The 144179-nt window shown below is 40.3% G+C and overlaps 2 protein-coding genes across 9 annotated transcripts; one reads left to right on the forward strand and one right to left on the reverse strand.

Annotated features, from left to right (window-relative positions):
* The first annotated feature begins 10332 nt into the window (after positions 1 to 10332).
* GSDME (gasdermin E) lies at positions 10333 to 38279 on the forward strand. 3 transcript variants are annotated; one of them, XM_076331323.1, is made up of 11 exons: positions 10333 to 10385; positions 12242 to 12355; positions 14852 to 15049; positions 16207 to 16399; positions 25772 to 25943; positions 26929 to 27049; positions 31493 to 31681; positions 33665 to 33792; positions 33905 to 34088; positions 35640 to 35713; positions 36543 to 38279. In XM_076331323.1, exons 2-11 carry the CDS (start codon positions 12262 to 12264, stop codon positions 36771 to 36773), a joined length of 1584 nt encoding a protein of 527 aa, XP_076187438.1. In that variant the 5' UTR covers positions 10333 to 10385; positions 12242 to 12261; the 3' UTR covers positions 36774 to 38279. The 3 variants fall into 3 exon arrangements, with proteins under 3 accessions (XP_076187438.1, XP_076187436.1, XP_076187437.1); XM_076331321.1 differs by lacking the exon at positions 10333 to 10385 and having other exon boundaries at positions 12287 to 12355; positions 14819 to 15049; XM_076331322.1 differs by lacking the exons at positions 10333 to 10385; positions 31493 to 31681 and having other exon boundaries at positions 12287 to 12355; positions 14819 to 15049.
* Positions 38280 to 40502: 2223 nt separating this feature from the next.
* PALS2 (protein associated with LIN7 2, MAGUK p55 family member) lies at positions 40503 to 102171 on the reverse strand. Of its 6 annotated transcripts, none has more exons than XM_076331325.1 (15): positions 102026 to 102171; positions 91505 to 91558; positions 82680 to 82715; positions 69910 to 70028; positions 65379 to 65531; positions 58202 to 58354; positions 57443 to 57670; positions 56110 to 56241; positions 54014 to 54113; positions 53384 to 53452; positions 52190 to 52351; positions 50398 to 50600; positions 49862 to 49990; positions 47350 to 47517; positions 40503 to 42965 (listed from the first exon to the last, which is right to left on the reverse strand). In XM_076331325.1, exons 4-15 carry the CDS (start codon positions 70024 to 70026, stop codon positions 42951 to 42953), a joined length of 1629 nt encoding a protein of 542 aa, XP_076187440.1. In that variant the 5' UTR covers positions 70027 to 70028; positions 82680 to 82715; positions 91505 to 91558; positions 102026 to 102171; the 3' UTR covers positions 40503 to 42950. The 6 variants fall into 6 exon arrangements, with proteins under 6 accessions (XP_076187440.1, XP_076187439.1, XP_076187442.1 ...); XM_076331324.1 differs by having other exon boundaries at positions 69910 to 70031; XM_076331327.1 differs by lacking the exon at positions 82680 to 82715.
* Positions 102172 to 144179: the final 42008 nt, after the last annotated feature.

Genomic DNA, 144179 nt, shown 5'->3' on the forward strand with positions numbered 1-144179 from the left:
GGAGTAGCGTGAGTGTAATTCCTGACCAACCTGTAATTCCTGACTGCAGTTCTGCAGCACTTCCCAGACTCAGTGTGTACAAAGATTTGGTGGGAGGGAGCATGGAGGTTCCAGGAAGAGCTGGGAAAATTGGATCAGTAAATCTGTTACCGTGCAAAATATCCTCAGCTGTTGTACATGGCAGAATAAGGATAGAGGCCAAAAGAAAAACAGCTCTTACAGTGGGAGCCAGCTCCTGTTTTTTGAAATCCAGCCATTTTGGTTCTGTAGTGGGTTAAGAACTTTGGAACTTGCTCATCGGGTCAGTGGGAATCACTTCACTGCTGATTAATTGCATAGAGATCTAATATGCTTTAATTGATACCTGAAATAACTAGCATTTAGTTCAAGCTGATGGGAAAACAGCAGTTTACAGAAGCAGTAATATTTTTCTCATAATTATAAAAGGGAGAGGAAGATGGCAAGGGATTCTCATTGTTGGTGCCCTGATCATGAACCGCCTAGGGCAGTAGGAACTTCTCTTTCAGAGAAATAGATATGGAGTGAATTTCTCATGATTGCCCCTGGAGCTAATGATGTGCCAGGTACCCACAGTGTGGTCAATGCTACCCAAACAAAACAGGCTGTTCTCCCCTACAGAAGTGTAAGGTAAACTTGGCTCTTACAGACCTTGATCCAATTTGTGTTTAAGTTCAGTTGTCTGTTCATTTACAGTAATCTCTATTTTAAAGTAATTTTGCTTACTGCAAAATGATTCAAACCATAGCGTGAGGAAAAACACTGACAGCTGAGCAAAGCTTGCTCTGCATAGTAACTGACACATCTTGGCTGCTTTTTTTTTTTTTTTTTAAATGCCTCTGTTAATGCTTTCTTTCGTCTTGCAAAGATTGCTCTCCATGCTCAATTTGTTGATTTTTAACTTAGACCCCCTCTAGAGCAGTGGATGCATAAGAATTTGTAGGGTCACTCTTGAGTTTTTAAATGGAGTTAAAAGCTGGCCAGATACCAAATTGTGCTGTATACTTATGAATTTGTATCTTGGCTTACTCTATACCAAGGGAAATACTTGAAATTGCTACATGTAAACCCTCATTTGAGGTAAATCCACATTGCTTTACTGAGCTGAGTATAACTGAGGCTTAAGTTAACTGAGAATTTGACTCTGGGGGTTCATTGATGTAAGTTTTTACAGGCTCTTGGAACAATAATGAATTCCTGGAAGACAAGATGTTGTGTACGAACATCAGCTGATGTTTCTGTCTATAATTTCACAGACTTCAGGAATTATTTGCTTTCTTTAATGTGCTAGGGCACTATTTCTCTTTGAGGATTTTTTGAGCTGATGTTTCACTTGCTATTTTACTAAGAGCAGCTGTTAAAATTGGAAAATATGGTGTTTTGCATAGTTAACATTGTTTTTCTTTATTAAAATTCCTTTAATAAAAATTGCTTTCCTAAATTACAAATTTCTTACTTTTTAACTTGTGTTTAAAAAAAAAAAGCTATGATAAAGGCTGCAGTAAATCTAGTTTGAATTACTGTAGTACATGCCTTGAAAAATGCTTTCCTTCTTAGGTTTTATGAGGATATGTCCGCAATGCCTAGATTGCTGCCTAGAGCAAGGAAGATTATGTAGACTTATAAATATATAAGAACCTGTCTAATAGCTGAGAGAGATTTACTGTTTTGTTTACTCTTAGGTTTGTTATCATTTGAGCCATTGACAGACTGAAGATGGAGTGAAGAGATCATCCTACTTGTATTCATTGTTACTTGCACTTCAAGCCAGTGAAACAAATCTTGTGAAAGCAAGTAGAGCTATATAATAGCTATATAGGTTTTTTTGGAAAATAATTTTTCTTATGAAGTTCAAAAATAGTGCACCAAATTCTTAAGGCCTTTCGTGGGAAAAACTTCTACTGAGGACTTTGCCTGAGAAAGAGCACTGCACGTAGGTCGGCTACAGCAAGCTTGACTTTATCTCAGTTCTCCAGATACCAAAGGATGGTGAGCCTAGCCCGTCCTTAACATGTCCCCTTTCCTCATTTTGGAGAGAGAATAAAACTTCAGCCAAAGTTGATGGAGGATAGAGAACTCAAGGATATTATACTCTCACCTTTTGTGGATATCAGAAACTGAAAAAGAGAACAGGATGTGCCACGTCGCAAGAAAGGCCATAGTAGGAGCTCTACTATGGAGTATTTTATCTGGCTGCAAAGCTTCCTAAAGCTGATGCTCATGTGAACGCTTTGGTCTTGATACCAACAAGAATTCTTTTGTTTGAAATGATGGGGGAAAGGAATGAGAGGAAAGCGTATATATTGTTGAAATAAGATTCTCAGTATTGAAGTGCACAGTCACAAAGTCCTAGTCAAAAGACTGCAGTTCGTGCTTTCCCAGTACCAGTTGCTCATTGTTTCCTTTCACACTAACACTTCCTCTCAGGACACAGCTGGTCTTCCTTCTCTCTTACAAATTGCATTGCTCACACTGTGGTGTATTGGCATTGGTGAGGTTGGACAGTAACTGCAGAAGAACCAAGTAAGCCCCAGCTCAAGCTGACTACGACCAGTTCTGTAGGAGTAAGTGCATTCCCATCTCCCAGTTGCAAAGAGGGTGGTACTGGCAATAAGCAAGCCATCCACCCAAGGTTACTCACATCACCTGTAACAGATGCTACGCACCCAAATCAATGTGTCATTCAGATAAACAGGGGCAGTACAAGCAGCAAGGACACCAGTTTCAGTCCTATGATAGAGCAAATAAAATACATTTTTAATTGTCAGAGAACAGGCCAGCACTTTGTTTCATAGATGAGTTTTCTTCTAGCATAGTGAAGACTTGGTCTATATGTGTAACTGCAATATAACAAACTGTCAATAACCTGGAGTTGTGTGACTTCAGCCCTAGCCACCACCTGTATAAATTTGCAGGACACCACTGCTGTGTAGTGGTTTCTCCTCTGTTCAGAAGGACAGCTGCAGTCTTTCACACCTACCAATTTGTTGTAGAATCATAGAATCATTTAGGTTGGAAAAGACCTTTAAGATCAAGTCCAACCATAAACCTAACACTGCCAAGGCCACCACTAAACCGTGTCCCTAAGCACCACATCTACATGTCTTTTTAATACCTCCAGGGATGGTGACTCAACCACTTCCCTGGGCAACCTGTTCCAATGCTTGACAACCCTTTCGGTGAAGAAATTTTTCCTAATATCCAATCTAAACCTCCCCTGGTGCAACTTGAGGCTGTTTCCTCTCGTCCTATCACTTGCTACCTGGGAGAAGAGACCAACACCCACCTCGCTACAACCTCCTTTCAGGTAGCTGTAGAGAGCGATAAGGTCTCCCCTCAGCCTCCTCCAGACTAAACACCACCAGTTCTCTCAGCTGCTCCTCATAAGACTTGCCCTCTAGACCTTTCACCAGCTTTGTTGCTGTTCTCTGGACATGCTCCAGCACCTCAATGTCCTTCTTGTAGTGAGGGGCCCAAAACTGAACACAGGATTCGAGGTGCGGCCTCACCAGGGCCAAGTACAGGGGCACGATCACTTCCCTACTCCTGCTGGCCACACTATTTCTGATACAGGCCAGGATGCTGTTGGCCACCTTGGCCACCTGGGCACACTGCCGGCTCATGTTCAGCCGGCTCTCGACCAACACCCTTTTCCAGGTCCTTTTCCGACAGGCAGCTTTCCAGCCACTCTTCCCCAAGCCTGTAGCATCGTATGGGGTTGTTGTGGCCGAAGTGCAGGACCCGGCACTTGGCCTTGTTGAACTTCATACAGTTGGCCTCGGCCCGTCGATCCAGCCTGTCTGGATCCCTCTGCAGAGCCTTCCTACCCTCAAGCAGATCAACGCTCCCACAGCACCCCATTTATGGTACCTTGCTGTCTTTTTGGGCAACACTGTTGCATAATATAAAAGGAACTGCCATGCAATTAGCAGCCCACACGGTTTGAGCTGCTTGCCAGCCCTTGCCCCTTGTTTCAAAAAGAACTGCGTTCTTTTCACCCTGCTTCCCTTCAGTGGGGAAACCCCAGGTATGTTCTTACCTCACTGTTTGTAAGACATTGAAAAGCAGCCCCTTCGCATGCTGAAACTAGGAGGCAGCAATAGCAAGCTGAAAAATGAAATGGCTTTAAAAAGAAACCTTAGTCTTGGTACCCAATGGGGATGAATTATCAACCCTGTGCGAAACGAGGTGGGTTTTTTTCCTTTCGTCCTCCCTTGCGGTGTGCATTTCCACAGCAGAAGGTGCAGATGGCTATCGGCAGCTCCTGCTGCAGAGACCCTGAGGAGCCCCAGGAGCCCTGACTCACCCTGTAGTGGCAATGCAGCCTCACAGCTCCTCAGGACCCTCTGGAGCCACTGGCTTCTTTGCCGTTTGTGGTCTTCTCTTCAGTGTATCTGCTACTTGTGTGGGCCATGGCCTGCTTCAAAGATTTCTAAACAAATTTCTCAATTTCTATCTTTGTGGGTACTTAAAAAATGCATTTACTTTGTTCTCCGGGAGAAACCCCTTTCAGATTGCCCTGGAACAGGAATTCCAGTTGCTGTTCAATTCCGAAAGACAGATTGAGTTGAGAGTTAACAGGTAATGAGAATGGAGGTTAAGGAGTTACAAAATAATTGGGAAATATAACAAAGAAGGCACAAAAAAAAAAAGGGAGAGACAAAATTTGTTTTAAATCATAATAAAACTACGAATGTTGTAGTAGATGAAAACATGCATCTGGTGTTATTCAATGAAATATTAACATTAGCTTCTGAAAATTTTGCAAGGTTTGACTACAGACATGCTCCAGTTCTGTGTCAGTGTAATACAAACACCATCCGGCTGGCTGCCTGGTGAGGAACTGCAATCGCATACTGTGGATTCTTTGAAAAATTCTGCCCAAATCATTTGCTCCCACAGTTGTATAGTGAGTGTTTTTGAGGGCGCCTGTGCATACACATCCATTCAGAGGATGCAAGAGGAATTGTGTGAACCAGAATAAACCTGGGGAGCTGATCAAAGAAAACTGTTCTTACGGTCAGCTTTCCTCTCTGCAGGCAGCTTCAGTCACAGGCTCTTCCCCACAGATCATGTAACTTCTCTTGTTTTGCCAATTTTGTCCTAAGCTTTCTATGTATTCTTTAGATGTGCTTTCCTTAGTTCTTCCATTCACTGTAACTTTAAGGTTGTCTATAAATAACAAAATCAATATGAACTGCACTAATTTTAGGATCACATTTTTTATTGATCTGAAAATGTAACAGTAGAACAATTATGAGTGGAAGTACAATTTATTAAATCAATGCGTATTATGTAATCATTTACAATCAGTTGTACCTAGCTGCCCATAATACTAGGCATGGTACAACTGTACTTTAAATAGTGCCATGTGCTGTACAGTTATATTTTAAAGAACCCTGCCAGAGTGCTTATAGTCTGAAAGGTGTACGTGTGCAGAGATACAAAGATGAAGGGCCTCATTTTTTGGAGGCTCAGTGACAGGTATCCTCTGTTTGCAATGTTTTATTGAAAAAAAAAATCTTTTGTTATTTTAATACAGTTCACCATTTGACTTTGTAGGTCTTGTTCCAACTGGCCAAGAACCAAATATGTAAAAAGAGCAGAAAAATTAAGAAGCACAGAGAATAAGCTTCATTTCAGACTTTATTACTGATACATTTTTTAGACTTTGTAGTTTAATGTGGAATAATATGCTTTTAAAATAACTTTGTATAGGACCTACATAAATGTTTGGGGCTCCTACGCAATAGTTTGATAGCCATTCCTTTTGGCTAATTTATGAGGAAGCCCTATTACTGAATAGCTTGAACAATACAGCAGCCAGATGGTTTTTGATAAAACATTAATGAGACCAGATGGTTTGTAATAAACTATTATGGAAAAAGACTTTTGAGACATGCAAGAAACGTTATCTATGCCTACGTCTTCATTTATCATTATTGTAAAAGAAATAAAGTTCTGTGGCTGCCATCTAATCTGCAATTTAAAGGTAGAAGCACTTAGTTCATGCAGCTTCATGCAAACTGTCCTCCGTATTACTGTCAGAGACATCACTAGATGACTCCTTAGGTAACCACAATCTATTAGACACGATCCTAGCCTACCCTTTCTGTCAATTTTCTTAAAATCATGGGAAAATCATCAAATAATCACAAGGTTTTCATAGGTAGATCTTTAGAAAGTTACAGCCACCCTAAAACACAGTCACCGCAGGGATAAGAGAGCTTTTACAGTGACAGAGGGGAGCCCTGTGCTACAACACATGTACTACAGAAAGGTAGATAGAGTACTATTTCCCCCCATGCCAACATCAATACTCGAGGCACCAAGATCTGGCTGAGTTACAGCAAACAGGCTATACTGAGTTATACTGAACACATCTGCCTCCTCCTGCATCTCAGTGTGGCGCTCTCCAGTTGTCCTTCCGAGGGCCTAAAAGATCCAGAAGTGAACTCTTTTTTCCTCATATTGGTCCCTAAAGGTAGCGGAGATGAACCTGACAATAACAGATAGCCTCTCAATAGTGGCCAAACTCATCTCACAGGCAAAATCTTCAGATGGTTAAAGATGTCACCTTCCTATCGCCACCGTCAAGAGCAGAATGGACAGAAGCTCACATAAACGGGTAGGGAAATGCAGCAGAATGGCTTTCTGGCTGCTTTGAACTCACACGGTCCCTCCTGCCTTACTGCACCCTCCCACTGGTCTCCCCTAAGCAGGACACGGTAACTTGCTGTTTGCTAAGCCTGTCACTAGGTGCTGGCAGTGTGGCAGGGCTGATGACAGCCGTACCAGCAGGAGAGCGAGAAAGCTGTTGTTTGCAACAGGAAATGTTTCAGAGGACTGAATGGTATAGGCGAAAACTACAGAGCATCCCACCAAAACAGGAGATGAATTTTAATGTGAAATACAAATGAGGCTGGTTAGTTGATTTGAAAGAAAGAAAGAAGCAAACAAAAAATGCTGCTCAGTTCTTTTATTCTTGCAAAAGGGAATGGGGGCGGGAGGGGGGCGGAGAAGTTCATTCTTTTGCTGGTGATTTGGCTTATGTTGCTGGACACCTTTAAAAAGATTTGCTACCCCAAGTATCCTTCTTTTTCTAACTAGAAGCCCAAAATAGTTTCACACTTTCTTCCCATTTCCTCCACAGAACTGAAGCCAGCAGAGCCTTCTCCAGCCAGTGCGAGGGTTTAAAAAAAGCCTACAATGCAGCAACAGAGAGCTTTGGACAACCTCCTGACACATCAATATACAGGCTGAATTTCAGTAAACGCTTTCTAGCCAGGCTGGATGCAGCCTGAAACAACTCATTGATGGCTACAAGGCATTATATACCATTAGTACTGCTGTTAATACTGACCTCGTGAAAGCATTTCGAGAAGTTTTAAGATAGAGAAAGAGACCAAGAAAAATAGCCATTTAAGAAATGCCCCTTTGCAGCCAATTTTGGACTTATATCCTAATGTCAACAGTTGAAAAAAATAAGGCCAGATCATGCCATCAGACCAAAAAAAAATCTAATGCCAAACACTTATAGGATGCAAAGACCTTTTCTGTACCTGGTAGGAATAACCATTCTGCAATGCTGACATCTTGTGGTGGCCTGCTCAGTGCTTTCTTATCTTAATATCATGCCTGAGGAATTTCACACAGAGGTGTTCAAAGAGCACACAATTGTTGTGTTGGGTTTTTTTTCCTTTCAGACTACTATCTTTTGTGTTATTACTCACTTATTATGTGCATTACTCATTTTTTAAGTTGTGGCTGTGAAGTTCTCGTGTCGATTGTCTCACTTCACCTATTTATTTAAATGAGGTAGCCAAGTCTTGTCCCGTCCCAAAAGCAGTTTGTCCCAGAGGCAAAAGTTTCTGCTTTTCTCCTTCTGCTCTTTCTGCAAGAGGATCTTCTCATGCGGGAGTAATGCAGAAGGATCTTCTAATGCAGAAGTGATGCACTTCATGCTTCAGCTCTGGAGATGGGAGTGCGTGCCAGACAGATCCCAAAGCAGACCACACTCACAATGTGTATTTCTCTGATACGATGTTCTCCCTGCTAGTATCCCAGTCGGTCATGAAGTAACTGCGTGCTGTGAGTTTTGACTGTGCAGTACACCTGAAGAACATTTCCATGAAGACTGAAGGCTCAAGGTGGGTGTTCAATCCTAAATGTCTCCTGTTTGCAGCCAGTTTTGGTAACAGTCTTTGAAGCTTCTAAGTTAATTGCTGCATAGCCCCAAAACTTTGCTGACACCCAGACCTATGTTTCTGTCTGTTCTAATAAATGAGAAGCATCTGAAAACTGTCCTACATTGGCTTGTGTCTTTCAAGTGGATAGAAGATTTCTGTTCAAAGTTTTTTCTTGAAAAGATGGAAATATTCCTGGTGTGCGCACCCTTTATTTGGTGTGCACGCAACCACTGGTAATGTCCCAGTGAATATTTCCATGGTAATGTGGTTCAGTGCAACTTCCTGGCTTGATTTCTCAAAATATGCTTTAGCAGGCACTTGCATTTGAAATGAATCACACATTGCCACTCCCTAGAAAAACACATGATAGCTGATGAAACGTGTGCTATTACTGGCCACTGTGGGAGATTGTTACTGGAGCTAGCAATTCTGCAGCTCAGTGCTGATCCTAAAAAGAGATCCCCTGAGGATGTGTGGGTACTTTTTCTCACAATGAGGCTCTAAGAACGGAGCTTTATATTTTATTTTTTTAATTAGTCCATAAAAAGTAAATTATCACAAATGCATATACTTACTTAGTTCCATTCAGGCTATTTGTTCAAATTTCTGTAAGCAGGTGCAACCCCAGAAGGGAAATCTATTTATCGTTGATTCACTAAGGATGTCACCTGGGGGAATCAGAAAGGGGTGATGGATTAAAATCTGCTGGAATTAATTGGAAGTTTTGGATAATGTAGGTAGTTAAACAGAATGGAAGAAATGGATGATACTTCAGCTATATGCATTAACAGTTACCTGTCACCTGGGACTGTTCATTTCATGCAACTTTCAACTTCCCTTTGTTCCAAAGCCCAGGTGTTACTCCAATAAGATCTGGTGAGGTAACACTTGTGACCATACCCCACAGCTTCAAATGCTCTCTCTTCAAACCACAAGGGAAGTACCTGGCCTGTGGCACGGTTCACTCGAAAAAGATTTCTTTGATGTTTATTATCTTGAAAAACTACTCCTTGGGTTTCTGCAGAGTCATCTATTTCCCACTGGATCCGTCCTTTGGTATCATAAACAACCAAGTTGCTTTGTTCTGGTGTTGCATTATTGCTGAGATACGGTGACGGAGCTCAGTATTTCATACTGCGGTTCATGAACCTGACCCCTGTGCTCCATTGACCACATTTCTCATTTTCTGCAGCACTGCTGTGCAAGGTCCCTGGAATGGGGACTTTGGTTTGGAAGCTCCTATTCGGACCACTGCGACTTCGCAAGGCCAACAGTGCCAACCCTAAAGCTCCAAACGCGCAGCCAAAAACGTGGCAGGGCTCTTGCTTCCAGCAGATTTTGCACGCAGGCCACTGACCCTCTGCATTTCCGACCATGGGTGATCCAAGCCAGATTTGAGAGGATGTCACAAAAATTTCCTTTTTAATTGTGTCATAAAATATCACTGTCAGGCAATTACCAGTAGGGAAAAGCAGCTGCCTGTGTTATTTGATGGGAAGTAACCATGCAAAACCAGCTGTCCCATCCCCTGCATGAGCTGATGGGAACAACCAAGCCCTCCATCTCAGCCCCCCCCAGGGGGGGCATGCAGGGCAGCCCCACACGGAGACCTCCAGCTGGGTGTCTGTGCCAGACAGCTGCCCCCAGCACCGTGGCATGCCCTCCATGGCCAGCAGTCCAGGCCACCCATCCCCTGTGCGCAGCCACCTCACGGCAGGATTTCCAACACCCGGGGAAGATGAGGCAGGCCTGGTGCAGGCAGGTGGGAGAGATGGCGAGGGAGCTAGAAACTGCCCCGGGGTTTCGCAGGCGGACAACGAGAGCTCCCCGGCCTCCGCCAGGCGCAGCCCGGCCCAGCTGGCATGTGCTGGGGCGGCGGCCCTGCGCAGCAACATGGCGGCGGCGCCTCCTCCCGCCTCAGCCCGCGCCTCGAGGCGCCGCCACCGCGCCCTCTTCGGACGGCCTGAGCACCCGGGCGGGGCTTGCGCTCCCCCTGCCTCGCCCCTCGCCGCGCCACAGCGCCGGCAAGAAACCCCCTGTCCTTTCAGGGCTTCCCCCGGCTCCTCGCTGAGCTTCGCCCTCCGTACCTCGCGTCGGGGCGCGGCGCGGCTCGGCACGCCCCGCGGGCGGAGCTCGCCGCATCCTCGGGGCCCGGCGGCGGGGATCGCCGGGAAAACCGTGAGTACGGGAGAGGGCCCAGGGAGGCGGTGGGGCTGGCCGTGCCCGCCTCCCCAGCGCCCGCTGAGGGGCCCCGGCCGCCGCCGCTCCTCCCTTCCCGGCGGGCTGAGTCCCCCGCGTCCCGCCGGCTGGCCGGGGCAGGCGGAGCGGGGCCCCGGCGCGCCGTGTGCCCCCCGCCGCCCCGCCCGACCCTGTCACACGCCCAGGAGGAGCCGCTGCGGCCGCCTCGCTGACTACCCGAGTCCTGCTTTCCTTCCCTGTCTGCCTGTATGCGCCCTCCGGCTTCACGAGGGGGAGAACAAGGCTGAATGGCTGCAATTCACGTGTGGTGGTTCTGAGAGGGGGTTAAGCGTGGCGCGGCGGGGCCGCAGGAGCATTTGAGGGGGATCCCCGTGCTCGGACGCCCGCCTGAGCCGCCTCAGCGCGGATCTTGGTGAGGTGGCCTGTTTTGTCCACCCAGGACAAGGGCAGCTTGTCTCTGCTCACGCCTCGGGCCCGTTCCCGAAGTGTGCGGCTCCCGTCTTGGGCCTTCGTGCCTCCGCCTCGCCAGATGGCACCCGCCAGCCCTGGGTAAGGCCACCACGTCCCTGTTGGGTGCATCGAGCTGCTGTGGTTTTGTGCGGCGTCAGGTCCTTGGAGGCATGTGCTGTAAGGTCCTCGAGGCACGAAAAAGGGCTACATCCAGGGCTAAAATTTATTGGATGTGTTTTCGGGGACCACGTGCATTCAAGGACTGAAACTCGTTGTGTGAACATCCCTGCTAGGCTTTGCGTATTAGCTTTTATGGCTGTTTTTTTAATTTAAATTATCTAGAAAGGAGGTGAAAATAACTATAAGGTTTTGTAATAAAACACACGTCCTGCTTGTCATCACTTCCACGCTTTAGTTGCCTTTCGGCGTAAACTCCGGCTTCATTAGGATTCAAAGGCCATTACTGCTGCTGCACAGCAGAGTTAACGCCTAACAGCTCTTCTGACACTGCAGCTCTTGCATGGTCATCTTTGGCCTTCGGGGGGCTCTATTTCCTTACAACTTGGATTGGCAAGGGATGTGCTGACACTTGGCCATCCAGTTGTCACCCTCTTCCCAAGTTCCCTGTGTACTGTGCCTGGTGTGCTGGGTAATCTTATGTTAAATGGAAAAAAAAAAAACCCTTTTTTGTACTTTTTGTAAAGGTCAGTGTATGTGTATACAGAACGTAAGAAATACCGGGCAACTGTTGAGAACTTGCTTTTGAGCTGACAAAGGTAAACACTGATTATTCATAAAATGTTTCTTTGGATCTAATGTCCCACTATATTGAGTTAGGGAGCTGTGATAAAGGAAAGAAGCAGGATAAAATTTGTTTAAGTAAACAATGAGGTTGCTGTAAATATCTTCACTTGATCTCATCCCCTTCGTTGAATGATCCTCCTGTAGCCCTGGTTCAGGCTAATTTTAAATTTCTCAGTGGCAAGGAAGGTACTCCTCCTTTCTTTTCTGCTTTCACGCCTAGCTATCAATCTGCAAGAGTGAATTCACTCCGACAGGCTTTTCCTACCGCCTTTGATACCTTTCCTTTTAATTCTACCAAACGAAGCACAGTTCTAACAAAATTTCCAGAGGAAGAAACTCCAAAGGCAGAGTTTTCTTAGTGCTGTGTCCGTAACCTCTCCATGTCCATTCAGTCAGGATGCCGTCGATCCTGGTAGATGTCTTAACTCCCTGATGTTGGCTAAGGGCATATTCAGTTGCTCTACGTCTTTGTTTTGTGAACTAGTGAAACAAGATATTTGGGTGCATTTTAGAACGTATTAAAGGCACTATATCCAAAGAAACATAAACAGGAATTTGGATAGAATATTCTTGCTTTGCAGGTACAGCTGCACAAGCAAATATGCTCCCTGCAAAGACGTTCCCAGCACAGCGAAGCGTGGGAGATGCTGACGTCTTCACTCTGAGACTGAAGACAGTCCCATCTTTCCTGCCTGGTGAGTCTCAGCAGTCCTCATAAGCGCTCTGTGGTCTTTCCCGGATGTCCTTTATTGCTAGTCAAAAGCATGGTGGCTGGGAGTGAAGACAAACCACCACAAATTGGAAGTTTTATAGAATGGTGTTAATGGGTTTTCTCATGAGATTTAGTGAGTGTGTAACGATGCCAAATCATAGGAACTGGTTTTTGCAATTTGTCTTAGTATAAACTCCTCAGAAATTGGCGGGCCTTTTTCTTTTCAGACACACTGCCCATGTGAGTTGGTTATGTAGGAATGGGATCAGAATGAGTGAACAGTCATGTAAAGCACAGAAATGTTTGAAGAAAGGTTATGCTGGGGAAGAGCAGCTAATGCAGGCAATGAGAAATTTCTTGACGGTCCCCTCCATTACAAATCAGTTGTCTGGTTGGTTGTGAAATACAACCTTTTTGTGTCATGCAAAAGAAGTCCTAGGGAAAAAGAAAACTAGTTTTTTTGGCTGTTGGGGGGTTGGTTTGTTTGTTTTGTGGTTTTTTTTCTGCTGCAGTGGAGCTGCATTGCTTATTCTGTTACAGTGTTCTCACTGAGATTAAAACCAGGGAAATTAAGGAGGAGAAATTTAAGAATGCGAAAAATCAATCTCAGTTCAGACTTTAGGAAAAAGACAGAGAACAAGAAAGTCAGTGGAAGTATTCCCAGTGCATATAGCTGGGACTGTGCTGCTGGTTTTTTGCAGCCACAATTACAATGAAAGTCCCAGAAGACTCTTCAGTAAAATGTTATGGGACTTTGACATTGTTCAAATCCTTTCGATGCAGGTGGTGTTGGGAAACACCCTTTACTTGCTCACGTAGAGAACTAAGAGGAGGCTGTAGGGGTTTCATGAGGAGGTAGATAACCTCAACATGAATTGGTAAATACTGTGTGAAATATTGTCTGAAATGGGATTTGGGAAAAGCTAATGGAAAGGTAAGTTCCCATCTGCAAAAAGGCTTTTTTTTCCTCTGTCCTCCAGCTGATGCTAAAACGTGGAGCCTGCAATCCAACCACTAATATCTTTATTCAGTTTTCCATTTTATCTCAATAATCCTGAGTACCCACTGCAATACCAATTTTTGTTTGAGGTCTGTTCTAACTTAGTCTGGCCTGTATGTGTAAATGACAAATCTAACATCTCTGCGGAGCAAGACAGGTAATTAATCGTGAATGTGTGGGTACCCAGCTAAAACATCTTATGATCTTAGTTGAACTTTCCAGTCAGTGTCAGCTGGAGGATTCAAAGGAATACTGCCAACTTTAAAAAAATGATTTAATTCTGGAAGTATCATTAGATCAAGTAGCACAGAGTTGAAAAACTAAAAAAGATTAGATTTTTTTTAAAAAGATCAAAAATCAGTTTATTAGAATTGTGTGTTTAGCACTTGTGAATGGTCATTTTTATCATTTCTCCTGTGAGTTTAGCCAGTTTCCCGTATAGAAAAAGTTCCTTGTAAATACAGCGAAGTGCATTGCTTGGGATAAAGGAAACCTTACACAATAAGAGATGCCAATATTTTTTAATTTAAGACATTTAAAAGCTTGAATAAGAAGATGTATGTAGCTGTTTAGCAGATAGGAATAACAGTTGCAAATAACACATGTTCAGTTTAGCTGTAGTTATGCTAATGGGAAATAGGAAATTGGAAAACATTGAAGATAAAAAGGTTCAGAAAGAAAAAAATGAATTGGGACTTTCCAGGGGCGTAGTTCAGAAACAAAACTTAGTCACAAAGATGCCAGCACAGATATTTGTTGCTTTTTGTAGAATAATTTTTATTATCCCTATATGTGTTTACTCACTATTAAAAAGATCAAGATAATTTGTATGAATAATACCCAATTACCTTATATGGAGTAAGATAATTTTATGTTAGGTAATAAAAGAAGGATTCTGCGGGGAGGCAAAAATCCTCTGCCATTGCACCGGTGCTCTTGTCATCCCAGCCGGTCTCTGCAGGGTGCTCATTAGTAGGTGCTTTTTCTTAGAACTTCAGGTAAGCTGTGTAAGTTTTTTTTCCTCCCTAACAGATTAATTACCTGTGAGCATTCCTTGAAGGAACTTTTCAGCTGTAGGTTGGAATATTTATTTTCTCACACATTTATTTTCTTTCTTCGTTATCTGCATGATCATAAATTTCATGCATTATTATTGTAATGTTTAAGCCTTTCATATCGTGTTTGCAGTGCATTGTTCTTTGCTTATTCACTGTTGCTTATTTAAAATTTTAATTAAAATTCTTTCGTCTGTTACTGTGAGAACCTTTTTACTTTGGGCTAAGTGGTTTAAACTGTCATGATTCCCAGCTCAGAGTGGAGAAGGTAGGGTGAAAACACTAACTGTTCCTGCATTAATACCAATGCTATGAAGAACTTCTTCAAGTAACAATGTAAATATTTATACTTTCCAACTGTAGCTGTTGAAAAATGAATGTATTCTTTCAGACTTTAATTGATTCCTCAAGATGTTTGCAAAAGCAACAAAGAATTTTGTGAGAGAAACTGACAGTGGAGGTGACTTGATCCCTGTCTCCCACTTGAATGCCTCAGACAAGCTGCAGCTTCTGAGCATAGTTACAAAGAGGAAGAAATTCTGGTGCTGGCAGAAGCCCAAGTATCATTTCTTGACAGTCACCCTGAGTGATGTGCTTACTGAAGACAAACCGATAAAACCAGGTAAAGCCATACTCGGGCAGCACTATTATTGCAGATAAAAAGAATGCAAAGCCTAATCTTTTTTGTTATTATTTCAATCGTGTTACTAGAGGGCTTCTTTCAGAGGAATGCTCTGAAGTATTCTCCATCCATGGAAATGAGATGACTGGATCTTTTCTCACTTGACTATTCGTTTAACTAAAACGAGTAATAATAAATGTTTAAACAAAAAATGTTTCGCCTAGATAGACTACTGAAATTGAGTGCTGAAGCTTGTCAAGCTGTACAGTCCTAATGTTTAATAACAGTGCTGTCTGCAGCCACAGGAGCTCCCCTAGAATATTTTTGGGGGATTCCAGAATGTGATAGTAGCGTGAAACTATACTGTGCTCTAGGTCAAAAAACACTGGATAAACAGTGTCTTATTGGTGACAGTAGCCCAGGGAATGCTTGCACAGGCAAGGCCAAGCAAGTTTTACCACTGCTTTCTTTCTTCTTGCACAGACTGTTAAAAATGCTTGACCCTTGTACTTCTTTCTTCATCCAGCTCCAGCAGTCCTAACCAGGTTTTAGGATAAATGATCTGGAATCCCATATTTCTGGGCATGTCACAGTTCCATACAGGAAAACAGATGTTTAGTTTAGATGTTAATTGTAGCTGGCTTGGAAGATTAGCTGATTCTGAGTCAGTTCTTCGGTTTATAGGTGTATAAGATTCAGTGTTGTTTTAAGCCAGTTAGATGCTTCCATTGGTTTTCAGTGAGCTTTGGGATAGCCCTGTAATGAGGTATGTCAAGATAATGGCAAAATATTAACCCTATTGTACAAGCAGGTCTGCTTTATAGTTTTTCTTTGTAGCTGAAGTAAGTTTCAATCATTCTTTATAAATCTTCCATAGCATCTGAGCTCAGCTTTTCAATCACCTTATGTTTTCCTAAAATGGCAAAATATAAAAGATAGCGAAAATATAAAAGGAGCGAAGATGATGAAAATATGGAGGAAGCAGGAAGCAGAAGTAAGAGTTACAGAGCTGTAAATTTCATTATTTACCTGCTCAATACTGTTCCTTGCCTTCACTAACTTGTGATATTTTCTGTAAGATTATGTTTTTCCAATCACTTCAGGACCGTTTTAGCACTTTTCTTCACAGGTAGAAATTACTTTTATTGCTTTCCTAGTAATTGTGGAGTCTGACTTTGCAAAATATATGGGGAAGTTTGAAGATTTTGTTCAAGGAAGTATTGAAACTTCATTTGGAAAGATCAGCCTGGGAGCTGGAGGGAAGGGCTATGTGGAAAACCAGTCCTCATTTGGAAACCTGAGAAAGCAGGAGATTGACTTGCAGCAGCTTATGAAAGACGTCAAGGACAGGTATGGTTTTTAATGCGGGCATTCTAATGGCCAGGAAAGATTACTGAGCTGAAAAGGCTTGGGCCAGCTGTGATCACTGAACAAGTGATTCGATAGTGTTGCCATAGTTTGAGAATTATTTTTATTGTAAGTTCTCAGGTGATAAATCATATATACCAAAATGAAAATTTCCAGATTTTGAGAGCTTGATGGTCAAACCTTTTGCTTTAATTTTAAAAACATCTTTCTGCAATTTTGTCTTATGTATTTGCATGAATTACCATGTGGAACAACGGTCAAATCCTTCTTTGGGGGGCTGTACTGAGATAACAGTCTGGAAAAAAAATGGATTCGTTTCTCTATGTTATTGGGGCAAATGCTATGGAAGCTGAATTCAGAACTACCAATATTCTTGTAAGCATGCTTTATAGTTTTTTTGTGTGTGTGTGAGCAACTGTGCTAGAAAATTGGATTATTTGAAGCTGAAGGAGTAGTAAAGGTGAGCAAGCATGGTCAATGCATGTTCTAGTAGTTGAACAAAATATAGTTTATAGATCTATTGCTCTCTGTTATATGCCGTACTAACTGAGGGGAAAACCCCAGGTTTTCCGTACTATAATCTTAATTTTACAAGATATGCAACTCTTCCTGTCCTACTCTGAAGTGAGATTGATTTAATCTTGCAGTAAGACAGTCATGGACCAAAGCCTACTTGGCAACCAGCTGACAAGTCAGGGGTCTACTCTATATTGGCCTTGACTCGTGGGAGATGAGGGTGGTTCATTTGCGACAGCATTGTACTCTAGATCTGTAGGAGGTGGTGTAATACATTTTAATAGCCTTTGCTGATGCTCTGAAGATAAAGATGATAGGTTTTTGTTATCAGTGCAAAAGTTGTCAGAAGCAGTGTAAATTTTCTTTAGATACACTGATGTTCTAGAAATAATCAATTCTCCATTTTCACAGGAACAAATGGCTGCTGTTCTTTTTATCGTGAGCATTCATAAGTCAACAAACTTATTCTAATAAGGCACCTTGCTATCTTTGTAGTAAATGCCTTATTAAAAGCAGAAAATACTGGACTAAATTTGTGTACCAGGCCTGTAAAATTAGTATGCATCTAGTATCAGGAAAATAGCATCAGTCAAGATTTAGAATCTTGTTTCTAACACTAGATAGAAGCCTATAGAAAACCAAACTAGAGTAACTTCTATTTAGATCAGTAAGCTTTTACTTAGTTTTCTGCAGTAAGTTACTTACTTGATTGAAACAAATAATCCTTCCATAGCAAATCAAATTTACTTCAGCACAGGTTATAATCCTGAATGTAACTCAATATTTACAAATATATTATCTTCTTTTGAGTATGGAAAATCAGTAGCTCTACACTGATCTGAATATAACTGTAAATGAGATTAATGTGTGTGCCCCTTTATACAAGGAGCTAGTTCATAGATGCTCATAGCTTATTAAGGCTTATGATGCAAAGTGTGTAATTGATAGCCAGTCAGTCTGGCTTCTGCCAGGTCACTGAAAACGATGAGGATAGCATAATTTTTATTTTCTTCTTCAGCATAATGCCAAGGCTCACTGGAAATTGTGGCAATGCCTTACAAATGAAATTCCAGGTACTCATTCATAAATATTCTATTATTTATGATGGATTGTGTCCAAGCTTCTAGCTTTCGTGTCTTTCATGGAGCATTGTGTGGAATTCGGGAGTGCTGGTGCCTAGAAGTTAGTGATTTTTGGATGCAAAGCATTATGGTACTAAGAGGATGTTTACCCATCAGTCCTTGTGAGACGAGAGTCAGCTAAGTGTTCTTGATTTCATCTAATGACATACATTGCTTGTTCTTGTTAGATCCATTCTTGTTTCTTTTACTGTTTCTACATATATAGCCTAATCAAGTTGCATTTTAAAATGTTGTTCTTGTATTAGGCTGTTTAAATCAAAGTTGCAGATAAATAGCAGAAAACTAAAAACAATAGACAAAGCTGATATGGCTTCTAAACTAAGTCTTCAAGGTTCAGCAAGCTGGAAGTGCTGAGTGGCAGCAAATCGGTTTGCTGTCGCTTCTTATGTGGACCATCTGAAGGAGAATCCTACTGATCTTTTAATTAGATTCCTGATGCCACACTGGCTCTCCTTTTCTGAAAAGGGATGACAGCTGAAGGATGTGGGATGAGATCCTTCCTGTTTTGCAGAAGCAATGACATTTTAAATGCAGAACACACTTCTTAACATAATATGCAATATAAAAATAAAGTTAAATGGTACTTTTAGGTATATAAACTCGGCATATTTTATTTTACGTTATTCTTGCTTTTTGTATTACATTGTGCTTGCTAATTCACAGAGTACTGTAACATACTGATTTTAGGTCAGAGTCCTATGCCTTTAACTAAGTGAGATTGCTATGGATTTAAGAGTATTTTCCATCTTCTGTTTTAAGGCTTTCAATACTGTCTGCCATAAGATCCTCATAGAGAAGCTGATGAAGTATGGGCTGGATGAGCAGACAGTGAGGTGGATTGAAAACTGGCTGAACGGCCGGGCCCAGAGGGTATTGATCAGTGGTACAAAGTCTGGTTGGAGGCCAGTGACTAATGGTGTACCCCAGGGGACAATACTGCGTCCAGTCCTGTTTAACGTCTTCATTAGTCATCTGTGTTGATGAGTGTATCCTTAGCAAGTTTGCTGATGACACAAAACTGGGAGGAGTGGCTGATACACCCAGAGGGTCATGCTGCTATCCAAAGGGGCCTCAACAGGCTGGGCTGGTGGGAACGTCATGCAGTTCAGCAAAGGGAAGTGCAAAGTTCTGCACATGGAATAACCCCAGGCACCAGTACATGCTGTGGGCTGACTGGCTGGAAAGCAGCTTTGCAGAAAAGGACCTGGGGGTCCTGGTGGACACTATGTTGAACACGAGCCAACAACATGCCCTCACCACAAAGAAGGCCAATGGTATCCTGGACTGCATGAGGAGGAGTATTGCCAGCAGGTTGGGGGAGGTGATCCTTCCCCTCTACTCAGCACTGGTGAGGCCACACCTGGAGTACTGTGTCTAGTTCTGGGCTCCCCAGTACAAGGGAGAGATGGACATACTGGTGAGAGTCCAGTGAAGGGCCACGAAGATGGTGAAGGAACTGGAGCACCTCACATTTGAGGAAAGGCTGAGAGAGATGGGGCCGTTCAGCCTGGAGAAGAGAAGGCTCAGGGGGGATCTTATTAATGTATATAAATACCTGAAGGACAGATGCAAAGAGGACAGAAGCAGGCTCTTTCAATAATAGAGGGTGACCAAGGACTGGTACAGATTGCCCAGAGAGGTTGTGGAGTCTCCCTCCTTGGAGACATGATCCTAGGCAGCCTGCTCTAGGTGGCCCTGCTTGAGCAGGGGGGTTGGACCAGATGACCTTCCAACCTCAGCCATTCTGTATTCTCCCCTGCAGTGAAAAGGATTATGAGGAGGTTGTAATCTTTGTAGTTCTCATGGATTAACAAATTTGCTTGTTTTCACTAAGTTCTGTTGGGTGATTGAAATAGAAGTTCTGAGAGGACAGTGACAGCAGAGAGAAAGAAACAGGACCATGTCGCAGCAGTCAGTCCACATCAGCTGCAGAAAGGTTTACCTGTCACACTTCCATCATTTCATGTGAATGATTCCTAACTCTATGGTTAGCATATTAGAAAAACAGGGTAAGTGTTAGTAGTAGTATACTCTGGCATGATTGAAAGCTATTTTTACAGTATTGCATATTGCACTTTAATATGCACTTTCATTGATTCAATGATTGTCCACACTGAGACACAAAAAGATGCCTATTCCTAATCTGAGTACAGTGGAAATTCAGCCCATTTTGTTATTTATTCTTTAAAACTCCTAGAGCATTTGTGCATATAATGAGAAAACCATTCAGTTTTCTACCAAAGGTGCTACATGGGAATATGAAGTCACGGGATGTTGAGACAGGATTGAATAAAATCAATTGTGTGTGTCTGTGATTTAAAAACTGAGGAGGGTGCCGAATAGAAAATAGAAGAACTATCTGTCACTTGCACTCTCAAAAGTCTGGCATTCTGGGGGAAGATGTTCTATGAAGTAATTGTCAGGTTATGGTGTACAGAAAATTGTGAAATGCTATCAATAAGCTGACTGTAGCAGATACCGTGTTCCAGTATGACTGTAAGAAGTAGGTCAGAGAGGTTATATTTGAAACGGATTAACAAAAGAAATATTATGCGTCTGTGTTTGATGGACAGTGGCAGAGTGAGGTCTGGTGGATTTTACTCCGTGGCACTCATCTAGAGGTCTCTGTTAGAGAAGGAGCAAAGCTGGGTGAAGGCTCTCACTGTGCAACAAGCAGCATTTGTATGGAAGACATCAGACTATTGTGCGTTATACATGAAGTGGAGAAGACTGAACAAGCTGAGGAATTCTGGCCGAGCAGTAAGAGAGGTTTTGAAGTTAGTCATGTGGATGTTATGGAAGAAGTTGCATTTGGGCGAGGCTGTGAGAGTGGGCCACCCGTGTCTCTGTAGCTGGGAGAGGAGGTGTGTTGAGCTGACATTGCCCAGTGCAGGACTGAAAAGGTTTTTCACTCGTGTGTAGTTTGGACTAGTGAAAATTTGTACAGGCAGGCAACAGTGCTGTTGCCTTCATCCTCACAGACTTCAATGTGAGGATGGAGAGTACTCACAGCAGTAACCATTCTTTTTGGTATTCATAGTAAATTGGCAAGCACCTTGCTTTGAGAATTTGTGGGGTGTGTTACTGAGAAGACTAGACAGGATTTGACGGAAAAATGGTCCTAGCCCCCCTCCTTTGTGGACGGTCTGGTCAGAGATTCTGTGCCTGAAGGAAAGACCTTCAGTCTCAGCTGTTGGGTTTAGAGCAGGCTCCTGCTCTCTCCTTTAACTGTGAGAGCCTGCTCTATTGCCAGGTGTTGTCTGTTTTCTCTTGCCTTCCATTAGTTTCTTCCTTTCTCCCTTCTTTTCTGCTTCCAGTCTGCAGCAAATTGCCTTTGTGCCTCTCTATTCTCCACTGCTTTCCTCATGCAAGAAGAAAAAGGTTGAATAAAAGTGAAGGAAGCCATTGCATTATAGGAGAGTGGAAGTGTTTAATCCAATTAAATGTGGAGAGAGTGAGACCAAAACTCAAAGAAATTATTTTCTTGTTCATGTTTGACCTATAGAGCTTCCAGCCTAGTAAATCATTGACCTCAGGAAGGTTATTTAAGCAGAACAAACAATCAAACACAAAACCCATAATCCTTATCTTTTAAATTATCTTTATTTATACAAGCTCATACCCTGTGTGTTGATAATGGGACTTAGCAAACTAACATCTTATTGTATTTTATATAGTGTTACTTTTGAGTACTTCAGCTCAGATTCTTAAGGTGGGAAGGAGTACAGTGATGTAGTACAGGTCACACGAGACCGGTGTGACCAATGGTGGAAGAGATGATAAGAGTGATGGTTGTAGAACAGAAATAAAAGCTTTGAAACGTGACCTGTGAAACAAAAAAAATGCAATGCAATTCCTGTGCCTGCATGCATGTATTCTCAGGGGTTTAACTCAACCATCTCTTGTTATTCAGATACCTTCTTGATATTCAGTGTTATGCTAGCATATGAGTTCAGCTCTTGCAAAAATACACTCATAGATTCAGAAGCCATTGCCCTGCAATACTTTAAGCCCTGCTCTGATTGTCAAACTTCAACGCTGTTGCATTTTGCTCTTGATAGCTATTTTCAATGATAATTTAGATAAGCTGGGTATTTGCTTACCTCGTGTTGGGTCCTGTTTGAGTCGCTGAGAAGAGCAGAATGTTTTGCCTTCCACAGGCTGTGCCCCAGTGATAACCTGTGATGTGCCCACACACAACCCTAGAGTCTAAGGGGTTTTATGATAGAAAGTTCAGTGCCAGAAGTTTAGAGGAGAACATTTGACTGCGCTGTCCTAAAAGAAAAGGTATTTGCAGCTGTTGGTAAGGGTTACGTGTTTTAAAGCCCTGAATCCGGTACTCGTTAAACTTAGTGGGAAGAGGAAAGCATTTCTGCTGGCTTTACAGTTGAACACATCCCACTGAAGTCACTTGAATCTTGGGGCTGAGGCAGTGGCCGTCTCTGCCACACAATGCAGCTCTGTGCAGAGGACCCCAAGTTACCTCCGAGACACAGTGCCTGCGGCAGTGCTGCATCAGGGGACCAAAGCAGGTAGCTCTGTGCCCCCATGGTGTTAGTGTCGCTGCACAGCCTCCAGTGCTGTGGCAGCTCATCCAGCGCTGCCTCAGAAATTTCTTCGCTGCGCCTCATTGCAAGTTTACCTATGTCTTCTGACTCTTTCGCTCTGCCACTCTGCTATTAGTTCTGCATCTGAACCTCAAAGCCAGGAGCATGAGGGGGGTCTGAGCCAGTCCCACCTAAGACAGAATACTGTAGAAGTAGATGGAAGAAAGTCTTGAATTACTTTGGTCATTCATTTGTATAGAGTTAAATCATATTCTATATGCTTCTTATGTTAACACTCATTAAGAAACAGCAAATCTCTATTTAATCTGTATTTTCTATATTTGATTGTTTTGTTTCTTTTGCTCTAACTTTTGGGGATATCCGGTGAGTTTGTCATCCTCTAAAGAAGGAAAAAAATACATCATATAAAAGCAAATGACAAATTGCTTTTGTGCTTCTTCATTGTATTTCTTCCCCTGTGGCTTCTTAGGTCAAATGTTAAAATTGCAAGTTCTTAGTGCCTTAATTTGTGTTTTCAAGATGCTTAGGACACCTCTTCAAAATCATAAATAATTATTGTGAAGTATGATAGGCTTGGTGGTCTGTTATTGTGATAACTAATAGTTCTGGTTTGGCAGACACTTCTAAGAGCAGCGGTGTTTGTGATTGCTTGACATTTCTTCAATTTTTGCTTAATCCAAAGATTCATTGCATTCCAAGCATAAAGCATGGCTTTGCACTAAAAGAAAAGAAGTTATATTAATAATCTCAGGAATGTTTGGGGGTGCTTTTCTAGTGGCTGCTGCATTGCTTCAGAGGTATTTTCTTTCCCTTGTTTAAACAATCAACTTCAAGGTTTTCAGACAGTTCATTCCAACTGATTGAACCTTCATATAAGCATGTAACTCTCCAAAGATCAAAAATTGCCTCAGGATATTTTTAATTTAATAAAGAACTAAGCTGACTTTAGACTTATACAGACTGCATAAATCCAAAACTCCAGACTCTAATAGATCAAAAACTTTTTAATTAAAAGTGGAGATATCTCGATTTAAACAAAGTGGAGTCAGACATGTCTTTCTGTCATATTTTTTGGGAATTGCCATTTAGCCCTATGAATAGCCATTTACATTAAAAGGGAGGAGAAAAGACTGAGTAAGTTGAGCCAGGGATAGCAATCTTTTAATCTTCCAACTGTCGTGCTAGAGTTATCTGTTCATAGAAAATATGACATCTCATCTGAGGACCTCCAGTGGGTATTTTGCAAAAGTATAATATAATGGACACACTTTAATCAATCAAGTACAGTTAAGAAGCTGCTTTAACTGTTACCAGAAAGACTGTTAACACCCCAGAAGACAGGGTACTGAATTTTGTCATCTTTTCTTAGAAAATAATCCTCTCTTGTTGTTTCTGGGCATTCACTTTCTTAACTCATTCTAAGACATACCTAACTATAGGTATAACTCCAGCAGCATTTAAACACACACTGAATTATGTTGTGGAGTAGGGATGACTCATTAAGTTGGAGGCATGGGCTAGAGGTTTGAGGTCCCTCCCACAGTTAATTATTCTTTTGACTGTAACAGTCCCGGTCATTAATTGTAAATTGTGAGGTTATACGGATGAGTAACACAGGAGTTTATAGCGAGTGATTTTTTTAAGTAATCTTTTCCAATCCCAAAATCCATTATATCCTTTCTATCTTTTCTCATCCAGCCCTTTGAAGTACTTGGTTGGTGCTGATCCCGCTCAGCCAGTTCAGGGTTTAAGTGAACACTGAAACAGATCCATAGGAAGCTGTGAGGGTTGACATTGAGGTGTTGCTCTCTTTGCATGCTGTTCATCCCTCAAGGAGAAATTCTGGTGACTCAGAATTTGGAGTAAGAACTTAAAAATTTGGCAGCAGCATGCCAGGGCGCTCCTTTGCCTGTACATGGGCCTTCAGAGGCTAAACCAGCATCCCTAGTGGTGGTTGCCTCAAGCTGTCCTAGTCCAGGGTGGGTCTGGACATCAGCACTTGAGTGCAAAGGAGCCCACATCACCTCCCCTGTCAAGAAGCAACTGATGGCGCATCTGCAGCAGGTAGAAGGACGTACAAAGACAGGGGTTGACAGGAATGAATGATGACAAGGAGATAAATGAGACTGAGTTTGGCCAGACAGGGCTGGAAAGCGGTAACAGTGAACTGTGAGAAGGAGGGGAGACTAAGGCTGGGAGCCATGGGCAGCTGGTGTCATCTGAGGGTAGGAGATAGAGAATTGAAGTGGGATGGGTGAGCTGGCTGGCTGTGGGACAAAGCTGAGATGAATGAGAAGGAGAAGGAAGAAATGGGACTTGATTTGGTCAGGTAAGAGAGAGAAAACCTAGAACTATTGTAAGGAAAGGTGGGGTTTGATTACAAAGGGAGAAACTAACCAGACTGGAAGATTGCTTGCTATGTATTTCCTAACTTCCACTAGCTTTACTGCAACTTCACTTTGCTCTTTCTAAGCAGAGCTTTGTGATTGTGTGGATAATACTATTATATTACATGCTTATTATGTATTATGCTATTATACATATTTTTATTGTGTGTGTGCATGCATAATGTATGTAGTAGGGTGCAAGGAGTTCATAATATGGACCACGAGCACAGGTCTTTTGTTTGTTTGGTTAAAATAATTCTTTTGAGTAAAGACTGCAGGATGTGACCCATTGACTTACTGAGGCTGTTTGTGCTAACATGAGACTCTGAAGAGAATGGTTAGTCGGCATCCCCTGCCATGGGCAAGTTAATGTCAGTGTGAATTCACAGTAGCAGAGGATTCAATCCAGTGTCCACGAGCCTGGCTGGTTATTTTCATATTACACTGGAAGCTTAAAGTTGTCTTTAGTTCTCCCTTGCTTTTTTTGCTTAGAAAGTAGCCAGACAACTGCCATTTTTGCTCAGAGTAAGGAATCAAGAATTCAGTTTGTGTGTTGGGACTTACTGTGTAATACAGATATTTACTGCTACCAAATAACAAAAGAGAACATAATAATTTTGAGGAGACTGCTCATACAGAAACCATTGTTGTTTATACAATAAAAGCTTCTACAAGCAATTAAGAAAACATTTTTTCTCAGTTCTAGTATTTCTGTTGTTAATGGTGTCTTTTCTTTTTCAGAACAATAAATCTGAACAGTAGTTTACTGCAACAAGTAATAGAAAGAAAACGTGAAGTGCTGTGCATCTTGAGAGAAAAGATAATAACAACTCAGAAGTGTACAATATCTGAACATATCCAGACAGAAGAAAAAATCAGCGGTGTGATGGGATGCAGTACAAAAATACTAAAGGTAAAAGTTATTAAAAATCTGCAAGGAATGGAACATTTGCAGATTATTGGAGAAGAAATTATGATTTCTCCAAATAGACTTCAGATTATTTTTCATGCTTCCTCAACGTATTGAACTCACTGCACTGCTTAGTTGTGAAGCTTCAGAAAGGTAAAATGCTTTTTCCGTTGCAAAAGATGCCATCTTGTGTGAGCCTGGAATCTGGTTTCCATCAATACTGTCAAATTGTGATTCAGTTTCTATGTAGATTCCTGCCTACAGCAGAACATAAACCAAACATATAACAATTCAGTGAAAGCTGAAGAGCAAAAAGCATTGCTGAAGCAAATTTATTTGGAAAGCCAAGTAATCATTCATCAAAAATGTTTGCAGTGTCTACTGAGTTTTAATATTTATTGAGAAGCTATTTGTTTTCGATCGTGGGAGTAGAGATTAACTGCATTATGAGGATATCTGAAAAATTGCCTATGAATTGAGAAGGAATTACCAAAGTCAAAACATATGCTCGTTCATTGTAAGTTTTTTTTAAAGCTGCAGATGAATCACTTCTGTGTACAGGGTGTCTCCAGTAGCAGAAATCTGGGAGTTGCAGTTCAACAACCCTCTGTGCAAGTGCCATCTTCCTGGTACCAGTCTCCAGCTGGGCAAAAAGGGTGTCAGGATAGAAGAGGGCAGGGCAGGATACTGAAGTGGGTGCCCATTTCCTAGTGACACAGTGTTTCATGTGTGGCAAGAGCTGCACCTGGAGCTCAGCTTTGTACTAGGACAGGGTAGCTAAGAGTTCGAGAGCCGCTCTTGGCATTGTGCTTCTACCTCGCTGCTCATCTTGTTCCTTTCATAGATGTCAAATGTAACATGTGCTTTAGTTAGACATCATGGAGAATAAAGCACATTCTTTCTCTGTATTTTTTTCCCCTTAATTAATTCTGTGTTTAAGCTACACAATAGCTGAATCAGATAAATGGTGAATAAATCTGTCCTCTAGGTTTCAGTGAGTGAAAATGGAAGTATGATGAAGGATTCTAGTGTGATCCTTGAAATTCCTCCTGCAACCACTATTGCCTACGGTGTAATTGAACTGTTTATAAAGCAGAGTGGCCAGTTCGGTAAGTATAAAGCCGGTTTTCTGTGGCATGCAGTTCAACTGTGGACAGAGCTGTCTGTTGGGCAATGATTTTTGCATTTCCCTGTGTATGAAGGTGATGATGCTGTATGGTCTCCATTGCCTTGATAGTTATTTGTGCTGTGAAATGCTGCTCTTCTGATTTAGTAATGCTTTTTCACTTGTTTGCATAAATCATAAACTCGGAATAATTTAGGTTTCAGGGGACCACAGGGGGTCAGCTAGCTCAAGCCCCAGCTCAAGGCAGGGCCAACTTTTGGAGTTTGATCTAAGTTCAGAGTTAGATCAGATTGCTTGTATCCTTGTCTATTCAAATTTTGAATATCTCCAGAGACAGAGATTCAATCACCCCTCTGGGCAGCCTGTTCTCATGTTTAACCACCATCATGGTGAACTTTTCTTTCTTTCTTCACATCTAATGAGAATTTCCCGTTCTGTAACTTCTGTCTCTTGCCTTTTGTCCTGTTGTCATACAGAAGAGTCTGGCTCTGTCTTCTCTCCATGCTTCCATTGGGTGGCTATAGATAGCAATAACGTTCCCCCTTAGTGATATTTTTTCCAGGCTGGACAAACCCAGTCTCTCGGCCTCTTCTCATACACGATGTTCTCCAGCCCTCAGCGATCTTGGTTGCTGTTTGCTAAATTGCTCCAGTATGTGAATGTCTGTCTTGTACTGGGGAGTCCAAAACTGGACTCAGCACTCTGAATGCAGTCTCGCAAATTGAAAAATCACCTTCATCAGTCTGCTAGCTACACTCTTGCCAGTACAGCCCAGTATGCAGCAAATTTCAATAGCTGCAAGGGCACGCTGCTGATCCTCTTGAATTTGTTGGCCAGGTCTTTTTCTGCAATTTTGCTTCTAGCTAGCTGGCCGTCAGCCCGTGATGTTGCCTTCACCTATTGGCAGGGAGAGTGAACTGAATATAAATCAACAATCAACCAGGAATGTTTAGACAACAGTCATGCTAAGAAAAGAATTACTCAAAGTATAGGACTGGAATTTAAACTTTGCTGTCTATTTTACACTTTCATATATAGATTGTTCTCAGAATGGTTGCAGAAATGTCCTTGTATGTTTTCTGGTCATGCTTTACTTATTTCAGGTCGAATACTTTCAGGTGTCAAGTTTAAAAAAAAAAAAAAAGTTGAAATTGGGGGGAGTAGTAACTCTGCTCTGCAGAATCACCTGTTTTTTTCTTTCTTGTCTATCCTCAGTTAAACTCCCCGACCTAAAGGAGGTTTCAGGGGATGTTATGCAAGAAGGAAGGAAATCAGATGGACTGTGTAGGGCTGGAAGTTGGAAAGGACTGATGTGGAGAGAAACAGGAGATACGTTGAAGAAATAATTGAAGTGCAGTTGAGAATTGAATCCAGGATGCACTTTATTTGGATAAGAAATGGAGGAGATACTCTCCATCATTCTCCTTCAACTGACTTCTAATATTAAGGAAGTCTGTAGGTTCAGGAATATAAGTAAATACCATGTAACCTGTAAAAATTCTGAAATGTGGAATTGCTCTGACATAGGCTGAACACAGAGAAATACCAGAGGGCATTGACTTCATGGGCATAATAGAACTGTAATTCAGAGTAATCAGGTACAATTAAGGCTATCTGACTACGTAGGTGTATAGCTGATAGCCTACTTAAGTGATTTCTAGATGGAAATTCCTCTGTCCTGTTAGCTGGTAATACGTGGGTCTTGTTAACGATCTGTATTTCTCTGCTCTTTTTCCACCTCTGCTTCTTTTTCTACTTTTTTTTCATATTTAATGTTATGTCTTTTAAGCTTCAAAACCAGCAGAGCTTCTTTCATGTTTTATCTCAAACAACTTATGTCTTGCCTCTTTTTTTTCATTTGTGCTATCTTCCCTTGCCTGACTGTCACTGAGAAGGTAAAGTGGAGGAACTAACAACAAAATTAGGGATTTGCCAACAAGAATAAGTATGGTGAAGCCTAACCTTCAACTTCTTAATGTCTGAGTAGTGATAATTTCTGTTTATGGAAATAAAATTAGCCTTTGAAGTTAAATCCAGAGACTAATGTAGTCCTCTCACATGAGACTGAAAGTGACCAGTAGCTGGTGTAATATAATGGGATTCTCTTCACAGATGGTTACAGAATAAGGTGCATGTAAGGGTTTTTTTTTGTTTGTTTGTTTTTCTTTGCCACTGATAGTGCTTGAGTTATCCTATAAGGAAGATTGGTATATAAACTTCCTTTAAAACGTTCTGGCTAATGTGACTGGACATGCTTGGACATTTTTGCAAATAAATAAAAAATGAAAGGAAAAAAGGCCTAATCCTTTTCTGATCCCTTTGCCATAACGTTTTCCTGTAATCATTATGTTTGATTTCTACAGGCTAATCTTCCACTACATGTAAAAGCTGTACCTGTAAAGGCTTTGCAGTTTTGCGTCTCTAAAGTTTCACTGCAAGTCCTCTTGTTCTTGCTTTACAAAACAGGAGGTATAGTAGCACCCGGCTGATTTGCTTTGTTCTGTTCATTGCTATGTATGTGTGACTTGCTTCCTCTTAAATGTCTGTAAATTAAACAGCCCTAATCTTTTCAGCTTCTCCCTGCAAAGGGGTCTCTTTGCCTTTGATTGTTTTCATTGATCATCTCTGGTTTTCTTCCATTTTTGTTAATGTTTCTGAATAACTAACAAGATCTAACTGCACTAGTGGAGGTTTGTCATTGATGGATGTAACAGAATTCAATAGGCAAAATATCACAGTATTATGTATGTTCTTTCATTCACTTATTTTTCCTTCTGGGTTTTTTTTTTTATGAGTATGACAAAATTAATGAGATACAAAATTAATTAACAGTCCTATTAATACAAAACTTTCAGAGTCCTGTATTTTCCTCTGAATCGAGTCCTTTTACAAGATTTAACAGCAGGATCTGTATCTGTTAAAACTTTTCACATGATGCTCTGTATTGATGTCCCTTATTAGCATCGCTCTGCCTTAGAAGGGCAGGTAGTTTATTAGCACTATCTTCCTTCTTCAGGGTTCGCATGAAAGCCTTGTTATTATCAGTCAAACTAACATGAGCATGTTGGCCTTATGGTGCCTTAGCTGCTGTCCGGAGTCTTGTTGCTTTGGGAAGTTCTTTAATTTGAGTTAATTGCTTTCTGCTCCTCTGTAGCTCACTCTTCTCTGTGAAGGGTTATGCAGGCATAAAGGTCTCTGTCATCTTTCTTTCTCTGTGGCAGAGATTTCTTTGTCTGCTCTCCCTTTGAAAAAGCTTTTTGCTGATGGACTGCTCTCCATGCTTTCTCATCTGCTTTGAATGTCCTTAATTTGGTGAGACAGACTCTTACAACTGGAGGAAGGTTATATTTAGGTTTTGTGCCTGGTACATGTGAGCACTGTGCTTGATTAGTTCCTTTCTTTTTTCCCTTTGCTGTCAGGTATTGCTTTAAAATTGAGTTCCTCTTGCTAGCCTGCCTGCATTGTCCTCAGGCCTGCTGCAGAGTGCCAGGGGTACAGTTTCAAATCTTGCATTTGAGCAAATAAAAGATGATCAAAATAATACATAGGGCTTTGATTATATTCTGCATCTTTGGGGCACAATATTGGACACATGAGCACAGAACTTGATATTCCAGATTTCTCAGCATAAGTCTTACAAAGGCTCCCTGGGTACCTTCCAGGAGTCCCTTAGCTTCATCAAGTTGGGGGCATTGGGGTGGCAAGAAATCTGTGGTCCTGTTTGGGTGGGGTAGGCCAGTGCTCGTCATGAAGACAAGGCAGAAAGGGTAATCCAGCCAGGGTGTGTTATTTTTCTTCGTGAAGTTATTTCAAAGACAGAGTATATTGCAGAGTGATTCTGTTCGTGAACATGCCTGGGTGAAGTCCTTTAGAGGCTCTGAAAAGCCCCCTATTTTCCACTCATCTGGAGAACTTGAAGATGGACCTGTGGCTTGGCTCAGAAAGAGGAGTCTATCAGTGCCATGACCAGAAGTTCTGTGAGTGACTCTCAGAGTTCTTAGGAATCTCAGAAAATGCTTTCATGTGTTTCCATCATGAGTGGATCCTGTAGCCCGCATTACAGCACATCTCTTAATTGGTAGAAAATCTGAAGAATTCATACCTGCATCTCTTGTATGCAGCATTCAGGTTTACGGTGTCAGAAGTTTTCACGTTATTTGCTGTCTGCATTACTTTAATTTGCAGGAGTTGGAGTCACATTTTGTAGTTGGTAGCTGCACCACAGCACCTTTGTCTGTGCAAACATCAGGGCTGCAGTAATGCTCAATAATTCACATACATAGCAACCACTGGCATTCTTCCCATCTAGAAGAGATGAGACATGGAGAAATCGCATGCAAGAACACTACATAATATAAGCTAGCATCTCATTTGGTAACTGCTTGTGTATTTTATTAATTTTTTAAAATTGAATTTCTAATTACAGAATTCTGTCTGCTAGATGAACAGCAAGGAGGCTTTGAAAAAGAAAGCACAGAAGGCTCAACTTATCCCCATTCAGCACTATTCAGAGATGCTTTATTTCTCTACCAGCCAGATGCTGTTGATAATGAGATGTACTCTGGGGCTAAAAACAGCATTCCCAGTGATGCTTCTTTAAGTGTATTGAAACAAGGTATTACCAGAGATGCTTTACATGATTACATTACAGTGAGTTAAGCAACATGATAGGAGGAAATAATCTCGTACAATAGTACATAAGAAATTATGTTAATTCATTTTAATAGGCCTTATCAGGAACTCTTGGGGGAATGCACTGAAAGAATAGAAAAATTTACTTCTGCAATAGGTATATGCAGTGGACTGTTCCCTAGGAACATCCTGAATCCCTTTGTCATAAATACGATCTTACAGAACCAGGTTTTTATGCCAATTCTGTTACATTCCAGATAAGCTCTATAAGATTAGTGATGATTTATGTTTTCATTCAGAAAGGGTCACTGAAAATATTTTTTCATGATTTGGAAAATACTCTCAGTAAAACTTCTCAGTTAAAGGTTATTTTAAGTCTCAAAAATTACGAAGACATCTCCCCCGGCTTCACTTAGACGCATTATTTTCTGAGCGGCTTTATAGAAGTCTTTGGTATCAACTAAGGCTGACGAAATTAAAATGTGATTTAAATGGAAGTTTGCAAATTGGTATAATGAGCCAGGCACAACCTGTTTATTGTAGGGATGTGGAAGGAAGGGGCAGGATTGTCACCAGAGGAATGAAAAAGGGAAAGACAAATCAAGGCCTCAGAACACACTTTACTTTTCATCAGTTCTTGGTAGAGTTCTTACAGCTGGTTCTAATGATGAACATCACTTTTGTTATCTCTAAATTTCACCCTTTGTTCATGGCTGTTCAATAGACTGTGACCAAAATAGATATTTGTTGTCCTGAAATGAATTCTGTCATTCTCGAGTGTAGACTTGTTTGAAAGGAATAACTCTGTCTCCATGTGTATATAAAAAACCACCTATTTGTGAAAGAATGGCATGTCACTGTTTTTGTTTTTTGTTTTAGCTTGACATGCCTTTCTTGCTTAAAAGGCTTGGAGGTTTCTTTTAATTAATTAACCTGAACTGTCTCTTGGAAAAAAACGAAAAAAATTGTTTCCACTAAAGCAATTTAAAGTAGGTTTCCTCTTCTGTTATTTGTATAGATAGTCATACGATTGCGTCAGGTACAAAAAATATCTGCCTGTGGCTGGGCTTTCCCCCCCCCCCCCCCAGTTAAGTAATTTTTAGATATAAAAGGCATCTTTAAAGAGAGCACGTTTCTTGACCGGAGTGACATGAAGGGAAATTTCTTTTAAACAAAGTTAAGAATGCTTGCATGCCTGAATTTTTGGAATGCGGAAAAACACATTCCAACCTTCTGGTTGGCATTATTGACTTGAAAACTTCTTTTCTTTTAGCAAAGTGGTAATTTAATGTCATAAAACATTTTGATTTTGTGTCATAGTTGAATTGTGGGGAAAGGAATGCAGTGAACTCTCTTGTGCTTCTGTTGTATGTATTGTAATGGATTCAATATTTGAACCCAGAAGAGACTTTTGTCCTGATTTTTGTAATAATAATTAGGTCAGGGGTGAAAGGTTGTAATTCTTTGATGCACCTGATGAAATATGAGGACAATAACAATTTAGAATCTCAATAGGAACTTGTAATTCTGTGTATGGACTCATACCATTGACTTTGTAATTCACATTAACCCACAGATTAGGAAGTAAAGTTATGAGCAGAACTCTTCGTTCTGCCTTATAAACGAACATTCTCTGGAGATGAACTTTCAAGTGAGAAACTTAATATATGGTTAGTTCAGTTAACATTAAAATACTGACTTCTAAAATATTAAAAATGCCGAACACCAAATGTTGATCCTTGGTAGCTGTTCTTTCTTAGAATTTTCATTGATGCTTCATTGGCTCATCAGGGAAATATAATCAGATGTGTTCCAGCCTTGCATTATAACTTGTGCTGATGGAAATCAGGATGTCAAGATGTGGTGATAAATGAGCTTATGAAACACATAGCAAAAACATTAACTGTTTTTACTGGCATTTGTGTAGAAATACTTAGTTTTACTTTTTACTGCTTTCTTGGGAAAGATCTGTCACGGTTGAAGACTCAGTTCCAGCCCTTTGTGAAGCTGCCGGAAGACAAGCAAAGAGCTTTATATAAAACCCTTTGTGAACTCTTGCTCCACGAAGAAATGGTAGCTGCCCTGGAGGACCTGGTAAGATGAAGAAAATTCTGCTTGCTTCATAAAAGTAATTTCAGAATAGAGCTAGCATTCTCTTTTGCTTGAACTTTTCTCCTTTCTCTTTTACTTATTCTTTTACTGCCAGTTAGATGATATCTGCACAGGAGACAAGCCAGATCTGAAGGAGTTAAAACCTGCACAACAAGACCTCCTTGGCTTCTTGCAGCTCTTAGGGTGCAACTTACAGAGTGAGCTGTTGTTGCAGAAATACCAGCCTCAGGATGAAGAACTCTTCTCGGCTACTCACCTCCTCATCAGTGCCATCTCTGGTATGCTGTGAATGAAGAGCCCTTTTTTTTTTTTTTTTTTTTTTTTTTTTTTTAATTTTACTTTTGGAAGCTCCCTCTGTTAAAGCATTTATGGCTCTTTCTGAGCAGTTGGTGAGCTAAGCGAACGTAATTTGTTCTGTTCCTTTTTATGAGTTTGGTATACCATGCTTAGCTTTCCTGGCTGTGAATTAAATTCAGCCCTCAATCACTGGCAGATTTTGCTTGTAAAATACACATTCCCCCAAGATTGCTCAACTCTACTTTTCTGCTGAGTGTGGGCACTTCCAGTTTGGCAAGCTAATTTCTGTTCTTACTGCATACCAGAGTTCTTCCCGCCTAAATGCTGAGAATTACAAATTAGGTGTTGTCTTCTGTGTAACAGCATATATTGTTGAGGTGCAAACTATATTTAAAAAAAAATGAATTTAATGTAGAGACACTGCAATTAGAGGGTTGTTTTGCAGCTGCTGAAGAAGGAGATTAAACATAAATGTCAAACAAATGCCATCCTCTCAATCTAGTTGGCACCACAGTGTTAATTAAAAGCTACCTGCAAAGTCCAAGACAGACTTTCCTGGCTTTTTCTCCTCTCTCTCATATGTAAAGAATTTCCTGACATTAAGATAACGAAGGGAAGTCCAGTGTGGTATTAGTTAGACGTGGCACCGTGCAGCAAAATGTCAGTGTGCATCCATATACGCACAGTACCCAGGTAGGAAAGCTTAACTCATTTGTGGAGACAGAAAAGAAATAGAGAACAGAAACCTGCTGATGTGGTAACACTTGTCACATGCTATTAACAGCAGGGCGCAAGTTAATTGAGTGTGTTGCATTATCACCTGGCTTTGGACATAATGTCTGCTGCTAAAGTCCAGGCGTAAATGTAGCTGGATCAAGAATCAAAACCTGTTTTATGCCTGTTGCTTCTATTAGGAATTACAGCCTTTGAGTTGCAGAGTTTGAAGGGCACCACAGGGATCACTTAGTCCGTCTGCCTGCCCCAAGGCAGTCTCAGCTATGTCATTCCTCTCAAATTGTGTTTTTGCTGAAGTCAGCATCTTGTATAGATTTTGAGAGCGGAGGTTCTTGTTTTATTCGAGGCCTAAATCATTCGTCCAGCCTGCAGACTCGGAGTGGAACACTGGGGAGATACTTAGGGAGTAGACAAGAATGATGGGGAGGAAATCCCCTTTCCTACGAGCTGCCTTTTCTCAAGGGCAGGGGTAGTCAGTGTGGGGCTTGTACCCATCGCCCGTCCCATTTTATTCTGCACACTGGGAAGCAGGCAGGAAAGGGCTGGATCAGCCTCTTCCAAACGTCCAACAGAGCACTTGTGACAACTGTCCTCAGCATTGAATCGCTTTGGTCTCCAGCATCCATTTCATGAGGTGCTGTACCCGCAGGTGGGCCTCAAAAATGCAGCTCATCTGTCTTTGCTCAGCAGGAGAACCCCATAACACAGCTCACCGCTAAGAAAGTCCCCTTTCCAGCAGCCAGCCTCGTGCAGTGTTCACTGGAAACAATCTTTCCCTTTTAATGTTTCCTTCACAGAGCTGCCTGATTACACTCTTGTCCTGCTGCGTGCCTGCTGTGATCTTCAGGTTGTTCCGGCGTTGTGTTGTTTGGTGAGTAATCAAAATGTGACTGCGTAGCACGCGGGCCCCAGCAGCAGTAATGACTCTGTTCTCTGCCTTACTGTGTTTCTCACCCAATAAAGAAGATGTCAAGCTCCAGTGCGAATTTCAGCTGTAGGCATTGCTGAGGCAAGGTCAGAGTCTGACACTGGCAAACAGTGCAGGTAATTTACTGCAGGTGGATACCTAACTTCTAAAACGTTTCTGTATTTGGGAGAGTCCATGGGCTGTGAGCAAAAGAAAATTGTCACTTAAGCTTGAATTTTAATTTACTAATAGTCTCACCAGCCCATTTTAAAGTCTCAGTAACAGTAATCACCTGCCCTTGGGAAAAAGAAATTTCACTTTGATAGCAGCAGTGCTTGGGCCTTGGCAAATTCTGAAGTTCCAAAACTCGGAACTCGTTCATTAAAACTGCTGAAGGAATGGGGCAGGGCTGCCGTTCCCTATGAACTTTTTTTAAGCTTGCTGACAAAAATAATAGTAAAAACCTTTAAATATGTGGGGCAAGGGGAATGCTACTGTTTGCTCAGAGTAAGAGTGAGAGGTAAGTGTGATCTGCAGTGAGAGAAGTTGGACTGGGGAAAAGGACGCGGTAGGAGAGATGTTTCTCCTTAAAGGGTGCCATAGAGCTTTGGTTCTGGATGAGCGCGTCGTACTCGTCAAGGCTAATAGCAAAGGGAATTTTGCCCTTTTGCCGCTGCCTGGTAGGCTCTCCGGTGGTTTTGTAAGAAGGAACTGAGCTATGCGATGGCAGGAACAGCGCTGCTTGGAAAACCTTTGTAATGTCTCTGTCTTTTGCTGTCTCTCATAAATACAGCCTAACATCGCTTCAGCTGATGGCACCGTGGCGCTGAGCAGTCCTTTGGTGGCTACTCTTACTGACAGAAGAAGATTTGATGTCGTGCAAAGGCTGTTTGCTTCATCAAACATTACTTTGGAAATGACAGTGTCTTCTGTAAAAGCTGTAACTATGAAAGAACCTAGATTCTTCCCACTTGTTCTTTACGTTGCATTGTATGGATTTTATGCTTTAGGTGGGAATGTGTAGGAGCTTTGCTGAGTATCCAGTTACTGCTCTAGCCTGTTCGTTCTTCTGTAGCTCTGCAGTGTAGTGTTGGTGTGTTTGAGCTACCAGTAGAGCCACTCAGTTGAGTACTTACGGCAGTCCAGCCAGGGGTTACGGAGGTCAGGGTGGACTCGGCATGCCTGGGGTGAGCGCTCTGCGCTGCCATCAGGTGTGCTACTGCTCTGCAGTTTCACTAAGGTATGTCTGCCGTGGAAAATACATAAATAAGGGATGAAGGGGAGGAAGCAAAAAAGACAAGCCTGGAACAGAAATTGAACGTAGCAGTAGAAGCCGAATTGCTTGCGTTAATAGTGTGGGAGAAAACTGCGAAGTACAAACTGCTTTTTGTAAGCAAGCAAACAAGCAGGCTGCGGAAATCCAGGGTTCTGCAACGCAGTGGATGTTCTGCTCGTTTAAGACTTGATGTGCGGAATGCCTTCGCTCTGGAGCAAGTGGAATGGAGGGCTCTCAGAGAGGTACTTGATTAGGTTTTCATTTATTAAGTGTAGTCTGGCTTTATGGATGTGAACTGCACACTGCAGGAAATAAAAAACCCCTCTTTTTCAAAAACTAAGACCACCTTAGGGATTTATGCCTCTGTACAGCATTTCTGTTTTCTAATAAGTTTTTACTCACCTTAGCAAGTTTCAGCTGTTTAAATTGCATTCTGGACTTTCTCTTTGAGATACAGTGATGCCTTTTGGTGTGTGCACATGAAACATCCCTGCTGCACTCCACAAAAATGATCATTTTACCCGTATGACATTTTAAGTGCAGATGTTTTGCTTGTTTCTTTGGCTAACAGCAAAGTGTTAGTAAAGCATTTTGTGCTTTGAACTATTTTGCCTTTTTTTCATTGTAATTTTTTGTAATCATGTGAATGGGACAGAAATGCAGTAGAGATCACTGTAAATACGGGCTTGGGAAGATGATGTTCCAGGTAGGTGGACTATCCGTGCTTTCACATAAGATTGTGAGATGGCTGACAGACAAACAAGCAGGCATCTGTGTGTTTGTGGGGGGCAGTGATCAGTAACCCGGCCCTGCAGCTTAGCTAGTGGGTAGGAGTCTTGGGTCCAGTTTTCTGCTCTGTTCCTGCATCGTCTTGAGCAGATTGTCTAAGAGGTCTTTAAAAACTCATGTCAGTTAAGCTTTCCCTGAGGAAGTGGACTTTGCAGAAAAGCACCGTGGTACCTTTCCATACCCTGAGGGCGCAGGATAGCCTTGCACGCTGAGCTGTTGGCATTGCTGTGTCTCATCTGTTAAATGAAGCTGATGGTGGTGCCTGAACCTTGGCACTGGTGTACATGGAAATGTCCTTTAGGAGGATGGAAGCATGTTGCTCTGCTTCTGGGAGTGATGTGTGTTTGTAAATGGGAAAGTCTTCTTTTGCCAATCACTGCTCAAAAGTTGCCTCTGTAACTAACTAATTTATCAAAACTTTCTATTAAATGTTATGTCAAAACAATAGAACAACTTATGACCTCATGCATGTGATTTCCATTGTTCTTTTCTGGGGGGGGTTCCAGTCATTCCCTTGACCTTGAAAGGTGGTGCACACAGATGGCAAGTGGATATGTGGGCATCCACGTAGTGCCGCTGTCCATGCGCTCTGATCTTCCTTACAGAGTTTTGGCGTAAGCCTTATGTGCACTATATTGCATAACTGCTTTCAGGGTGTGCATGCTATGTCATATATGTAGGAGAGGGGATTTTGAGGGGGGAAAAACCCAACGAACCCTAGGTGTTCTATAGAAACATCATTAAAAAAAGAAAAGGTTTTGTTTGTTTCCTGCTATTTTGCTTTCAGACGTAGATCAGTCTTTTGCTTCAGCTAAATCCACTGAACAGGTTCAGGCTGAGGAGTATAAAGGTTGCCGACAAAGCCAAGGTGAGGGCACCTGCGGGGCTGGCAGTGTTTATGGCACTGGGGAGCCTTAGCAGCTTCACAACTTGACTGCCAGTAACTACAGCCAAGGAGGGTGAAGGCACTGTGCTCTGTTAGTCCTGCTGCTTGCAACCCTTAGACAGATGGGAGCTCGGGGAAATGTTGCGTGAGGCACCACCATTGCGGGCTGAGTTCATGTGCGATACCCCACCTCCTGTGCAGGCCGAGCAGCTGTGCCCTGCGCCTGAGGTGGGAGCAGGGGAGGGGGCAGATGCCCAAAAAGGAGGGGTCGCAGGGGCAGCAGCACCGGGGCCGCTGCTCAGGGGGACAGAGGCAGAAGTCAGGGCAGCCTCGGACTCGCACAACATGAGGGACACCTGGGCAAACAGTGGTGTGCCCCCGAGACCCCAGACTTCCTGCCCGTCGTGAGGATTGCTTGGGGCTCTTGGCTCCTCGCCTCATCTGCTGCCATACTTTTAGGATTGATCAGCGTGTCTGCAGCAGCCATTGGTTGTGCTTCAGTCTTGGCTTTGTCCTTTTACGTGCTCTTTGTGGAGGGGTTTCCCAGCTTTCCTCCACTTGGCAGCACTTCTGTGACCACAGAAGCACCTCTAGACCAGCAGGTAGCCTAGGATGGCCTTTTTAGAACTGAGCGAGCAGCACAGCCGGGGAAAAAAAGAAACGCTAAGGCAGTTTATATGTTCATCATTTTCCCTCCAGTTCCTTCTTCCATGCTTTTGACAGGATCCTTACGCATGTTAAAATTAAAAATAGCTCGGACTGGGGATATGAAGAGCCAAAGGAACAGCAGAAGCAATACGTCTCTCTCCAAGTAACTCTTGTCCTGCCCTTCCCTAAGCTAAAGCCTCTTCAGGGACCCAGCCTAAGCTGCACTGATCAAACTTAATTCAGAATCCATTTTAGAAGAGCTGGACGTGCATCCACTACATCTTAGCTAAAACGGCGATTTCTTGTGACAGGCTGGCCGCATACAGAAAATGCTTTTTCAAGGTCAGATGGGGTCTTCCCCTAGAAGACGGGAGGTGGTAAAAGGGCTGTAGGGTCCTTCAGAGGAGGTTGGAGCTTGTCTCACAAAAGCTTTGATTTCACACCCTGACTTCCTTCCCCAAAACGTTGCTTCCCTTTGCTATACTTCCCGGTTCCCCAGGAGGAAAGAGGGGAGAAGCCACACCTTGGCAATTCAGAATCGGATCGGGACCAGGGAAGATGAGGTCAGCAGCCTCTTTCCAAAGGGCATGCGCTGTCCCTAGAGGCCAGCAGGCTCAGCCGTGCTGTCGATAACCAGCACTGGCTAATTACAGCGTGGGCCCAGGAGAATGACTCCCTTACTGCTGTCGTGCTCAGAAAATACAGAGCCCAAATTCAGCGATGGCATTTATAGGATGGTTGAAGAGGCCCCAGGAGCTCTAGACATCGAACGGGGATTCAGCGCGTTCGAGAACATGAAGCTAAACAAGACCAACTGAAACGTTGCTTTTCTGAACTTCGAGCACTAACTGAGGGCCAAACACGCCACACCAGCAGTGCGCGCGTGCCTGTGAAGCCTGCTGCGCTTAAACCAAAGCAGCAGACGGCGTGCAAAGCCCAGTCTGTGCAGACGAGTTGGTCAGCGTAACGTTTGGTACTAGCACGCTAACACATTCGTGTATAGCAGGAAATACGTCCTGTGTTCATGTGGAGCCAATTTTCAGCAGTAAAGGATCAGGCAAAGATAAAAGGCAGATGAGCGCAGATTGCTTCTTGATAGCATCCTTATTTGGCTAAAATTCAGAGTATGACCAAAAAAATCAGAAAAAAGCTAATAACTTTTTCAATATTAAATCTTTATTATATACAAAAATATTTTGTTGGGAATTAACAGAATTTCACAATTTGTACATTAACATTTTTATATTTGGCTGTGTTTATTGTGAAAATATTAGCTGTGAAAAAGACCATGGGGGCTTTAGAAAACAAGTCACAATTTAAAAATGTCCTGTGTATCAGCTGACTTGAATCAATATGAAGTCAGAATGCTAACAAGTCCCAGCTCCTAGGCCTGCTCTACAGTAGTGTATTCAAATGACAATTAGGTACTGAATCATCTTCAGGTTTACATTAGAAAGTTTAGCTAACAGTTAAGGGGGTTTTTTGTAGGATGTTTTCAGCTAAAGAAAGAGGGTTTTTTTTTTTACAGGAGAGCAGTTTTTAGTGTTTTACAAATGTCAAATCCAGTTTAATTTAATATGCTGTAGAAGAAAAAAAAAAAAACACGAGAGCTTCCAACAGGCAAAAACAGTTGTGGGAACAAGCAAGGTAAGGAAATGCACGGTGACAGACTTCTAATTCACGTTTAAATCCAAACACTTCACCAGGATTTTACAGTTCTTAGTCCAGTTTGGGGTGGGAGAGCGGCAAACTTTCTTGTATTTCAAAACCTAAGGAAGCGGTCCCCCCTTCTTACACCACCGTACACAAGTGTTACACACAGGCAAGGTATGCTGGGGCGGGGGGGGAAGGAATGCTCAACATGCATTTTTAAAAGGGGAAAAAGTACATTTCAACAGTTATCTCCATGTATAATTGTGTACAAGACCTAAACCAACAAAAATCCGTCAAAAAAATTAGTTTTTGCAGCCCACAATTTTGCTGCCACCCCCAGAACTGTACAAAGCAGCGCCATTCATTTTGCTCTACGCTATGTATCACTTAAGAGGTCAATACAGAGAAGTCGCGGGGGTTTTTGGAAGAGGTTTTATTGTATTCTCGGTAAATGTTGGCTACTTATGGAGTAACACTTGGATCAGCCGTGAGGACAGCCAGACTTGCATGGACAAGCATTAGCATGGAGCTAATGACATTAAAAGGAAAAGGATAAATGAGAGAAAGTGTTTCCAGGACTACTTTAACTATGTTAGCCTGCCAGGTTGGTCAGGAAGTGTTCCACATCTGACCACTGCCTTGGCAGCAAAAGGAACTCCATACCCAACTAGCATGAGAAAGGGTTAAAAATACTGAGAGCAAAATTCACATTTACTTTGTGTAGTTTATTCTGTAAAATACAACTATTGCTGAGACCCTGCTTAAAAAAAGAAAAAATGCTATTTGGAGGTGAAACTGCTTAACAGCCTTCACCAAGCTGGAGTTTCTTTTTAAGCCTGTACAGGTCAATTCCAGCTGCAGTGCCAGCAACGGAACTGAGAATTCAGCAGTTTAACATGTGGCAGTTTGTGGAACGGTATCCCACCCCGCCGAGTTCAGGTAAATTAGCAGATACTGTCTGAATTACTTACGGTACTTACCCCTGTTTTATTTATATATTGGGGGGGTGCGCGCGCGCGCACATGAGCGCACTTTTAATATGTTTGGAAGCCAAAGCCACTTGGTTATTTTACAAGTGTTTCCACTTTTTTTTTTTTTTGTATCTGTCTTGGGACTGAAAACAGTAAGTTATACCAGTCTTAAATACCGATGCTTATACTGACCGCTAGTTCCTCTACAAGACACAGGTTGAGAATCCCAGACAATTCCCATCAGTAAGCTTGTTAAAAATACATGAAAACCAAGAAGGGTAGGCCAAAAAAAAAAAAAAAATTGGGCCAGGACTTCACTTCACCACCTTCAGTAGTGACAGTCCACCAGAGAAAGCAAATGAAAGTACCTTTAGCTACAGAAATCCTTTTAAAGGCCCAGGAGAGGTTTCGTGTAGAGACCGACAGCTGGAGGGGTATTTAAGGCAAGGGGCCTAGCAGACCACAAGTCTTTGTATCCAATAAGCACTACCTAGACATCGATAAACTGATTTCTCACCGCTTTTGCAAAAGTAGGATCGTGAAGTTTGGCAATGACAATACGGTACTTTAACTCTTCAGAATTTGGGCGAGGCAGGAAACCCCACGTGAAGCAAACAGTCCATATACCTTTGCATGATAGATGCAACAGCCCTCTGCCTGTAGTGTGTCTTAAAGCTGTACCTACAGGCACAATGGGTGACGGGGAATCAATCTACTGCAGTAGGCGCCACAGACGTATTGAGAAACAGCTTCTGCCTCAAAGCTCAGTCTGAATGAAGAAGCAAGATGGATGAAGAGTGGATGGGAAACCAAGGAATAGGTAAAGGAAGTTTGAGTTTGTTCGTGTTCACAGTAATAGCTCGTGTGTAAAGACGGGCAATAACCCACGTCGCCCGATTCCTGGAGCGGTGCTCTACCCCATCATTCTCCACTGGTCCTTACGCATAGCAGAGAGGCAAGCGTGGCTCCAAAGGGTATCTAGCCAGGAATTTTCTGTGTTTAAAAGAGAAAAAAGTTTCCTATTTCTTATCTGAATCACCCCCTTCAAAACAAACAAAAACCAGATGACTTCCTGAACACTGCACTGCAGGCAATTTGTACTGCAAGTCATTTAGGTACGATTTTAGAAGATGCAATGAGTTAGAATTGTACAGAGGACTGGGAAAAAAAGTGTCAAAAAAATTTGAGCCTATCCGAGATGTGACAGTTTATATAAACGCAAACTCAAAAGTGATGAGCTGATCCGCCATCCTGCTGCACAAAGGTTTGTACGGCTAAATACAGAGAGCCGCACTGATCTGAGAACACAGCACAAGTTAAGGATACTGCATTGGTTATAAATTGGATTTCCCTTGCCTATGTCGGTCTGTGATTCTGCTCCAATTTTACCTTCATTTTATATTTGCAGAACATTTTGAAAGACCTTTATAAATCTATGCAAGATGAGACATCCCATTACAGTTATCCCACTAAACTTCAATTGACTGCATCTTGTCACATGATGTAGAACCTAAAGTAGACCGGGTAGTGTAACATTTGGAGACGGCAAGGTAATCACTTGGGTACACATGCACCGAAGTATTTACATTGAAGTTGAGATTGGTGCACGCTTCAGGGCATTTTTGGTGCATTTAAGGAAATAACTTATGGATCTTGGCATACTGACTGTACTTTTATGTATAACTTCTCATTCACAGGGCAACTACAGTGTTTCTTCTATTAGTCTCTATATGTACAGAATTTTACAGCACCTCATGCACTGTCCAAAACAGATAGAAATTACAGATAAATATAGAATTTTTAGATTGAAATATCTGTATATTTAGAAAAATATACATTATTAAACACAATAAACCAGGTAGAGCAGTGTACCAGTTCTAAAGTCTCACATGCAGGTACATTTCTGGATTAAGTCATGGTAGCTTAGTAATGTGATAGCAGACGTGAGCATTTTTTGTTTTACCATCCACATACATACATATACACAGAGAACTATTTGATAACTTACTTTTCTAAACTACTTAAATATTTATCTTGTGAGACATACCACATATCTTAAACATTTAGCAGCATCTTCACCTCGCTCAGACACACCTATTGCTATCATTAACAGTCAATGTAAGAAGTTTTCCTGTTAGTATCTGGAAAATGAATGTTTGGTACAGAATGAGATACATGAAATCCTAGTTATTTTAACTCCTCCAAAACACTTCAAACAGCTGTTATAGGAAATATTTTCACTTGCTCAAAACTAGCCTTTCACAGTGTCCTTCTCCCCTAATTGCACAACGTACAGGTCGCCATCTAACACCTGATCTATCACCGCTGTGTAGATGACTGAAGTGGCACCATCATTCTAAGAACCTCCAAGAATGCTCTTTTTAAAAAAAAAGTAACTGTCATTCTCATTCTAGTCACCCTACCAGGTAGTGACAAACTAGGCAGAATATCTGATGAAAATCTGATTTTGCTAAAAACCAAACCAAACCAAACCAAAACCCACCACCACAAAAACAAACCAACCCCTCTCCCCCCCCCCCCCCCCAACATTATATACCTGCCAATCTGAACTCTCAGTTTTCAAGATCTAACGAATAGATGCAAGGAGTGTGGTGTTTGGGTTTAGGTGGGGTTTTTTTCCCCTTGCAACCTGCATGTGGACGTCCAATTAAAACCTGCAGACACTTTGATATGATCTTTGCATGCGACCTAAGCAAGCCATCTTCTCTCCTTGCTTCAGAATTGTACTTCTCGCTAGCATCTACATTAACACCACCAAACGGTCAGCCGCTAGGCTCCACTCTGCTAACTGCTTGATTTAAAACCACTACGTGAACCTGTAGCGAAAGCTAAAGCTTTAGGCTTTAGCAAATACATGGCTATTTGGAGGTTGCTAACTAGGGAGGCTCTTTTGACAGTATCCTCTCTGGGATGGAAACAGATGGAGCAGAGAGGTTTTCCTGACTAAACCTTGGCGCCCGTGTTTCATGTGTTTCATTTGGTTAAGTAAATTTATGGGAAAAAAAGATGAAAATAAGTGATATTTGCAATATAAAGTACTACGGTGTGGAAACTGAAGAATCTTCTCATTCCATTCATTGGGAAAGAGTGAGCTCAGCCCACTTTTGGCATCACAAATAGAGTCTTTTCTAACTCATAATGAAAAGGCATCATATCTGTCCAGATAGCACATCTTATTTACAGCATATGTAGGTCTCCTGTTACACAGTATACAAACACAGTTTAGTCACGTTCAGCATATAGTGCCAATAACAAATCATTAAAATAGTCAAGCAATGGCTCCGCTATCATTGCTGCTACATACAACGCTCGATCCGTTTCTCAAAGCAGTCTCTGAGCGATAGGATCACAGAACATCTCTCCTGGGAACGGAAAATAAAAGTCTCATGCTGCTGCCACATTTAAAAGCTCTGCCAAACGTAAAACAAAACCAGAGAAAACACATCCTGAAAAGTATAACAATGAAACAAAGTAGTGGTACAAATTTTCCTTAGAGGATTTCAGATTTCCCTCTAAAAGACTGAAATCTTGGTATTAAGAGCCGCAAAGATTACCTGTGCTATACACCGTTTCGACTAACATTTTCCACATACACTGGGACCTCAAGCCCCCCTGTCCCTTTCCCCCCACAACAACCAACTTTATAGGCTTTTTAAAATCACCTGTATACTGGTGGTTTGAGGTTTTTTGAGACTTACGCTTTTCCTATACTGCATCAACTCCATTTTTCTTCTCCTTGTGCACATAAAAGTCTTTAAGAGCCCTAGGAAGCAATACTGTTTTACAGTGCCTAAGCCTCTTTTCCTTCAGAAATAGTTCTGAGGAAGCTGCCTTTTGATAGCATTCCGTGTCACACTTTGGTGTTGAAAAAGAATTCAGAAGCCAGGTGCCTGTCACCAGATGGAAGAGAAATTAAACAAATAATAGATGACTTCAGTTCAGACACCTAACCTGGTTAAGTGATGGTGAATGTTACTATATACAACAGCTGACATTGTAATATAAAATATGGTCACAAAAAGAGCTAGCCTTAGCGACAAGCTATATTTTCATTTTGTTCTTGTTAAGCAGAAATTTACATCAGCATAAGTTTTGATCGATGAACTTGAACCTAATACGGATCATATCAATGAGCCTACTAAGGGGAGAACTATCACTAAACAAAAGGAAGTATGTTGTAAAATGAAAAGGTATAAACAACATTGCTTTTTAGCAGTAAGCCTCCAATTCACAAGCTATCTAATGAAAAATGCAATTAAAAACAATGTAACAAAAAGCACAGAAATTCCATTACATCACACTCATAAAAATACAGCAGTTGATCACACACAAATATTCAAAAAGATAATATAGAACCCAGCTAGATCTCACAGGAAATTAAGCCACAGATCACTATACAAATACCGAACAATGTCCTAAGAAAAGAAAATGCCTTTTTTTTTTTTTTTTTTTTAAGCAATGTGTTTTCACAAGTGTGAATAAATAGTCCTAAACATTAAGCGTCACTCTACAAGGCTCCACGTTATCAGGTTCTCTCCCAGGCTACTTCACCATTATTCAAATTGCACTGAATTACCTTGTGTACAAGCTTCTAACGTCAGGATTTCAACCACAATGGGCTAACAGGTTGGCCCCCAAGAACAGCCTAATAAGCAGCTTGCAAGGTGTTGCTTTACGTTATTTCAAGAGACACGTATAAGGAAGGAAACCTACACAACAGTTGTCTAAATTAAGAGACATCAAGAATTTGTGAAACATCAAGAATGCACCAACATTAAGCCGAAAGAAGCTGGAGCAATGGAGCTGTGTTGGTCGCTGCTTTTAATATTTAAAATTCTGCTCCCATGAAATTACTATTTTTTTAAGGAAGGAAAAAAAAAAACCACCAAAGAAATTAGTGTTCTTCCCTAATAAGAGCTATAGACTTTTGACCGGTTAAACACTGACGTTAACAAGTTTTACAAAAATTGTTTCAAGTATCCTCTTTTTAATCACAGTGAAAATGTAAGACCAAGATGTAAATGTTGAAGTGAATGACTGAAAGTTTCTTAGATGAAAAAGGCAAAGGTACTAAATCAAAACATATAAAAATGCTTAAACGCATTTCCTTCATGTGATATGAATAGAAAGGTTATCTGTAAAAAGTTAGAAAAATTAAAATAAATTACATATTTAAGTACACTTTCCCTTCAACATTTTTATAAAAATTCAGAATAGTGTACTTTTGAATATACAGAGAGTAAAAATGCACAGGTGCTGTAGGTTATCATCGGTATCTACACAACGTCACGTTAGCATATCCACTGCAGTTGATTTTATTTGTTACTTAAGCCCCTCTTGAGAAATCTCAATATACCCAGCTAATTGGGACCCACTGCGGTTCCAGCCTCAGTCTCTCGATAGCAGTCTGTAGCTTCTCGAAGGCTTTGTCCAGGTTGTCATTTACAATGGTCAGATCAAAATAGTGGTTGTATGCTCTCTGGATCCGTGCGCTTTCATCCACTGTTTTTTTCAAATCGGTGTCCTGTTGAAGAGGTTTTAAAGATTACTAAGAACATAAGACTTGGCAAATCCTTATAAATACAGAAGAAGTAGCCCTTCGTTACATCCTGCAACTAACTATTTAAAGCTAATACTGAATATGTTTTAAAAAAATGATGATAGTTTTCATTTATAGTATTACTTAAGCTAAAATGCATTGAAAGGGCTGAAAATGTTACGAGCTGTGCCAGTAACGTTAAATATGGCAACCAAATGTTTGCAAATCTTGCAATTTTTAAGAAAGTCAATAGAAGCACATGAACTTGGGCTGGTATGCACAATGGGCAGTTAATTATTTTGCACGTGCAACTGACGATCCGATCAGAACAAAATTAATCCTTTAGGAATGACTGAGTCAATCAGTTGTGTAAATATGTTTGTGCCCTTTTTTATTTCCACAGAAAGCACCAAAAAAATCCAAGAATTTAAATTAATATGAAATGAAAGACAATGAAAGATACATTTCCAGTAGACTAAAGCTCTAGAATACCTTAGTGCTTTTAGAGGCTACATTTCAGCCTTGCTCACCTGACATCAGTTCCTCATTTGTAAACTACTGCTGCATTATTTTAGTTCTGATGTGAGCTGCAAAATATGCAGGAAATTTATATTCCTACATTATGAAGCCTTCACGAAGTGCTGCCACTGAGCATTTTTTTATGTTTCATTAGTCCTACATTCTTAGAAAATTCCCCTCCACTTTTGCACAAAAGCAATTTTTTTGGAAGCAGTTATGAGATTTGTCCCCTTGACAATATTTATTTTAATATTTTCAAGTCCTGATACAGTTGTAAATGCAAAAGCCAAAATGAAAAAAGTAAATGAAGGAGACAAGTAAATGTAGCACCACAAGAGCCAGAATTTTTGCAATGGAATGGCTTAGGATGCTAGAAATAATGTAGACCGACCCACTAGCAAGCAGAACGTAATACTTTAAACAACATTTGTTTTTCATTTGTTCAGGAAGTACAAGAATATGAAATGGGAAATCCTACTTTTTATATACACGTGCACAGATATGATTTAGAATCCATTAAGATATATAAATGTAGATTTTAAATGTAACTATCCTCTTTATTATTCATAAGGACAAGTAAAACAAAGGCAAGGATGTCACTTAGGGAATCGAATACTAGGAAGTGCAGGAAATTATTTTTATATTTGTCTGGACAGTTTTAACCTTGCCTTCTTGTATATGCATCGCAAAATTCAGGGTTCATTTGGGGCAGGGAGGGGGAAAGGCAGAGCACCCACAGAGATACTAGAATCTATAATAACCAGAATCCAGGAGTAGGACTGGACAGTCTCTCATGTGGTTAAGAGAATGGGATCTCACAGGTTTGAAAAGAAAAAAAAAGACTAAAAATCCCATATTCATTTAGTGGAAATTAACCCGTCTCCCATTTTACTGCTTTGAATGCCCTGTCAGCATTATGCAAGGTATTGCTACTATCTAAGCTGCAGCAGCATCGTTGTGAGTTGTCAGCAAACCATGCTTTTCTCAGATGGGGAAGTTGTGCTGCTGAACACAGAAGATAGTTTTCTTAACTGCTCAATCTGGCTTTTTTTGCTTTGGTCCTGCAGCTGGGAAAGTTCGTGCCCATACAGAATATTTATAATTTGCTGCCTTGGAGGAAGCATGTCTCATTTCCCTCTGCTACACGCTGGGTCTCAGAAAAGGAGAGAAGATCTAATGAATAAAATGTGCCACTTTGCTTTACATGACAAATCCAAGGAACTTAAGGGGAAGAGAAGCTATTCAACACTTCTTATTCTGGCAGCCCCCAGCCATTCTCAGTGCAGCATGTGCCGCTGCAGCACTGGAAACAAGGCCTAGTGGCAGTCTGTTGTTGGTTGGTTGGTTGTGTTGGGTTTTTTTTTTTTATGCAGGCTGCAATATCTTTCTGAAGGATTACAGATTCCATTTTTAAAGCACACCTATATTATAAGACAAACCTGAACAAAACTTTTTGGGGGGAGAGATGGGGAAAGTGAAGTAAAGACATTTACATAAAAGAACAATTCCCATCATCAGATCTCTACTACCATTTGCTGCAAATAATCAAGGGTGATACTTCCCAAAGAACACATTACAAGTAATTTTTGTAATCAACACTTCTCTGTAAGAGGTCTATTTTTAAGAAAGAAGCAATCTGCCTTATACATAGTATTTGATTAACACTAAGTAATCAGCAAAAGCCTTGCCTAACTTTTCTTAGAGACATTACTTTCAGAACAAATTCCATCTAAAATGAAAGGTTAAAAAAAAAAATAAAATCTAAGAACAACCTGTTCAAAGTAAACTAAGTATGACATAATCTGCTTACAGTGAGAAGTTTGGTTGTAATTCCAGCATCTACCACAGCCTTGTGCATAGCACGCAAAGTCTCCAACTCTGGAGCAGCAATAAACACTACATAGGGCATGAATTCTGAAGTCCTCAGTATTTTCAGGGCCTAGAAGCAAAGCAAAAGAAAAAAAACTCCTAAGTTTGAGAATGACTCACCACATGTCCCCATTACTTAAGGGGCACTGCAAAACTCGTCTGTTACCACGGGCAGAAACACAGAAGCGAAGATTCTTATTTCTATTTTAGAAACTCCTACGCTGCCTTTTGAAATGCTCAACATCATTCTTTCCTTGGCTAAGAAGATTATTTACTACTCTGCAAGACTCCTCTTCCATGCAGAATCTAAGTTGGGTTTTTTCCCACCTTTCTAACTCATTCCAACTAAGTGCCACAAATGCAAGAATACAGTTGATATTGTAATCTTTAAACCAGATAAGAAGCCTTCAAATTTAAAGGCATAGCTCTTCAACATTATACTCCTACACTTGTAGTGTAACACTGTAAATGATATACCTGTGGATTCACATCCAAGATGCAGGTCCTTCCTGTCTGAACAACTTCAAGGATGGAATCAATTTTGGTGCCGTAGAGATTTCCTTCATATTCTCCATGCTCTAAATATCTGCCAGCTTTAATATCCATCTCCATTTCAGCTCGTGACACAAATCTGTACGCTTGCCCATCCTTTTCATCATCCCTTGGCTTTCGTGAAGTAACTAAACAAAAAAATTTAAAATATAAATGGAGTGTTTTCTTTTTATATTTGGAATACAAATATGAGACTGGACTGCCTATTAGGTTAGGGAGAGTATAATACACATTAATATACAATTATAATTGTTCCATATACAGACTAATTAATTTTTCTAATGTAAGTTTCAAAACTGAGCACAGCCACTCCTGTTCCCTTTATTTCTATTTTCCTGTATGTTGCTTACCCACCCATTTGCTTATTTACTTTGTATTACTCCTTCATACTATGCACAACACTCATTCATCTCATCTTTTTAATTATCCACTTAATAAAATAATTATTTAAATGACTTGGAAATCAAATGGAAATTTAACTCTCAAATGCCAAATGTACTTCTGAAAATAACTGAGCACACATCAGAATCTGCCCTGCCCGGCCCTGCCCCCCAAACCCATACTTTGCTCACTGTATTTGCCCTGTTATTCAGGGCAGAATTACCTGAGCTACCTATAAAGAAAGTTAGCTTATATATCAGAAGAAGCCGAGCCACCGTAGCAGAATCTTAGTGGAGGCCAGCTAATGCTGCTTTCCAGGACAACTTACCCTTTAAAGCAAGGTAAATTCACTGCAGAGAGATTAAAGCCAATATTTAAGTAAAACATTGGCAGCCATCTTGGGTGTTGGCTACACTGTGCAGTACAGACCTTATTTAAGCAAGAAAGTGAAAATAAAATAAAATGAAATATCAGATTATTACTGACTTTGCTGTCCTATCACCATATTACCTGCCCGCTACTTGCATTTAATTAGATTTGAACTCTAGAATATATTAAACATAACAGTGAATGGATCCCTTTCGTAATACTTGTATCACCACTTGGTGCCATACTACCACTTGGTGAGGAGAATAATAATGTAGCTAGGGTGGACTTCTCTGGTCAGCAGTCAAACAGGAGGGGACAGTTAAAAAAAATAAAGATCTTGTGAATGAGCAAAGTGACTATCTGGAAGGAAGGCAAGAAAACAATACTTCCGTAAGGGAGGAGGGTTTTTTCTGAAGTTGATAGGGAGAAAAAAAGAAAGATCATGGGCTTGAGGCTAGATGTATTAAAATATCAGATTATCATACAAATCTTGGAGATCACAAACACCAGTTTTATTGGAAGTTTGTTGCTTTTCCCTACATTTCTAATACTAAAGTAACAATTTATAATGCCTATGGTGCTTCTAAAGATGGAAAAATAAACAGCAGACCTGAGAAACTCTATTGGCTGTTCATTACAAAAGTCTACTAGGAACTTTGAGAATCCCTTCAGTAACTGATGGTGACCGACACTGAAGAAACCTAACAGACTGAAATACTGCACATACAAAAATTGTTTCTCTGCAGCATCAGTAACATTTAACTGCTAGTTACAAATATTTTCACTGTCATCATACGTTAGTCCAGTTGTCTGAAAAGATGAAGAACCTTTTGTTTTCCCATTCTATACAATTTTTATACTCTGACAAAATTACTCCTACCCTAAATCACTGCGATAAACATCAGGTATTTTCCAGATAATCAGAGACTCAAAGTATGATATTACAATAGGAATGCTGACAACTTACATGGCACTGTAGTTCCAAACCTAGTAGGATTCAGTACTATGAACCTGTTCTTCAAACTTCTTCGCCCCACTCCTTGGGCCCCAATTAAGACCAGTGTTTTCCTCTGAAAAGGAGGCATTTTGGCTACTTCCTCATAGATCTGGATTTCATGACGATCAAATTCTACATTGAAAAGTGTACAAAAAATAGTTAATACACAGTCAGTACAGTAAGAAAAAAAACCGTAGGCAGTCCTGCTATGTATCAACAGACCACATATGAACATAAATAGTACTCAAAGGGCATTAAGTCTGATACAAGCTTTCTTGCTTTAAATTGGTATGGGAATAAAATAGTTACCCCTTCATGGACAGCATAAGGTCAGATTATTACCTTTACTTCCAAGGAGAAAATTCAAGATTGATCAGAATGGGAAAACTGTGATTAACAATTAGTGAGTTTTCACAGAATCCCAGAATGGTTGAGGTTGGAAGGCGCCTCTGGAGGTCATCTGGTCCAACCCTCCTGCTCAGCCAGGGCTGCCTGGAGATGGTTGCTCAGGGCCATGTCCAAACGGCTGTTGAATATCTTCAAGGAGGGAGACTCCACAACCTCTCTGGGCAAACTGCGCCAGTGCTCAGTCACCCTCACAGTGGAAAAAGTGCTTCCTGATGTTCAGAGAAAACCTCCTGTGTTGTTGCTTGTTGCCTCTGGTCCTGTCACTGGGCTCCTCTGAAAAGAGCCCGGCTCTGTCCTCTTTCCACCCTCCCTTCAGATATTCATACACATTGATGAGATCCCCCCTGAGCCTTCTCTTCTCCAGGCTGAACAGTCCCAGCTCTCTCAGCCTTTCCTCACAGGAGAGATGCTCCAGTCCATCATCTTCGTATGTCCGTATCTCTCTTGCACTGGGGAGGAGCCCAGTACCCTTCAGGTGTGGCCCCACCAGTGCTGAGTAGAGATATCCCTCAAACTGCTGGCAACAAAGCTTTCACTTTTTTTCTCTTTTAACACAAAGTTCTTCTCTGACTTCCACCTACCGAAGATGTACTCAGCACCACCGTATCTTCACTGGTCACTATTGCTTTTAAACCAGAAGAACTGTCTGATCTATCAAATTTATAATCAAATATTTTACTGCAAATCTTTCAGCTTTGGATACACTAGACTCTGCAAGTTTAGAGGCCTAGAGAACATTTGATCCATAAGAGATACCTGCATTTCTTGTAGTGAGATACATCATCTTTTTCTTTTTTTTGCTGCTTATTGTTCCGCAGAAAGGCCCTAGAAATAAAAATTGAGACAAACTCATCATTTTTGTTAAATGTGTTTTCCCAAAGCTTATTTACATGAACATATGCAAGTTTAGATTAATTAAATTTACAAGGACTATTTTAGAATTTTATGTATTCTAGGGCAGGAGATCACATCTATTTTCATACACATCAAATGGCATAGTAAAAACCGAACACAGAGAAAAAAATTAATTTTCCTAGAAAGCTTTGTATAAAGCAGCAGAAAAATCCATTAAACATGTTTAATTTATTCACTTTCAGTGCATACTATAAAAACACAATTAAAAAAAAAAAAAAAAGAGCTAATTCTTATGCCCTTCCCACCTCATTTAGCTTTTCATCAGCAGGTGGCAAAACTGATTCATGTATCTATGAAGACTAAAGACAGACTTTAGCCTTTGTCCTTTAGTCAAAGCCAAAATACAATAATTAGCATTTTGCAATATTCTGTGTATTCTCACACAGCAGTTTTCGAGTATCTATGAAGGCAGGAAAAGCAAAACAAATGGAGTCAGAGCAAAATCTGTTCCTGAAATTCATGAAATCTCACCTGAGTTGTCCCAGTCCCTCCTAACAAAGGCCTTTCTCTTCTCTTCCAGGAACTGGCTAGGAATAAGCCCTGCACTTCCTCCTTCTTTGACATGACTAGCCTGGAAAAAGAAAAAATAAAAGTCATAGGTAACTTGTGAGAAGCATTTTTCTCATCGATATGGTATTGACTGACTTTCACACTGCCAGAGTTTCTCAATGGTGAGTATCGATACATTTACTACCGAGACTTGGAAATTCAAACTCAGATGTGGATATTAAAATTCTGTCTTACAGTAACTGTGTCTTGCCATTGAGTATTAAAATTCAGGAAACTTTAATAAAATAGATAGAAGTTTCATTACTGGTTGCTATTAAGTTAGTAAGCTCCCATAGCCATAAACTTTTGGCATCAAAATCCTAAATGGAATTCTATGGCTCCAGACATTGAACTCTCAAGTGACAAAACTCGAGACTTTCTAGTACACAAGTACACTTATTTTGTATTCTTGAGCTGCTCCAAACAGGTTCCAGTGCAGCTTATTAACTCTCATTTCACAAAAAGTGAATGCCATTAACACATGCCTAATCATGCCTTCAAGCTTTTTGCACTAAGTAACTACAGATTTAAAATCTTAGTAACTTAAGTATTCCTGGTAATGAATGTTTGGCTAAGATACTCCATAAAGTAATTTCATGGCAAGCTCAATTCTCAGCAAGCTTAACACATACAAACACACAATTGCAAAATGTTACACTTTTCTTCTCCATAATCGATCCGCCTGTCTCTTGCTAACAGGAACTGTTTGCTTTCCAACTTGTATGCTTTTACCTATGACTAACTGATTTTTTACAGTTAGCAAGTTTTCAATTACAGGCTAGCGTTTCTAGAAAGCACAAGGGAAAACTAACAGTGGCATGATCTGCATAGCAACACTTGCAACACACTGTGCTGGTTTAATGCATTTCATTTTTGCCACTGATCGAGTGTTTAAGATTTAGCATTTATTTCTCCTGGACTCCCACAAGTTACAAGCTGCAGAGTTTGAAAAGCAATAGAGAAGACAGCATGTAAGCTAAACGTCAAACTACTCCGGAGTTTTGGAGTGTCTAACGTCTGAAACTAATTAACTAAATTTTCTGCCTTCCCTCACACTTTTTATTCTCTCTCTTTTTGTTATTACTGTCACTGACAAGCAACAGAATTCAGCAACAGTTGTTGATGTATATTCAAATATTTTTGTTGCTTTTAAAGAAGTCATACATACATTGCTCTCAAGTAACGTTTGGCTTACTATTGCTTGTTATCTAGCAAAGGGTGAGCAATTTAGGAGTGGAAAGGGAAATTAATAATGCTAAACTCTTTGCCTAGATCGCCACCGCTACTTGCAATTTTGAGTATCTCAGTTGAGAAAAGCGTCTTGAAGGTTCACTCATCCCACTTTCAAAGGCACTGATGATGTTTAATTGTGTGTATAGTGTCTTGAAAAAATAAAAATAACATAAGCCCTGGATTACATTTCTACTGAAGGACTGAATGTAGAAATACAACCTTAAAGCAGGATAAACTGTTAATATTTGAAATAGTGCCAAACACTTTGATTATGAACATGCATGTTACAGCTCACAGACATCGACCACCACTGTGGAAATAAAAGATACTGCTTCTCCAAATAGCTATTCTCACCCCTCTTCAAATCCACAGGGTTAATTTCCCTCTCCCTCCTCAACTCTGAGCACTCAGGAAGGGGTCCACTTCTTCCACAGTCGCTGTCAGGGAAGACTTACCACAGTTAACATAGTCAACCTAAGAGTTTCTGCTAGAAGTTGTCCACTTAAACTGATTTTGGAATGTCTAGGCTTACGATACAAGAACAAAGACAAATAAACAGTAGTAATAGCAAAATGAGTGTTACACATACAATTTATACCATTCAACTTTCTCTAGTATTTCAATTGTTAATATCTTGGTATTAGCTTGAAATTGGATTGCAGTGTAAATATTTTTTCTTATATCTACTGTTAAATGGAAGGAGATCATAATTTAAAGAGTTTATTATTAAGGCAACTAGTGAGGCTTTTCGGATTTTATTTTATATTTTTAATCTTTTTACCAACCTGCCACCAATTTGGATCTTCCCGGTTTACAATCTGAAGAATTTCTCCTTTAGAAAATTTCAAACCTGCTTCTTTGCATGGGATGAGATTGTCGTTATATGGATTATAATCAAAATGACACTTCACAAAAACCTGAAATGTGTAAAAATTTACAAAGCTTAAACATTATAAAACACATTTTTACTAATTTATCTGTCAAACTGAAGTAATGTCTTTACCTACAGCATAAAAAGTGTGACACGAAAAGTTTGACAACTTGCATTTGGCAAGTAAAATACAATCTATGGAAAAAAACTGACAAATACCAGCTGAGAGAGTAGAAATAATCAGCAGTGCAAACCTTGGCTGAAGGAGCTTCACGATAAAAATAAAAAGCCAACTGTTCTGTTTGGACAATGTATTACAAAACACTCATTTTTGCCTTTCAGTATATACAACTCAATTAGTATTCTGACTTTAAATTACTTAAAAATATAAAAAATTCTCAGAACGTGAGCACTGCATTCAAGGCTTGCGGAATCTTAAGAATTAATTTTGCCATGAACTCAATGTTTTAAAACAAACAAGACATGTGACAGCTTAAGACTCAAATTTGATGCAGGGGAAGAAACAATAAGTTGCATCAGTAGACTGGAAACATCTTTGACTTTTTTCTACCAGGTTGGGGAGCAAAGGAAGCAGTGCACCTGCCTCAAATACAGCACATTCCCTCAGCATCTACTCAATGTACGCATAGTCTATTATAGTCACGGGCGTTAAGACCCACTACCTGAAGGAGTGTCTTACAAGACATTTCAAATGCACTGATTTAGAGCAACAAGTTACTTCAGCAGTGGAGAAATTGACAGCCTACAGCAACAACAACAGGGTAAGGAATAGCCACCATCCAAGTTCCTACTTAGGTCAGTGAGTTCAAGCTTATCTGTTGAATTCAGTGTGTTTCTGAATCCTCTGAAACAGATTACTTGGACACTGATCATGTTACAAACACATGCAGTTCACTGCAGTTTAGTGTGATTGTAGCTGGGTCATCTGAGGTCACTGGATGTCAAAGAAACATGCTTTATATGTAGTATACAAATGCTTATCAATCTTTGATACTAATTATAATTTTTTAGGCAGGCATACTAGGTGTGGTATTAATCTACTGAATAAACCCATTTCCAAAACGTACTTAAAGGTGAATACAGGCATCTACATTTTAGCCTTCCTTCTAACATTAAATACACAAAATAATCAAAACATGTCTAATCCAAAATCTTAAAATAATCTTATGCAATGAAGTACCAAGCAGAAGTTCTTTTGACAGAACTGTTAGAAATGTGCTACTGACCTGTTGAGGAATAACAGTGTCTCTGTAGCTGGGGAGAATCTTCAGAGTGACGCTGCCACTAATATTCTTCAGCAGTTCCTGCAATTCTTTTGGATTATTTCCAACCTCATGGCCATTCACCTCTTTAATAATGTCACCTACATGCAGAAGACCTTGTCGATCTATCATTCCTCCATGAAGAATTCGTGCTATTACCAGATCATTGTTCTCAACTCTAAACGTAACACCCTGAAAGAGGTATGTGACACCTAGTTCACCGTTGTTTGAATTTCAATTTCATTTTACCATTACCTCAAGCAAAAATAATACAGCTATGGGATATTCTATCTACCCCAATGAAAAGAGACAGTAATAGTTACTACAGTGTAAGAGTTCCTAATAAACAGATAAGCATCAGGTGACACAAAAGTGCTTTCAGACAAGGTTTTCATATGACCGAACAATGACTGTCTTGTTCTTGATTGCATGCAATCCTGTCATTTTGTGTCAGGACTAAACAGATGTTGTGTTAGTCAGTTATGCTAGCAAGTCATTCAGCCTAGTGACTGCCTATTCACTATCCCATAATTTCTTAAAGAGAACGGGATGGAGAACACACAAATATATTCTTATTTCAACCTCTCAATACTGATCCTATCACTCATTAAATTACACAACATAATAATGAAAAGAATTAAAACGTAATGCAAGACATTAGGCACATGCAAACGCTTTCACTCGCACTTTAAATTAAAGACACACTCATCTTCACTTACTTACCAGTGGTTCTCCTGCTCTTTTGTGAATTCCAAGAATACGAATAGCATCTACTGGAATGATCTGGTTGTTAACTGAAGAATTATTGACTTCTGGGCTAGAAGGAGGGGAATCGTAACATTTTGAAGCCACAATATCATGTGCTTCCAAGAGTGACTGTAAAGAAACAGAAAAAGCCTTTTTTAAATCATGAAATAACCATTTGCAAAAGGATTTAGTGCTGAATAACCACTGAAACTGCCCTTTGGGGACTAGATATTAACACTCTTACTCACATGGAACGGAGCAAAAATTCACTTTCATGTTTGTATGAAATACAAGTGCTCACATGGCCTGATAAGCCTACTGTCTCAGCAAATATGCTCTCTTTTGTAAATACAAATGCTTCTTCTTAAGGAGGTACAGGAGAAATGTAATGAATTTGGGAGGAATATGTGAACTTGCAGGGAAGACGATGGAAAAAGGAGCACCTAAAATAGTCTTTCACCTCATGAGACAATATCTGAGCAAATGTTTAAAGTAAATGAACAACCCACTGCAAAAAAAATGAAGATAACTCATCTTTAGATACTTGCGTCTAATGTAATAAAATTTTCCTCCACAGTAATTTGGAAGTAACTGTAAATTAAAGATAATTACAGGTATGCAAGGATTTCTAGCAATCTGCAGAATGAGTGCTTTCTGCTTGCAGAAAGCCAAGGCAGAATTCTAGCACCAAATGAATCCAAATTGACAGAATTCACTTTTTGGAAGACAAGAACTCAGACCTTATAGTTAATGGTGTTTCACCAGTCCACATGCGTAAGTACAAACCAAAAGGAAGAGACACAAATAAATATAATCATCTTTGGAAGACAATGCAATTTAGACTTAATTTTCTCGTAAAAGATACTTTAAGATTTAAAGAAAGTATTTCTAAGACAATACATACAGGTAAAAAAAGATCAAACTTGGGAAATTAGACAATGGAGACTTTCCATCTTAAAGAGGAAAAGGGACACCCTGTAACCACCATATATAGTAGTTCAAGATAAAGCAGCCTGTAGCAGAGTCTCACTGACACATACAGGAAGGGGAAAAAAAGCAAGTAGAGGAAATGCCTACTAGGCCCCAACCAACATAGCTTTGTTTCAAACAGCGACCTCATGAGATATGGTCTTAAGTTAGATCACTGACTGGTGTCAAATAAGTAGCTAAAGAGAAGACACCGAGGACAGGACATCATAGGGATTATCATTGGCAGTGACACGCACATGCCAGAGGAAGACAGCAAGCTACTAGAAAGTAGAGCTGGTGAGCAGGTGACATTTAAGCAAATTTAACAATTTTGCTATGCAGCCTGCTCCATTCTTCTGTAAGTCACCTCTAACCTAAAAGTTGTGCAACCCTATTAGTTCAGTGCTAAGCTCAACATGCAAGCCCTCAAAGTGTCACAAATCTGAACAGTCATTTTAATCTGCCTATTACACGATGACCCTGCTGATACTTCAACTTGAAGTTAGAAGGAGGTTCTAATTCACTGATTCTGTCCCTGCCATTAAGACTGTAAAGACAGCTGCTTATTGTGGCTGCTCTTGATACTGTGGACAGAAACTAAATCAAATTAAATAGTAAAAACAATCATTTATTTAAATCAAGCAGCTGTCTGATGATAGCAGTTTCTAATTCTTCATTATCCAAGGCACATCCAATCCAGAAACCAGGAGAACAGATCTCTGTTTCCCAATGTTTGCAAGCAACATTTTTGGATCTTTCTACATTTCCAAAATGAAACCAGCTAGTATCAACTACACATTTTAACACATTACCACTGACAAAACCAGGCAGATGCACCAGTTTTCTCTTTTGGTCACATGCTAGAACAAACGGCTCCCAAACTTTCTGGCCACAAACCACTAGATTTCTCATGGAGCCTTACAAATAACCATGCTTGTACAGCTCCCTGCCCTTAACGATCATATAATTTATGGATTATAATATGATCCACAGTCAAAAAACACTACTAAGCAAACAGTCTGTGCCATCCTTTGCAAATTAACACGCTCTGAAAGATTCTTCAGTTCTTAAATCTGATCCCATCATCCACATTCTGATCCTATTTATTCACTCAGTTTCATGGATAAGCATGAATTCTTTTGACTGCTACTTAACCATCTCTCAATCACAAAATCTTTTCCCTGCTATTTACGTGATGGCTGAGTCACAGAAGCACTATCAGGGACTGTACATTGCTGCCCACAATTATAAAACGGTTTCTTTAAGAAAAGTAGTTTATTGGTTTTCTTAAAACAAGCCACAGTTAATTTATTACCTTCCCATACCTAACTCTCAGTTCTGAAAGTCAAGAATCTATACCAGTTTTACAAGACTGTTTCCAGCCAGCCAGGTGACGGCATACAGTCCTGAAGAACACTTAAACAAAGCCACCTGGCAACAGGGGCCATGTGTCTGTATCCACCGTCGGACTACTCTCCAACATTTTATGTCGCTCTCAGTTACTTTCTTATTTCAGTAATGTGGTTGAGTGATCTGAGAAATACAGTTGCATGAAATTCACTTGTTTCTTTCTTATGGTATCGGAAGAAGTGATATCCTGTGCTTCTGCAACTCCAGAGCTCCACTGGAATCTGATCTTTCCCATACTGGTGCTAGAACACTTATAAAACCACTGCCAAAGTCTGCAAAACAACATGGACTGAATAATCAACAACTATAAAGTGGTTCAAAGTTTCCTCCATACTGCATATGTAAACAGGACCAGCTGACTATCCACGACCAGGTAACTGTAGAAAGGTTCTCATGATAAAAATGGCAATGTTGCTGGAATAAGGCATTTAGAAGAACTCTCTCTGTGTATCACAAGAGACATCGCACAATGGACATACAGTCCTGTGGCAGACAGTATGGCCCCTTTGTGCAAGATACTGTCATAAAGTAATCCATAAACTTAGAACATACCGACTTCTTTACAGTAGTTTTCTGTGGCTGTACTTATTTGGCAGGTTAAAAAAAAATTTTAAAAAGTAATTAAAAATTCAGTAAACAAAGAAACATTAAACATCCAAGGCTCTCTACAGTGCTGAAGCCAAGTTCAAATTCAAAATTTGTTTTTCCCAAAAAAATTCTCAGCACAATCTATACAATTTATGAAGCATTGCCTGCTCTATATGATAACTATTTCCCCAACTGTGATCCAATAGAACAATTAAATTACAAATTGGGGGCTGGGAGTCAGGGGTATACACAAGAACAGAACAACTCTATGGTCTTGAATTTAGGACTCCTTTCCTAACACTTCAGGCCTCAGAAGTACTGAAAATATTCCCATTCCTCTTTTATGCATTAAATATGTGCTAGTCTTCTCTGATAACGCTGTTTAAAAATTAGAACTTAATAAGTGGACCACAGGCCCCTAATGTACGTGTGAAAAGAGGAGATTTTTAAAGGCTGTTCTGGAAAAGTGAGGAAATAATTTAAGATCTTAGAGAAATCAGGGGGGCTGGCAAGGAGGCATGGATATGTGGGAAAAATAACCCTATAAATTACATCTGTCTAGGAGGCAACTTAAGATCACTTTTCTAAATGAAACATTTTAAAGATATGATTAGCAATTATAAAACTAACTATTAGAAGAAAATATTGGCTACTTTTCAGATTAAGTATTTAATTGCCAGCAGAATCTACTGTTTAGGATGAATGGCTTGCATAATTCTTGGAAAGATGAAAATAACTGAACAAGTTCTTCCGTAAGCAGCAGAAGTGATTCTTCTGCATGTTTAACCACTCCAATGGTGCGATACTTTCAACTCCTCCCTCTTCCCTCAAGGCAACGTCTCCTACCACTCCTCTCTTCTGCTCTCCAGCTACTGTCTGGCAAGACCTGCTATAGCCTTTTCTACGCACTGCATGTGCCAGCTGGCTCTTCAATACATACTGGCCTGATGGCCAGCTATCAATACTGTGAAACTCATAAGAACTTAGTATCTTCCACACTTTGAACACTGAAAATTTTAGTTAAAACTAAAAGGGGTAAAAAGTGGAAGGGAAGAAAAAGAAAGGAATGAAAGGAGAAGAGAGAAAAGGGAGGGAACAGACAGTCAAACATAATAGTGTAACCATACATGCACCTGTACTCCATAAGCTAGTCCGTCCCCAATGTATCTTCTGTAAAAATGTCTGAAAGAAATTAAGTTCTGTAACTCGGTAGTTTCAGCACTAAATGATACATTCAAATAAGCTATGGCACTGATGACTTGTATACCACGTTTGATACTTGTATGCCGAGGTAGGTTACAACCGTAAGATGACACTGTGATAAAGTGGCACCATTCATTTGTAAAGTACAGAATCAGCCTCTAAAACAGTTACACAATAGTGTCAATGAAACTACAAGAGTCAAGTCAAGGTGGCTTGTTTACACATTTACTGAACTGGAGAAAGGATGCAAATTACATTTTCTATAATTACAAATGACATTGTATTTTTCCTTTCTTCCTTAGGGGTCCCTTCTTGCGGAATTTGGAATATGCCTCCTTGCACCAAATGAGGCAGAAAGGATAGCACTTATTTCTTGAGTATTTAGTTAATTTTGTGTTTCCTTTTCAGAGAGGGAGATATATAGCCTCCCCAAGCCTTAGAAAGAATATTGTATTCACATTTTGGTCTGCAAATTTTCCTAGAAGCTCTTCTAGAGTGGTCATAACTACAATATCAGTTAAATAAAAACACTTAATCAAAATACTACTACTTTGGCCTCAGTTGTCTTTGTTGCCTGCCTCCAGATGGGGAATGGAAGCACAAAATTAAGGGCCAAAAAATACACCCTAATTTTAGGCCTCCAAACTGAATCACATCAGATCTACTTTTAAAAAGTAAGTAGCTAGCTTCTTTTTGCCTGTACGCAGTATCCAAAACTGTTCATTGTTTCTGCAAATGCGACTGAAGGCCTCACAACAGGCACTTAGAAAATTAAAAAAAAAAATACAAGTTAAAGCTGCTTCAGACTTTATTTTTTTTTTAAAATGAACTCTAATTCTGACAGAGTGAAGGATAGGTTAGTTCTCCAGGGCAGCATTTAACTATCTTAACCATCAAATAGTCTTTTCTCTTCCTTTCGTACCTAATTTTTTCTGTACTATCCAGGCTTTGCAGCAAATGAAGTAGGGAGCTCTAGTAATAGCTTATTTGTCTTATACACCCATGATTCACTCAACAGTATAGTGAAAGAAGCAGAAGATTCTTTGCCCAGCTGGTCTCTGGACTTTGCCATCTCTCTTCGGAGATCATCGCTACAGTGCCTTTCAGAGTCAGTCTACTCCAGCAAGTCCTTTTCATCTTTTGATTCATCCTCTTCGATTTGTCAGCTTTAGTTTCTTTATCTAACACAATGGATCAGGTCTGTCACTGCACCAGTTGGCCCCCAATTCCAATCTTTTTGCGTTGTAACTACCAATTCCTCCAAACTCATCCTCTCCTTTTCCAGTACCAATTTCTGCTAAGGGATCAAAGACTGATTTGAAGGTTTATTCACCAGTAAGTCTCCAAATAATAGTCTTCGATCCTTTAGTTATGATGCCCTTCTGGACCGTCGTGGTTTAACCCTAGTCACCAACTGAGCACCACACAGCTGCTCGCTCACCCTCCCCACCCCCGGTGGGATGGGGGAGAGAATTGGAAGAGCAAAAGTAAGAAAACTCATGGGTTGAGATAAGAACAGTTTAATACTTGCAATAATAGAATAATAACAATAACAGTAATAAATTGTAATGGAACGTAAAACAAGAAGAGAGAGAGAAAAACAAAAACGGGGGGGGGGGGGGGGACACGACCAAAAAACAAACGGTGATGTAACCGCTCACCACCTGCCGACCGATGCCCAGTCAGTCCCCAAGCAGCGATCACTGCCCCCCGGCCAACTCCCCCCAGCTTATATACTGAGCATGACGTCACATGGTATGGAATATCCCTTTGGCCAGTTTGAGTCAGCTGTCCTGGCTATACTCCCTCCCAGCTTCTTGTGCACCTCCTTGCTGGCAGAGTATGGGAAGCTGAAAAGTCCTTGACTTAGTATAAACACTGCTTAGCAACAACTAAAACATCAGTGTGTTATCACATTATTCTCATGCTAAATCCAAAACACAGCACTAGAAAGAAAATTAACTCTATCCCAGCCAAAACCAGGACATGGACAAATAAGAGCACAAGGGAGGCCAACATACTGCTCTTCAGAAGAGGCAGAGGAACTGTCGGCACTCAGAATAGCTACTACCTCAAAAACTGAGCTCTTAAAGTGTTCCTTCTTCCAACAGGTCACAGCTTGACAGCATTTCCAGCGTTTATCTATGTTAAACAGTAATGCACCTCACTGCTATGTTTTTATAATGTATAACTGAAAATTTAGAAAAAAAAAAAAATGTATGTTTAAACTCATATAACCAAAAAATGTCTATGACTCTACACCTGTCTGCCAAAAGAAGCACATTTATATTGTGGCAAAAGCTTTGCTTATGTTATTCTACAGGACACCTGTAGCTAAGTACTAAAGTCAGCTGAAGCCTGCCTAGAAAGTCCAGAACCTATCAAGGATTTACAAACCCTAATCTTCAAGGGTCAGTACAGAAGCCAGTAACAGAATGGCAGCTATGGAAAAACATCTGCTTTTGACAAGCATATGTCAAAACTTCATTTATGTAGCAGAGCAACAGTGAGAGGGATGCAGAGTCTCAACTTAAGCTGCAGTGCAGATCACATCACAGAAGAATCACGTTCCTTCACTCTGCAAACTGTACATCTTACACATAAGTATGAATGCCGACATATGAACTAAAGTGCAGAATGGTCAGCATCAGGAATTAAGACCACCTGGAAATGCTAAGGATGAAGCCTTCAGGGAATTGTTATGGAAACTCAAGTCATATAGGAAGTAAATGTTTGTTCAAAATTTATAACAGAAACTCAAGTGGATTTTAATACAATAAATGAAGATATTCTTGAGGTGATAGCAAAGAATAAAATTGTGCTCATTCCTAACCCCACGTGGCTTCTGCTTTACCTTTCATTCAGAGTAAAACCCTACATATTAAAAGTTTGCTACAGTTCAGGTTTTATTTCATTATTATTTCTAGATCCATATGTGGACACTGATACAGTAAGTTGGTAATATACAGTAAAAAGGTGGCACCTGAAAATGAGGCTCCTTGAGTATTCCAACCAATTCTGCAATATTTTCATCTTTATTTATTAAGGGACTGATGTCTTCAAGAATTTCATTCACCAGCTCCAGATTGTTGTCACTGACAGCCTCAAGTTTAGAATCTTCCAGTCGCTCGTGAGCCTGTAAGATTAAATATATGAGACTATACTGTAAATAAGTTTCAAGAAGTTCCAACTTACAAACCTTTTAATTCATTTCTTGGTGCAACCTTTAGCAGGAAAGCCAGAAAAATTACATATAGTATAATCTGTATATTTTATCTTTAGAACTGCTGAAGGATTTTGCATGCTTAACTACATGACCCAACAAACTTTGTAAGTAGCACCTGTCAGAGGCTTGTATGTCCTTGTTTCCTATAACCTCTATGCTATACACACCAAACAGTCCTCTCTGAACAGTACAGCGCCTCAGATCTTTTCTGCTTCAGAACCCAGCACAAGTACATCTTCTAGAAGAAGGACAAAAAAGGAACTAAGGGATCTGCTCAGAAAAAAACAAAATCTGCAAGAGAAGCATTTACCTCAGGCTCCTCTCATTCAAACACCTTCAAAACAGCAAATTCTAAAGGAAAGTCTGCATAACTAAAGGAAATTCTAAAGAAAAGTCTGCAGCAAAGGCGGCTAACTGTATCCTGGGCTGCATTAGGAAGAGTGTTGCTAGAAGGTCGAGCTCTATTCAGCACTGGTGAGGCCACACCTAGAGTACTGTGTACAGTTCTGGACATACTGGAGAGAGACCAGCAAAGGGCCACAAAGATGATGAAGGGACTGGAGTACCTCACATTTGAGGAAAGGCTGAGGGAGCTGGGACTGTTTAGCCTCGGGAAGACAAGGCTCAGGGGGGGATCTCATCACTGTGTATAAATACCTGAGGGAGGGTGAAAAGAGGACGGAGCCAGGCTCTTTTCAGTGGTGCCCAGTGACAGGACCAGAGGCAGTGGGCACAGACTGAAACACAGGAGGATCTGTCTAAACATAAGGAAACACTTTTTTGTTGTGAGGCTGACCGAGCACTGGCACAGTTTGCCCAGAGAGGTTGGAGTCTCCCTCCTTGGAGATATTAAAAAGCTGTCTGGACATCGTCCTGGGCAACCATCTCCAGATGACCCTGCTTGAGCAGGCGGGTTGGACCAGCTGCCCTCCAGAGGTACCTTCCAACTTCAACCATTCTGTGATAACTTTTCATCTCTTTCTAGAGCTATTGCTGCAGACATAACCCTTTCCTAAACACTGCAGATACTTAAATTCATTGAAAGGTAGGAACTTTGAGCTGCAAGAGAAACATCTCATAAATCCAAATGCTCTACTTATTTATTACAGGCAGTGCTGTATCATAAAATTAGGGAATAAGAGGCCAAAAATAACTAAGATTCTCAATGCACTCAATTAATAGTTATTTACAACACCACAGCAACAAGAAGTTCAGAAAAGAACAATCGCTTTGGCATGTAAAACCACAACAAATAACAGATATATTCAGGAGTCATCTATATATACTTCCCATATATATAATTTGAAGGTATGCACAACACATCTACTTTCTTATTAGTGCTTTAAAACAGATGTTAAAATACAATTTTGCTAAAACCAGAAAACTTGGGTTTCCTGAAATCATCTGTGTATTAAATTCTACTTCGTATCTATAAAATGGTATCTCTGCAGGACTGATGATCAAACACTGGAAAAGCTAACTTAACATAGAGAAAGACATTTCAAACATTCCCCAACACCAACACACACAAACCAAATGACCATGATTACAAAGTCATAGGAAGCCTGGCACCTACACACATTCTCCTTAATAAGGGAATGCTATTTTGTACATGATACGTACAGTAAACAATATCTTTCTTTTAAAGTTTACTTCTTTTACAGAAAATAAAAACACAAATCTATTGACTTTAACACAGAGTATAATCTAAATACAAATAACCTCACCCTTCACTCCAAAATCAAGGCCATGTATATACCAGGAAACAGAAAGTTTATCAGTCAACAACCTCTGTAATATGTTGGGGAGTAGCAGGATATGGAGTGGTATGAATAATTAAAAAAAAAAAAAAGAAAAGAAAAAATAAAAGGAATAGCTAACTTAAGATATTGCAATTATTTTTTTGTTCAGTTCAGTTCATCATTTCAGAAATAGTGATACTGAATTGAGTCTTTTGATTCATTTGATACTTATTATACTTGCCAAATGTTGAAATAGTAAGGCTTTTGCTTCCAACAATCTGACATCCTAAATACTGGACTCAATGCTTATAGATTACTCCTAAGATGTTTCCTTGGTCTGGGTTAGGCATTCACCTGGTATGCTGTAGGCTATGCTACAATACTAAAAGCAATAGTGTGATTGCAGAAAAGAAGATAAAGTTTTGAGGTTCAAAAGAATAGTTAACAAACCAGGAGAAGAGAATTTTGTCAAGACGGTTCAGTAGCAAAACTGAGTAAAATTCATTCATGTTCCAAATTCAACAACTGTTTTCAAAAAAGCGTAATAATTCTAAAGGCTAGTTAGGATTGAGCATAAATGTCAGAAAATGACAGGAAAATGCATTTTACAGTGATTACAGTTACTTCCCATTTCCCCTACCACCCACTGAAGAATGGAAAGGTACAGTGAAAGAACCCTATCTGAAAAAAGATCTGCAATTTCTACCTTGATGCCTTTATTCTAGACAGAAGTGTGAAATGAACTTAACACAATTTTAAAAGATTAGCCAAACTTTGCATTGCAAAGTATTATAAACTAACTACTATGCTTATTGCTTGCCTTCGTTTTTTTAAGGACTGAAAAGAAAAAATAAGCTTGTATGGCTCATGGCACATTTCCCTAAGTTTCTTTTTGTCCTTTTTGGGATACTTTACATAATGATTAGTGTTAATAACTGACTAATAAAGGAAAATGAAAAAGCTTTTATGTTTCTGGCTTGGTCTGAAATGAATCTGCTTAAATAATCTGACCATCTCAGGGTCCTGAGAATTGCCTGTTCTGTTAAAACTAGCTCTTCTAACAGAAAAACAAGTTTTATATATTTTTAGAGACAAATGGATATATATGAACTACATATACTTCATGAAATGTGTTGTCATTTTGATCTTGTCCTTATTTAGCTCTGCTGGTTAGGACTGAGTTTTTGGGTTTAATTCCAAAATAATTAGAAAAGAAAAGAAGAGTGAGGTCATGCCATATGAACACAATTAAAACCTTTCAGCATTCTAGATAAAGCAAGTTTATAGTTAAGAGTCTGTTTCCATTACAAGCACTTTTTTACATCTGCTAGTCATTAAATTCCACATAATTGTAATTGGCCATTAAAGCACAAATTCTTGATAAGAAAAAAATGCTTTGCAATGAACATTTTCTTCATGATAAATATTAAATTAAAGATGACATATGCAGCAGATACTGAAGTTGGAAACAACTCTAAGTAAGAAAATGCTTTTACTTTAGTAAATTTAGTATACAAATCTTTCCCTCTGCAGTCATCTCACTAGCAGATGAGACACATCCATTATTTCTAAGTTTATTACTATGCAATGTCTTCCACTTACAACCAATTTTTTTGAACAGTTAAACACAAGTAAATTCTTATATGAATTCTTATGAGAAGTTTTCCTTTCCAGATTTTTATACTGTGCAAAATCCCTGCACAACAATCCTTTAGCTTTACGGAATATTTCATGCCTGCCCAGAGGGCATTGCTTTCAGATGTCTATTCATATTAAAGAGACAGCTACATTTAAGTTAACTGTTTTTTCCTCATGAAAGGAGCTTATTTCTATGAAGTAAAATTAAGAAAGAATATAAGCGCTGTGCAATATTGACTGCATCTCCTACTACATTTTAATTACAGAGTCCAAAGATTTTTTGTAAATATCATCTTACTTATTTATAAATATATACCGTCTATAAATAAAAGATTTTCATAATGCAAGACCAAAACTAAGGATAGCCCATGTCTCAGAGAGCTGACAATCAAAGGTCCCAGTATTACTCTGAGATCCAGGAAAGGGCATGGAGACAATATTTCACTGGGCTGACCAGAAAGTCATTTTGTGCCAAAGACAAAAAGAAAACTTGTTTACGCCATGAGGCAAAGAAGGTTATTGCTCTCACTTTTCATCTTTGGCGCAAATGCTAAAAGTCAGAAGGCATGTGGGTTTTGCACACAACAGTGGTCATGAGACTATATTGAAACCAACTGCTTCTAATTTCAAGTATTTTGACATTTTCTTCATAAATAAATTTACCACATTATTTCTGGAGTCTCTGAATTTTTCTTCTTCCTCTAGATTCTTCCATATAACAATAAATCAGCGTGCACAGAAATTACATTATACCAAATCTTCACCTTCAAGAACTCCTTCAAGTCTTTTAATAAGACATACTGTACATAAAAGCCATTGTTAATACCTCAATCCATACTCAATGTTCACACAACAATTTAAGAGTTAAAATATTCCCAGATTCTATTCAGAGCAGCAAGTTTAAATACCTTAGCAAGTGATCTTACAATAGGGTTTTCCATAATTCCTTTAAGAAAAATCAGGTCTATTTCTTCAGCACCTGTTGATGTCGGCAGATCAGTAAGGTTATCCAGGACCTGCTGCATGGCTGCTGACAAAACAAAAACATAAAGTAAGTACTGACCAAAATAGGCTTGCATAAATAGCAAAAGCTCTGGGAAACACCACGGTACTAACTTTAGAGATGTTAAGCAGCCAACTACATCTACTGAGAGCAAGTGGACAGGAAAAAGAACTTTTTGTTGTACTTGTTTGAAAGGTGGAAATAAAGGATCTATCCAAATCCTTATCATCACAATCAACTTAAATCCACGCCCAGCACATTCCTTTCAAGATTCACTACTACTCAAAGATTGAAAAAAACAAACAAGTATAAACTATGTATAAGTATAAACTATATCTTCCAAATACAGTAAAAGCAACTCACTCATGACTCTTTTTATTTAATCTCTCTTTCAGAGGAAGTTTTCAGCCCTCATACATATACCAACCAACTACAACTTTTACAATGCTTGTATAGGCAGACGTCACTGTTCTTAAAATGAACACATAGTTCCAAACCAATTTTTTTTAACTAAAAATTTGCTTACAAGGCAGCTCTTACCTTGGAGAGACTTGTGTCCGTCCCCAGCAGTCCTTTACAACCAGTTCTGACTTATTGCACTCCAGCACTAAGTGTAGATGGTGCAGATGCTAACACCAACCTGGCACCACAACACACTGCAATGGGAAGTATATCCTACAATGTGAAACACGTTGTGCCTGCCCAGTACCCTCAGTGGAGATTTTCCTGGCTATCTACAGACTCACAGAGAGAACTGCAGCAACTGGGGTGAGAGTGAGCAACGGTGCCCAAGAAAAAGTCAGAAAATCCCACCATCCCAGCTGTCCTGTCCCGTGAAGTAATTTAGGTGAGTGATGAGATTTATTTTATAACTGTGTGCTTCAACATTTAAGATCAAAAGTTGAACAAAACAAATCTTTTATGTTAGACAACAGGTTCAGTATGTTCACATATTACAGAGCTCTTGCGCATTTGGGCGTGTGTGCAGCAGCCCTTAGTGGGCATTACATCAGCTAGCCCCGAGCTTGCAGAGATGAACAAGGGCCAGCTTAGGCTGAGCACAAAAGGGGGCACCCCTGGAGACAGTTACGATGTCCTTTGCAAGGTAAATAGTCATTCTTTTCCTGTTTTCCAACATGTGACTAAATATTCTTATCTTGTAGTACTATCTTAGTAGTGAATAACCTATACTGTTCTTGTTTTTCACTGTATTCTTTTAAACTCCTGACAAGTTATATGTGCATGCTCAAACAGACACAAACATAGGTATACTAAAAAAAAAATCTTCTGTTGAGATTCCCGACAAGCTAAAAAACATTAGAACAACCACTGTGTACTGCAGTGCTCCACATGCTGCGTAGCTGCATATATCAAGAGAATTAGAAAGCCTATATGCTCCTTCTCCCACACAGGAATTTACCCTTAACTTTCCTCATTGCTTTATAATGAAAGCTATTATGAAACACTGCACAGTAACGGAACAAACAGCATTCTTAACACCTACTTTCTAATTTCAATTCTTCCTAGAAAATTTCATCCCAAGAAAAAATTTTCTGGCCATTCTTTCTGTCAAGTGGAACTGACTTTTCAACAATCAAATCATCTTGTGTGCCACATTTTAACTACAGCAGTGTATGTCAAAAGACTGCATTTTTTAAAAATATGTTTTAACCATACTTCTCGCTTTCAAAAAGTGAATCTTCTGTGAAACCATGAGTAGGAGGGAAAATGACACTTACTTTATGCTTTCAGATTTTGAAGCAATATTATTTCTATTTTGTAATAGACAAAGTGCTGTTAGCAATCACACATTACGTAAAGTCACCAAATCAACCTGTAAATAGTCCTCATCTTCCTCAGACTAGGTTATGTCCTATATCTTGACTAGTTCAGCTGCAGATGCAACTGCCTTGTTTCACGTCTTCTCAATTCCCAGTTATAGATTTATGACTCTTAATGCAGTCATGCAGATGTTTCTAGCCAATTTACATAGTGTACTAGGTGCTGCATAAATACTGTAAGTGTTATAATAATAAGCTTTCTTTACATTTTTAAGTTACATAAATTGTTTTTAAGGGACTTCAGGTTAGCACTTTTGTTCTTATAAATAATCTGAGCAAAAATATAAAGCTTCCATCAGGTCAAAGGATGCACCTCAACTACCAGTTGTAATTCTAGCAGTTGATGCTGACAGAGGCGTGCATAATAAAGACATTCCTTACATATCTCCATGTTAATAAGCTGCTTCTTATGTAACCCTTTCAGAATTCTGCCTATCTTAGAATGATCAAGTGAAAAAATAAAATCCCTACATAAAAACTTTACCATCAAGGAGAAACTGTTAAGAGCAACATTAAGCTTCGCAAGAATTACTTTCAAGCTTTGTGCACCTAGACAGGGTATTTTCAAACAAATATTTTTTTAATAAAGTTTTCACAAATTCTAGCATCAAAACTGCTTAAGTATATTTTAGCATTCTTGGAAAGCAGCAAACACCTTTATCAACATACAGAGTTCAAAAAATTCACAAAGGCAGACGTGCATCGCAGGTGATCAAAACCAAAACCAGTTGTTTTCAGAAATAGCTTCCTATTGCTATGCATCTGATGGTTGCCTTCTCTCATGGCACAGCCATCATGGCAAGAGTCTTCTTAGCTATAAATAGTGTTGCCTCAATATTAGAAAGAAAAACAAAAAGGCAAGCATATGTAAGTTGGGATAAGGCACCTTTACTCATCCTGGACTGTTTATGTTTGAACACAGTGTGGGTCTCTATACTGCCTCAGTGTAGCTAGTTCCCCCATCTTAAAGGGAAGATCTTTCTAAGCAGTTGAATAAAAAAAAATTATACTGTTAAGTACCCCTTTATTTTAACCAGCTACAAGGTTAAGTAAAAAATTTTTAGCACGAGAGAAAGCTTTAAGAAACTTCAACGAAGTCTTTGCACCTGTTACCTAGTACATGGTAGCTAGAAAATAGAGCAACGTTTATGTGCTTCACTGTGTTTATATGCTTCACAATGTTTCACTGCTTTACATTCACCTGACAAAAAAATTCAGAACATGACTAAATGTTATTTTTCAAAAAGTCATCAAGAGCATCTTCCAACAGGAATTATGTCAGCTGGTTTATTTAAAAAGAATAGACAACAATACATGGGTACTTTTTGTGACAGACTAGACTAAGCACTTTAATTTCAATGTTTTACTTTTATTATGCAAGTCACGGGCCAGCTTCAAACATATGTTTAATGTGAAATGCTAACATTTGCTCACATGTGAAAATAGCTTTGAAAGTCTGAGCAACATATTGACCTACATACGCCTTAGATATTCATACGTGTACTTCCAAACAATTTGATTTATCCAAGACAATTTAAGTGGGGGGGGGGAGGAGGGGAAGACACTTTGGTAAATGTATTATAGACCCTCTTTTTATGTATCTATTCAACAGGCTTTTGTTTATTCATTTCTAGGGGAAAAAAATCTTATTAAAATACAAACAGCAGGAGACACATTGTTTCCAGGCTTAATTATAATGATCTTTCAGAATAATGTAGATACACATGGAATTTCAAGTAGCAGTCTAAAACAATTTCACATGGGATGTCAGGTAGCAGTCTTTAAAACAATTTCACTGTTTTCTTTCCTGGGGCAAAGCCACCTTAGCTCTTTTAGAAAGTATCTTATCTTTGAGGAGCAGGAATGAAAGCTGAAGATGTAAGTAGTCACGTAGGAAAGTTTTACTTAAAAGATCTGGTCCTATCAAGCAAGAAACAGATAGAACTAAGGAGTTTAGAGACTACTACAATTCTAAATACCCTATCAAAAATTGCCTTTTGAGCCTCCCGTCTCTTCTCTGGCAAATCTGCCCTTGAAATGTTGATAGAGGTTACTCGCTGGGGGGTGGGGGGAAGACCTGTAGAATTTACATGTGAGTCAGGTGTACAAGAACTAAGGATTACAGTGAACAAACTGCATAAACCAGGTTGTCAGGAGTGTTCCTTATTGTTTAATACTTTGGTGTCCGATTAAAAGCAAATGTGTGCTTTTCCTTCAGTGGAAAATTAATTGGGTCTCTCTTGCCTCTCTCGTCCCATCTTTTAGAGGAAACTGGTAAGAACATACTAACTTTGAGAGCTCTACCATGCACCTCCTTCTCTCTCTGAAGACAAACCTTTTTCTACATTCAAAGACCCATCTGGGTAAAATTTTAAATTCTCATCACAACACAGAAGGATTTGCTTTTGTGAGGACAGCATGAGATAGGCATGGTTGACTGCAATGATTAATAAAACCATCTAGGAACACACACATTACAAGAAACACACATTGACAACAGCCTCCAGACAGAACAGGAGGAACTGAGCAGCAGAAACAGGCTCTCAGTTGAGGCAAGGTGTTGAAATAAAGGGATTCTTAGGAAAAAGTGACAACAGAACTGAGTCTGAGCTTGGACTCCTAAGAGAAAATGAGATTACAATGGGCCACCCTCCACTCCAGCCCCTGGCTTTGGTGACAGGGAACATACACACACGTAGAATTAATTTCCACAGTCAATTTTCAAAGAACATCTTCATAACCATAGCAGGTTTAAAGCCTCAAGCAAGACTCAGCAGGAGCATACTGGTCTGCTGTGTACGTGCACTGAACAATTTAATCCTACTATGCATATGACCCCATAACTCAAAGAAACTAGTTTGTCATTTGAACCCCATATCAAAAAGGGAAGCGGGGGGAAGACATGTTAATTGGTCTCTGTGGCAAACAGTGTGCATCCTGAGGCAGAAGAATACGGAAATCCCACTTACTAATGCAAAATTTACTAACCAGTATTAACTCCTCCTAATTCAAATATAGCTCTTCAGACAACGAAAGGACGCTTTTAATCTACATACCGTACCTTACAATAGTACATTCAGATCAAACAGAAGTAAAAGATACTATGATAACTCTTCTCTTCTTGTATTTGTAAGAAAAAAGACAGGTTTTCACCAAGCTCTCAACTGTGACTCTTCTATCAAATTTGATTTTACTCTTTCTTTCAGTCCCTAATTCTTGTCTACATTAATTCTATGTAAAGGAAAGAGAAAGCATACATTTAAATAAATTTTCCAGATTTGCCGACAGAAGACAAATGTGTCACTCACTGGGGAAAATTAAAGCTTTCCAGAGTTAATACCTTGCACAGATTTTTTTTTTTAGCTCAATTTCATTTTATTAGTCTCCAACCTTACAAACTAACAGGAATGAAAAGAAAATTATGTATAATAGATTTACATAAACGTATGCATATTTATTTCCACATGACCTACTCATCTGGATAGGAAGGTACAATAAATACCTCAAGGACTATTGGTGAGGCTGGTGCTTCACACAAAGTCTAGAAAGTTAGATTAAAATCTCATCACATACATAAACTTTGGAAACAATTTCTTGTGCTATTTAAAACCTTTTCAAGAGGGATATATCCAAAAGAAAAGTTTCACAAGACATCCAATATGCATAGACAAAAGAAGATTCATTTGTAACTCATACAGCCCTTAAACAATGACAGCTGTGTAAAATTTTTTTCCATTTGTATTCATGTTTTTTAAAAAACGGATTTATGCTTTAACATAAGGCGAAAAAAAAAAGTTATTTTGTATCGGCCACTTCTCTCCCCAGTTACAAATTATAACATTTTTGGCAGCCTAGGTGTACAAACAAGTTCGTTCACTAACAGACTATTGACCAAGAATATATGAACCACTGACAAAGCCCTCTTACTACTGTTAGAGTAAGTTTCAGAAACCAGGTTTTAAGATAAAAGTCTCTGGGAAAGCATTATGCAGTGAGCACATACAACAGTATGTTTGCATTTTCACAGCCAGCAACTGTATTCACTGAGCAGATATCCCATTTAGAAATACCTCCAGAGAAGCGCTATAAAAGTGATGTACAATTGCAGTTTAGCCCCTCTGCTCCTCTACACTAGGCTACAAATTAGTTACACAATCCCATACAAGGTATGCCTACCTTGCTTATGGTAGTAGGGTACAATGATACTTGGGCTCTCAAGCATCCACAGACTTTGCATCTACATCAGTGTAGGTTTTATCCAGGCTATTTGACAAATAAGTGCCAAGCAGGGAGTGTTGGGCCAATGCAGCTATAGTCCTATTGATAGCCACCTTAACTCAAGTATTTCTGGGTGGCAGTCCACTGTAACATCAACTAGGCACATTTTCTAAACAGGATCCCTTCCTCATTCAGTAATACAGTGGATCTCCTCTAGAAAGACAGTAAGACTGCTTAATGAAGGAAGCTGTTGTCTGCAGCGTGCATACTTTACTGACTGCAGAATCAGAGAAATGGATAGCATATATGGCAGTGAATTAGTAAAGGAAGGAGGAAAAGTCTAATTGATAAGAATGAATGCTCCTCTGGATATTCAAATTCTACTCACTGGATTTTTGCATGTTGAAAAGAAATAACATAAATGCTTAGAAATGTTTACTAATTTTTTTACTTATTTTTCGCCAAGTCTCCTGGCAAGCCAAGATTGAGCTATTTTAGCATAACTGTAAATAGAAGCTCAAGCAGTCCCTACCCTTATAAAACCTAGCTCAACTACATCTTACATGCCCATTTTTCGTAACTCTTAAGGTCACAAAAGCTGTGGGGAAGAGCGAACAACCCTTCCCCATCCCAAACACTGTAGCCATACTTCTTTCAGGCTGTGAAGTTTGTCTAAAAAAAGATGAAGCACAAATTTTCTGATGAACAGATGGACCTCACAGCTGCATCTTTTGCAAAGAAAACCACTATTTAAAAATTATTTCAGCGAAGATAAAAAAGGAAACAAAGCATCACATCTCCAAAAACAGCTGAATTAAAAGGTTAAGTCTTATTTGAATATATATATATCATGACCAACAATAAGATATTGGTAAGAGATACACTAAAATCCAGCACTGAGGAAATTGCGTTAGACTTCTCTTTCTTAAAGGATTGTAAAGAAAAAGATCTCAATTGTAAACTACAAAGGCAATTAACTTAACTTGACGCTCACTAACTAAGCTTGATGCTTTGAAGATAAGCCTATACAGGTGTTAAATATTACCAAGTTTTCTGACTTTTTTTAATTAGAGAAAGATTGATGCAAGCTTCAGGCACAGATGATGATTAACTGAGGAAGCATACACATGCACACACACAAATATGCTGAGTATGTCTTTTCTGACAGAGAGAAGCTTCTCATATAATGGTTTAAATTGCACAGGTCTAACCCCACAATTGAAAGTTCTCTCCAGCAAACAAATGGTAGGACAGCAGAAACCTGCACGGTGACTCCTCTATTGTAGTCTGAGCCACCTAATGAATTTGCTTCTTCATTATGGTATTTGTGCCACACTGGAAGAGGCAGGAGGGCTTAAGGTGCCTTCTGAAAGGTTCAGGAGATGCAATTATTTAAAAAGAGAATTCACTTTCCTGTTTTTCTGCTTGAATAGTTTTTATGCTCCACTAAAAAAGTAGCATTTCTTACTGAATTACAGCATATACAACTGTTTGAGAGTAATCAGTTAAAACAAATTATTACTAAAAAGTAAACATTTTCCTCCCAGGGGTACATTCAGGAAATTAGTTGGATCAAGTTATGAAAGCTTAAATTAAGTGGGAAGGGTCCCCACAAGGTCTCTAATCCAACCTCATGCTCTAAGAAGGGACAGCTGTGAGAGCACACCACGTTGCTCAGGGCTTTATCCAGCAAAGTCTTGAAAACCTCCCAGGATGGAGACTACGTAACTTCTCTTGGCAACCACTTCCACTACCTCCTAATGATGAAAAAGGTTTTCCTTACGTACTGCCTGAATTTCTCTTGATTCCATGTATGTCATCTGCCTCTCATCCTCACTGGAACAGGTTGCCCGCATTAGTTGTGGAGTCTCCATTTTCCTGGCATCCTTCATTCAGATGGAAAGCTTCATTCGCTACTATTACTCTTCTTGAACTCTGCTATATACTCTTTCACACCATGTAAATACTACCTTGAAATAAACACTGGAAACTCATATTGATACTATACTGAAAGACAGAAATCTCCACTCCTTTTGTAATAGAAAAGGCCCCACTTTAAACCCATAAACACCATCAGCTCAGTTATGGATGCCTGCGCTTCTCCAGGGCAACTCAGGCAACACTGAAAAAGCTATGCTAACAGTGGTCGTTTTGAGGTAAACATAAGAATTTTCACACCATTAAAAAAAAAAAAAAAGAAAAAAAAGCAGTTCTATGCCTCGAAATAATTACTTTATGAATTGATACTAAATTGCTAATATGCTGTTTTACAGCTTCTAAATACTGTTCATCAGAAATTTAATAACTACAGTAAATCTTTGCTGAACATCTGAACATCACCACTGCCAGTTGCCAACAAATAAGTAAATTTACTTCCACAGTTTCTGAAAACTTTACACATTGCCCTAAATATATGAAGCTTTTGCTCCAGCTGACTGTTTGCATTAGTCTTCCTAAAAGGTAGTACTATGGAGCCAAATTTTGAAACTAATTCCATTTCCCCTCTAAATTGTATATTATACAGTTATGGCACAGCTTAAAGGAAACCACTACTTTTCCACTTGCTATTACAAATGTTCATATGTTGCCATTTGGAAGAAATAATCTTTGAGAAGATCTTTGAAAAAACTTCAAAACATAAGCATTTCTCTGTACCTGCCAAGTTGCACAGATATGAAGACCAAATATTTCAGACGTTGAAGAAATTAAAAAGCATTTAAGTAATCCAGAAATCTAAATCTGTTGGAGGCAGTAGAGGTCAGTAGAAAGAAAAGGAGATATTCTATACTTTTGAAAGCCTCTACCTATAGTCTAGACAAGTAGGGCTGTATATATGTGAAAGCTTCCACTGCAGGAAAAAATTTAAGTGCTCCAAGAGGAGAGAAATTAAAAACAGTATTGTGCCTCAAATTACAAGCAGCAGTTGCATTTGAAATAAAATACGGAAGGAATTTAATGCAAAAGCTTCAACCACCATACAGCACAAACTACAGTGTATAAAAGCAAGTCAACTAAAAGCTTTTTAAAAAGGCTAGATTGTTTCTTTTTTTTTTTTTTGTAGTGGTCTTACTTTTCAGCTACAGATGTTAAGAAAGTATATACTGATGTCACACAAAGACTACTGTACTTTAAATGAATACTAGCATATGCCCCAGGAGAAATTTCAATTTTGGTGAACAAAGACTGTATTCCCTTAGTTCTTCAACTACTTTAGTACTTCAGGTACTACGGATATTTTATATAATAATATCCTTATATATAATATAATGATATATAATAACATCCTTATTATCTTCCTGAATAATAAGGATATTTTAAACCTGATTTTTAAATGAAGGCAAAATGCATTCAGTGGATATGCAGTCTAAGATACTACTTCGTACCCAAAGTTTCAGTAAAAATTCAACAAGTTTCAGGACATATCCTGCACTCCACTCAACTTATACAACACGCTGAACTTACTGGATCACATCAGTCATCTTCCCTGGTATTTTGCAAGAAACAGCTGGATGAAGAAACTTGTATTCTCTGCAGCCACATACATAGGCAATTAATGTCAGTATTTATGAAGTCCAAAATGCCAGCATAACAGATGCAACAAAATAAGTACAGCTTTTGAAGCATGCCTTTCTCTGTATCTTAATTTTTGAGCTCTAATGTGCACCCTTCCAAATGAATCAAAGCTTTTTATCTCTGTATTTCTGTCACAGGACTCAAAATTGTTTATCTGTTGCAGGGTGACAGAGCCTGAAGACAGCGTAACTGACTGACAAAATACTAACAACATAAGTAAAGACCACAGTTACATACCCAGGAGCAAGTTATGTGTAACAAAAAAAAAAAAAAATTCAGTTTACTGTACCACTTTTCTTGGTGGAAAAGTTGAGGTGAAGTCATGCAGAACCATCTATACAATTTTATCTCATTGATAACTTTATCCAAAGGCCAACTGGAAATCAACGACAAGATCTTCCTAAATCAGATCCCTTCTTCACACAAGTACTAAATTCAGACGTGAAGAGAAAAGAGTGAACACCCTTCCAAAGGGAAAGGAGAATTCCACTTTAAGTGTTATGTGGTTTCATCTTGTTACTGGTCTCCAATCAACATTGTCATAGTGAAAGGCAAGCTGTGAAACTTCCGAGTTGTATGTTCTGCCCCACTTCTAAAAATGGGCACCCCAGCAGCCACAAAAAGGGAGGTTCAAGTTCTGTCATGAATGTGTTTCTTCAACCATTTGCACTTTCATCTAGGCACACTATGCAGGCATATTTTCAAAGAAGAAGATTAAAATTCACAAGGATTGTAAGGTACTCTACTGCCAGTGTAAATGTCATGGCTCAGAACAATACTTACAGAGCTATTTTGTAATGTGGTTTGGGTACGTCTGCAAACAAGACAAGGTACTTGTAATACACAAAATTGGATACTCTACTGCATAGCAAAGTAACAACACTGTGCACCTCCAGAGACCCATGATGAATCTGATCACTAGAGATCTTGTTGGTTCCACTGGAGTTTGCATCTCAGGGGTGCTTACATCCTTCCATCTGAAAGCGCCTGATCACTCAACAGAACACCAGCAGGAAATAATCAAAAAAATCAACACTTCAGATACCTGGGCACTTCCTTAATCTTGGTTAATACGAAATTTAGCTTAAACAATTCTTTCTGTTCCCTGTTCTTAATCCAAATTATTTACAGCTAGCAAACAACACCTCAGTTTTCATTCTTCTAACCTAAAGAGAGTAATTTTCTGCCATAAAGAGGGCGATTTCTCCTCTCCTATATTGATTAGGAAAGAAGCAAGCCTGGCATAATTCCTCTGTACCTCTTCCAGCCTGCACCTTTTTTCCAATATGGACAGTCATGATTGTGCAAAGTATATCAGACAAGAGTCTCATGAGTGCCTTGCACAACAACACTAATACTTCCCTTTCTACTCATACAGATAGATCATGAGATCTATTTTGACTTTCTCACAGTTATATCATACTGTCAGTTCAATCTACTGGTCTGTCACAAAAGAACTTCTGTCTCCTCCAAACCTTAAATTTGCAGCTGAACAAAGTGTCCTCTTCCTTAAATGCAAAACACTACATGTATATTTTGTCCCACTGCTATTACTCTAGGCTTCAAATCAGTTTTTGGCACTTTGGTTTTGATCCTCTTTTGCTTCAGTGAAAATGCATAGACGAATTTCACCAGAAACCACCCTTCATCCAGATACTACTGCTGCTTTTAACATTACCTCCTTCTACAGCTTTAAGTGTAGAAGACACTGAGGAATTCTAACAGTTAAGAATTTTATGATGAAGGGTTTTGATATCGAGTGAAGTAAAGCTGTACTAACACATTCTCAGACTTATTTCACAACAACAGCAGAATGCTTTTTTAAATGAAGGCATTGAAACACAGCACTTTCAAAATCTGATTGCCCCATTATGATGCAGCCACTCCAAAAATCGCACCTATGCCTTTTTAATACATCACACCCATATATTAACATTTCATGTATGCCCTGTTTCAGATCTCCGTTATTGTGAAGTATTTAATTATCACTTCCAACCTAAAACACTGGAGTATTTCAACTAGATCTGCGTCAATGCAGATATAAAAATATTTTTATTTGAGATGCTGCACAGCATTTGAAAATTGCTCAATAAATTCATATACAGAAAACAGAAATGCAAGACAGCTTTTTAGAGCACAAAATAAATTAAAGCACTTTAGAAAAGATTTAGACTATCTCAACACATTATTTAATCAAAAATGAAAGTGATTCTGATTTAAAATAGAAAAGATATTTGACTATTATATGACTATTATATCTACCCCATTTTTCTAGGAGGAAAAAGACCCACCATGCAAAACTACCATAAGGAATTTTTCAGTTAACTCAGAGCCTACTTAATTTCACTGAAAGTTTTCCGCTGCATCACAACTTGCAAGTCAAAAATTTAAGACAGGAGTGAAACTGCAAAAATTGTAAAATCTAAATGAAATTATCTCTGGCCTACGACCTCAGTTTTCAATTTTACATGATCACCTAGTACATTTTCCAGAAGTTTCATTTGAAGTTCATTCCTAAACTGTAATGCTCCCACTTCCACTAAAATAATCCCTCTTATTCAAGCACTCCCCATCTCTGCCCAAACTTATTAGGAAGCTGCAAAAGCAAGTTGCTAAATTAACAATGTTATAGTTCAGGGTGACTTGCAACAGAAAGGGAAAAAAAAAGTTTTCTTTACTACCCTTGTCATATGATGCAGTTCTCGTTTACTCTAAGGACACAAGGTAAAGCCTTACCTACAAAGAAAATTTACCAAAACACTTGGAATGTTAGTAGTGATGTAGCAGATAGAAAATGGCTTTTCAAAATTTGTTTGCAGAACAACATTGCTGATGTTTTTAAGTGGTGAAAAATACCACATAAAACCTTTGTACTTTAATACAGAGATGGCAAAACATGATGGCATGTTAAATGCTTACTTGACCTGCATGAATGCCCAAAATGCATCTCAGTCATTTCTCTAGTAAGAGACTCTATTCTATACTTTTAATTTAATGCAGTCAAGATTTACACAATTACCTATTCATTATCCTAAACACTTACCTTCCTTTAGTCCTTTGAAGGATATGTTCAAGAACCCTAGAAAAGGAATAAAAAGATCACCTTGACACGCAGATTGTGAAAGGAACTGAAAAACTCCATGGAGTAAGTAATACTGCACTTAGTCATGTGTTTCACCTTCCAGACTACTTCCCCGCAATATGTTGTCAGGATTTATTTAGGATCACAAATGCTTAATTAAAAATGGGAAATTTCATTTCAATTTAAGAATATCTGGGCACAGTAACAGGGGAAAAAGTTATTTCTAGTGGTCTTGGGACACCTTGCATTAAGAACTACACATTTTTAAGAAAATTACCACTTCGAATGTTCACTTTGAATGTTCACCACCGTCACTTTCAAGTCAGTTTCCAACTTACTGCTGTAAACACTGAAGGACGATGTTCTGTGTTTTATAAGGTGGACACAGACACAGAAACTGCAAAGGGTATCTTCAAAACAGTATTTTGCACTTGTACCTCTGATGCATACTGACAAGTTTGAAATTTTCTACTCTATTTCCTTAGAATACCAAGTTTGGTTTCATTAAGTTTTGCCTAAGAACTTCTGAATTTAAGAACTTCTGAATTTTCAGTCATGTACTCTGTCACCCCAACTAAAGCAAAAACAGAGAACTTTTAAGTAAAGGCTTACAGTGAGTAACTTGCGATCAAATAGTTACAAGTTTTCCAATTAAACAATGAGTTTTAAACACCTTTCCATTCAACTCTTCCTTTGGAAAGTGGGATACTAGATGACAGAAGCTCAAGGACATGATGAAGCTCCAGTGTAGTGGAAGGGCTGCAGTAAAAGACAGGGGAATATAGTTCATGCTCAGAAATACAATGATCAGCTTCATATATCAACAAAAACCTTGCTTCCAACAACTACTGACGGCTTCATTCCCAATGTCCAAAGAATGTGCTTAAATGAAGTACAGCTTACTACCAGAACTAAAGATTAAGTGGGAAGTTAGAAACATGTTATATGCCCAGATAGAATCTGCTGCTATTGCACGCAGAGCCTAGTAACTGCTGTAGTGGAAGGCAGTCATCTCACTTCAGTTTATTTCTCTGCTTTGATAGCAGTAACTATTCAAGAACATACTTCCAGTCACCCACATTACACAAATCACTCCCTCAGTTACTGTTGCACAAGCCAAGTTCTGCACATCTTCAGTTCAATTATTTCCTTTTTTTCAAAAGAAATTCTGGAAAATGCAAAGACAGCCGGACTTTTCTTCTTGGTCAGTTCACACCACTGCAAAACTTAATCAAAGAATACAGTCTATCAAAGCTTTTTATCATTTTCTGAGACAGGTAAATTGCTGTAATATCTGAAAGTAGAAATGTTTACAACTACAACTTTCACTTATATTTCATTATCTCTTATAACATGTTTTCTTGTAAAAATGAGGCCATGATGGAACTTAGCTTTTTGAGTGCATCTGAAATGTGAGAAAGTCTACAGAGGGTAAAAAATAAAAAATTTTAAGATAATTTCTTTCTAGACTCCAAACTGCAATTGCTGTTTTTTAAAAGCAGTTCATACATATCCTCATATGCTAACTCTCTTCAATCCCATTTATGGTGAAACAATAAAAGCCACAGACTCTCTTGGTTTTGGCCCAAGTCCTTTGTTCTATTCTTTCCCCCACTGCTTAGAGGTCTCAGAGAAAGGGATGGGAGGAGAAAAGAGAGGAAGATGTTAGTACAGGCAGCACCTGACTGAGCCAAGAACCTCATTGGTTTTTGACAGCGGAACCTCTCAGATTTGCACAAGTTCCCAGGCCCAGTTACGTGGGTATCTAGTAGTCAGAATTACTTAGAATATAATGCCATCAACAGAAAAGAAGTGGAGAGGACTCTCAAAATAGCCTATTAAAGTCCTCCTATGTACAATCAGAAATGGCAGGTTAGGGACCATGATCCTTCTCCATCCTCAGCCTTGGAATTCCACTGCAATAGATAAATAATTCCATGTTTCACCTTTTCCACAAGAAGGTTTTATGAAGTCTGGGTCCCGACCTGAAAAAGAGTAATTGCTTTGCCAACCATCTTCAGCATGGCAGTTAAGAGGACTGTCTCATCACGCTAAATGAGCTCTCAGAGCAGTCTGTCCCATCCATAGTAGTTTCTGCTTATTATACTCCCCATTAAATTCCTCTTTACAGAAGAGTATTGGGCCTGAGAGATATATAAAAAGGGAGTAATGTACCCTCCTATGGATAAATTGGTTCTTTGGACACAACTAGCTTTAGGATTGCGGAATAATTTAACATGAAGTTACCCTCAAGTTCCCAAGTGAACTTAAAAGGGCAACGATGTGTTCTTCTGTAATGCTAGGATACCCAACATTTTCTGGGAGTTAGAAGGTCAAAAAAAACATTCATGACATTCATAACTATTGGCAACAGAGAAAACAAGTACTATCTCAGCAGACAGGTCATACAGCACACACAAGGTAATAAGAATCAAATAGATGGAGTAGTCATTGGCTCATGCAAACTCAGCACTGAAGTTAAATGGCCACATTCTTCCTCATAATTTTGAAAGGTCTGAAACAAAACATAGGCTAAGAATGCATTTTCAGAAAATGTAAATTCCTCTTGATAAAAAGGAAATCAACCTGTTTAGCTGTTTTTTCAAATAATCAGCTATATTTTTTTCATTTTCCACTACATTGTTCCTGGAGACATGCCCAAAACCCAAGTGAAATCTTGATTCTTCTTCAACTTTTTGGATACCCTGTCTATTAACATGGCCCCCAGCATACCTGCACACATTCCACTTGTCATGTGGTACAAGAACAAGTCTTATACTCAGGACAGAATCTGGTTGGCTGTCTCTCCTCAAAGAGCAGCTGAGATTTTTAAGCAGCCCAGGCTTGCACTTCCCTAAATCAACAGATCCTGATAGCTCAGCTACAAGCATCCTACATGTCAGCTACATGCATGTGCAAAGCTGCAAGGTAGCATGCTGGAATTTAGCTTGCTTTTTGGTCCAGTTGGGAGGGGAAAATAGCTTGAGGAAACAGATATAAAGTAAACCACATGCAGGTAGACTGCCAGAACACCTGTCCCTGGACAGATCCAATGGCACGCTAACAAAGGCACAAGCCCAGCAGCCTGTTCATAGCCAGGCACGCACTCACTGGATTGCTGGTCCACCTACTAGCGTTAGTCTGCACACAGAGATCCATTAGAAGCATCAGATCTTCATGTTGAAACTTCCTTTGGAACACTCAGTTTGGAAGAGACCTTAGCAATAATAATAGCACACTGCTTGGAAAGGTATCTTTTTATTTTCATTAATATAATATCCTTTCCATAAATCAAGCTTACTGATGGCACCGAGTATACCTCTACAGAAACTTGCCATGGTAGCAAATAGCAATGACACTTGATCCCATAAGAAGGAATTTGTGTTCAACGACTGAAGCAATGAACTACACCAAGGAGCATTGTAATTTCCTGGTCTCATGTGCCTGTTATACTTTTCTTGCTCTAACAATACCTGTAAACCCACACTCTGGCTCCATATAACTCCTCTTGACTTATATTATACATACCTACCTGACTACAAGAAGGGAAAGAAGTGTAGGAAGCAAGTGGACATGGACGTATCCAAACTTAAGATTGGGCGCGTGAACTATGATTCAGAAACAGCAATTCAGATTTTCACTATTGGCAATAAATTGAGTTTTGTACCAATGGATTTTACACCTCTTTAGACTCATGAGGTGTCAGTCGTCTTTGTTTCTACAGGTAGTCAGTCCAAATAAAATTAAGTGTTACCAAATCCACTGACTGCCTCAAGACAAACAACAGAGTTCAATTACCCACATACTATTGCTGTGTATGACAAATGTCAAATGAGAGTCCCAAGACAGTTATTTGATCTTAAAGCCAAAAGTAGTCAGTGGCCCATATTCAGTACTGGAACACATGGAAAAAGAAAGAGTCTAAACTTCAGTACAAACCGAAAAATATTTTCATCCATTCTGAAGATGATACTGACTAACAGCAGGACACTGTAGAACCCTTCCTCTAAAGGATTTTCACCAAAGACTTACAGATAAAGCACTGTCAGTTTTCCTAATTCTTCTTTAACCAAGTCCATCACTCAGCAGGCAGTTCTTGTTCTAGACATATACCTGAACCTAAACAGGTATCTTTTTGTGAGAAAGGAACATTCATACAATGTTGTATGAGCACATATGTCGGATCCCTTGATTTAAAGTATCAAGAAGACTATCTTAAGTTCAAGACTTAATAAAATAAATAAATCAGTAAAGTAATTCTACCAGTCGTGCTCTTCAGTTATGGGGCTTTCTAAGAACAGGCAGATACAGGTTCTTCTGTATGATAGATACAGAAAAACAATGCAAAGACTGACAAGAAGAGAAGTGCATAGTGCAGCACAAATTTGCTAGTTCAGCAGAGCTGCAAGACTCTACCGTAAATTTTAAGCAAGGAAATATCACTGCAACTGCATCTGAAACATTCTTGCTTTCCCTAAAAATTTTTACTTGAATCTACAGTGCTAACAGCAGAGCCAATGCAATACACAGTGTCCTAAGATTTTTGAGGAAAGGAAATAGATTCCATAAAAGACACACACTACAATAAGAGGACCCCAAAGAAACTTAGAGACACAGCACTTCTGATGCCTTGTACAAAGATGACTGTAATAAAAGAACTCGCTGATTTTAATCCTTTGAAGGTTTTTGTTGGATTATATTTTTGGGAGGGGTGGAAAATATATTTTAATGAGCTTAATCACCACTGAGATGCAGAAATTCAAGATCATCTTAGTGTCAGATTCTCTCTCATGGTTTTTTTTCAGTCATCTGTTTTGTACATTTCCAAATTATACCAGCCATCATAACACACATGCATGCACACACACACCAACATCAGCATTTACAACTTTTAGCCAAAATTTAAACCCTACCATACACAGAAAAGCTGGTCATCTCTCCAACACAGAAACAAGAGTAAAATTTTGTTTGAGGCCCAAAATTCCTGAACACCTATTTAATAGCAAATTATTTGGAAATGTATTGAATAAAAGGCAAAAAATGGCTGGAAAGTAGGCAACACATTATGATGAAGTTAGAAAAACTAGATACAGCAAAAGGAGTGGCTCAGAAGGAAAAAGAAAAAATGTAAGATGGCTTACCGCATGTGCCAGCTGATGGCCCAGGAACCACACCTGGCCTGTCATTTTTGCACACAGTCTAGCACTAAAAGACAGTGCCTTCACCATGCTGGAAGGGGTAGTGTTTAAATGGGACTGCCACCTGCTCCACCTGTCTTCATGTATACAGTCTGGCACTTCTACCTGGAAGATGACATTATGCTTACTACTCCTTCCTTGATGGGAAAAAGAGGGAGGTTCCCAAAGCTGAATAGGTTCAACCTGCCACTCATTGTGCTCCTTTTTCAGCCTACTGCCTTAAAAAAAGTTTGTTAGACAGTATTACAGAGAAGTGGGATTCGCTAAAATATTACTGAAATGATTTAAGTATATGTTCAGCTGCAAGCAGGAAACTAATCCCAGTGACTTCAAAGTTAAGGCATCTGTTAAAGTTGTTTTTGGGAATTAGGCCAGAGAAAAAGAGCAAAAAGGAAGGAAGTGACCTACTTGAATGAAAGACTCATTCTGAGGTTTATATGTTCAGATTCCCCCAAAAGAGGCTGACAAGAGGTATTTGCATATATTTCCTTAACTACAAATTGTGAAACGTCACATAGTATAACTCTCGATTAACCCATTTGGTTCACAAAGGTTATTCATACTCATATATACTCAAGATTTTTTCCACTATCCTTCCATTCACTGCCTGTTTCTGTTCACCCAAGAAAGTACTCCTCCTGTTTCCTAAGTTTACCCAAATGCTTGAAAAACAAGAGTAGAGACTAAAACCAAAATGGCGGCTTAGCTGCATTAAAAGGATGAGTAGTTTGAGTAAAAACAATCTGTGCTATAGACATTTAGAGATCTTTCTAACATGTTTAAATTCTATGTTAAAGGATGGCCAGGATCTGGAGTCCTGATGACTCTTCAACTTCTTTTGCCTTTCTTCATCTTGTTAACTCAGTCAGAAGCTGCCAATGAACTCTAAAAACTATGTAATAAAAGCTTTAGCAGGATTCTAATTTTGGTCACAGATAACCAAGTATAGTAATTCTAGATAATATTAGCTGAGATTTATGATGCATTCAACATCTTCAGATGCACAAGAGTATTTTTGGGCATCACTTGAACAGACAATATTCAATGTACAGCTGGTAAATTTTACTTCTCTTTTTTCTCCTATTTCTATACAAGAAGTACATGCGTGCTGCATTTTATCTCAATTTTCTTCTAAAGGATCTATTTCTTCAGCAAGAGAAAAGACAAGTCTAGTCAAGCCTCACTTTCAAGACATCAGAAGATCAAACTATAGCTATTTTTGAGAATGGAAGTTAGATATACAATCGTCACTTCTCTGAGCAAGACATACCAATAGTTAGAGGAAGACCTGCCCTCCTGGTCCAACTTGGGATAAGAAAAGTTGGTCAATGCAATGCTGTTGTATCATTTCTAAACTACAAAAAAAACCCAATTGTTTGTTTTACCTACCACTATCAAAATCTCTTATCCCAAGAAGAAAGAGTGCCTCAAAAAGCCTAGATCAAGTTCTTGGTAATGGAACTGCTCTTTCTTCTATACACTTCCCAACTTACGTCAAGCCTGAGAACTTCCATATTCCACTTATCCCAAACTAGGGGTTTGCCAGTGACTACACTTCTTGTTCAAAGGTGATAAGATAGTCACCTTGAAAAAATATTTTTTTAAACATTTTTTAGAAAACTACATTGGGACACTGCTTCTTTATCGCCTCTTCAACTGACTGATGAAGGGATCAAACACAAGAACCTCGACTTTTACCAATAAGTGTAAAAAGATGAAATACTGAAAAGCAAAGAGGAAAGAGCTCTTTACATCTCGCTGGGTCCTTGCTATCACATTTCCAACAGGTAGCAGAAACTATTTCTATAGCACTATGCCTCTATTCTGTATGGCTATCACTGCTTGGATTCTAAGATCTCCTATCAAGCTGGTTTCACTGAACAAAATACATCTCCTGCTCACTGTTAACACAAGATGGTCTAGAAGTCTTGAATCCATCCTTCTTACTTGCATCAGAGGACTGAACCAAGAAGCTTAAAAGTCATTGGGTATTACTGTAAACTTGGAAGTGTTTTCCAAGTGATACTGAATACAACAAAATCCTAGCTACCTGTAGAATGATTGAAGTGAGTGAAAGATGAGCCAGTTGCTACAGTTCATTCCCAATTCTGAGTAGAGATATAGGACAACGTGAAGAGGGACTTTAGGAAGAATGTTTTTTTAATCACAGCAATCTAAAACAGATCACTGCTTCCTTATTATCCATGTGTTTCCACAGACCGGTTGAAGATTTGTTTCCAAGCACAGGATACCATACTGTCAGTCTGACTTGAAAGAGTATTTCTATTGCTAATCTAGAAGTCTTTCCTTTAGCTTCAGATGACCACCTGTTATCAGCACAGACACGTAAGTTCAAAGGACTCTATGACCAACCAACCCAAAATTCAAACTATTAAGATGTTCTTCATTTAGCCCCATTACACTGTATCTTTCTGTGTTTATTAAGCACTGAGAGCAGAAGAACCTTTAAAGCAACACCAAGATCTTGGCCAAGGCTAGGTCCACCTTACACAGGGTGCCTGGGTGGAAGATGGGATCAGAAGGAACATGTCACACAGCAGCAGTCAGATTTCTGGAGAGCAGGTAAATATGCAAACAGGCATATAGGCTCCAGTGCTTGGAGGCTAAACATCTATTTCTGCTGTTTCATCTGGACACATCATTAGGCAGAATGGAGCTATGGCCAACCTAAGAACAATCTGTGGGTATCCTGGTCAGTCTGACATGCTTCCTAAACTACATAGATGGGTAATCATTAATCTGCTGCAAACTTACCACCAGCTCTATTACCAAAACAAGAACTAGTACTGGCTCAATCTTCACAGTAGGCTACAATGATACACATATCACATCTCCGTTATCAAGCACTCCAGAGAAAACGTCAATTATTTAAAGAAACTAAAGAGTAATCCAGACCAAGGATAAGAGTTTCTCATGTTTAATCAAACAGATCTCCAGTGCACAGTAGTAATTTATACATGAATACTAGTCCATGAAGAAGTTGAGACTAGTTTTAAAATGGAAGCATCTTGAATAGTAAAAGCACACAATACAAATTACATAAACAACCCACAAACCTGATTTGGTTCAAAAAGTCTTCAAGTTAAACATTAGTTGGATTCTAGGAGATTACCTGGGGAAAATATCATGTATGCTTACTTTGGTTTTATACTTTCCTAGACACGTTATGGATGCTGGGCTTTTTGTTTACAGACAAGTGTTCCCTTTTTTAAGATATATAGGTATGTATGTACATACACACATACACTCTTAACACATATATATAAAATACTATATAAAAAAATGCCCTCTATGTATGTATACATATATGTATCTATGTATACAGTCACGCACACACATACCAAAAAAAAAATGTATATATATATTTTTAAAGAGTATTTAATGGATTGACTGCCATCTCCAACCCATTACTGAAAACAACCCTGTTCACTTCAAATGGGTAATATCCCAACATAGAGCAAGATCACATCAAACAGGAGAAAGGTCCTGATGCAGGGTCTTTCTTCAGTGCAGTATTAGGGAGTAGGAATCTTTTTCTTACAGGTAGCCACACCCAGAGCTGCTTACCTGTGCCTGGTATTTTAGATCATCCTCTTGCGTTTACACTGGCTCCCTAATGACCTGTAGAAAAGCAGAGAAAAAGAAAGGATGGCAAATACATTATCTCTGTCGTCTACAAGGGGACAAACTTTCTGGAGACCTTCAGTCTTGTGCCTTTAGCAGAAAGACTGATAATGCTGTCTTAGTTTTCAATCCCCTCCGCAAAGCAATCAGATCTTTTTGGAAGCTGTTAATGTGCAGGCCCAGGGCAATTACATAAGATGTTATTTTAGTCGCGAACAACACATCAAATTTTGGATTCTGCTACTGTTGCAGATTAGCACAATGAAATTCTTCACCGGTTTTTGGCTAATGATGTCTAGGCGCTTGGGGACCATGATATGCTTCTTTATCCCTTTCCGGAAGCTGAATTTAAGGCTATTCAGACACTAAATTTTCTGGCCCCAGCTCCTTCCTATCAAGAGACATCCATGTCTTCTGTCTTCTTGAAAATCTGCTCAGATATAATGTTAATAGGAGCTCCTGATAGATTCTGAATGGTTTCAGAAGTTGCACTGCATGTTGGAAAAAGGATATGGAGTTAGACAGACCTTCGGTCTGTCCCAATGACAGTTCTTATTATAGGAAAACTTACCTTCTTAAAGAGTGCCCAAATACTTTCAGGTTTGTACTGGACTCAAGTAGCTAGGCTGTAGGACTTCACTAACAATGCAAGTAACAAGTTTTATCCATTAACGTTGCATTTAACAAACAAATAGTGCATTAGTATATAACACTCCTGCACTGTGATACCAGATACCAACTACAGAATTAAAATGAACTGCCTCTACAGATATCCTGGCTAGTCTTGTATTCAACACAAACAGGAAGTCATGTCCTGAGACCTCAAAACACCAAAGATTTCCTTCTGCCTATTTCAAAACAGCACTACATTCTCAAACAATGAGGTTCACTTACAAATTCACCTTTGCAGATTTCTCTGATCTAATGCTTAAGTACATAGCTACTTCTTAAAGTAAGAAAAATCCAAATAGAAACAGGCCATTTATATAAAAGCATTTGCATTTTAGAATTAGTGTCCCACCATGGTTCACAATCATCTCTCCAGAGAATTGTCCTTCCTGCTGAACTTCATGAAGAAAAATGGGAAAAACATTTTCTTGACTGTAGTATCTCCCAAGACTAACTCTGCTCCTCTGTTTATTTCATACTGACTGGTTTTCTGTCCCAAGATTTTGTAATAGAGGTAAAATGGAGTAACTTGTTTTATTCATGCAGCTTACTGCCAAACTACTTGAAAGGTTTGCAAACCCAGAACTCTGGAAATACAGATTTAACAAAAACATTGCTCTAGCTAGACTTACTTAAATGTCACAACTGAAAGATTTAGTGTGCTTACTCTCTGCTTATTAAGTAAATATTTCCAGTATTTCCAAATTAAGAAACTCTACAACTGAGACTAAGTGAATACAACATAAGCTCCAGGAGTAGAGCAGATTATCTACCTGGAGAAAATAAAGTTACAGGTAAAAAAAAGTTAATGTAAACCTTTAAAATGCAAGTATTCTTAGCTATCCCAATCTAGTAATAAGGAAGAATAGCAAGCATTAAAAGTGATCTGAATTTTGAAGTAATTACAGAAAAATAAAACTCAATGTATTAACTCACCCTGGAGGAAAAACCAGAGTAATCTAATTCAAACTAGTCTATGGCTGTCCAGAGAGATTACCTTCTGGAAGTAGAGTAATTATATTTGTAAAGTAAAATCACTTATGCCTGGGGTGGGGAGACCCAAAGGTTTTCTTTTTTTTTAATTTGAAATGCATAAAAGCTTCAGAATGGCATGAATACTGAGAAAATAATTTTGTGTACAAAAGTATGCATTCTGTGTAATGTTCTTTATCGGTGGGGGTAAACAGATATGTGTAACCAGTAAGACTTTAGAACACCAGATGTCAAGCATGAACGGACATATAGTTCCACTTTTTCATATAGTGCCCATGCATTCTCAGCTAAGTAGCAGAGTGTTTTGGAACTTCTTGCAAAAGCACTTCTTGCCAAATTTGTAATTAGACTAATCCTTATAACTCTAAAGAAAAAATTCCTACTGGTTTCACTGAAAATTTCTCTATATAGGTTTTTGCCAGTACCTTACAAATGAGATTACTTTAAAAAAATAAACCACTATATTCTTATGAGCTCTAACTTACTTAATAGACCACATAAAGTGTTTTAATTCAACATCTCCAGTTAATAGCAAGACCTAACAGCACCATTCTGACAATCTCACTGTGATACAAAACTGTCTCAAAATAGTTTTGGTGGCTTTATGGAGAAATAAGATGCGTGGTCAAACAAGGCCTAACTGTATGTCTTGTCTACAGAAAAGAACTTTACTAGGAGCCAGAAGGTCAAGTTTTGAACAGTTAAAAAGAAACAAAGTGAAACAATACCAGAAGCTTGGAATCAGGTATGAAGCATTCACTTCTCTTGGAAATTTCAAATGACTTATGACAATATATCTTGAGACCTTCCACTTTATTAGGAGTCCAGCTGCTGAACAGTCCACCCTCCTCTTTTCCATTTCCCACTCATTAGTACCAATGAAGTACTTCCTTCTGAAGACCCCCATTCAACAGTTTTACTGTTGCTGCTTACAGCTTTCCTGAACTGTAATAGCATGGAATCTGACCTAAGACTGAGAACTGTACGGTAAACTTGGTAAGAACTATGCATTTCATTCTGCTGCTGTTTAGTTAGTCTGTGCTGTTTGCAGAGCTATTTGCCAGGATTTGGCAGTTAAACGCGTACGCTTCAATTCATAGCTAATAAATTCCGTTCAACAGTAAACTTGCATGCTTCCAGGTGACAGCACAAAAAATCCCAGCAAACAGGCTGCAGTGACTTCACCAAGTAATAGACTACTGGATGGGGGATTCACTTTTTGATCCAATTACTAGACCAAGATTTCGAAATGTATCAAGTTTTGGCTACAGTGGTTTTGTGGTTTTTTTTTTTTTTTAATTGTATTGAGCTACTTACTTGTTAAGTAGCACCGGCTTATTTATCACTGTACGCAGCTAAGCAAGCAGGCACCCATACAAAAATAGCGGGCTCCTGTCACTCAGCCAGAGCACTTCCCCAAGTTCGATGTCACGGCGTAACCACTAGAGGGAGCGTTCGAGCCACAGTTCCATCGAGAAACGGGAGGGGCTCTGCCTCAGGCTTTCATACTTGACACTCGGGACTTGGAAATAATTACATTAAAAACACCTTACTACACCTTTTAACAACACCCAAAGCCTCTTACCCTTCTCACCACTGTACACATCCAGTTACTCTCCCAGCCCGATAGCAAGATTTCTAACAATGTCTTGATCCCTAAGACCTACATCTTGGGAGCCGGGGCAGGGGGCGGACGGACACAGACAGAGATGGATGGAATTTTTTCCTACCTTATTATGCATCAAACTTAAGAGACAATTCAACTGCCAACTTTTCAGTGCTCTCCTACGCCTCTCCTAACGTTTGTTTTAGTGTGTTTATTGCCTGTCCTCAAAACTGCCCAAACATTTCTCCCTTCTAGCAACGGGAACATGAAATGGATATGATGCCCGCAGGCAGCAGCAGCAGGAGGAGGATTCTCAACCACCAGTCAGAGCAACTCAAGCTCAGTCATTACCTCTATAGGACCAGCTAATGTTACAGAAGCACTGTTTAAAACCCAGTAACACTGGTTGCCAGTTTATCTTGCTTCCCAAAGAACAGTGACTCAAATGTAGTGTGTCCATTTTATCACTCTTGAGCCAAGACACCTATGAGATTATCACAGAGCTAATGATGGACACCTCCTCTCACAGAACAGGTTCATGCCAAGGTTAAATTTTATCTATGCAGCAAGTGGGCCACTCCGGAGAAAGCTATGAAAGAATGAAACAAAAATCACAGAGCCAGCCAAAATATCACTAGTGTTTCACTTCATAAATAAGCTTCACTTGAACATTGCTTTAAATGTCACACATAGCAATGTACACAAAGAGTTTGTCCTCAGAGGGAAGACCACATACGACAAATGCCAATTACATCAAGCAACATGCTTCTGGAAGTTCCTCAAATACTACATAGATTAAATCTATATAAAAGAGCTTCGCTGATCAGAACTAAACACATCAAGCACTGCTCATCCCATTTTGCTATTGCTTACCAAATCTAGTGTAAGCAGCAAAACTGTACCAGTAGATCTGGGAAAAGCGACTGAATATTTGCATGATTTGCGTTCAGATGACTGCCTTACACTCATACACTCTATAAACATCAAGTTTCACTTAACAATTTCTCCCTGCCCACATGTTCTTTACCAGTGGATGCATAAACTGAACTTTCAATTGTTAATTACACCTCCTCCTCCTGCACTTCTAGTGACCCGAAAAATGCAAGTGAAGCTGTAAGAAGCAGTATATGGTAAACTTAATATCATTCAAGCAATTTCTGTCCAGCAACACTGTGCTTTCCTACAGCACAATAGTTCACAATTCAGTAAGGAGAATTGCTTGGAAAGGCAAAATAAACTTTTCACTCATTTCATTCACTAGACTGTAGTTTGCCTTCCCAGTTTCAGAACTTCTGTTGTATAAGCAGTTTCATCTTGCCAAAAAGACTTCTGTAAACTTCAACAGTGGATCAGGAAAGGCATGGGGTGGAATTTTAATAGGAGGATATGTAAAGGCTGACTTACCAATTGGCCCACTGACTTACTAAAAAATAAATCAATGTCACATAAAAAGTTGTTGAGATGTTTTACATACAAAACCTCTCACATGGTAGCTGCATGCATATCTCCGAACATAACATTGGTAACTAATGAATGAACATGGAATCAAATATTTTTTTAAAAACATATCAAGGAATGTAGTAACACAGTCAGAATGGCTGATATATTTTTCTTTCATTCCCCTACAGATTTACGTGAGTGCTCCCCTACATTGTGTTATTAGTTTTAAGAAAAAGCTTTACCCTATCTTTTTACCCTCAGTCTATTTACCCTATCTATTTACCCTCAATCTACTTTCCTCCATCCTGTGTTTAGATATTTAAAATGGTATTCACTTTAACTTTTCATTAATGCACATTTGACCAGTGGGTGGAGATAAGGCTTTAATTACAAAACTAAAACCAAATTATTTGAGTAGCCACTCTTACTACAGAAATAGTATTTGAATGCCAACACTATCTCAGCAAAAGAGGCTTAAATGAACTATCTTAAACTAAAAATTTAAACTATTTTTCTTAACTCCTAATTTTCATTATTTCAACAGTATCTTGACAAAATGTTTGGAATCAAAAAGTAAAGGCTTAAGCTTATTTGAAATTAACAGTTGTGTCTCCACCTACTGGAAAAGTAAATTTAACCGAAACAGTAATTTGATCCTTTGAGATTTGGGTAAGCAAAAGCTGTAAGAGCAATGTTTTTGTGTAAAATGCAAAGAATTGGTTTCCTCTCCCCCCCTCAAAAAAAAAAAAAAAAAAAGAGTTTGCAGAAACCACTGACATTCCCTGCAGCCAGTATGGATTTCACAAGGTTCCTACTCTCAAACAGTTGCTTGTCAGAATGCAAAACTAGTCAATACTCTTAAAATAACATATCCAAGTAATTTCTTAAATAACATTTGTTGCCAGTAAATCTGAAATGTCATCTAATTTCAGTATCTTGCTAATTTCCACAATGCTTTCATGAGACCTGGACACTAACATTAGAACAAGTTCTTTAAATAGCTGACATGTAAAACCCACAGAATGGTTGCTAATATGAAGCATTCTCAATATGTAACACCTTTTTTTTTTTAAGCCAGAGACCTTGAAAATAATTAAACATGAGGTAAAAGTAGAGAACCTCCCATTTTCAAATTTTTATTATTTAATACCGGTTGTGAAATTACTTACCATCATTTTAAAGACTCTAATTAACCCAAAATAGGAATGTAAATGTTTTGATATGAAAAAACACCTCTCCTTAACCCCTCTTTTTCTCTTTTTTGTCTCCATTATTCTTGTAAGAATGACATCAGCTGTAACTAAATAATTCAGGCTTGCTTTATTCTGAAAAAAGCAATTTTTAAGCCACAGGCTAGCACATTAACATCACGATGCTTTGTTTATCCCACTGCAAAAGACAACAGTTTTGCTGTAGTACAACCTGAGATCCAACTGCAGATGTTTATAATGACCACGGAATCAGATAATACCTTGACTTTAAAATTATCTTAACCCCTCCCCCCCAAAACCTGAACCATTATTCTGACATTTTGTGGAACTCAAATTAGAAAGACTTCAGTCACAACCATACTGAGCTAGCCAGTAACGCCTACTGGTCCAGTTATTTGGCACTGCCCTCTAGCTGGCACACACCTAAATAAAATCTTAGATCAGTTTTAAGCTCTGAAACAACCATCATCTACTATTTATCCTGTGATAAAAAAGTCACATTGACACCTTCCTTTCAATGAAAACAAACCATTACATTCCTCTAATAGTATTTGTGACTCCTCTAATAGTATTTGTGACTGGCACATCTGTATTTCAGCCTGCCTCTCACATGTCAGCCTGAACTAAACTCACTTTTCCCCAGGACCCTTTATGAGCTTCTTCAATTGTGGAGGACAGTAAAACCACTTTCCCTCTCACAGACTCGCTCTCAACCCTGTCACCATATTCTACTTTTTATTTCCACACAAATAACTCCAATAGCGTCTGTGCCACTCCAGTTGCAGGATGTTTCTAAAAAGTCAGTTTTTAACCACATGTGCAAGGCCAAACCCATTCCAGTTTGCCTCAGCATTGAATTTACAGAACATATACTGTGCACTTCCTACTGGTACAGTAACTTGTTTGGCTTGTTAAGAAGAGTTAAGAAGAGTTTCTCCCTACACCTCAACTCCTCTATTGGCTCTCTTTTCCTCAAAAGAACTAACATGAACATCTCGTTCAAGGCCAGCTCAAAAAAAAAAAAAAAAGAGAGAGAAAGAATAAGCAGCAAAAAGCAAGTTCAGGTGTATGTAGTGTTGAGAACCTATCTGTCCATCCTTCTGCAGCAAATACTCTTTCCTCACCTAGTAGCGTGAGCACTACCTCAGTCAATTCCCTCAAACCAGGATGAGTCAATTTTTATCCATTTTTACCTTAAACACAGAACACAACAGGGCATTTTATTTAAACTTGTGTGAGTTTTTTATCCTTTCAAATCTTAGGACAGCGTAATTCATTCCACATCTGGATGGAGACTGCAACACCTAAAGTACTACCACAAACATTATCACAATCCAAAGTGCATATCTGTCTCTTAAGTAAAAAGAAATTCCTCCCCCTTTTCTACAGCATAAGAAAAGATTCACTGATCTATGGATCAGTGTCCTGCACAGAGGATCAAAGGGCACTCACAAGAGCCTGGGACAGTCACATCAAGCCAGAACTTTAAATCACTTGTACTATAGCAGAAAGCATGGTTTTAAAGTGGGACACTAAACTTTTATAAAAGTGCATTCAAACTGTAAGTAATTTCTACAAATAAATACATTTAGAAAAACAGAATGATTCAGGGACTGAGTCACTGTACAAAGGGACTCATGCTAAAGACACTTTTGCCTGTCATTATGGTACTATAAAGTTCTTCCCAGATCATTGACCTTTGTTTCTGCACGTAGAAATACCCAACACAAGGACCTAATATCAAGCTGGAGCTTGATTCTGACTGAAGAAGCCAAGTGTTTGAGGGCAATGCCCAGATCACATCCTTAACAGCTCAAAATAAAGCCTGCCAAATTATTTGGTAGATTATTTGGTTTTACTGTTGTTAAACATCAACTAAAAATGGCAAAAGTAGTAAGTTATATTGCCTAGATTTCTGCTCCTTTCTACCTCCCTGAGGTTTGCGTACACAGTAATTCAGAAAAAAAGATTAGATTAAAATTTTATGCTTTAAATAAGAAACATCCTAAAAGTCGGGGTTCTTGCAGACATTCATCCTCTCTGTTAGCCTTCATTAAGACTCCTTCATATTAGCCAGGCATATTTTCACTACTTCCTTTCTTATTTTTATTTTATTTAAAAAAAAACAAAACATATGTGATTAAAGCATGATTTAAGTTAATAGCTTCCATTATTTGTTTAAAGAAAAAAAAAAACAACAAGAAGTAGTTCAAGAAAGGTCCAATTGCACATATGTTGCAACAGCTTTTCAATCATTTTAGAGACTTTTACTATGCACAGTTGGACCACTAATATAGCAGCAGAACAGACACCATTCCACATAGCTGGTACAGTATATTTGTCAATAATTTCCATATTAAGTAGTTCTTGACAAGACAGGCTGAAACAGCAGTGATCCGTAGGATCTGAAACAAATGCAAGCACACAGAATTGAAAGAAGCTGAATATACACACTTTTGGTTAGACACTGCAGGTTCCGTAAAAAAAACCCAACAAACAAAAAACCACCAAAAAACCCCCCCAAAACCCAACAACGAAGAGAGCAGTAAAGCGTCTCATCTAGAAAAGACAAGGAAATAAAAACTAACAATGGTACCAGCATTATGACACCATGCCTCAGTACTGCAGATTTTTCACAGCAATATGGATCTCAGGTAATCTATATAGTGCAATACTTCGAGAACAAAATAAGGAGAACAAGATCATCAATTCCAAACATTTCAAGGGAGGGAAGAGGAAATTGAAGATTTCTCTGAAGAGTCCTTTAAAAATCACATTAAAATGAACTCAAACTAGACTCCAATTATCAGCACTTTATTTAAATGAGAATTTTCTCTATGGCATTTTCAAGAAGAATTTTGTGACAGATGTTGCATGGTCCTGTCACATGTCAAAGTGTTAAAAGCCAACCACCTCAGCAGAAATAAAAGGAAACATTATGATGCTAGTGTCAACTCAACCAGTTTAACAGACACTATCTGTTCAGAAGCAGCATGCTAAGATTTGTCCAAAGCCTCCTCTAGTCTGACATCTATTTATAGCTGCCGAGCCTCTCTACAATTTCTCACGGCCCCTCCTTCTCTCAAAGCCAAGTTGGGGAAGTTTAATGGATATAATCCTGGGCCTTGTGCCGCAAGACGGTCAAATGATCTGCAACTCTCCTCCAACAATCCCATGTACAATAAGACCAGTAGTAACGAGAAGAGAATGGTCTAACCTACACAGGAGCCAAATACATGGGATAAACCTTATCTCTCCTCTTTAGGACCAAACTCATTTTTCCTCTGCCAGCATGTTGACAGTAATGAACCACATAAGTATCAGAGCCTAAGCAAAAGATACCTTCCTCCTCACCACAGAGCAATAGCCTAAGCCAAATGCCTTGAAAGCCAAGACAGAAGCTATCCAAGTCAGCTTTGACCCCTGGACAGCAGCAATGTCATCCATGCACCTTCCCAGTTATATTATAATGCTACTACTGTACGTTTTACCTTCCTCAAAGAAACTAGGAGGCTGTTGGCTTTTTTTCAGTGCAGTTTCTGGTTAACGTGCAGTATCCACCACCCAGCCACGCATGTGCATGCCTTTATAAAGCATTGATCCAGATAGGCTCTCTTTCACCAGCATCTCCACCAACAGCTGTAACATCGCAGAAAGGGTGCAGATATTTTCCTGCATACGGAGCACAACGCCACAGGCTGAACTCTGCACAAGCTTTGTACATCCTTGGTGCCTCTCCTACCACCTACATCCACTTGCCTGTAGTACTAGTACAGAGACCAAGGAGATGACAGCACTACTGGAAACTCCTGCCCACCCGATTACAACCACATTTTCTCCCCTTTCCCCAGTCAGAGGCAGACGGAAGGGGAGGGATGACTTCCTCGGGAGGAAAATAAGCAGGGAAAGGCCGGGGCAGAGATCAAGAGAGGAGGAATCACCCCAAAGGGAGAGCAGATAATCCCCGAGAGGCGAGGCTGTGGAGGGGCATAACCGGGGAGGGAGGGACAGGGACAGCGAACCGGGGGGATAATCCGGCAGAGAAGGGGGGAGATAATCCCCTCGGAGGAGGGGGGAGGCGGAGGATCCCGGAGAGGGAGGGGCGGGAAATCTGATAATCTCCAGGAGGAGAGAAAACACCGGGAAGGGGGTGGGGGAATGAGGGTGGGCGGGTAGATAATCCGGAGCGGCAGATGAAGACCGAGTCTCCCGGGGCCGCATCCGGAGGCGGGAGGAGAGGGGTTAATCCTCACTCTGGGGGCAAAAATCCCTCTTCCCCGACTCCTGCGCTGCCATGTTCGCTCCCCTGCAGGCCCGCCCGGCACCGGTACCTGCAGGCGGGCGGGCGGCTCTTCCTCCCTCACGCCACACGCACGCAGGGCGCCCCGCTCCGGCCGCCCGGCCCCGGGGCAAGGGGCTCGGCCGGGACCGCCGCGGGATCCCGTCTCCCACCACCATTTCCCCGCCGGCTTGAAGGGAGGGAGAAGCGGGCGGACGAACCCTCCCCCCGGCACACGCGACCTCCTCGCCGGTACCGCGACTCACCGGCTGGCACCGGCTCCCGCTCCCCGTCCCCTCCTCAGCGGGCGCCGCTCAGCCCCATCTACGAACTCGGGCGAGCGAGCTGGCGGTTGGCGGAGGGAGAGGGCGAGCCGGAGGTGGTGCCGCCGCTTCCCCCGCCGGCTCCGGCTCCGCCACCGCCGCCGTTCCTGCCGCTCTGCGCCCGCCTCGGCGCGCGCCGCCGGCGTGGCTGTAGCACGCGCTCCCGCTCCTCCTCCCCCGCCCCCTGCCTCCCCGGCGCGCGCGCGGCCTCCGCGGCGATGGCGCGCGAGCACCTCCCCCGCCTCCCGCAGCAACCGGCTGGGCGCCTGAGGGGGCGCGCGCGCCTCTGCCTCGCCCCCCCGCCTGCCTGCCCGGCGGCGGGCCCCGCCCCCCGCGGGTGTGTGCGTGAGGGAGGCTGTGAGTGCGGGAGCGCGGGGGTAACCGCGTGTGAGGGAGCGGGGGCGTACGTCTGTGGGAGTGCGTGTGAGAGCGCCTATGCGTGTGGCTGCGCGTGTCAGAGTGCGTGTGAGAGCGCCTATGCGTGTGGCTGCGCGTGTCAGAGAGAGCACCTACCTGTGTGGCTGCGCGTGCGAAGGAGAGCGCGTATGGGTGTGTCGGGGAGGCAGTTGGTGCGCGAGGGCAGGAGTCTGTTTGCGTAAAAGCAAGTGTGTGTGAGGGCGAGCGTGTTTGCAATGGAGAGCGCTGGTGTGCGAGAGGGCAGGCGTCTGCGTCCCCATGCTGTGGAGCGCGGAGCACACGCGCTCCCCGGCTGGGGTTGGTGTCGGTGTTTGCCGGGGCAGGTTTGGACTCTTCCCCGCTCCGAGTCCGGAGTGGAGACGCCAGCGTTTCACTTGGCGCTGCCTGCTCAGTCACCCAGCGCGAGAAACGCTGGCAAAGCGTAAATCAAGTATTTTAAAGGGGGGGGGGGGGGAGTTTTCCCCGATACTAATAACATCCAGCACCACTGAGGTGGAAACAACGCTGAAAAACTGATTTTCCCGCACTTCTGATCCCTGTTTACTTTAAACACGTCGTTTGTTTTGAACCGTGATAAATAGACTAGCTTTCGTTTTTTGCTTCTGGCTGATTTTGCGGAGACTCTCACCTTTGGATACTCTCGGGCTTTCTGACGTCTGAGTTGCAAACATTAGGTCAGTCTTGCACACACAATTCTTACTAAAGCTGGATCGTATATCTAAGGGTAAAATTTGCCCCATAAAAGAAAATGTTCATATCCAAAACAATACTTTATTCCTCAGCTTGGTGTCATTCACTTTTTTCCTTCTCTTGCCAACTTTTCCAAAAATTTTAAAGTCCAAGTGTACAGTTCAACTGTAATCTACTTAATTATGCTGTTTTAAGAACACATGATAGCCTGGTGTGACATATGGTAACCCTTAATAAGAAGCTGTCTGCAATTCGCACTGGCTTTTGCTTTGGGAGCCACTGGGGAGAAGGGAAAGCCAGAACTATGTGGGGGTGGAGTTTGAACAGAAAATCCACTAGGTATCTATTTTCATTTTAACAGGTTCAGATTGTGCTTTCCTACCAGATGACAAATAAACTGATTTTTATGCAACCAAAGATACCAAAGGAAGCGGCACATCTATGATGGGCATAATTAAAGAAATTGTGGAACAGCAGCCAGCAGGTGAAAAACCTTTCTGAGATTGACCAATAAACATACATCAAGTAAATAAGATTTTGCTGTCCTCATCTTAGGAAACCAGCATGTAAAATTCCTTTAGGAATTATTTTTACTTACTCTTCAAATTACAGTAGCTACTCTGTGCTGAGAGCCTCACAAGCACGTGGAATCATGCATCCCCAGGTCCAAAAAGCTTACAGCCCTCCTGCAAGTTCTCAGTAAATAAGTCCAAACTGAACATATTTTTGGTAATTTGCTTCACAAGCAGTTATCTTTTCCTTACTAAACTGAAAGGAAACTTAACACATCATAAGGGATTCTAAGCTAAGTAATGACCTACCACCCTTTCGGTGTTCAAACCCTGCGGCTACAACGGAAAAACTGACAGGCGTAGAAAATCCTCACACCCCGAAAAATAACTCCAGATCTTTCACTCTCCTTTGCCCCTCATTTATTTTTTGTGATGTTCTAATGGAAAACCTTTTGAACCAGAGCCACAAAACGCATAACTGTCATCTCTTCCTGTATTTCACAACTCAATGTCTTGTTGACTTCTCTTACAGTCCCTGCATTTGAGGAGGCTGAACATTATTCTATTAAGGAGAAAGGGTTGTAGCAATTTATGCTGGCACCTTTCATGATATCCTGACTTCAGCTTCGTGGCCAATGAAAGAAAATCGCTTCGCTGCAAAACTTAGAGGTTCCTTATTACGGTTCAGCTCAAAGCTTGAATCCAAACCTGTGAAACATGAGAGCCCGTTTTTGGCTGTAACAGAAATACCTAAACACAAAGTGCTTTGACTGCTTCACAGCCTTTTGAATGTCTTCCATGCTGGCCTCTGCAGCTGCTATTTGGCTACTTGAAGCCCTTCAGGGAATGTGTCCCAAATGCTCACGCACCATTTCTTGCCCGCTACTTAACCCATTTGACCCATTAGGGTCAGGGAAAAAACAGAGATGTATTGTTTTAGAGAATAATTTAGAAATTGATGTTTACCCTCTGGCAGGAATTATCATATCCTTTTGGCTTTTTATTACTTACATTCACACGCCGCTCATAACAGAAATCCCCCGTCCAAGGATGGTCATGAGGACCCTGATGGTGCAGTTCAATCTGATAGCTTTGCATCATTCCTGCAGTGCAAAACGACTGTAAATCTCTCTTACCCATTTAACGGGCAATTACTGCACTTCAGCCAAGCCTCACCCTGTTCCCAGTTTAGGGCAGAGAAGACGGGGACCTGGCCAGGGCTGACTTATGCCCAGCAATTTCTGGCTAGTGGTCATGGTCAGCCAGGCATAAGTTAGCATAGTGCCAAAGCCGAGTTGCTTTATGCCAGGGATTATCTCAGTCTCTGTCTAGCCACAGGATTCAGGGAGCAGAAAGACTGTATGGTAGATCAGCCCCAGCCCTCATACTTTTGGGCTGATTGATTAGTATTCACTTGCACTGGAGTCTATGACCCTACAGAGCTTTGAACTCTGCCTTTGATGATACAGATCTCACTCAAACAAAAGGTTTCTTTTACTATGAAGTCTGATGTAAAGACTATGAAGTCTCTGTAAAACAGCAGAGACTAGGATTGCTAATGCTGTGATAGTTCTCTCTTGGTTCTACAAGTAACATGGTAGGGTCTTTTGGTTTTACTAGGGCCCCTATCCTAATGTAGAGGGGTTAGGGAGGCTGACACTCGAGTGTACAAAATGTGGGAAGGAGGATGGTGTGGTTTTTAGTCCCCTTACAGTTCTGGGTGTACAAAAGGAAAACAAAACCTGTAATCACCACCAGCACCACCACATCTGCTTATTACTGGAGCAATGATCTACTGGCTGATGTTCACTATGCTGAATTTTTCTTTGTCTTATGCTCTGCAGAATTCTGGGTCTGAATTCCGAATTCTCTGTCACTGTTCTGATGACCATTTTAATGACGAAATGAACAGATGTACTCACAGAAGAGCTGCTTCTTTGAGTTAGTTCCCCTTTTTATATTTAACTGTTATGGGGAACCAACGTTGAGCAGTTAGAGTGAGGGACTTTGAGACACTACATTTTTTAGATGAAGTTTTAAGGTGATTGCTGGCATACCCTGCAAGTCCAGTGTTCTGTGCACTTTAGTTTACCAATGTCTAACTTGGATAATCCGTTGTTACGAACAGTCTTCAGACAGCTGGAACTCTAGACTACTTCTTTATCTGATAACCCCTAAAATATGCTGTCTTCATCACCGGATAAATTACAGACAATAAAGTGTCAGCTTCTTTGCTGTGTTTATCACCATTTGGGAATCTTATGATGATAACTTGTTTATGTATCCACTGGCGTACCATTCAAGATCGTCGTCGTCAAAACAGCGAGGATTTTTTTATGAAGTTCTTTGTGCCATAGAAATAATGAGCTAGGGTTTTTTTTGGTATATGGTATGATTTCATGTCTGTACACAAAACGTCATTCAAGATTTTCAAAAATCAAAAAAGACAGCAAAATTTATAAACTACTTTTCATAAGAAATTGCATGATTTTCCAAGCTACCCCAGAGGAACTCATTAAAAGATCACATGGATGATTACAAATATTGAAGGTAAAATAAAAAGTTTCTTTTGGGGCAGGGGGTGGTGTGATCAAAACCACAATAATTAGGAGAATGTTGATTTACATGGAAAGGCAATATGATAGAATAAAAGGAGACAGGACCTATAGAGTTAAAAGGCTATACATCTAATTTCTATGCTATTTTCATCACTGAGGTCTGTTTGCAGACAGGAGGAGATAATCAAGACAAATAGTATGGCTTTATTTTTAAAAGGGGTGGATAATTTCATGGGAGCTTACAACATTGGTAACTGGGCAAGCTAAGATAATAAGGCTAATCAAATCTTATGCTTCACAGCTCTAGTTCCCTGCGGGGTCAGGAAAAATCTTTCCACTATATACAGCACTATACAATTAGCGAGGTTATTATTGGGGAGCAGAGGTACAGCCTTCTAAAGCAACAAGCTTTTACCATTATCAGAGAACAGAGCTGTACTTAGCCAGAGAGAGAAAAGAGCATTATTTTCTTATGCCACTTCTGCTCCTCTTCCCTATCAGTTTTAGAATTACAACACTTGGGTTTGTTAAAAAAAAAATATTTCCCCTGAACATGATTACCTAAGTGCATTACTGTCTAAAATCTGTCAAAAACTCTCACACCTGTGACTGGTAGCCCAGTTCAAAATAGCCGTCACTGACTGGACACAGGAATGGTATTGATTAAGCTGTTGCAGGTTGCAAGTGCATGTTGCCCTCTGGTTAGGTCAGTAATGTTACAGAATTTCCTTCTCAGTAGTGGTTTAGGCAGAAAGGCATAGTCCCAAATGATGATCAGCTCTTAGCTAGGAGCTGAAATGACATGTGTTTGGAATATTTAGTTTTGGAAGTACTGTTCATTTTCTTTAATTGCCTGAACATATTGTTGTAGGTGTTCTGTGTGTATACTTGAATTTTATTTTCCATCAGTGTGTGCATCAGAGAAATTATATTAGCTGCAATTGAAAATATTTATCTATTTTTTCTGCAAAATTTATGTTCTGTATATGAATGTGATACTCTTTATGAGTTGGGGTTTTTTTCTTACGAGGCGGAGGAAGCACAATAGCAGCAGAACAACATCCTTTGAAAACCTATATTACAAAAAGAACTCTCTTTCTATGAGCTATACCTCAGACACAATGCGTAGGCATTTCCTTGACCCCTATCTCAAATATATTATTTTAAATGTACTAATTATTTTCGGGTGACCTTTTCACCTGTGCACAGCCTATGTGCATTCTCAACTCTTAGCCCACATACTGTTCAGAGCGGGAAAAAAAACAAAACACAACCTCACTTCCATCTTGAAATTTGGGTTAAACGACAAAAAAATCTAAAAACATGAGAGGAGCTTACATAAAGATAATTTCAAGCTTTCTTCACAGGTGCAAGAGTGCTAATCTTTCATATATAAAGAATATTCAACCCCTTTCTTTCGCTAGACTGCATGGCCATGAGCTGTTCAATGAAGTTGAATTAAAAATAAAATTTTTGTTTACTCCTCAGGTCTCAGTAACAAATTCAGTAAAGGATCTATTGTCTACAGTATCCTCCTGAATGCAGAGTTAGGCACAAAACATCCATAGAGCTGAACAATGAAAATGTGGGTCGGTTGCTGAATAGGGTAGGTGATTTAGTGACAACAGACACCGCCATGTTAGGTACTCTGTTAGGTACTCAATGCCTCCTTTGCCTCATTCTTCACCAACAAGGTCTCCCAGGCCTCTGTGCAAGGAGAAGGAGAAGTACGAGCAGCAGATTAAAATAATGACAGGGATTACTTGCGAGAACTCAGCTCATACAAGTCCATGGGACCAGATGGGCTGCATCTGAGAGAGCTGAGAGGGCTGGCTGATGTCCTTACAACAAGGCTGCTCTCTACCAGCTTTGAAAAGTCATAGAGATCAAAGGAGGTCCCTGACAACTGAAGAAAGGCAAATATTGCACCCATCTTCAGAAAAGGACAACAGGATGATTTGGGAAACTACAGGAGGGACAGCCTCGCTTAGGTTCCTGGGAAAATCCTGGAGCAAGTCCTCTTGGAACAGATTTCTAGGCATATGAAGAAGGTGACTGGATAAAGTCAGCATGGATTTACAAAGAGTAAATCATGGCTTACCAACCTGAATGTGTTTCTATGGTAATATGACTGGATTTGTGGATGAGGGGAGAGCCGTGGATGTCAAGACTTCAGCAAGGCTTAAAAAGCTTAATAGACTACAGCAAGGTTTTTGACACTGACTCTCACAATGTGCTTTTACCAAGGTTCACATGTTTCAGTCTGGATGAGTGGACAACCGGATGCATCGGATGGTCAGGCCCAGAGGGCAGTGGTTAATGGACCATGCTCTACCCAGAGGCCAGTAGCAAGAGTAACAAGTGGAGTACCACAGGGGTCTGTCCTGGAACCTGTCCGGTTTAACATCCATAACAATGACCTGGAGGAGGTGACAGAGTGATGGTTGCTCAACAGATTTGCAGATGAGACCAGGTTGGGGGTACATTTAACATGCTGGTGGGGAGGGCTGCCATCCAGAAAGACCTTGACATGCTGGAGGAATGGGCTGACAGAAACCTCATGAAATTCAGCAAGGACAAATGCCGAGTCCTGCACCAGAGATGGACTAACCCCTTGCATTGATCCAGGCTGGGGGGAAATGTGTCTGCCTGGTTGGGCAGCAGCTGTTCTGAAAACGCCCAGGATGTGTTGGTAGACAGTGAGCTGAACATGAGCCAGGGGAGTCCTCTGGCAGCAAAGATCAACAGCAACCCAGGCTCTATTAATACAGGAGGAAAGTCAGTATATTATTGCCCCCCCGGTACTTGGCACTTGTTGGACCACATTGAAATACTGCCTCCAGTTATGGGACCACCAGTACAAGAAAGACATTGAATAAACTGAAGCAAGTTCAGCAGAGGGCCACCAAGATGGTTGGGGGCTGGAGCACTTGGCCAGTGAGGAGAGGCTGAGGGAACTGGGCTTGCTCACTCTGGAGCAGAGATGGCTTTGAGGGGGACATAACAGCAGCCTGGCAATGCCTATGAGGAGGTTATCGGGAAGATGGAGCCAGGCTCCTCAGTGGCACATGACTGAAGGATGAGAAACAAAAGACATAAATGGAATAAAGAGAAATTCAGGCTGTAGATAAAGAAAACCTTTTTCATCATGAGGAAGCAGCGGAAGAGTTTGCCAAGAGAAGTTGTACAGCCACCATTTTCGGAGGTTTTCAAGACTCAGCTGGGTAAAGCCCTGAGCAATGTGGTGTGCTCTCATAGCTGTCCTTTCTTGGATCTTGAGGTTGGACTAGAGACCTCCTGGAGTCCCTTCCTACCTGAATTACTCAATGTTTCAATGACTCAATGAGTTCACAATTTGTATACAAAACCTGGGGAAAAGGAACTATGTCTACAGGGAGAGAAGACAGTTCTGGTATACATGGATTATCCAGTGAAATGATAAAGTATACTGGGAGCATGGACCAGAATCCAGGCTACAACGGCCCAGCTGTGCTGTAATAAGTTGGCTGTAGTTCCACAGTCTCCCTTGTTTGCTCTCCTTTTGGCCTCAGCAACCTTGCACTCTTGGCTGCACAGCTTTAGGAGGAAGGCTTGAATGTTTTGAAGTCTTTTTTGGCCACCAGCAAATTTCTTAGTTTTTTCCCTTTCCATAGCCTCCTTTCCAGAGAAGGAGGTCCCCAGAGTGAAAAAGAACCCATAGCAAAATTCTGAAAATAATGCTTGCCAGATCTCTGGACAAGGTACTCGTATCTGAAAATAAATTCTTGAAAGAAAATGCAGAAATTCCCCTATTTCACTATCCTGTCTTCAGTCCAGACACACAAAGATGAAATTCCAGAAAAGTAAAATACAGACACTCTCATCTTCCCTAAGGTTTCCTTTACATTTTTAAAATGATGTCATTTACTCCCACTTCAAAATTCTTTTACACTACGTGATGGCTGTGAAGGGACACTAGTTTAAACAAAAATCAAGTTCCAAGAAGTCTTTGTCACATTCAATAAAATCAGAGTACCAATGCAGAGAATATTAATTAAAAACTTCAAATAAACTCAAAGGAATCAAATGACTTGTGAACCTAAGCATATCAGAAAAGCCATGGCTCAGTGGCCTACATGAGTAGACTCAGCTTGTTTCCTAACAGTGTTCTCCACCTTACAAAAAGTGTTGCCAGAGAGACTCTGCATCCTCTTGCGTCAAGGCTGTCCTGGTTTCGGCTGGGACAGAGTTAATTTTCTTCCTAGGAGCCGGTACAGTGCTGTGTTTTGGTTTTAGTATGAGAATAATGTTGATAACACACTGATGTTTTTGTTGTTGCTAAGTAGTGCTTACACTAGTCAAAGACTTTTCAGCTTCTCATGCCCTGCCAGCGAGAAGCTGGGAGGGGGCACAGCCAGGACAGCTGACCCAAACTGGCCAGAGGGATATTCCATACCATGTGACGTCATGCTCAGTACGTAAACTGGGTGGGGTTGGCCGGGGGGCAGCGACCGCTGCTCGGGGACTGGCTGGGCATCGGTTGGCGGTGAGCAATTGCATTGTGCATCACTTATTTTGTATATTCTTTTATCATCATTATTATTATTTTCCCTTCCTTTTCTGTCCTATTAAACTGTCTTTATCTCAACCATGAATTTTACTTTTTTTTCCCGATTCTCTCCCCCATCCCACTGGTGGGGGGGGAGTGAGCGAATAGCTGTGTGATGTTTAGCTGCTTGCCAGGTTAAACCACGACAAAGGCAAAATTAATAGTTAGCTAAGGTCAGGAAGAACCATCCTTTGCAACAGAAAAATGAGCAGTATTAGCAGCTGCGGACTGCAAGGCCCTCTTCCCTAAGCTGCTGTTGTAGCTCTGGCTACAAAAGACAGCTCCTTTCCCGAACTCTTTGGCTGCAAATCTTTTCAAGACAAAATACATTGCCATTCCTGTCTCCAGCTCAATGGGATGCCAGCAAAAAATTGTGCCTCCAGTGAAAATCTAGTAGAAGGTAATCATTGTCAGTAGCAAGCATTGCTGCCTGTTCCCTGCTATCTGCCATGGCAAATTCATTTAAAGAAACCCACAAGTCAGTCTGGCAAATATGACAGCAGCATCAGAGGACACTTTTCTGCCTGAATGAGGAAATAAAGAAGAAATAGTGAAGACAAAATATGAGGTGATTTAAAAAGGTGCATGGATTGGAAAGGGGAACAAAGGAAAAAATAAATGCTGATTAGGTATTTTACTTTTTAGAAAGAACTTATTTTACTTACAACTACATTTAGGGAGTAAATTCTTATTTTAGACAAATATAATATCATGTGAAGAGTAGTTAAGGAATTATTCCACCAATATTGATCTTACATAACTTCTGGTTCCTTTTCCTCTTTAATTTTCAAATGCTTTTTAGACTGTAATATGTAATTTTAAGATTTGAGCCTGTTTGTCCTAAAAGTATTTGAAAGAAATCCAATTATGGCCACTAGAGCAGACCAGGCTTTAAAAAAAAAAAAAATTGACTGTAGGCACATGTAACACAATGTCTCCTTTTAAAGTCTAATTACTTATACTGCATGGTCTAAACAGACCCAAAAACTGTACTTTTTGTTCCTGCAGTTAATTTCTTTCACAAAATTGCTTATCATTTGAGAAAGTTACCTTGTAGGACTAATGGTATCCTTCTGTTCTGAGTTTTATGTCCAGTCAAAACACCATTTTTGCTGTGGCGTGCATTTTGGAAAACCAGGGAAAATTGGGCCTTCTGAACCTATTTGTGCAATTTCTTCTCAGGCAAGTGGATGGTTACAAAACAGATGTATGGAGCTGTACAATACAAATCTGCCTGTGGGAGCTACAGACAAAGCTCTCATTTCCTTTGCCTCAGACAAATTTCTGGCAGAGGAGGCAACTGAGAACAAAGCTGACTAAATGTGGGGCAGCACCTGCCAAAGGGGAGGTACAGACTAGTTACTTTATGTTTCTCACAGGACAAAGGCTGTTGGCAGGGCTGAATTTCTGGTTATTGGTTAAACTCTCTCGTGCAAGATACTGTTTCTGTGCATTACCTAGGAAATGTGTCAGAATTTCCACCATTATCAGTCTTTGAGAACCTTCAGGGTAACACAGGTATGGTTCATCCTGCCTTGAGACAGGGACAGGGACAGGGACAGGGACTGTTTGACTTTTAGGGTCCTTTGCATTCCTAGTTTTCTGTCATTTATAGAGAATAATTTATAAACCAAATGGAAATTACATTTATCCGGTGTTTCACATTGCACTGGATTATTAAAATATCATCTATGATCTTTTACACAAAAGAAGCTGTAGTTTATAAAGGAACTATCCTTTTTTACGGTATGTATCAACTGTATACCCTTTTCCTTTTTGTTTTTCAGACTTGTTTATTTACATTTAAGCTCCATAAGGCAAGGATTATCTTCATTCTATGTCTGAACAGTGCCTAATCTGTTAAAACTCCATTTCTTGTTGGTCCCCGGGCGCTCCTATGAATAAAACTACTAAAAATAGTAAATTGTGTTTCTTAGTTTTCAGCAACATTACATGGAGGGTCCTGTTTTTTGTTGTGACTTCAGATTTTAGCAGACCCTCTCCTAGGTGTTCTGGTGCATTTTTATGCCTTTCAAAAGCTGTGTACCCACCACAGGGCTGCCTTTCAACATCTTAAAGATTTTACTAAAAATCAAATGGTGTGAATCTTAGGACTTTTTTTAAAGCAAAATTTAGAAACAGCAATGTCTGAAATCCACAGCTGAGTTAGTGCTATCAGAAAAGGGTAAAAATCCTTTTTCTTTTTTTTTTTTTTAACAGACTGCCCATGACTTTTAATAGCACTTCCTTCCTACCTGGCTTTTCATGTCTCATTAAACAACAACAAAATTAAATACATCAATCAAAATTGAAAGTTGGCAACAGTAGTTTCCCAGGCATAAGACTACTCAAAGCAAAGCTAGATAATAGTGGTAAATACCTACAACCTTGTAGTGTATTGGACTTCAGCCTAAGAGAGACCAAATTACTTTATAAACTCACACACATGTTATGCGGAGATACTATTTAGTCTACCAGTCAAATACTGGAATTTGGAGGGGGGAAGGGAGAAGGAAAGATGACATGCCATTGATATTTAACAGTGCACAGCTGTTTCAGGAAAAAAAATAAGGAGTAAAGAAAGTATTCAGCTGTAGGTTGGATTTATGAAAGTAGTGCACAAAATTTCGCCAGGTCACAATCATAGGATTTCTTCTAATCACAACCAGGGATCAGGTTTCTGAATTTGTATCTTATCTAGATTCCTATCTGTGTCTGAAGAATGCAAGACAGGGGCTCAAAGGCGGGGCAAAAGTGACTTATAGCCAGGCCAGGTGCAACCACTCTATAGATGCAAAGGCATGCATAGCCATGTGCTGCTTCCATATCATGCGATCTCAAAAGCTGTACCCACTGGTACTATTGCAGAGGCTACAGTTGCACTGTTTCTGGTTATCTTCACTGACTTTGTGGCTGTTTGAGCTGGGCACAACTGCTCTTGTCCCAGTACAGGACAGAATACAGTCCACTAAGCACTAGGTGCAGGCTCCAGGACTAGACTTCCAGTTCATTGCTGCTTCTGGGGGAGATGCATCCACTCTCAGATCACCAGTACTGTTGCTCACGAGAGCTCATGCTTCCAGGTGTACCCCACGCCACTACTGGTAAGGCCAGCAGTTGAGGTTGTGTGACAGCTAATAGGCTTGTTCCTCAAGCTGGACATGAATTGGAATCCTCCAAATGCAAAGCAGAAAATCAAAATCAGGCTTAAAGGCCAAACACCAAATGCAGGTATCAGCTGTTAGGAAACTTGAAATAAATGTTTAGAAGTTAGGGTCCGAGGTTCCCATTCTTTCCCCAATGGTGAAGGCTCACCTCTGCTGCTTACAGCAAACACAGCCCTTCACAGGGGGGCCATGTCCTTCACAGCAACAGTCTCAGGAGTAAGACCTACCTCAGAAAGAAAGCAATATAAAATCATCATAGGGGATGGCATAAATTAATCCTTCCAGGGTTAGAGAAGTGTTTCTGTGTTGCGCTAAAAGCTAACATAGGGTTGGAAATCTCTACTGGGGATCCATCCTGCTGCTGGGATGTGCAGCTGTCTGCCCTTTCCCACTCACAGAAACAGAAGGGAACATATGGTTTCAAACATCTATTTTCTGTGGCATGACCTTTTTCCCTCTGCATAAGGGAAACAGAGCGTTGAAAAATCCTACCTTTTTAACGGTGTATTAATCACCGAGTGCAAATTTGCAATCATCTAAACTAAACACTTGAGTTTGATTTTTATTTAAAAGAAATCTTAGCCCAACAGATATGATTTGTGATTATCACTTACATTTCCAGTGTACTAGATTAAAATGACAGCTTTAACAAATCATATGGAGTGCACTAGAAGACCTCTCCTTTTATTACAATCTCTTTTTCCCTAAATAGGAACATGAATTCATTTAAATATATTTCATTAAAATGGATGGTTTTTGATAAATACTAGAGAACTGTATTATTATAGGAATAGCACACAATAAGGCATGTATTAATTGACCGTTAGTACAGTTCTTGGGTAGCTGAAGTTACGCAACCTTGAGCTTCTTGAAGCACACGAGGTGCATTTTAATAGACCATTAAAACATGGCATGTTGTATCTTATTGCAACATATTATGGAGTGAAACAAGCTGCATTTCACTGAGAACATATTGACTGCTTTTAGCCTGGAAAATGGATGAGAACACTGTGTTCCATACATGTTGGGAGAACCAGAAAATAGTAGCATTTCTCCCCAGTGACACAGAACTTTATGGAAAGATGTGAGTCATACTGGGTAGGAATCTGTTGCCTAACCTATGATATTTTTGACACTGCAGGCAGCCTGCATGGTGTCCAGCTGTCTCTCCAGAAGGTGCAAGCCTCTTCTAGATCTCTCTTCATCTTCACCGTCATTTCTATGCAGATGTCTTACATACTTTATGTCATCTGAAGGACTTCAAATGCCTACTTGTTGACACCTGAATGACTACCATTGCAACCTCTACCTCCCATAATAAACCTGCTAGACTAGTACATAAATACTTCAGCTGTGAGCTATGGATGGACAGATGTACGGATAGACAGGTGGGTAGGTAAGCTCTCTGCAGCACAATTTTCCAGACTTTCCGTGGAGCTCTGTTGTTGAGATGTTCTGGTTCTTCCAAGGAGTTAGGAAATAGATAACAGAGCTGTTCTCAGTGCAGTTGTCTCAGCTGAGACAGCTGATGCATTTCTCACCAAGAGCTTTTACTGCCTCAAAGATTAGTTCCTGCAAGGCCTTCTCCATGAGCTCTTTGGCTCTTCCTCAGAAGAGGATGAGCTGAGGAAAACTGCCAACTAACACCTCATGAAGCTTCTCAAGCACCCGTGTCCTCTCTGTGGATAACTAACAAGGACAGGAGTTTCAACCCAATGTGTTGAGATTTCTTCTCCCTGTCACAGTTCAGGCAGTGTTATCAGAGCTCAGAATGAGTTGCCACTACTGCTGCAGATACTGGAAATGGGGGGGAAAAAAAGCTCTTAAACCAGAACAGATTAATTTAGAAATGTTCTAAATTTACCTGCTACTCTAGTGGTCTCAGTACATTTTTTCTTCTTTTAGTGTATAAACTTTTACAGCATAGACTTGTCTTTATATTTGTGCCTAGTAATTTATCAGATCTTAATAAACATAATAATAAATGATCCCAAACTGGTACGCTGTGATAACTTACAAATATGCCAATGCTTTTGAGTTTTCTAGTGCATTAAGAAAAGGTTACATTAGTGCTTCAAAAATAGAGTGAAGTAAATAAGCTATGACATTATAAAGATATGTTGGAGAGAATGGAATCAAGTTAGTAAAAGAGCTTCTCTGTTTACTCAGAACAGTTTGATGTGCTAACTATTAAACATTAATGTATTATCTTGATGGATTTTGTACCTGCACACTTTAACATGACAGACAAAAAAGCTTTAAAAATAGTGCATTGTAATATGTGCTTCATTTATTAAAAATGCATGGGCAAAATGTATTATATTTTTCATCCTCTTCACATTCTTGACATTGTTCTCACAGTGAAAATTACAAATTCTGTTTTGAAGCTGAAAATGAATTGCAGTTGTCATTAAATGTGGGTGTTTACAATGTTATTAATTGAGAAAATAGTACACTGTTCTCAACAAGAGAATGCTTCATTTATACTCTGGAGAGCGGAAAGCTACCGTAGAAGGAGAGAAGAGCACTTAGCAGCTTTTGAGACATGAAGAACCTGGCACATGAAGAACATTATCCCTCTCTTACCTTTTTTATTAATAACCTGAAATAGTTTTTACTGTGTTTCAAATTTCTTTCACCAAATTTCACCAATAACTTTGGCGGCCAAAACAAGGATCTAATCCTTCTGAATTTTCAATAACTCTTACAAAGTGTTGAAAACAGGCAACGTCCAAGGTAGATTATGGAATGGACGGCACCCAAAAGCTTCTACATCTTGTGTCCCCCTTCTAGTTCTGCTAGTGGCCTAACAACACCAGCTTTCATCATTTTCAGTAGGAGATTCAAACTCCATTTGTCTCTCGGGATCAGGAAATTAATTTCCAGCAGAAATGTTTTATGCAAAATACATCTGCTCCTGTAAAAAAAAAAATTCTTTCCTACTTAAAAAGTATTTTACTCCAGAATTCTTTGCTTGAACTGCTTTGTATCAATGGAAATCAGAATCAGCACTTTTAAGTTATGATAGGAAACTGAAGGCAGGATTGGCCTGTAATTATCTTGCTCATTCCAAAATAATCTGAATTTTAATAACATACAATTGACTCTTCTCTTTCAGGAATCAAAATACAGGCTATTAAGACAGATGTTCCATTAAAGCAAGCATGCATGTAGACTTTGGCAGGTAGTAGAGAATGGGCAAAGTAGAGAATGAAAAATGTCTATACTTAATTTTCAAATTAACCTGTTAAAGTTTTTCAAAACGTTTTTGTTGGTTTAATAGGAAAATACAGAATGACTTTTGTGGTCAAAACATTATGTCTTAATTCCCTAGTGTGGTATCCTAACCTAGCACATTTGAGTAGTAACAGTATTTATCCTCTAGACATTTCAGTAGCACCAAATAGTGTTGCTGTGACTAACACGTATACCAAGATGTCCCTTACATTTTTTTCTAATATGTGTCTTTTACTGTATCTTACTGCTTCTTGAAAGACAAATATAAAGGCAAAAAGTGGCCTATGTAAAAATAACCAAATGAGTAAAAAAAAATACTGCATGCCAAGATGTATAGCCTGCATCTGCACTGCTTCACACTATGCAAAACCACTTTCCAGCATCATGGTGTCTTATAAATATGTGTTTGACAGATCAGTAACAAAGTATATACCCACTTTGGATGGAACATTGCAATTCTGTAGGATGTTGGTTCATTGTGAGTTTGTCCAGTTGGCAAGTTAATTTATGTCAATCAATGAGAAAAGTTATAAATATCCTCATACACCATACTCTTCCTTTTGCTTCTTCAGCCCTACTGCGTATGTTGGTTTTGACCTGGGCATGATCATTAGGTTAGCTTGAATTGTGTCTTGCTTAAGCTGATCATTTAAACAGTTAACCCTTGCTTAACGTGGCAGCTCGTTACTGAAGGGCATCTCAAAGCACAATCCTTTGTGTCTCAGCAGGGGCTTGCAGGCAGGTGGTGACTGCTTTTATGCTGGAAAACGCTTGAAAAATCACACAACAAAATGCTTAAACTAGGATTCCACCTTAGTCACGTCATATTTCTTACAGGATTCTTCAACAATGTTTCCCAAACTGGGGTCTTATGAACCTTGTCAGGAAACAGCTCTACTGGGTTTGCAAAATACTGGAAAAAATGTGATTGCACCAAATCAGAGTTTTCTTCTCAGATGGGATGGCAGCAGCTCAGTGCCCGTAGGGCTGGACAAGGAGAAGCACTGCAATCATGTTTGTGCAGCAGCACTGCAAACATCTTTTATTTGCATTCAACAGTTTGCAGGTCCCTGATCTATACAAACACTTGCAAATGACGTGTATAGCAGCTCTCATTCTGTGCCCCCAAAGGACTAGGTACCAGCTGACAGCTCTAGGACTGCACCCCTGAGCTCAGCCAAGCTTGGGCTTAAATTCAGCTTGGCTGCAAGTGGCCATATAAGTCTTCCTATGACCTGTTCGAGAACTCAGACCAACAGCAGCTTTTGGTGAGCTTTCCTAGCTGGGCTCTTTCAGCTGAGACTTTTCTCCCAACAAGATGGTTTCTTCCTGGTGCCTCTGTCTTATTTTAATGGAAAATACTGAGCTCTGCTCATGTCCCTGTAAAGCAGCTAGAGACACCTGGGCAATGGATGTAAGCATGTGGCATGTAAGACTCGTGCATGGCCAGAGCATTTCCTATCAGCCAGCCCCAAGTACCTGCGTGCTCTCTGTTCACTGCTGCAAATCCTTTCCGAGCAAGCCCTCCGCCCCTGCACCGAGTTTAGGAGCTCAGGTGCTTACCACAGAGTATGACCTCCCACTCTCTGGGCCAAGTTCAGGAAAGAGACATTTCAATGCCTCAATTTAATTACCCACGTTATTTATTGGCTCCCACATCTTTCCATTGATTGTATGTCAGAACCTAATTTAACAGTAGTGGAGTGACAGGGAACAGAGGGCGCCCAGGGGCTTAAGGCACTTTTGTTGTTTTTGTAAAATATCCTGAATCATGCTGCTTTTTTTTTTTTTTTCTCTCTCTAAGGAATGGGAGAATATACATTAAAATCAGAACTAAACATTTTGACACATGAAGTCAAGGAGAGTTTTGCCATCAGCTTCTGTGGAGCATGATTAAACTGTAGCTGACCAGCTGCTAACAAGGGAAAAACATGTCCATGTGTTAATGCATTTTCATGATGTGCAGATGTGTACATTTACAAGCCCAGGAAAGGGCAGCCTTGCTAATCTGAATTACAGTGTGTCTTTTCTAAGTTGACAGAAGTGCTACTCTTGCTGCTACTCTTTAATATGGGGCAGATCCTGTCACCTGCCAGGAGGACATCTATTCCCTATATTCCACTGCTTATTTGAAATATTTATGTAGCATAGTAAGTAGGGAAGAGCTTTGTCAGTAGAAAAACATAATAAACAGAAACATGCAAGTCTAAAGGTGCACATTCTAGGGAAAAGCCTAGCTTTCCTATGAAAGAGTGCTTCACAGAGCAGCTGAAGTAAAATTATTAGAAATCTGAATGAATGAAGAGTTTCTCTCACTAAACTAGAGACTACTCTGGTCCTGCAAGCCAGCCAGCATCTAATGGGGCAACAGATGCATAACCCTCCCACTAGAAAACAATCAGATACTTTCATGACCTGAAGTTAAGATTCTTTCATTTGTATATAGACTGCTGTGTCACTTTTTTTGTGCCTTACAGGAAGATGAGTCATTAGGAGAAACCTGAATGTGGAGAAGGCTTGACACTCTGGGATGGGGAGGATAGAAATAATAAAAATCATTAATATGGGTGAGGAGATGGGAGGAGAAGGCAGAAGAGATGACTAGAGTATTGATATTGCCTGTGACTGACAGCCTCAGGAAAATTAATTAGGGCTGAGGAAGCTGATTAATTCCATATGAGAAAATGGAGTTTGAATATTAATACGCTCTGCCCCATTATTGTCCAACTTTAAATCAACAAAACATTTGAAGGGGCTTAAAGTTTGGGAAAACACATTTTCTCATTGTGACATGATGAATAGTGCAAGGATTAGGAGACAGTACTTTTTGCAAGGGTCCAAACCCATGTGTATACTGGGGGTTAGCACATAGCTAATGCACAACTGAAGTCTCACTTAAATAATTTCTTTTTTGAAGGTTTCCATGAAACTTAAATGGTGAACTGGGCTCTGTTTCTGCATAAGCTTGGCAATGTCACTCAGTATTTGCCATCAGACAAGGAAAAAGTGTTACACAGTGTATTTTTCATTTGTTTTGCTATTATGCTGTTTTAAGAATAATGATTTGCCATTGCTTGGCTCTGTGATCCATTTGATTGTTTTCCCTCATTTAAAGATGAATCGTAGTTTTTAATCTGTTTGCTGTCATCTCTCATTTCACTGAAGCACACATATTGCTCTTATTGCCATGCAAATAGGTGCTATATAAATAAAATGTATTATTATGATCATCAAAGTAAAAGACCCCAGAGTCATCTGTTACACAGTGTGCTCTTTGCCAGACTCGGTGCTTGCACTCACAGTCCGTCTCTCCACTTCTGCTGGCAGTGCTCTGGGGAGGCGGCGTTTCTGAGCCATACTGACTGAGAAGCACCAGGGCAAAAGAGTAAATGGAAGTGATGGGGCAGATTTATCACCGATACTTCCGAAGAATTACAACTTACTTTCCTCAGGCAGAAACCAGCTATAAGAATACAGCTGTGAGTTCTGAGCTCATCATACCTCAGAGGAACGGAGAGGGCAGATTAGCACTTGGGTGGGAAGCCTACCAGGAGCACCCGTAGCGACAGTCTGACAACTGTATTCCCATGTCTCTCTCCTGCACTTGTCTGCTGGATGCTCTCCTGCCTCAGCTGCCTCCCAGAGGAGTAAAGGCAGCAAGTGCAGAGGTACAAAAACATCCCCCCATCTGCCTTTGCCCAGCTTTCCTTCGGTCAGGCAGTGCGTGGAGAAGTACACATGGGGGTATGGGAAGCAATTCTGGGGTGGGCACAGCTTGAAAGAGCTATAGGTATTCCTAGTCTCACTAACAACATTGCCGTAATGTAGTGAGGGTTTTTGTTTGGGTGTTTGAATTGTAAACTGAACTCCTGGAGATATAAATGTGACAGCCAGCCATCTCTTGCTTTGCTCAGAAGGACAAGGACGCCTGACATGTTCACTCCAGAATGACATCTGTTTGAAGATAAGAAGCCTCAAGGAATATATTTTGGAGTGCTGTCTGCGTGGGTGTGTTGCGGGGTGGGGAGGAGGAAGAGATCTTACTTACATTCTATTAATTAAGTTGTTCTGCTATAAAACAGAATATATATTGTGCTAAATTAGGCCAAAAAATTAAATGTGTTTCCTGGATGCCTGGGTAAAAGGGGCTGATCTATATCGGTTCCAAACACACAGTGATTCATTGTATTCTCTGCACTCCTGAGAGAGGCTAGTTAGCCAGCATCTTGCTGCTGCCACTTTCTGTGCTGGCATGTAATGTAACTACGGGCTTGAGATTTCCTGGTTACTCGTGTTCTTACTGCGAGCCAAGAATATCCATATTTTACAATGTTCCTGAGGGAATAAATATATTCAGCCTGTTGAAGCTGAATGCTCTCTCGCTTCTTGAAGGTTTTCTTATCATTTATCGCAGCCACCAGCTGGGGTATAGTGTGATCTCTTCCATTGGACTTCTGCTGAGAAACGTGTTTGCAGAGTGAATGCAACGTGGAGGACTCCTCGCTTGAGTGTGTTGGAGGCTGGCAAGAAGCGTATGGTGCAGGTAAATCAGGTGACAAATGCCCTTATATACCTTTGTGGTAGTGCAAAGGAGTAAGGGAAGCTGCAGAGCTTGAGCTACCATGTGGACATGTCTGATGTGGGCTAGAAGCAAGCTCTGCGCACGGGGCACTGCGGTGTAGACACAACTGGATGAAGCCAGCTGGCACAGTGAATTTGAGCCCTAATGCTCGCTGCTCCAAGCAGCATGGCTGAGTCACTCCCCACTGAGCTGCTCTCCCCACTAAGGCTGGAGGACACTGATGCTGGGGGTTGGGTAAGAAACAACCCAGCTTCTTCAGGGCTTCCTAACCATATCAGTATTGCCTCGGTCCTCCATCCTAACACCACTGCAGCTCAAGGATGGCAAATTACCAATGCTGAGATCAACCTCAGAGATAAACCTCTGCTCTTCTGGTACGTTTCTGCTCTGGCATCTGTTCCACCCCTGAAGACTCATCATATGATAAGCTACAGCAGAAATAATAGTGTATTTTTAGTAGTGACACCTTTTTTTACTTGGCTGGCAAGCCATCCAAAAACACCTCCGGATTTATGCAGGAGGGTCAGAAGTGGAAGCTGCCAACTGACTTCCTTGACAGCCCTGTTCTTAGTTAACATGTCCCAGTGTCCCCCAACGTCAGCCTTGTCCCAGTTTTTACAAGTGATCCTCTTTTTAATCCAGTTTTTCGTGGCCACCCTCAGGGGTGGTTGTAACTCCACCAGTTAACAGATATCAGCTCCACAGCACCTGCTGCACCTTCCACCTTCCCTATCTCCATGCTCTGCCTCCCGGTGATCAGAGGACAGCAGCTTTTTGCTGGCAATCTCTGCTCAGCAAGAAAGGGGCATCCCCAGGGCTGCCATTTTAAGCACAGGAACCCCAAGATGCCTATCTTGCTGGTGTGGTCCTTGATTCATGCCAGAAGCATTCTGCAAATTTACTGAATTTCATTGATCTGTTGAAGGAAAACAGCAGAAGAAGTTGTGGTTTCCCTTATCCTAACAAGAAAGTTTTCCCTCATAAGTAAAATACCAGGTCTTTTCCATGAGCAATATCACTACTCGTTTTGGTGGGACCTTTAAATACAACCAGACAACATTTGATGCAAGGTAAAAATTATCAGAGAACAAAAAAATGGCTCTGGATGTATTGCTGATCTAGACAAACTGCTGCTGACTCATTGCCAGCTCATGCGGAATGCAATCATAAAAATTTACAATTTTAGCTGTTCATGGTTAAGTACGAAAACTGAAGGAGTTTTACACATCCACTGAGGTGTGGTGTACCATGTCGAGGGACAGATCAGTGCAGCTCCCAGCTGCTGAGCACATGCAAGGCATTTATGCTGGCCTGAAGTAACACTTCATGTCTCAGGAAAACCATCTTACACACTGCAGGAATTGTCTGGGGAATCACTTTCTGAGGTTGGACTGCGTTTTTTTTATAAAAACTGCTATTTTTCATTTTGGTTATCAAGGAATTGAAACAAACATCAACAAGAAATATTGAGGCACTCTCAGAAACAGCCCACAAGAAGGAAAGCTGAGCAAGGAGGATTTGTGGTAGAAGGGAAGAAGTTAGCTGACACAGACAACCCAAATACCCCTGCAAATGGCTCTGCCGCTTCAGAGCTGAGTCTCCAGAGCCAAGTGGCTTGATCTTGATGGATCCATGTGGACTGTGAGGGCAAAGCTCAGGCTTGTCTCTGCACTTGGATTTTCCTGCCAGGAAACCAGGATGCTTCCTCCAAGCTGGAGGCAGAGCATGAAACAAAATTGCAGAGAGCTGTAGACAAGCAGGGAATGTGGTGGGCAGAAGTGCAGCCACAGCCCCAGAGGAACATGACAGTGTGGGTGCACCTACTGAATACCTCAACCACTGTGAAACATGGGAATTGCTGAAAAGATAAAGAAGTTTAGGCAAGGGAAACAGCTAGTTAGCTCTGGACTGAACAACGGGGAAAGAGGACCTTCCTCTGTCACTTCACAGATAGTGATAACCATTTGATGAAAGTGGTTATTTGACAGTGTGAAGTCCCTTCCAACATTTCCATTCAAAACAAGTTATCATCAGTATGGCTGAAGATTGTTCCTTACCAACAAATGTGGAAGAAAAAGGGGAAAATTTATCTGAAGTTGTTAAACTTCTACTCACCACTGAATCTTAAAGACAACTTCAAAACCGCCATGTTCTGACTTCCATGACAACTTGCTCAAGAACAAGGATATCCATCATGAAGTAGATGCTCTAAAAAAATCCCTCTGCAGAACTTCAGCTACCTCAGCTGAGCAATTCAGACTATCTATATCTCAGTAACATCTGGTATATGTGTTTGTTGCTCAGCTTTGGTTTGTAAATATGTTTGCTCTTAGCGCCATGTGTTAATACAATTTTCCTTGTACGGGTGGATTGTTTTCCACTGTGTGGTGCAGTTAAGAATTTCCCATTTGTAACAACATATCTTAGCGGTTTTGTCAAAATATATACAATCGTTAAAAGCTAATAGGTAACTGGTATTAAATTGCACTGAATGTTGGTATGTTCCAGATTAAGTAATCCTGAGTAGAGGCTATTGATTTTACTGGGCTATGAATGTTCAGCACTTCTGAGACCTGGGTCCATAAAGTGGTGTTGTTTTTATAACTGTCCAAACTAATAGCCTTAATGCCTGAGAATTGTCCTTTCCTCTCTTGAAAATAACGATCACATTCTTATTTGCCAAAAGACCAGGGCAAATGACTACCATCTCCAGCATACCAACGTTTAAAAATAACTTGACAACACTAGTCTGTACATACTCTGTCTTCATCACATCAGAGATTGAAGCTTCCTGGCAATTGGAGAAAAAGCCATTAATACTCATACTTATTAGCCAAGCGAGATTTGTTTTAATTTTCCTTTGGCAGTAGCAGTAGCTCCTTCAGACTGCACAAGCAGCTACACCTGAGCAAAATCCAAAAAGGACACCTTGCTTCCACTGCAGAAATGTTAACTCTTGCATGGTGGCTGTGAAAGAGCTCCCGGTCCTTCAGTGCCAGGGGAGTCCTCCTGAGAGTCAGGCAGCTAAAACTGACTGTAACTCACAATACAACCATTATTTTAGCCAACGTAGCTGTAAGTGTGAAGATTCACCTAACACCACACACCACTGCTGAAAATCTTCCAGTGTTTTTCAGAGGCAGACACTCCTGGTTTATTCTACTTAGGAGAGAAGACACAAAGCAATCTCCAAACACAAAATTTATTGGTGCTGTGAGATCAGGTGTTTGTAGAGAAACCAATAATATCATGAGGTAATAATTTGGTTCTGATTAAGCCCATTTCTAGGTGATTGATTTTTACAGTCTGAAGTGTCTCCCCCAAAACATGATTTTCGTGCTGCTTGTCAAAGCCGTGAGTTTGCAAAATTGTTCGGGCCCTCCCTCTTGGAGTCAGTTCACCTGAACTGTTGGGTGATGGTGACTCCCCTGACATTTCCCTTCTGAAGGTGATGGCACAGCTACCTTTAACCAGTCGTTCCCCCCACCAACACCACCTATTTTTATATTCTGTTCTCATCTTAATTCTAGTGAGAATCGTGCTTTGCAAACTAAATAGGGAAAAAAATACAGTACTATCTGCACTCAGTTTTATTTTGTTCATGCTCCAGCCACACATCTTAAAAACTTTGAGCTTTTCGTTTTGTTTGAAGCCAGCACATTAAGGCTCATTTATACTTACAAAAATATATGTGTTGAAGTTGTCTTTGAGAGCATCTGATTGTTATTCTTTGACAGAGCTGTCACTAGAGGGTCCATTTTGAGCTCATTCATTGAAAGCCGTGGCAGCAACAGCAGCTAGCCTTAGCTCAGTTCTGCCTCTGGAGATTTGCAGAGAAGCTATTTGGAGTTTATCACACAGTTTTGCAAAACACTACAGCCTCAGCAAGCTGTCATAAAGAGCCTCTCATTCCAACTGGGCTCATTTAGAAGTAGTATTTTATTACTCTCTGCTCTATTTTACCCTGCACCTTGCAAAATCTTTCTTCATCTCTTTTACTCTGTTGATAGATTAAAAAATTCTGAACTATGACTCTGAAAAATGCTTGGTATTTTTAATGCATTTATAATTCAAGAGCTATCCAGCTCCACTCAGAACTGAGCTCTTTGATGCTAAGCTGTTCCACGTCCTGAGCCCCCCTGGCCAGGGCCTGTAGCCGAAAGCCTTATCTTCAGCAGCACCACTTCACAAAGCCACTCTGCAGGCCCGCGACTAGTTCCCACCCGTGACTGTGCCATTTGCTGACAATCAGCCACTTCCATCTGCTTTTGTCGTAGCAGAATTTTTAACTTGAGCACCAAAAGCCACTGGTGTCTGAAAAGCAACGCGCTTTTCATCCCATAAGGAGGATATCAGAGCAAATACAAAAGTCCACAAGGCCAGTTTCACCCCTGTACCTTGCCCTGTGTATGTTGGCTGTGCCACAAATCTGCCTCCCAAGGGAACTCCACCGGGAGCCAGTGCAGTGGCTCCATGCCACCCTTTCCTCGGCATAGTGTGAAAAGGGATTTGAGGGTGTTCTGGGTAAGAAGCTCGAATTTGAGGTTGTATCAGACAACTTAAGTACACTAATCTGCATCAACAGAAACCTAGGTGTGCCCTCCCTGCCAGCTCCTGGCACTCCAAGCAGCAGTGCTGCCAAATCTCACAATTTTATCTCAGGGAATATAAACATTTGGTTCTTGTCCCAAAGTCTCAGCTCCTCGAGTCAAGTGATTATGTGCGCACACCAGCTTGTAAAGGTGAAGAGCCAAGTTCTTGCCACCACTCTGCCCTTTCCAGCAGAGCTAAAGTGTCATGGGAAGAGAAGTAAAATGCCCCATTTGACAGGTAAAATGTAGTGCACACCACAAGCTCATCGCTGAGGCTCTGAGCCACATCCACCAGGAGCAAGGATATAAATGAAGGAGCCAGGTTTGTGCAGCTGCCCGTCCCCCTGGGGATGCTCCGATTTTAGTTCCATGTTTGATGCAAACCCATCCCACAACGCTGCGTTTTCCGACTGGGAGAGAAAAACAGCTGCCATCTTAAAGTTGCTATTTTGCACATCACTGCCTGCTAGCTAAGCTTCCCTCCCTTTCAGTGCTTACAGTTAACTCCTCCTCTGTTTTCCTGTGTCTCTTAAACCTCAGAGGTGGTGTGTCCTCACATACTTTTCTAGTTGAGAAGGAACTGTCTTCTCCCTATACATCAGTTTCATCAGTCATATGAATTCCTTATGAGACTTAAAAATCATTGGCCTGCAGCGGATTCTTGTACCTATTTAGTGGCAGTAATTCAGGTGATTTTTCTCTTCCACTTCTTGTTCATTGACATTAGTGGGTGACAGCCTGTAACAAATGCATTTGTACCTGGCAGATAGTATTTATTAGCATAAATTCCAGCTCCTTCATGAGGTAATTAATACCAAACATTTCTATCATTTCATAAGATCATAATTCTGAGGACCATATTTTTAACCCATGTAAACAATGATGATTTACAGTTTTGCAGATATGTGACTCAGACCAGCTCCTCTTTTTTATGCAGAAGGCTCTGTTTGTTGTAAAATGGAGTTTTCTCAAAATCTGGTCTATAAAGCAGAGGCAACCCACATTCATTTATTTTTCCTCAAAGACTTTCTCATACTTAAAATAGTAGCTCCCTTTAAAACCATGTATTTGTGTCTCTGATGTCTGTTGATATAGCAGCAATTTCATGGTCTTCAGCAATAAGTTTTCTGGGTGACCGCACCAAGAGTTTCACCCCTCTCTTGATCAGAGGAACTCAGTTTCCTTCCCTAGCCCAGCCTGGTCCTTCCCACTTTTGCATTCTCTTTCCCAAGATAAGCTTTGTTTCCACGTAGCTTGAAGAACCTAGCAGGTAGGTCTGCTCTTTCAAATTGCTTTTATGACACAAGAAAAAAAAAAAGTTCAGAGTATCATATCTGTCTCTGGGGTTGGGAGCACTGCAGTGCGGTGGTACACACTCTCTTCTGGCACCCCCCGTTGCTGCGAACCCCATGGATGCAGCTCTCTTCTGCGGGGATGCACAAATCCTTAGTGGAGAGGTGTTGGGGACAGGCAGTCCAGGCCCCCTCTGGGGATCCTGAGCCTGTGTCACAAGTGAAGGCTGACAGGGGTTTGAGCTGAGGGCTGCGGGTGCAGGTAGGCAGGCGTGAGACTCTCCGACTGTTTCATGCAGAGTATTGAAGGGCTCATCATACAGCAGCTTTTGATCACTACCCACTTTGGACAAGAGCCAGAAGCAATGACGTAGAGATGAAAGCTTCTGTATCCCAAAAGCAATCCTCTAAGCCATCCAAGTCCCTCTAAAGCTCTGACTGTTTGCTAGCTGAAGACTTTTAGGTTGGTTATATAGCAAGGATAAGAGTGAAAATGCTCCTGTAGAGAACACCAGCACTCTTTTTATTTTGGATGCTCAGTCTGTTTCCTTTCCAAGTATTTATTTATTTGTTTGTTTGCTTGTTTTTGCTGTACCTGGGCTCACTGCCCTTTGAGAGCTTCATGCCCGCTCAATAGTAAGGGGGATGTGGCTGGCTTAACTTCTAAAAATGTGCTACCTTGCGTACCTCTTTTGTTAGTTCAAACAAAGGAGTCTTATTAGTATAGACTGTTCTATTTAAATTACATGTTTATGCTGCTTGAGTTTAGGGACTTACATTAGCTTTAATTCCTACACTGAAATAAACAGTAAAATAAAGCTGAAAAACATCCAGTCCTGCCAGGGTCACATTCTTCAGCTGAACTGCTAAGGGGATATTAAGCGTGCTTTGGCTTTTTTCAATAAATTGTGATTTCTCTTTCTCTCAAAGCCAACAGAGGAGTGGTATTATGTGTTTGTTTCTTCCACCTCTTCATAAAACTCAGTGTGTTTTACAGTCTTTCATACGGGGGGCCTAAGTCTGCAAAGCACTTATGTACGTACAGAACAATGCTCAGAGCACCTCCCGAAAGCAGCTGACTAAAATCAGACTGATTTACGAGGCAGAGAATATTCTGATCTGCCTGATTTTAATCTGCCTGTTTCAGGAGATGGCCCCGATGCTCCGTGTTATTTTCAAATGCTTGCTCCCTGTGCTACATGAATTTGCTATTACAGCAGGGTCAGTAAAGTGCTATCTCTGCTGAGATCGATGGGAGTTTTGCTGCTGACTTCAGTTGAGTCATGATTCACCAGTGATATAGCTGGGGTTTATCTACTTTTGATTTGACTGCTGCAGCATTCCCCCATTTCTCATGCATACCGAACATGGATATTTTACACGTATTTGCCATCTGTGGACATCATTGGCTTTCACCAGATAACCCCAATGCAAACACTAAGTTTAACCATTCAACCTTTACAAACACTAAATTTAAAATGATTCTACTAGTGAGGGCATAACACACAAATATCTATAATGCCATTTGATTCTTGAGCAGATGAGTCTTTGTGAAGAGGTTTGATGATCTGTATGAAGGTCGTTAAAATCACTGTGCAGGATTTGAGCAAAACAGAACAGCTCACAGATCTGGACTCTTATGCAATGATTTAAGTTTGCAGAGCAAAAGGTACCCAGGAGCTCTCTATCAAAATTTCAGATGCGCTTTTTTCCTAATCACAGAAATACTTAAATAAAATCACACTCCTTAACACTCTCACCATCAGATTACAATGTTTAAAAGATGCTTCTTTCAATGCACGCCTAGAAACATGCCAATTCACTGCTCGCTGGAGAAAAGAACCATGCAACTTGCTGCTAAACAACCTTCTCTGATCTGGCTGCTTCTCAGTTGAATCAGGCTGGTGTTGCATGCTGTGTAGCTGGTAGAACTGGTCTAATTCCCTGGTGTGATAGTTCAAGGAGTTTAAAGAAATAATCCTATACTGGAAAGTGTACAAAGATATAAATAATTTAATTTACAGTTCATATGTACAAGAATCATAAATAGAATTAAATTCATTAATAGAGTCATTTGGCTACATTCACAGCAATGTGCAAACCCATTAAAAGCTCCAAGTCAAATTCTAAATAGAAAGTTGAGGGTGGCTCTTCATTTAATTTAAAAGCTTTTTTTTTTAACTAAGAGACTAACTGTATTGTGGGCGGTGTGCTTCTACTGCTGAATAATTTCTGAACGTCAGAGCCCTCAGCACTTCAAAAAAGGTGATCAGCACCTCAGAGAACATGGACCTAACTCTAGCAAGCAAGAGAATTTTGATCATTTAATGTTAATGAAAAACAAATTTCCACTAAACATTAAGCATGCTAATGAAATTCATTCTAGTGGCAGTGGATTTATGCTCTATTTATTATTTTTTATTCAAGCAATTGCAATTACCTAAAGAGAAATGGACATTCATACACAAGTTATTATTTTGAGTTGTTAAAAAAAAACACCTTAAGAACTCTATAAATCTCTCTGAAATTTCCTTTAACTTCAGATTCCTATCAAGGAAAGTATTTTAATGAGGAAATGAAAGTCTATGTCATATCTGAAGTTTTAATTGAGTTTGTTGACAATACTCTAATAGCAGCAGCAGAGTGCAAGCAAGGACTTTGAAACAATGGCCATGAGCCAGCCAGTTGCTGAATAGCAGCTTATATGCAATTGAATATATAATCATAGAGAATATTTTGTCCTAGCTTCGATTAATAAGAAAGTGTGTGTGTGAGAGTGCATGTGTGCGTGTGCATATGTGTATTTTCAGCTTGAGACTGAGACTCTGGAACCTGCATCCACAGCTGAACAAGTCTGGATGTGGTCCCGATTTAGCTCTCACTAATATTTACTTTTCAAGAGTCACAGTGCACAGAGGGATCGTTTAATTCAAGCTGCACCTATGGAGATGGCAGGAATTTGCCATCGCAGGAGATCGCAGCTGCTGGTGCTCCAGTGGCTAAAGAGCAGTTTCTCCAGACAGACACCCACATTACCAAATTTGCAGTCATCTGCACCATACCCCAAGGTCAGAGGCTGCTTTTGACAATGTTTACTTTAACTGTTTGTTCAGGACTTTTTACATTTGCCAAATTATATGAGTACATTAGCTAGTGCCCTGATCATCAGCCGGTGGGATATGATGTCAATGGAGTAAGGTACACAACTAAAAGTATTATTCAAAAGGGCGCATTCAACCACACTCTTCTCATCACCCAGAGGAAAGAAATCTGAAAAACACGGCACGTTATCTCTGAACATCGCCAGTGGTACTTCTCATGTACACACAGCCACAATCAAAATAAATTACTGGAAATATCAAACCATTTACAAATATAAACACTACTAACCAGATGACTTACAGCTCAGTCAAAGAGGAATCACAGTTTTCTCACGATTCCGAGTGTCGTGTAAAATATCAGCTGCATCTGGCTTCAGAGTAAATATATGCTTTTGTTATCAGGCACCTGACATTTGCAGGATGAATCCTGTGTGGATTTTAAAATAGAGAATGAAAGTGAAAATCCTTCTCATTTGATGAAAGGTAAACTGAGTAATTCCTGGGAAGATTACCATTTTCTGCTCCTGAAAAGAAGCGCCTGCGTATTGTCAGGGCAACTTAATTGTCCGTTTCCAGCAGATAACAAGAAATGAACACTACAAAGCTCTGTTTGTGTCACCAGTGCAGATCACAAATCTTTTCCATAGAATTGGACATTGCTGACATTACTTAGAAACAGACTTTAATATAGGAGGAAATAAGATGTCTTCGAAATACCACGTTAAAAACTTCCAGACCTACACAACAAGATACCTGAGAGGGAATGAAAAATAGCAATTTCCCTATTCATTTGATTTTTAAATCAGAACTTCAATGATTACTTCAATCCTTTTGTATTCATGCCCTGAGAGATAGAAAATGTTTCTGGGTAAACAAGTAGGATGAGAACTAGATAGCATTTAAATCCTGTTTCAAAGATCTCATGAATTTTACCTCATGGTCACCATGGGTTTGAAACCATTGCCCGTCCTTGGCTCAACAGGAGGAACAAGTGATTGAAATTGCATTTCTGTGGGATGGGGAGATAAAGACCTACAGAGGAAAAATGTTAGCAGTTCCCTGATGATGTGACTCCACCAGAGTTAAGCCAGCAGAGAATATGGCCATTTTTCCTTGGAAAAGTTATACATTCCTGTAGAAAAATTCCTACCACACACAAGATGCTGTATTTTTAGGAGATAGGGGCACCCCACTTTACATTAGTAAAATTAGTGTTAGAAATGGCGGTTTTGTACTGTGGAAGTTCCGTATCCAACCAGAAGAATAATAACTACAATTAAACAGAATCAGATTATTTTTTGCTGCTATTTACCAGTAAAATTAGCGGTTTATTAATGCAAGACCTGCGCACTGCAAAAACATAAGCCCTAGTGACCTGAGGTTAATATTCATGTATTTAAATTGCTGTCAGTTCCAGGATTTAAGAAAAGCCTGAGGTTTAACAGGGTGGCTAGAGTAATCATAAGAGGCTGCTGTTAGAAACGCTGGATTGAGCTTGAACTGTCAATCACTTCTAAAAGTAATGTACGTATATAAACAAGGTTATCAGGTGACCATGAAATGTCTTTTGCCATCAGCTGGTGAGAGCTTCAAGAGCTACAGGCTCTTGAAGTAGCAAAACTCTTGGAGGCTGGGCCAGAGGAAGGGCTTGGAAAGCCCTGCAGCTTCCCCAGCACGGACTGAAGAGAAACGACTATATTCCTGGCTTCTTCCGCGGCAAACGTTGTTCGGGGTTTTTTTCAGCTGGAATAGTTCTTTAGAAGTGCCTATATTAACAGAAGAGAGAGTCATGGTAGGAAATCCAAGCTGCTTCCTTTATAGGAAAAACTTTAACGCAGCCATGCAGCTTCATGGGGAAGGAGGGACTTTACTGCTCGTACAGTATCAGATATAAAGCTTCATACAGAGAAAGTTTCTGTTCTGCTTGGCTCACATGTCAATATATTAATAATGGTGAAAAAAAACAAAGAAATATTAGAAAAAATATGTGGAGGAAAAAAGTACTTGGATTTCTGTTGCTGAAGTACTACACTACAAGCCTCAGTATCAAACTGTTCCCTCTGACTTTGAGTGGGAGGGATGAAAATCTGACATAATCTGGGGCAACGGCAGAGACCATAATTCCTCCATAGCACTGTCCCTCCATCAGATGGATACAAAATAAGATGCCCCCAGGTATTTCAGTGGGCCTGGGGTAATCAGTGAGGCGCGAGAGACAGATCAGGAGACCGACTCCTGTCTATAGCACTGTCCTCAGCCGACCCCAGGGATTTCCAACTGGAAATCAGAGCTACGACTAATGCTGCTTGACACAGAATTAACTCTCCCAGGGCCTCCTCTTTGCTTCCACAGAGCTGCCATGGAAAAAAAAATATCTGAGTTGGATTGTGTGCTCCCCACAGGGTCGTGCTGTGAGGAAGACTAGAAAGACGGTGGAGAAGCGTGGAAGGGGAATCCCTTAAAAGATCCATCTTGCAGCCCCATAGGGTACAGTCTGAGGGAGAGTCCATAGTTTAAACTTGTATAAATATCATATATCTCCCATATCTTGCCCACAGGAATAACAATGGTCTGCAGCAAAAAGCAGCAGGAGTTCTGTATCATCTTTCATGCTGGTGTATTTGGATAGGATCTAGAAAATAAACTGAGCTTCATCACCTTTTCAGACTTCGAACATATATATAGCACTGCTTTCTCTCTCTTATAATTGCAAGCAGAAGAAAGTGTTTTATCTGTTATAACCAATTTAGCACCATTCAAGAGCGTAACAATGATTTCCTCCTCAATCATTTTATCATCTTACTTTTTAGGTGCAATTCATTGTTTCGTAGATTTGCTAATTTAACGTGCACGTATCTCTCCAGTGGAGAATGGTAACAGGAACTTTTACATCTAGAATAACGCGAGATTGCTCCAAACTCTGCACGAAGATGTGAGAGAGACACCCGTGGTGTGGAGCCCCTGGGATTTCCTCGGATCACCTCTGCAGCATCACCTAACCTAAGGTCCCTCCCAGGGAGGCAGGGCCCACATCGCACGAGGCAACCCAACCTCACTGGCTTCCTGGGCACGAGGGCCTCCTCCCAGGCAAAAGCAGCTGGTCCTACGGTGTCTGTCATCAAGGAGGGTACAGGCAGACAGGCATTTCTTGAGGTCACATGGGGAATACAACATTTCAGACCGGAAAAAGGAGCCCTTCCCAGAACCCAGGCGGGCCAAGAGGGGTCGAGGAACTGCAGGCAGCAGACCGCTTAGCTGGATGTTTTCTCCCCTTTGCAGAGAGATGGATGTTTTCTGCCCTGTGAACAAGCCAAGCACTATTTACCAGGAACTCGGTACAGTGCTGGACCTCCAGTTAACCAGAGCGTGTCAACCCCAGATCAGCCCAGAGCTGCCTCAGCAGTTACAAGGGGTTAACCTCCGCCCATGGAGCCCCAGTTCAAACTTGTTAAAATTTGCAATCAGTAACATAACAGCACAAATTCTTCCGCTGATGCAGAATGAAGAACTTCCAAGGGACGTTGAGCAAATCATGGGTTAGACATTGCCCTGGAACACCCCTGGAGCTCCCTTCATATGCTGCATTTTTTTCCCCTCCTGAAAAAGAGGTATTTGCAAGCCATGCAAACGAGTGAATTCAGCATGTGATTCCAGAGCAGTATGCAGCTCTTCTTTTGCCACATACACAGACACTGTTTTTAGTGCACATCATCACATAGTGACTAATGGCAACATGGCATTTACTCCAGGGAACACAGCCAGCTTAAACATGAAAACCCACATTGACTCAGATGGACAGACAGGCATATAAACTTTATTTATTTTGTCAGCCAAGTAGGCAAACTGTAAAAATAAGAATACAAAAATCTGCTCTGATGTTTGCTTTACCCAGGGATAAAGTGATTTAATAGAATTACCAACCATGCTTTTTCTGAATAGGGTTACACATACTAGCCTGTTACAGCCGCTGTAGCTAAGCTGCGCTCGGCACAGTACCAGATGCAAGTGAGAGAAAAGAGAGAGGGACTTTCCGCTGTCTCTTTATTCCTTTCTTTTGGTGTTCTCAAGGGATACCATAAAGATACCGGCCTCAGGAATGACCTCAGTTATGGTCAAACCTAAGAGGCTGTTACAACAGCAAGGGGTCACTGGCCTGTAGTAGCATTTGCATCGTGCTGCCTCCTCCTCGCCCAGCTGCTCAGTGGCGAGACCTGTCACTCGGGGTCCTGCCGGGATGGAAAGTCTCCTCAGGAGACCAGTTAAGTTGTTTTATGCTCTTTCTGTTACACTGGAGTTGCAGAAGTGCCATATATATTGTGAGACTAACGTTCTGGTCTGATATTTGTATTCCCTATATATTTTATCTTTCATAGCCATTGAAGACTCTACCAGACAACAAAATGGCTCTCCAGATATTAAAGGTTTAGTGCCACTGATACAAACAAATGAAAAGGACAAAGGTTTGTGCTATAAATATGAAACACGGAGTGCAATGGAGTTAGGTTATTTTTTCATCTTAGACTAAAATGGCCCTTTCCCCTTAATTTTTCTGATTTTAGCTTAAATCTTTCAAGGTCAGTGCTTCTCTGGGGTATTTTTGTGTTATCTGATATGCCCTTTCCTGATTTTCTCAATGGTGTTCCTCAAAAGGATTTTCTCCTAACCTTTTTGTCTTCTTTAATACAGGAATTTTTTTTTCCTGAAATCGTTTCAAGAAAAGGAGATAAATCTCTTCTAAAAAGTGGTGCTTTTTTTAGACGAAGATTGCTTTCTGTCAGAATTGTTCCATGTAGCGTGGCGTTATAATTCAGTTTTGCTAGCCAGCCACAAGAAGCATTTGTGAATAGGGTTGAAAGGACAGGAGAATAGAAACCAGAATTCTAATGCCATTCAAATGCACTACTCTGTATAACCTTTTTGTGATCATTTTCCCCTACTCTGTTGGACTAGATGGGAGTCTATAAAATAGACTATAAAATATATAAATATTTTTATACTTAATACATAAATCTTAGTTAAAGTCCTTTTGATGGAACACAAAATCCTCCATTTATTTAGTTTCCATGAGTTTACATGAGCATATAAAAAGGAAAAACACTTATACTAATTTCATGCTGGGACGGAGGAGGAATCCTTCATTTTCATCACCAGAAATATTTTTAAATAGCTGTCTGTCCATGGCTGAATTTTAAAATATCAGAAATCCAAGGGAGTCAAAGACAAATATAAACCCCCTTACATGATTCAGGTACATCCTTGCCTTGATCCATGCAAGTATTTGTCTATCTTGGATAATTTTGCTGGTTCAAAGTTTTAAATCAGTACCATGTAAAGAAATAAGACTAACCAAATTATCACACTGTGCTACATTTCTTTACACAAACACTGCCATAATTTTTAGTAATTAACCCAAGATAATAGGAAACAATAATGAACTCTTTCAAAATATAAACCCCACGTTCTGTACAAATTGCAATATTATCAGGAAGCTGAATTTCTTACTAATATATTATGGACTTCTCAGCTCTTTGCATGCAGCAAGGGTATTAGAATGATAGTATTTTAAAAATAGACTCACACAACATTTTTTAGTGTAATCAACCATGGATGAGGCCCATCTGTCATATCTAGTCTGTATGACTAATTGTTAGTGGTCTCTAATTGAAATTTAGATTTATTAAATAAACAGAGATGCTATTATAAATGCACTAATTCAATATGTGGAGGAGGGAGGGCAGGATATGAAACTGGGCAGTAGCTTCTGAGCATTGTTTATGTTTATACATATTCAGATTAATATGTTCCCGTCTACTACTGGGCCAATCCTTCTACAAGGCACATCAGAGCAGGCTGGCAGATGTCTAAATCATGGCAAACATTCTCCTCCTCATTTTTCCACACTTCAAAGAGGGTTGTGAATGAAAGATGGGCTTAGACTTTTTGGAGGTTTATATTTTCTAGAAACTCCTAGAAAAAAAAGGGTTCCTTGTTATCATTATAAAATATGGTAAGCTCCAAAAGATGACCTGTGGTTTTGTATACACCATAACAGTGGCCAAGGCCAGCAGAGTGTCAAAGAATCTGTATGCAGACAGTAGACAGATCTGTTTTATAGGCCTAGGATGAAATCTTAGCCAGATTGATGGCAAAACTCCCATTAACTTCAAAAGAGTCAGGATTTCACTCCTTGGAAGTAAAATACGTTTCTGTGATGTGCTAAGCATCTTCAGCTGGCATCAGGTAAGCTCATCGAGGAAGGAGGTTGCTCAACCCCTGCAAAATTCAGTTCTTCATCCCTAGAAAGCAAAGCAACATCTTCATGCTCTATGAGAAAGTGTTTTCAGAATGACTATATGGCTAATTTTTCTTCAGTGGAATAAATAACCACTGAACATACACAGATGTCATCACCAGATGCAATTTCTCAGTTGGTGTCACTGTAGAAGCTAGAAGCAGAAAAATCACCAGTGAGCTCTGCATTGCTTTATTTTTGCTTTATGTTGTCACTTATTTTAGCAACTCCATGTTTTCTCTGCTAATCTGTTTTATTATGGAGGTGTTTCATCTTTCTGTTTGGAAAATAAAGCTAAGCACCAGATTTAATCCCAAGGATATAAGACCACCCCTTCTGTGAGAGCCTGTAATTCTTTAATGACTGTAGCATCGGCATGTCAGGTATATGCATGGGCAAGAAGCGGGGGATATTTTTTAGCAGCTAGTAGCTTGATCCTGCAGCCTCCTAACAGCTTTAAATTGCAAGCACTATCCTGAGAACTGAGGGCACTCGGTGCCCTGCAGGGACTGCCAAGGATTTCACAGAACTGGCACTTTCAAAAGAGTGCCGCTCTGTGTGTATTCAGAGATGAATTTTGGGACTTCTGCCACACAGAGGTTTTTTCCTGAGTTTTTTCTTGTTGTTTTGAAAGAGCTGCTTTTTTTAATAAGAACTACACCCAATCCACTCCAAGTAAAAAAATGATCATTTAAACAGATAACCACTTACAACAGATGTACCAGAGACCAGTGTCAGAAAAAGGCTGGAAATGCTAAGGCTATTAACATAAGAGGTCAAATCAGACACTGCTCTTGGATTCAGCAGAGCCTCCAAAAACAGTTTATGACCAGAAAGGTCTCCCTTTTGCTTAGGTATGTTGCTTTTGCTTCTCAGCCCTGCCTTGACCCTGTTTATACTGGCTGTGGCAGAGCTTCTTTCCAGAGCACACTTGCAATTAGGGTAGGAAATTTTGTGGGGCTGTTAGGAGACTGCAAGCAGTTTTCACATGGAAATAAGCAAGACCAAGGGCAATGTTTTGGAGAAAAAAAATAGTATATGAATATGGACGTCATGGTTGCTCAGTTGAGAGGAATGAGGAGCCACTGTGGGAAGAGAAGTCAGATCCTATCTTTGTCTAAAACATTAATGCCCTGATTCTGACTGCTAAACATAGAGCAGGATCCACAGTCATTTCGTTACCCATAATTATAATGATCATGCCTGTATGGTTGCAGCTTAAAAGGATATTTTTATATTCTAGTAAACATTCCCACCGTTGATGAGAGACGTTCTTCTTTAAGTGGGAGCAACATTGTCCTTGAAGCTCAGTTATTGTATCAGGTGAAATCATGGATAAATCCTGTGCTCATTCCCACCTAAGCACATGACTAGAAAAGGAAAGCGCGGCACAGGCTCTTGCTGCAGAGGAAGCACATCAAATAACTTCATTTTCCTGCTCAAACCATTCAAGGCTGCAACAACTGTTTGTTTTATGGTCTAGCAGGCATTTCCCCCACTTTGCGACATGTAGCTTTCCTTTCAGTGCAGAGCTGGTACGAGGCGTAGTTCTTACCCAGGATTGCTGAACTGTTGTATTTGTTACTCTGGAAGATAGAAACTCTACAGTTTTGGGTAATATTCTGTACATCCTTCTCTGCACACTTCTTGTTGGCTTCCTATTTTATACAGTTGATGATGCCTTTTCTTTGTAAGCCAGTGTCACAAAAGTTAGCAGTCTAGGTCTGGTCTTCATTATTCTTTTGTCCCTTTTCCAAAAACTGATTTTCTCTCCTTGGCTCTTTATCACTTTTATGGTGACTTGCTCGTATTTTGAATCCTAGGATTTTGCTTACTTTATGCTGGCAATTTCTTCTTGTGGCTTGCTGTATATTACAAATTATCAAAACAACCTAATATTTCAGAAAAGTGTGTGGGATGAACAGGGGGAAGGAAGGATTTTGTGTTTCTTTGTTTTAAAAGCCAGTCTCCTGCCTGCTTTTAATGTCTTCACTCTTCCATCAGGCTCTGCCTCCCTAAACCTGAGGCATACTATTTTAAAAACCTTCCAAGTGACTCGGGAGCAAAACTTAAGGAACTTGAGAAACTTGAGCTGCTAATTTACAACCGCGTTTGAAAATGTTACTGTCAGCCTCAAAGAACCAGCTACTTTAGCTGCTGTCCTGGTGTCAGCTCATGCGATCTCCCACAGCGGGTGCGTGCTAATGTCTTTCGTTTCGCTGAGCTGCATGCCACAAAATCCGTCCTCCTCTGCCTGCTGTCTCTGTAGGATCCATTCCCTCTCACCAATCCCCAAGTGGAGGCCAAATTCGTCTTCCAAATTTTGCAGACTAGCTGCTCAGTTATGTAAACTGGCATCACACTGCTGACTCAAAATCATAAAAGACAGAAAAAAGCATAATACTTTAGACCAAACAGTCATGCAATATTGATGCAGGGCCCAGCGTTGGGAAGGATCTTTCACCTTATGCCTCAGTCCCTGAAATGTAACTGAGATCTGTTGCATCAATAAGCCCTGAATGAACTCTGATACTTTTTGTAGCTATTTTAAGTCCTTTTTTCCAAAAGCCCAAGCCTGGTTTGCTCAGCCCAAGCCACCTGCTGGGAAGTTGTGTGCCCTGCAGCTTGTCGGCTTTGCAGCCTGTCAATCAGTGTTCGCTGTCATAGGACATCAACATCTTGAGATCTGGTAAATAAAAATGAGGTCAAGCCTATAACGTTTTCCACTGAGTGAAAATACATAAAAGTTGCCACTGTGATTAAACTCTCTCTTTTCTCCACTTGTCTTAGTGATTTATTGCTTACACGCAAGCTTATCAGAACCATAACTCGTTCAGTTTTACACCTATGCCTCCTAGTTTTTATGCAATTATTTCAGCTCTCTGGTTTTGTAAACTTTTATTTCTTAGACTGTGCCCCTTCCCATCAGGAAATATCTTCTGGGGTCAGTTTTGAAAGCAATGCACTATGATTTAGCCTCATGCCTGCCATTAATGTCAGTGGGAATCAGGCTGCTAAACTGCTGAACACTGTCTTTAAAATGTACCCCATAGTATTTGAGCTCTCACTGCATTTATAAGCATTTCTTTATAAGATGTCTCACGTCAGACACATAAATGCTGGCAGACTAGCCAATGAAAATGCACTTTTTTTCTCCTTTCTTAATTGAGCTGGCAGAGGAGATGAAAGAAAGCTCGGGAGGAGCGCAAATAAAAGGGTCAGGGTCAGACAAAGAAGGTTAATGCTTTCTGCAGAATCTCATCACAGGACTTAGGAGTGCTAAGGCACAACCACGCAGGAGATTACGTGGCTCGGTCAGCAGCGTACGCAGGACAACAACATCAACACTGAGCTAATTAAATGAACACAAGTTACGACAGCCTTCAGGATCAACAACTTGCCTTGTGTTTAAAACTGATTTCAGATGTTACCAGAATGAGCAGCTTTACCTAAGATAAAGCACAAGACGTTTACAAAACTGCCTACTGCTTCCTTATATCTCCCCCCCCCCATTCTACACAGAGTTTGCATATGAAAATTTACGCAAAGCAGTCAGTTGTCCTTAGTAATGTTTCTGTAATGATCAGCCTGCCTAGGCATCCCGTCCCTCTGCCAGCGAAAATTGAATGAGGGAAAAATACTGAGTCAGAGAAATGTTTTAAAAGATTTACATGGCATTTGCTAGCATCCCAATAATCAGCTCTGTAACTGTGCATTTTATTAAAATCCCACGTTTATTTGAGTTGCTGGAGTTGTTCTGCTTAATTAACAGAAGAGAGGAAGGCAAGGCCCTGCCTTAAATTTACACATCCAGACCCAAACCCTGTAAATTCGTGTGCACCCGCTTAATTTTATACACCTGAATAGGCCCCCAGGGGCCAGAGCTACCCAGCTGTGTCATTATGGAGGGGTACTCTACTGACAGAGATTCACACTGAAGTACCTGCAGGCTCTTGAAAGCGCCCCAGGTGCATCTAAGTTTCCGACTTGGGATGCACTTGGCTCCGTTCGTATTTGTGCAGCTTTTGCAATGCTGGCGCAAACGGGTGGCCTCCCGCAGCACCTGCAGCCTGCAGTCACGGGACGTATACACGATGCTTGGACAAAGCCAGGGAAGGAAATTAAGGTCAGTGGGATCATTCAGACAAGAAAGCCTGTTTAGGGAGCCACAGCCTCTGTGTGGGGACAGCATCCAGTGGAAAGGGGGAGGACATCGTGAGGAGCCTTGATCAGCTCCTAGGAAGTGCTGGGGAGGACCAGATGGTTGTGGTCCATGTGGATAACAATACTGTAGGAAAGGCAAGGCAAGGAGAGGGGAGAGTGGGAGAGAGGTGATGCAAGGTGCTAGAGGCGAAGCTGAAGCTCTGAGGTGCTGACAACCAGGATTTCTACAGTAGCTGTCTCTGAATGCTCCTGGTACCCACGCGCTACCAGGGAAAGAGAGGCAGAAAGGCAGAACATTTAATGCCTGGTTAAGAAATAAGATAAAGGAACAGGCGTGTGTAGTCTAAGTGAAAGCATCAACATAACAGACATCAGAAATACCCTGGAAAGAGCACAGTAAGTGGGACACTGTAATACCAAATACTCAGCAAGTTTAGAGTAGGCCATGCTAGAATCAATAAAATTAACAAATTATCCACATCAGTATGAAACATAAAATCTGGGTGGATTGAAATTCCAGACCTAAATAGGAAGAATATAGTCTTATCACTACAGCACGGGAAGAACGTTGTGTATGATACTGCCTCTGCAGCCAGGATGTCAACATCAGCTGCAGTATATGGGGGAATTCTGAGATGCCAGAGACGCAGGAAAGGCAATATCAAACGTCAGACTTCAATTATTTCCATGCAGATTGGCCAGATATTGCGCAAGGATGTAATGTGAAAAAATTGATAACTATTGCATGGAGGACCTGGTTAAGGATATTGATCAGAAAACAGGCAATTCTGGAATTGGCTTGGAGGAGAAACATATATAAATGAGGAATTTTGTTTAAAAGAAGCAAAATGGGACAACAAAGAAAATTAATTCTTTCCTGCAGGCAAGGAGTCTGCTAAAGGACATTGTGCTGAAAGGACAAGGCCAGTGCACATTATTCATCAAGTAGGCTTGAAAATGAGCAGTATATGGTAGCTTTGCAAGACGGCAAGGTAAGGGAGGTTATTAGAAGAATAACTGCAAATCCTTCAAACAGCTAAAGTTGGATCCAAATGAGTAAGTTAGAAAGTAACGGACATTCTGGAAGATTACATGTACAAAAATGATTAGGCAGCCAAAAAGGAGTTTGATGAGTTTCTAGCAAAAGGAATCAAAACTAGCAATAAATCTTTTTTCCTGCACATCAGGAGCAGGAAGCCTGCCAGAAAATCTGTGGAGTTTGTTGATTATCAGAGTTCAAAGGAAGCACTCAGAAAATAAAGCTGTTAGAGAAACTAAATGAATCCTTTGCATCACTTTGTTCACTGTAGAAGAGTAGATTCCCATATCGGAAACCATTTGGAGATGGGGTGACCCTTATCAGCAAGTCTGTCTGAAATAGCTGTGCCCAAGAAGCAGGTCTGGGAACACTGTAACAAAATGAACAGCAACTGGTTGCCAAAAACCAGATGATATCACCCAGGAGTTTCAATGGACCTCAAGGATGAAATCACTAAATGACTAATAGCAGATTATAACTCTGTGCTTAAAACTCCCTTGATATCTGAAGAGTGGTTATCAAATATCAAATATAAAATGCCAGGCCAAATTTTTTAGAAAGGTTCCAGGGGAGATGTAAGAAACAGCAGACCTGAAAGTCTAAAATCTGCACTAGGCAAATTAGTAGAAAATGTAATGAAGAACAAAATTAATTGAGACTTCAATAAACTTGATTTACTTGGGAAAAGGCAGCATGACCTTTGCCACTTTTACATATTGGAGTTGTTTGACGAGATCAATGAACATATAGATAAGAGCAATTCAGCTGATATAGTCTACTTGGGTTTCCAAAGGCTTTCAGCAAATTTGTCCCTTGATTCCCCACTACAGGCTTTTAAGGGAATCAAGCAGCTACATCATGAGAAGGAAAGTCATTGCATGATAAAAAGACATTTAAAAGATGGGAAACAGAGCAGGGGACTAGAGAAATTCTGCAGGGCTGCATAGTGCAACCCTTGCTGTCAGGGTATTTGTAAGCAACCTGGAAAAGGGAGTGAACACAGAGGAGAGAAAGTTTGTTGGCAACAGTAAAATATTTATGCTGTTAAGGACAAGGGCTGACTTTGTGAGTAGTACTTTAGTAGTACTTTATGGGACTTCTTAGTGACTAGACAATAGAATGGTAAATGGGAGGCGGTGTAGATAACTGTAAATTGATACATAGGGGAGAAAAATAATCAGTTTCACAGCTAAAATGACATGCTGACCATTAGCACTCAGGAGCAAGATCTTGAGACCTGATTGACAGCTCCATGAATATGCCAGCTCAGCACTCAGTAGTGGTCAAAAAAACCCAAATAAAATAGTAGGGCTTAGTAGAATAGGAAAAAATAACAAAAGAGGGAAGAACATTATGCTAGCATGTAAACTCATGACTGACCCATATTGTGAATAGTCTGTGCAGTTCAGGTCTTCTCATCTCAAAAAGGGGACAGCAAAACCAGAGGAAGTTCGGAGGAAAGCAGCAAGTATGATCAGCTTCAATATCTGATCAGCTACAGAAAGCTTCAGTACAGGCAATGACTTTAACAGGACAGGATGCTCCAGTCCGGAGGAGAGACAACTTAATGAAAGCGGTCTACAGCATGAAGAGTGGCATGGTGAGGATGCTCAGAAATCAGTCACTCGCTGTCTTCTCCAACACAAGGGCTGAGGGGGGGTGGTGTTAATAAAGAGTTACAAGGAGCCACAATAAGTTCAGGGGACATTGGAGAAGCTCACAGATGGGAAAGCCTTTGGAAGCTAGTGAATACAAAGAAACCACATCTATCTCAGGAAGTTCCTGACGGAAAATAGCTTGAAATTGGGAGAGTACCATTTTGGGTATCTGGGGGAAATGCCATGTATGTTCATCCCACTCTTATGC

This window comes from Aptenodytes patagonicus, chromosome 2, assembly GCF_965638725.1.
Source record: "Aptenodytes patagonicus chromosome 2, bAptPat1.pri.cur, whole genome shotgun sequence".
Lineage (NCBI taxonomy): Eukaryota > Metazoa > Chordata > Aves > Sphenisciformes > Spheniscidae > Aptenodytes > Aptenodytes patagonicus.

What these genes read in the sequence shown, in the direction of transcription:
- PALS2 (XM_076331327.1), bottom strand. Translation starts at nt 70,026, where the DNA reads ATGCAGCAGGTCCTGGATAACCTTACTGATCTGCCGACATCAACAGGT. An exon ending in AAAGAGCAGGAGAACCACTG is followed by an intron (nt 57,671 to 58,201) that starts GTAAGTAAGTGA and finishes TACCTCTTTCAG; the next exon opens with GGTGTTACGTTTAGAGTTGA. An exon ending in AAGATCCAAATTGGTGGCAG is followed by an intron (nt 54,114 to 56,109) that starts GTTGGTAAAAAG and finishes TTCTTTTTCCAG; the next exon opens with GCTAGTCATGTCAAAGAAGG.
- GSDME (XM_076331323.1), top strand. Translation starts at nt 12,262, where the DNA reads ATGCTCCCTGCAAAGACGTTCCCAGCACAGCGAAGCGTGGGAGATGCT. An exon ending in ATGAAAGACGTCAAGGACAG is followed by an intron (nt 16,400 to 25,771) that starts GTATGGTTTTTA and finishes TTTCTTTTTCAG; the next exon opens with AACAATAAATCTGAACAGTA. An exon ending in GCAGTACAAAAATACTAAAG is followed by an intron (nt 25,944 to 26,928) that starts GTAAAAGTTATT and finishes TCTGTCCTCTAG; the next exon opens with GTTTCAGTGAGTGAAAATGG.